The following is a 144,179-nucleotide window of genomic DNA, read 5'->3' on the forward strand; positions in this document are numbered from 1 at the left end:
CTTACTGATTTGTAGGGAATCTTTAAATATTCCACACACTAATATTTGTCACTTTTATAGGCTTGGAAATACCTTCTTCTTGTCTGTCTCTTAACCTTTTTTTTTTTTTATTTATTTTTGGCTGCGTTGGGTCTTCGTTTCTGTGCGAGGGCTTTCTCTAGTTGTGGCAAGCGGGGGCCACTCTTCATCGCAATGTGCGGGCCTCTCTTGTTGTGGAGCACAGGCTCCAGACGCGCAGGCTCAGTAGTTGTGGCCCATGGGCCCAGTTGCTCTGTGGCATGTGGGATCCTCCCAGACCAGGGCCCGAACCCGCATCCCTGCATTAGCGGGCAGATTCTCAACAACTGCGCCACCAGGGAAGCCCCTGTCTCTTAACCTTTTTATAGTGTATTTTCTAGTTATGAAAGTTTTGTTTATTTTCTATTTTATTATTTTTCGCTGTGTTGGGTCCTCGTTGTGTCTTTGTTGCTGCACATGGGCTTTCTCTAGTTGTGGCGAGCAGGGTCTACTCTTCGTTGCAGTGTGCAGGCTTCTCATTGCAGTGGCTTCTCTTGTGGTGCATGGGCTTCAGTAGTTGCAGCACGTGGACTCAATAGTTGCAGCGCGTGGGCTTCAGTAATTGCTATGTGCGGGTTCTAGTGTGCACGGGCTCTAGAGCACAGGCTCAGTAGTTGTGGTGCACAGGTTTAGCTGCTCCATGGCATGTGGGATCTTCCCGGACCAGGGATCAAACTCGTGTCCCCTACATTGGCAGGCGGATCTTAACCACTGTGTCACCAGGGAAGTCCCGCAAGTTTCTAAATGTCATGTTTATCAATCTCCCTGACGCTTTGTGTGTTTTTGTTTGTTTGTTTGTTTCCGGTACGCGGGCCTCTCACTGTTGTGGCCTCTCCCTTTGCAGAGCGCAGGCTCCAGATGCACAGGCTCAGTGGCCATGGCTCACGGGCCCAGCCGCTCCGTGGTATGTGGGATCTTCCCAGACCGGGGCACGAACCCGTGTCCCCTGCATCGGCAGGGGGATTCTCAACCACTGCGCCACCAGGGAAGCCCGCTTTGTGTGTTTTAATCTTTGAAAAATCATTTTCTATTCCAAGATTGCAAAAATAAGCCTATATTTTCTTCTAAAACTTTTTCACAGTCTTTTTTTTTTTTTGGCTGCACTTGGTCTCCATTGCTGCATGCGGGTTTTCTCTAGTTGTGGCGAGCAGGGGCTACTCTTCATTGCAGTGCGTGGGCTTCTCAGTGCGGTGGCTTCTCTTGTTGCAGAGCACAGGCTCTAGGCACGTGGGCTTCAGTAGTTGTGGCTCGTGGGCTCTAGAGCGCAGGCTTAGTTGCTCTGCAGCATGTGGGATCTTCCCGGACCAGGACTCGAACCCGTGTCCCCTGCGTTGGCAGGTGGATTCTTAACCACTGTGCCACCAGGGAAGCCCTTTCACATAGTCTTTAGTCCACTTAAATTTGTGTTTGATCATGGTGTAGGATAGGGTTCTGGTTTTCTTTTTCCATTTTGATAGTTCCAGCACCATTTATTGATTAGGTTAGGTCATCCTTTCCCCACTGATTTGAAATGAGATTTGTCATATAACAAGTTCCTACATATAAATGGGCTAGAATCAGAAGTCTGTTGTGACAAGCATCTTCCCTGCCCCCAGGACATGCATACACACATACTCCTTTTTCTTCTTTAGAATTTTCTTGAATATTCTTGGCCTTTTACTCTTTTACTGTAATCTGGATTTTAGGATGAGTCTGTCAGTTTCTATGGAAAACTACCATGTTTGGCTTTAATCGGAACAGCATGTAGTTTATAGAGTAATTAGGGGGAAGAGTTGATGTATTTAAGAATGTTTTCTTCCTATCTGGAACATGGTATCCCTTCATTTTTTTGGACTTCTTTTATGTCCTTAGATAAAATCTTATAATTGCTTCACGTAGCTTTCGCATATCCTTTGTTGGTCTTTAAAACTGGCTGTCACACACACAAAAAAAAAACTGGCTGTCTTCTCAGGTACCTTGCAGTCTTAATGCTATTGTAAATGGACTCCTTTAACCCAGTTTTATCACAACATTGCCTTGGGACACTTTAAACTGTGGGAGGAGCAGTTCTTCAATCTGCCCCAAGTGTACTCCCGGGAATCACCCTCCGACTGACACTCAGTAGATGCTGAATATCTCCAGTGTGTTACGTGATGGACCACAGAGAACAGACCCCATCCCTGCCTCCATGGGGCTTACACTCTAGGGAGGGAACCAGACATTAAATAGTCCCACAGGTGTTATTGACATTCTGCTTTCCTATGAAAAGAAGATATGTATTGCTATGAAAACATGAAAAGGGGACAGTCTGCACAGTCTGGAAGGGTGCTGAAAGATGAACAGCTGTTAATAGGCAAAACAATTGTAGGAAAAGCAGGTGCATAGGCCCAGTGGCAGGAGAGAACATGCCTCATTTGAGAAACTAGAAGAGGAAACTGGTGTGGCAAAGAACAATGGGATGTTGGGAACAGATGAAGAACAGGCAGGAGCGAGACAGGGGCCTCACAGCCCCACTTAGGGATTTTGGTTTTTGTCCTGTGAGCAGTGGGAAGCCATTGAAGGATTTTTAAGCAAAGGGATGACATGATTAAATTTGCATTTTTAAGAGCCCCCTTTGGCTTCCATGTAGAGAATGGTTTGAGGCACAAGTTCACATGGTGATGATGGAAAGACATGAACGTACTTGAGAAATTTGGAAGTAAAATCACAGGACTTGTAGATGGATTAGATACGCGGATTGAAGAACCGGGGAGTGGGGATGATTCCTGAGATTCTGACTGGAACTAGATGCCTAGTGATGGTGTTTGTGGAGGTTGGAAACAAAGGAAAGGAGTATATTTGCTCAGGAGGAAGAAAATCATGTTGGGCTCTGAATGTGTTGGGTTAGGTTGAGGTGTTTATGAGACATTCAAGTAGAGATGTCAGGTAAGCAGTTGTATATATACCTGGAGCTTGGAGGAGAGGTTGGGCTAGAGATTTAAATGTGGAAGGCACTGGCATATTGGTAGTAACTAGAACTGTGCGAGTGAATGAGATCACATCAGGTAGAAATGTGGAGGGAAAAGAGAAGGTGGCAGTGTAGGGCTGAGCTTTAAGGAAAACTGACTTGGACCTGTAGATGATGAACCTGCAAAGGAGTCAAAGATGGAAAACCAGGAGAATGGGATGTCCTGAAAGTAGAAGAATTTGTATTAAGGGAGTGATCAGTAGCATCAAATATTGCTGGGAGGTCAGGTTAGAATTGGACTTAGCCACACTATTGTCACTGAGGGGGGGACTTCCCTCCAGTTCCTATTCTGTGAAGGACACCAACAGAGGGAAAGACAAGAGTGCTAGGACCAGAATACAGGATTGGAGGAAGGCAGGCATTTGTGTAGGCATGGAAGAGACAAGCTCAGAGTGCAAAGAACCAGCTGGGCACCATAAAGGCTCAAAGCCTCTGCTAAGCTGGAGAGAACCATGCAAAAAACAAGGGTCAGACACCAAGTAAGGGAGTCAGGTTATTGTCACTCAGCTTTTAGCCTTGACAGAGAAGACACTGCTCCTCAAGCAGACTGTGTCCCCCTGGGGTGGCTGTTGGAGGGTCCAGCACATAGATTATCAAGCATATGACTATCCTTGCTGGGGAGGCCCTTCTGAACAGCAGCAAGTATAGATCCATCATGACCCCCTATTTCAGCCTTTCTGATAGTTTTCAGATTTTTCTAATATAAATTGTTTTATAAGAAACCCTCGGGGCTTCCCTGGTGGCGCAGTGGTTGAGAATCCGCCTGCCGATGCAGGAGACGCGGGTTCGTGCCCTGGTCCGGGAAGATCCCACATGCCGCGGAGCAACTAAGCCCGTGAGCCATGGCCGCTAGGCCTGCGCGTCCGGAGCCTGTGCTCCGCAATGGGAGAGGCCACAACAGTGAGAGGCCCGCATACCGAAAAAAAAAAAAAAAAAAAAAAAAAAAAAAAAAAAAAAAGAAACCCTCCATGCAACTCCAGTGTGGAATAGATACTACGGAATTGCAGTTGAGGCAAGGACAGGCCATCCCCTACCTTTTTATAGAATCCCAGGGACCTGAGGAATGCATCTGAAAGCCTTAGGTCATTCTGGATTTTCCAGTACATTTGGCCAAGGGAGATTTAGGCTGGATGGGTTTTGCCTCTGGGATACCGCCTTATAAGCAGAATTATCAGAGTGTAACTGCTGGTGTATTTTCTGAAGATCTGGGGGGTACTTTATTGCTGAGTAGTACTCCATTGTCTGGAGGTTAACAGTTTATACATTCACCTGTTGAAGGACATTTGGGTTGTTTTCACTTTTTGGTGATTATAAATTTATGTACAGGTTTTTGAACGTAAGTTTTCATTTGTCTAAGGAGTGAAATTTCTGGCTTAAATGATTAAGTGTATATTTAAGAAACTGCTACTGTTTTTCACAGTGGCTGCACCATTATGCATCCCCATCAGCAATGAATGAGGGTTCCAGTTGCTCTGTATCCTTGTCAGCACGTATTGTCACTGATTTTAATTTTAGCCATTCTGATAGGTGTGTAGTGGTATCTCCTTGTAGGTTTTTTTCCCTTAATTAAACAAGGATTGTATTTATTTTAAAATTACATATCATACTCAAGCTGCCCTCAAATGTAATTTAATTTTCCATTATCTACATTTTAATCCTTGTACTTTTAATTTGCATTTTTAAAATGGCTAACAATGTTGTCGTGTACATATTCGCCCTTCTTATACTATCCTATTTGGTGAAGTGGCTGTTCGAGTCTTTTACCCACTTATAAGTTGAGTTGTTTCCTTATTGCGGAGTTTTGAGAGTTTTTATATGTTCTAGATAAAGGCCTGTGTTGGATATTATTTGCATATATTGTCTCCCAGTCTGTAGCTTGTCTTTTCATCCCCTTAACAGATTCTTCTATGGAGCAAAAGTTTTAAATTTTGATTAAGTCCAAATTATCATGCTTTTGTTGTCAGGTCTCAGAACTCTTTGCCTAATTCCAGGTCATGAAGATTCTCTTCCATGGCTTCTTCTGAAAGCTTCACAGTTTTGTGTTTTACATTTAGATCTATGATCCATTTTGGGTTACTTTTTACATAAAATGTGAGGCTTAAAATGGTTTAGGTTTTTGGGTTTTTGTGTGCCAATTTTTTCAACAATTTGTTTGAAGACTATCATTTCTCCATAGAATTGCTTTTACATGTTTGTGAAACGTCAGTTGGCCGTGTTTATTACCGTCCTCTCTATTCTGCTCCTTTGATCTGTCAGTCCCTTCACCGATACCATAACCATCTTGACTATTGTACCTTTATATTAACCTTAAAATAAGGTAGTATGAGTTCTCTAACTTTAGTTTTTCAAAATTATTTTAGTTATTCTAGTTCTCTTACCTTTCCATAAATTTCAGAATCAGCTTATCTACAAAAAATACTGCTGGGATTATGATTAGAAGGCCAGGTGGGTATTTAAATGGCATGACTTGCTCCCTCTTATGTGCCATAACCTCTAAAGAAGCAAGGCAGCCTGCTCCTTCATTAGATATGTTGTGATTATTCCAGCTTATGATTATATTGGTGTCTTTTGAAGTTTGGTGGTAATGAGGTACGTATACATCGAATTGGGCAGGAACAGCTATGAAAAGATGACCAGTATGTTGAGGGGCTTGTGGGCCAGGTCATGCTCTAGGGCAGGTCAGTCACCATCATTCACAACCTTGGTCTCCATCTGTCTCCCTCCTGAGCAGGTAGAGCAAGACTTGCCGGTCATTAGAGTAATCTCCCTGCCTCGGGCTCTTTACACCTCTGCCATAGGGTCATAGAACTGTCCTGTACTGGGCATGATCCGATTTTTTCTCTAGATTTTCCTTAATTTCTTCTGCCTGGGATAACAGCCTCACTCATATTTATTTCTCAAACAAACAGCCACATTAGAAGTATATTCATGATATGCCATGAGATAATGAACTGCTTCCTCCTTTCTGCTGTAGTAACATTACCCATGACATCAGGGCTTCCCATGCTCATCTGTTTGACCTTCCCCAGCTCACATCCATGGTTCCTGGTCTGAGGCACAGGCAGACTTGGAGAGGAAGAGCGTCCTCCCATCATTGTTCTTCAGTCCCCTCCCCAGTCTCTTGGCTGACTTAAGGATAAAAGAAAAACTGCTTTCTATTCTTCAAACACTGGCTGTTCTGTCTCTTCGCCTCAGGGCATATGAGATTACTTGCTGAAGTCTTCTGTCACCCTAGCCAACCATTTGAATTTCCATTTTGGTCACTTACTTTCTTCTCTCCTCAGATTTACCCCCCAAAAAAGAAAAAAAAAACCTAAAATTATCTAAGTTTTTCGTTCTATAAGCTCATCTGGATAGAGCACCCCACCCCCAAGCTGCTGGGCCCTCGTGTCAGCCTGTGGCATTTCTGTGGATGTGCCGGCCCTGCCCGCTCCTGGGCCTGGGCTGCTCCCTGTGGCTGTGTGGTCAAGACCAAGCTCTGTGCGTGCTGCTGGGCCAGCAAACACGGTTGTAGAGGCTGCACTGGAATGCCTGGCACCTCTTAGGTCTTTAGCTCTATGAACATTAACCGTGGAATGTCTATCAAATTATGAAAGATAATGTTTGAAATGTACTATGTGATCTCACCCCATGGTGAAACTTGGCTGTTTGTAAATTGAGATTTTTTTTTTTTTGTCCCATCTTAATAATGATATTCACCTTTGTCCTCATCCCATTTTCCCATGTCATCTAAGGCAGTAGCTTCCAAAACTGTCTTTCCTTCCTATGGAGGAGGATGCAGGGGCTCTAAGAAGTCAAGTGACTTAACTCGAAGTCACCCAGCTATGGCAGAATAGAGCCAGGACTTCTGAGCTCAGGTCTGCAGGCTCTGGTCTTGACCTCTTCTGTCAGTACAGGGTAAAAAAGCAAGCCTTTATTTTTTCTGTTATGTTAAGTGGGGTGAGCGAGTTCCAGTCTCCTGCTTGTAGAACAGCATGGCCTTTACTGGCAAGTACCAAGCACTGCTGGATCTCCAGCAATGCGCACCCAAACTGGCAACTTCCAGCATCGCATTGAGTTCTGCATGATAGAAAGGCGGCACTCGTGCACTGTCACACGCCCTGTTCAAGCTCCTCAGCAACCTTCTTGCTTTCTGCGGCATCTCCATTTGGGAGGTGGGAGGAGGATGGTCCTTTCACTTTAATGTCTTGTGACAGTGGACAGAAAACGCTATCAGCTCCTTTACCCCATTTCTGCACATTTCCTAGACTGAAAAACAGATTGGAGGGAACTGTTTCTCAAAAGACAGTCTCTTATCCCCAGAGAATTTAGTCCTTTTCCTGAGATTTCAATGAGCAAGGCCACCCGTCCTGCTGGAATTTTCAAGGTTTTGAGTTGTGAACTGATCACATTTGACTGGCTTTAAGGTGTAAGGAGAAACACCATACTCTTTCAGTTTTAAGTCTTTTTAATGTGTTGTCCCTTGTTGACTGTTCTCTTTCATATTATGTTCTCCTACTGGCCTTAGTGTCTGCATCGTCTTAATGCTAGCCATAGACTCATCACATCCAAGCAAATACTCACATGTGTATGTATGAAGGTTTCTTTACTCCCTTTACCTAAGGAAATGGGATGTTTCCAAATGTTTACCCTATTCTCTTGAGGGGCCTCAACAGCTAAAGTTGTTTGTATTCCGCCTTCCTAGCCCCCAACACCCCCACACACACCCACCCCCCCACACACACCCTTGCTTCTCTCCCTGGGTTTCTCCTTTCCCATATCTGAGCAGCTGTGCGTCATGTGGATGCCAGTTCCTCTGCTTTTGTCATCCTGTGATGATTTGATGCCACACATACGAATACCAATCCGAATATGGATTGGTTGGAGGAGCCCCTCCCCACACACAGACTCAGAATAAGAAAACAGATTTCTGGTGATTTTTTTTCTGTAGGACGTCATCACATTGTGGTTCCCATTAAGACCTCCCTCCTTCACTCCATGCCAGGCCCTGGGCCAAGCACTTTACATTCTTATGTTTTTGTCACAAAACATAGGCTGTTAGGCACTACTTCCACCCACCACTTCACAAGTGTGAAGGCTGGGGCATGGGGAAGCTGTGACCCTCACTTGGGCAGTGTCCCTCCAGAGCCCATGTACATAGCTCTCGTCCTTAGAGAATAAAGCAATTCAAGTAGTGGGGTGCCCAAGGAAAGTCTGAAGTAGATTTCTTGAGGGGGACGGTCCAGCTACACCCCACCCCCAGGAGGTGCCTTGTTCTGGGCCAACACACCCACCGAGTGGTCGCCGGGAGGGACCCTGAAATTCACTCCATCTCCCAGTTGACTGCTGGACCAGGTCCATTCTGCCCTCCCTTTCGGACACACTGGAGTAGGGTGAGGGCTGGATCTTGCTCTCCCACAAAGACTGGATTTCAAGGGAGAACCAGGCAACAGAGGCGAGGCCTTTCACCTCTCCACACACATCCATGTTTCAGGTCACTTGCACCCAGGCTGCTGATTTGAAGTGAGCCTAATCTTTCTTAACATCTTTACTGGAGTATAATTTTACAATGGTGTGTTAGTTTCTGCTGTATAACAAAGTGAATCAGCTATACCTATACACATATCCCCATATCCCCTCCCTCTTGCATCTCCCTCCCTATCCCATCCCTCTAGGTGGTCACACGGAGCTGATCTCCCTGTGCGATGCAGCTGGCTTCCCACTATCTATCTATTTTACATTTGGTAGTGTACATATGTCAGTGCATCTCTCTCACTTTGTCCCGTCTTACCCCCTTCCCCCTCCCCGTGTCCTCAAGTCCACTCTCTACATCTGCGTCTTTATTCCTGTCCTGCCCCTAGGTTCTTCAGAACCTTTTTTTTTTAGATTCCATATATATGTGTTAGCCTACAGTATTTGTTTTTCTCTTTCTGACTTACTAGTGAGCCTAATCTTGATGTGCAGAGAGCACTGGGCCAGGAGGCAAGAGGGTTGGGTGATAGGCCAGGACATACCTTTAATTCACTATGCGACCTCAGTTACCACCTCCCTTCTTTGGGCTCAGCATTCTTTTCTTACCAAAAAATGACTGGCCATGTGATCTCCAAGGCAGTATCATTTGCAGTTCTAGCATCTAGGATGTTCTCAATTGTCCCAGCATCTACAACCACCTCTGTCCCAGTGGCCCCAGCAGGTCTAGCCCAAGGATAGGGCCACAGGAGGTGGTGGCAGTCCAGTCATACTTTCCAGACTGGTAGGACATGTCCAAATGCACTCAACTTAGTTGGGTTGGAGAGGGCTAAGGTACAAGCTGGCCTGTGACTGAGCCTGGGAAGGAAGAGGCTTGGGCCCACCCTCCTCTGGATGCTCTGGGTTCGATAGCCGGGGTTCCCTAGCCCTCAACAACCCCTCAAAAGGCTGGGCTTTGGCCAAGATGGCCGCTTGGTTTTGTCCAGCAGCTGCCTCCTCAGAGGATGGCGGTAGCTGTACTTCTGGAGATCTCAAAAGAGTGACCCACACAGAGGTCAGCAAACTCTCACCCTTTCGAGACCAATCCACAACAACACTTGGCATTGTGTCTGGACGGTGACGGTGGGCTGAATGATTGCTCAGTCGGGTGGCAGGCAGTAGATACATGGATGGGTGAATGAATTGGCTGGCCAGCTCCCTGACTGTTCTGCCTTACAGTGGGTATCTTGGGACACTGAAGCAGGGAGAGGGACAGAGACTTGGGAGACATGGCTGAAGCTGCAGGTGGTGGTGGTAGTGAGGGCAGTGAGGCCCAGGTGGCCTGGGGAAGGTCCCAAACTGAACAGGCAAAGGCAGCTGCTGTTGCAGAGCCTGGGCCAAGGCTGTGCCAGTGCTGCCAGCCCCATATCCCTCCTCTGCCTGTGGAGGAACAGGGAAGTGGAAGATATTCCTCACCTCTCCTGCTCTTAACCTCTAGACCCCAGTGAAAACTACATGCCCTTGATTGCCTCTACTATTCCCGGCCAACCTTCACCCCCTCACTGTTCCCCCTCTATATATTTACCTGGTGCTCATGGCCTTCAGAGCAGGTGGCACAGTAGCACTGCTTTTAGGGCACCTTTTCTCACCAGTGCAACCCCCTTGTGCTTGAATAATAAATGATCCCACTGCACATGCACACCCAAGGAAAGGTGAAGTGCATCCTCAGCGAGCTGTGTTCTCTCCTCTCTGCCCCTGCATGGAAGGGGCAGGAACCATCCTATGGCTGTCCTGAGATTTTACTTATTCCTAAGATATGGAAAGATTTTTCCCTCTCTTCTACCTCTGGTCTGAGCAGTAGGAGGGCTGTTCGGCATCCTCTGATACCTCCTGGAAGGCTGGCCTTCTTCTGTTGGTTTGGATGCTGGCTTAGAAGATGGGGTGACTACAGGCCTCCTGCCTCTGGCAAAGCTGTGGTCTCCACTGGGGGCACTTCCGGGGAGGTGCTCTGGCTGTGGTGGTCTTAGTAGAGAAGCAGCTTGGGTGCCCATCACTGGTCTTGGTCACAAGAGGCCAAGGTGTGTAGCTTCCTTAATTAGCTCCTGGAGCAAGAAGGCCCCAGACGTCAGAACTCTCTGGTAAGCCCCAGTCTTTTTGTTTGCTTCTCCTTACTAGCTCTCTGGGTTGGGACTGTGCACAGATGCAGAGACAAGAACAGCCTAATAAGGCTCAATTACCACTTCAAACCCCTTGATTAATCATTTAAAATGTCTGAGCTGAGCAAGAAAAGGTTTCAGATTCCAGGATGGGGCTGACTGAGGAACTGGAACCTTTAGCAGAGTAAGCCTCTGCTCACATTCCTGCCCAGGTCCCTGTGTGGTCTGGAGCCCCACTTGCCCACTGCCTGCCAGAACCAGTGGCCCATGTGAATGGCCCCCCTGGGGTTGTACAATATGGTTGTCTTAGAATTTGGGACTGCTGGTTGGTATGGCTGGTGGCCCTGCAGAAGACCCCAGGGCTTGGTGGGCAGCTGGGCACAGGGGATGCATGCCTCCAAGCGTCTTGCATCTGTCTTCTCTGCTTCCGGCAGAGAGGCAAGAAGGCAGATGGGGAGCCTCTTCCAGAATCTGCTCAGCTCCCCACAGGTTCTGCACCCAAGACTTACCCGGGTCGTTATGACCTAGTCTGGGCATCTGAGTCACATCTATATACTCATACACGCCTCGCTGCACATCCCCCCAACCCCCTTCACCACCACCACCACCACCTTTGCACTTGCATTCACATGGCAAAGCTCTGAGTACCTGGCCCTCTGCAGGCCCCACCCCTGGGCTGGGGCTGAGGACATTGAAGGTTGGCACCAAAGGGCTGTGTGAGGCAAGAAAGACACGCTGGTGAAGGAACCCCTGGACCTGATCTCCAACGCAACCAGTTTTCTGGAAATGGAGAGTCCCTTCAGTCCCTTGCCTGGGACCAGGGCACAGGCTCCCGGCACTGGTTGAATAGGGTGGTCTTGGCTCCTGAGACACTGGATAGGAAATGGAATGGTTAGCCTTTTGGCTGTTAGTGTGTGTGAGCCAATCTGTAAAGCCCTGCCTGCGTCAGAAGGAGCTGGAGCCCAGTCTGTCCCCAGGCTGGCCACAAGGGGGCACTTAATCCCTAAGTAGGCACTCAATGTGAGTAGCCTCTGCAGACACCAGACCCTCTCTGTACCCCACTGGGCACTGACTGCTCCCAACTCACCCACTGCACTTTTGATCCCTCTTGACTTTTTCCTCCTTTAAAAATATTTTTTTTTATTTTGGAGTAATTCTAGATTTACAGAAAAGTCAGATAGTACCATTTCTGTATACTCTTGATCCAGCTTCCCTTAATTATTAACATCTTACATAACCATGGTCCTGCCCCCCGCTTTTATGCCCAACTTGCCAGTATAGGCCAGTTGCCAGGAAGGCCCATGTGGCCTGGGTGTGGAAACACCTGTATTAGAATCATCTCTGCCCCAGCTCCTGCTGGGTAACCAGTACCACCAGAAAAGCTGTGGTGTACACAGTCCCCTGGCTTCAAGTACCCAGGGGAGGCTGTCATGGCCCAGGACTCAGGTAGCATGGGCTGCATCCTAACGGCTCAGCCAGGGCAGTTATGGGAGCTCTCAGGCAGATTCACTCACTGGGTGGCAGGGCTGGGGACAGGAGGCAGATTAGAAGGTGTGAGGAGAAGCCCCAGGGTGGGGTGGTGTCCTGGGGCAGACTAGGCCTGCAGCTCAGTGCAGCGGACAACCTCTAAAGGTGCAGTACCTCAGACTCTGCAGGTAAGCAGGGCATCTAGGCAGATACAGTTGTAAAACATGCAATTTCTGGGTCCCACAGCGGGGTGCTGTAAGGAACTGTGAGGCCTTCCTCAGAGCGTTCTCCTGGGCCAATCATCCCTGCTTTTGGTGATGGAAAGAAAAGCAAGGAAAATACAAGTCACTCCTACCTCCACACCTACCCTCCCACACACGCTCTCTTCCACCCCCATCTTCTCAACAGTCTGGAAGCCTAGGTTCTGTCCTCAGCTAATGCAAGGAAAAAAGTCATAAGGGCTTTGGAAGACTCGGTGCTCCAGGAAATAAGTGACTCGGGTTTCTAAGGTATGTACAGCACTAACCCCTATCAAGGTTGATGCAGCCCTCTGGCTTGAAGTCCTCTGTTTTGTAGCCAGGCTGATTATTTCTAACCTCTGTAAGCACTGTCTGGGAATAATCAGCTCAGTCTCTACTGCCCCAGGTTGTGGAGTATGGCAGGTGAAATAAGCCCTGGCAAGGACAAACTTGACTAATGGAGAAAGGTGATAAAGGAAGCAAGACTGGGACATTTTTGTTTCCCTGACTAAGCTACCTGAGGTTCAGTGGTTTGGAGAGGAAGAAGGGCTAGGAGCAGGGGAAGCAGTGAGGAGACAGGTGTCCCGCGGGGCTGTGAAGATTAAGTGGTGCTGAAAGGCCCTCAGCACAGGTCCAGGCACATCGTGAGCACCTCTGTAAACGCCAGTTTAAGAGAGACTGCAGGACCTGGCACATAGCAACCCAACCTCGGGCTGGGTCTCAGGCCTGGGCTAAACTGGCTGTTTCCAGAGCTGGCAGAGGAGGGGGACTTTATGTCCCAGGGGCAGCAGAGTGGCAAGGAGAATACAGCAAGAGATTATTCAACGGGGTCCACAGCCAATTGTGTTCTCAGCTTCCCTGTCCAACACTACCCATGCAGGATCAGGGGAGGCTGGGAACTTGGGCAGGTGACAGGTGACACCCTGCTGTGGTGACCCCAGAGTTTGGAGTGCCCAGGCCTTCAATGGGTGGGGTGGGCTCTGGCTGGAGTGAGAGAAGACTGTCCTGGAGCCCATTCACTCCTGTGCTCCTTCTGGTCCCTATGCTATCCCAGTTGGGGCCTGAATTCACATCCTGCCTCTGGCTGGTCCTGTGCTGAACAAGAGACTTACCTCTCTTAAGTCTTGAGTTCCTTACCTGTGAAATGGGAATGACGGTAACATCTATCTCAAAGTTACTCTTAAGACTAAATCCGGTAATGTGCCTTACCAGACCTCAGAAAAATAAATGGGTTGTCGCCTCCTCTTTGACTAGGCTTGCCTGGTGGTGGGTCTTGTCTCCAAGACCCTCAACCACTTTGTCTGTGTTGAGAGGGGCCAAATGAAAACAGGCTGAGATTAGACCTGTGCCGTGAAAGAAGGGAAAGGGATGTCTCTGTGGAGGGCGGCTGATACAACAGAACCTGGACAAGCTCACACTAACCCAGTGTGTTCTAGCTACTTACTATACCAGGCTCCAGAGAGAAGAGTTGCCAAGAGAGGAGGTATAAAAATAGATACACAAAAATAGAACTAAAAGATGATTGCCAAAGGACTGGTTTAATTTATAAGATTCATGTATTCATGAACTTTCAAAAAGTTTAAGATCCTTACTGCTTATTACTGAGTTTGATGATGGTTGTTTTGAGATTTTCTTAAAAGTGGCTGCGGATCCTCCGAGGCCAAGGTCAACAACCATCAGACATTCTAATGGGAAGCAAGGCTGATGTGAACCACAGCTCACGAGTAAAGGGTGGTTGGGGGGTCCTTCTTGATCTGGGGATTTGTTTGGCACTCAGATCTCTTAATACAGCGCTTAGCCCTGACAGGGCTCAGATTTCCTACTCCATTCTGAGGAAACGCAAGAGTACCAGGCTCCAGCCATAGCCTCCCACTTGCCTAGGTTTTCATCCTGCCTACCGTTGCTTTATGCAAAAGTTTAGAGGCTGGAGCACATTCTGCCAGGTATGGAAACCAAGATTCTTGGTTAATCTTTTAAAGCCTAAAGCCCCTTTTTAGGAGATTTTACTTACTCTTTTTGCTGTTGGGAGATGGCTTAGCTGTGTTTGAAGAAGTGCCCCCAGTTCCCCAGCAGGATTCGGGACAGAGTGCTGCCGGGTTTATAAACCAAGTAGGGTTAGCCAACTCTGGCCAGAGAGCCATGGACATTTCTTACTTAACTGGCTGCCTTGGTGTGAGGCCACTGGGTAGGTTCCCTAGTGCTTGCCCTTCTGCAGGGATGAATGTCCCTAGGAGGAGGAGGGAAAGTAGTTGAGCCACCCTTCCTCCATTCATCACCCAAGACTGCATAAGGGGAAAGGCTGCATAAAGTCTGCTTAGTGGCTTTCAGCTGCTGTACGTAGCTCTCCCTTGGTCTGGGAGGTGTTGGCCCTGTAGAGCCTCGGGTTTGTGCCAGTTCATTCTCACCCTCTCTCCCCTTCCCCATCCAGTGTATGTGGTGGAAGACCAAAGAAGGGATGACCTGGGCCCATCTACCTGCCTCACAGCCTGCTGGACTGCCCTCTGTTGCTGCTGTCTCTGGGATATGCTCACCTGACCACTCTGGCTCTCCTGTCCTGCCAGCTCCGCTGCCACCGCCAACAAGTGTGCCTGCCCCCATCTCTTCTGATTGCTGAAATCAATGACTAGCTCTGCACAGACACTTCTACCCTCAACGCAGTGGGATTCTAGATTAGCAGGGGTTGCTGCTGTTTAATTCAGTGACTTGATCTTTTTAATGTTCAAATCCATTTCTTATTGGTCTTTCACAAACGTGCTAAATGACTTCCATTTTTTTGGCCAAAGGCTTAGTGACATAATATATATTTATAATTTTTAAATTATACATTCAAGGTAGTGGCATGATGTAACATACCACTGAATGATTTCTCTGCTAACACCCTGTATGTTTCAATAAATTTGTCTAAACCTCAACTGTCTCAGTTACTCCAGATACAATCTAAACCCTGGGTTTCACAGCCACTGTCCAGTATGACGAGGAGCCGATCTACCTTTTCATTCTGGCTGCTACTAGGAAGGCAGGGTCCAAGGCCAGGTGTCCTTCAGCCAGGTCAAGGAGTCCTCACCGAGCTAGCATTCTCTCCCTAGTCCCACTGAGATATGGACTCACCAAGGAGCCACACTGGCTTTTACCCAGAGCCTAGGAAAGGGCATCCTGGTAACTGTGGCTGCCCCAGGGCCTGTTCTGGAAGGAGAAGCCACAGTTGGGGCTCAGGGCCAGACCTGAGGCTTTCTCTTCCTGCTATCCCCTCCCATAACCCAACCCCCGTCCACTGACACAGAAAGAAGAGAGCTGTCATAATACAAACTAGTCAGCCAGGCCATCCATCTCAGTTTTGGCCGCAGGGTGGCGCTGAGCCACCATAGCAGCAAATCTAATTTTCCTTCTTCAGCTGGCCAGCCCTGAGAGGCATAGTTGACAGCTCCTTGCCTAACCTCGCCTGCCCACTTTCCCTCTGAATCAGCCAGATGCTGATAAATAACTACCAGCTCTCTCTCTTTAAAAACAAAAAAAAAAGCCAAGATTTTGTAGCATCACCTGATTTCTGTGGAGTAAATGGTAGGTCCCACCGTAGCTGATTTCAAGCTACCAACGTGATATCCTGAACATGGAGTTGGGAAGACAAGGGCAGGAGTGCACTGCTATGCAATATTTCCACCATCCAGATACAATAGACTGTTCACCTCAAAAACACAGATAATGGCCAAATTTAGTGAAGTAATTCAGAAGGGGTAAGTTCTAAATACTTATTAACCTTATTTTTAATATAATGGTAAATTTACAAACTTAATTTTTAATAATGGCTACTGTTTAACAACTGGCTTACAACAAAGTTCCTGAAAATTAAAAAACTGGCTCTCCCGAGCCAGTACAAGCCAGCGCCAGCACACCGCTGCCCCCAAGCCTCCAGGAGGCCTCAGATGTCCACCCTATGAACTGACCAAAGGGAGACCATCTTGGAGTGCTGCTGGTTTATTACCAGATTTTCTTTTACAATGTTTGGGAGGAAGTGGGAAAGGAATCTTTAGGCAGACTGCCACTGAGGCCCCACTGTTGTGTCCACTTACATTCAGCTGTGCCCTGCTCTCCTTTTCCTTATCTGCATATGCATACTACATGGAGGCTCAGAAGTTGAGGGGTTTACCTAAAGGAACAGAAAAAAGAAGGCAAGTCTTCAATGCAGAAGGAGCAGGCCCATGGCCCTGGAGAACAGGGAGGAGCTGAGGTGATCACCTCTGCCTCTCTGATCCTCTGTTCTCATCCATCAGCTCAAGAAAGGCAGACTTAGCAGAGTGGGACAGATGTCTTTTATTGGTCTGACCAGCATGACTAGTTGTAGGCCCAGGAAGAGCTCTCCTATCTGTCCCACCTCCCATCTTCCCTCTCCTGGGGGTTCATGACTCACCCCCAGGGAAGAAGGGTGACAGGCAGAGCCAGGATAAAAAATACAGGGATGGGATCTGAAAGGGGCTCCAGGTGATGCATAAAACATAGGGTTACCAGACCATCCAGATAAAATGTCCATCAGGCAGAGCAGAAGCAGTTTCCCAATACAGGCCCCTGGCCAGGGGTCAGGAGGAAGAGCTTCCCTAGAGGCTTCCTACTGTGCCCTTCGTGCCATCAGCATCTCCCGGATATTGTCCTCAGCTTCCTTCACACTCCGCTCCAGGTAGGATTTTTTCTGCTATAATATGAGAAGGAAATAAGGGTTAGGACCAGGGGGAATGTGCCAAGTTGGCAGATGCAGCTTCTATGCCCAATGGTTATGGCTTCTCTGTGACCAGTGACTTCTAGGAGCCTATTGTCTATGGGGAGCCAAGTATACACACCTGCCCAGAGTGTTCCCCCACCTCGACCCCTGGGCACAGGGAGAGGGTTGCTTGGTACAGGAAGCAGGAGTGCTCTCTGGATGGCAATAGCACTCTTCCCCCAGAAGGAAGTAGACTCTAAAAACAGGCGTCTTGGTACATGAAGTTATACCAGACAGACAAAGGCCAGGAAATTCCAGGACAAAGCTCTGGCCCCATAACAGATTGTCTCTCAAGGTTTTCCATGGCCTAGGCCAGGCGCCTGTAGCTGACATTGCTGCAAAATGGACAGCATACCCTCTGCTCTGTCCAGCAAGATGATAGATAGGCTGCATCACACATCTCACCAAGGCAGATGAGTCAAGATGAAATCTGCTTTTCTAATGAAACTGCTACCTGCCAGGACGGTGACACACTGAGTAAAACAAACCGTTTGGAAGTGTACCTCCTACCCCATCTGGGTCCTAAATTTAAAATCTCAACTTAAGACAAAGAACTTTACTTTCAGGAGCCACATCTGTACCAGGATTAACAAAAGATTAGTCAAAGGAAATGACGTCTGTACATTATTTGCCCTGTGGTCACCCCACATATATGGTGGCTTCACCACTGGTCCCTGCCCTGAGGACACTGTTGTGGCTGCATTCCCACTTAACAGACATGAAATGAAGTCTCCCTTTTTGGGGGAGTACTCAAAATGATCCCCTCCCAGGGTGCATGTGACTGAGCCACATTAGAGCCAGAAATGCAGAGTCCTAGCCCAGATGCACCCAGTGCCCTTCCCTCACCCCTCCTCCCTTCACCCAAGCAGCTGGGGGTTCACTTTGACTACTGAAGTGCCCAGATGACCTGGAGAAGCCAGGGAAAGGCTGGGGCAGAGGGCAGGTAAGCAGCCTGGTCTCAGGCCTTGCTTGGGAACTGATCCCCAACCTCTGAGACAGGAAAATGGAATGGAGTGCTTCTATTACCTGAGGCCTTCACCAATAAACCTCTCAGGTGACCCTTCTACATATCCCTGCCTCTAACTTCTCCCACTCTCTGTCCAGATATTTTTTAAATGATACATTTAGAGACTTTATAGTTTCCTTTAGGTGCCAAATGCTGAGGCATCCACAATATTTTTTAGTAAAATTTTATTGAAGTATAGTTGATTCACAATGCTGTGCCAATTTCCGCTGCACAGCAAAGTGACCCAGCTACACACATATATATTCTTTCATGTTCCCCTCCACCATGGTCCATCATAGGACACTGAACATATTTCCCTGTGCTACATAGCAGGACCCCACCGTTTATCCATCCTATATATAATAGTTTGCATCTGCTAATCCCACAAATTTTTATCATAGTTCTTATGTGAACCTCTGGTTCCTATTTGTCTTCTAACTTCAAATTTCTTGAAGGCTAGAAAAAGCCCGATCTCCTTACTCATCTCCCATCTGTCCAACCTGCACACAATTCCTTACAAAAGAACAGGAGCTCCACAAAAACTCATAGTGACCATGATAATTCTATGGCTGAGGAAATTTGTTTAATTACACTGCTAAACCTGATATAGTCCTATCACTGTGATATCAGAGTGGGAACTTAAACTTCCTTTGATAAACAACTGTGGTGAGTTTTTTAAAAAGAGGCAAATACTAGTAACTTCTGATATACAACTGAAGAATGTACATGTACTAGGTGTTGTGCAGCAGCTAGACAGCAAGTGCCATGCACCATTCTGGGCACTTTTTGGGTCCCAGCCCTGTAGGAATCTAAGGAAAAGGCTAGTGGAGCAAGTGGGGTTCTATCCCGGCAGTAGTCAGCCAGTGCTCAGGAGCCCAGGTCTGTTGCATTCCATCTCTGCCAACTTGCTGCCCCAGCTAGTAAAACTATAAACTTGGAGCGCCAGCAAGAGCTTTTCTCCCTACTGCCCAGGCCTCTGGCCAATCAAATTCAGGTTGTAATTGTCAGCTTTAAAATTCTTCATTCTGTCACATCTTTCCTGCTATCTTCCACTTCCAGTTTCATTACTTTTTCATGATTTTTACTACTGCATATCCTAAAGTCTTCAAGTTTCAAAAATAATGTAAAATGAACCTGCCTTTAAATCTTTAGTTTAAATAGACTTACTGGACATTAAAAAAATTTTTTTTCATCCCAACAGATGGGGCATCTCTAGCACAGACCTGCTTTCTAACTGTATTTCAATAGTTCCTGTCTCATCCTCAAACATACCTAAGCCCAGAAGACCCTCATAGTCAAACCTGGACCAAAGCACATGATGTGGGTTGAACTGTGTCTCACAAAAAGACATGATGGGGCTTCCCTGGTGGCGCTGTGGTTGAGAGTCCACCTGCCGATGCAGGGGACACGGGTTCGTGCCCTGGTCTGGGAAGATTCCACACGCCACAGAGCGGCTAGGCCCATGAGCCATGGCCGCTGAGCCTGCGCGTTCGGAGCCTGTGCTCTGCAGCGGGAGAGGCCACAGCAGTGAGAGGCCTGAGTACCGCAAAAAAAAAAAAAAAAAAAAAAAGAGACATGATGAAGTCCTAACCCCCGGTACCTGGGAATGTGACCTTATTTGGAAATAGGGTCTTTGCAGATGTAACCAAGTTAAGATGAGGTCATATGAGATTAGGGCAGGCCCTAAATCCAATGATTAGTGTCCTTATAAGAAGGCCACGTAAAAACAAAGGGATACACAGGGGAAATGCCATGCGTTGATAGAGGCAGAGAGAGTGGAGGGATGCATCTGCAAGATTAGGAAGGTGCCAAGGATGGCCCACAACTACCATAAGCTAGAAAGAAGAAAGGAAGGAATCTTCCCCCTAGACCCTTCAGACAGCATGGCCCTGCAACACCTTGATTTTGGACTTTCAGCCTCCAGAACTGTGAAAAAATAAATTTCTGTTTCAAACCACCCAGTTTCTGGTAACTTGTTATGCAGCCTTTGGACACCAATATAGCACCTGAAATGAAGGATGCTCCCAGAGACAGAGTTTATCCCAAGGTTCTTTTGGACCAACAGCTTCTACCCACACTGAATCACAGAGGCCTAGGTAAGGATCCCTACAAGTTAGAATACTGGGATTGTACTTATCCCAGAAATAACTGTCATAGAATTGACCCAAATACAAATGAGACCATCAGAGAGAATGGAAAAAATTAAGGAACCAATGACTAAGTTAAACTTTTTCTTCCTTGAATCTCCACAGCTTAAAACCACTAGTCAAATCAGAAACTCTGTGGACCCTGCTCTTCCCCATTCCTGTAAATAACAAACTCCACTCCTGCAACTCAAGACAAAAACTTCAGTGTCATCCTTGAATGTTCTTTCTTTCACATCTGACATCCAATCAAACAACAAATCCTGTCAGTGCTATCTCAAAATTCATCCAGAATCTGACCTTAATGAAGAGCCTCCTAAGTGGTCTCCTTTCTTCTGTCCTCGACCCCCTTCAGTTTCTTCTCCACACAGTGGCCAGAGTCATCTTTCAACATTTAAAACCTTCCAATGGCTTTCCATCTCTCTCAAAATAAAAGGCAAAAAGCCTTTTCAAAAAGCCACGTACAGTCCTGCTCTAAGTTGACTCTGACCTCCCATCCCATGACTCCCTCTCTCTCTCATTCAGCTCCAGCCACACTGGCCTCCAAGCTGTTCCTCCAATCCACCAGCTATGCTCCTGCCTGTCCTTTGCCTTTGGGTCTCTTTGTGTAGGAACTCTCTTCCCCAGATATCTACATTACTTGCTCCTTCACGTTCTTCAGGTCTTTCTCAAGTGTCACCTTATGGGAAAGGCCTTCTTGATCATATGCGGCTCCATACTCTCTATTCTCCTCACCTTGATTTTCCTCCTTAGCACCTATCGCCACCTGAAGCGGTATTTGTCTGTCTGTTTTCCCTTATGAGAAGGAAAGTCTTGCCCATGAGGGCAAGACTTTGTTCTACTCACTAATATAGTCCCAGTGCCTAGAAGAATCGCTGGTTCATAATAGGAACTCAATAGTTGTTGAATACAAGTGCATTTATTGTGGGAAATGATGCCTTACTCATTTACTTATACACACACTCCTTTTTAGTTTTCCCTCCCAACCTGAATGAGGAATACCCATCAGAGGAAGCAAAGGCAAAAAATGACCATTCTCCTTCAAGGTGGTTTTCAGTTTTTGACATTGCCCTCTAACCTCTGCCCCTAGATAAACACAGGTTTAAAACTCAGACCTCACTGATCCTGATGGGGACATGAAAACCTTGCTCCCACAAACAGGCCCTAAGGGTCAAAGCCCTTACGCTTTATTATCAGGTCAACTTGTAAAACCATAAAACAAACCATCCCAATTTCCCACGTCCTAGAGTTGAAAATCCTTGAGAAACTGCTCCATGTGATGTCAGTGTCAGGGCCGCTGTGCACTACAAGGGGATAAGAATTGCTGTGGAAACTCTAGGAGGCGTGTGAAACCCCCACCTTCCACCAGGAATCCTGGGAAGGCATTTGCTGGCCTCACTGCAGCACCTTTCCGTCTTACTAAGCAATCTCCCTCAGAACCCTGTCTGTAGGAAATTCTCTCCTGGCATCAAACCACAGAGCTCTAGATGCGGCAACATTCTTGTGGGGCCTTGTCCTTACGTAAAATTCTGAGATTTCCTGTGGGGCTCAGCACAGCCAGGGAAATGACATTGTTGGACTTATTGCTCATCACCCTGAAGTTCTTCTTTCCGGGAGTCAGACTGAGGGGCTGGTGTTCCATTCTCATCCTCTCACAAAGGAAAGAGGCTCAAGTCCCTAGAACTTTTCTGACATGACACAATCTCTCAGATAGACTCCTGAGGTAATTCATCTTGTGACACTATCTCTATACACTTTTCTTCTTTTCTTAGGAACTTTGTCTCTTTCTCTAAATTAATATTTTTCCTGTCTGTATTATCTTAAGGTATAGAAAAGTCTTTTCCCCTCTCACCTTTTATTTCCCCACTTGTAAAATGAAGATTTGGGTAACACCAAAATTAAAAACTCAAGAGCTTCAATGAATCTCAGGTTCTCTCAGTCTGCAGAACTGTAAAATGGCCAGAGGGGGCCAGCTGCCCATAATGGGAAAGTTTAGCAAGAGGCCAAGAATTCACTGAAGGCTGAGGAGGCATGTCTTGGTGGCCAGGGTAAAATGTGAAGAAGGCAGGGAAACAACAGGAAGAAGAGAAAAACAAAGGCAAGTGCAGGGGCACAATGAGAGAACTCAGAAAGGGAAATGAGACACGGATGGGCAGACCTTTGAAAGTACAAGTGCTACAACAGCCTGAATGGGTGAGGAGCACTCACCAGAGGCAGAAAGGCAGGCCAAACATGACCAGGAATTTGAAGATAAGAGACAAGTGATCCAAGGACACACGTCCACTTGTGAACTCATCTGGGTTTATCCACTCACCATTAAGGACACAACTAGGCTACAAGGTAACTGCTGAACTACATATGGCTGGGAGACAAGCTGAAAGAATGAGAAAGCAATTTTAGTCATGGAGCAGGAGAATAAAGAGAAATCTAAGAAGGGGTTACTGTCTCTGCATCTTTTAGAAACTGCTTTCAAGATCTTTCAGAGGTTCCTCTGCTGAAAGACAGGGACAAAAGACTTGGATCAAGTTGAGCAATGACCTTGGTTTTTCTCCCAGAGGTTCTTTTACTTACCTGCTAAAGAGACTCTGACACTGCTACCGTATGGGGTCAGACTCCCAAATCCCACCTATGATCACATGGCTCAATGTACCCAAGATAAACCTCTGCTCTACTCAAGTACCTTAGAGCAGAGATATACCAGGTGGTGGTGGTGGGGGGGGGGATTCTTATTTCTTCCAATGATAGTGTTTTAGCCTTTTAGTCCACCTAAAGTTTATGTGATCTCTATCTACTATTGCCTTCCCTAACACATAAGCTTCATTTAAGTCCCAGAGAAAGACCAGTACATCAGACAACCTGAGAAAGAAAGAAAACAAGCTCACAGGTAAATGAAGAGCAAGGAGAGGCAACTGTTCCAATGCATATGGCAGAGATCAGGCTTCAGCCAAAGAATCATTATATTTATAGGCACCAATCTTAAAACGATAAGTCAATAATCATGTCAAGTGATCAACAGCTGATGTAGGTAGGGACATTTGGCTCAAAGAATATTAAGGGGAGAAGGAACCCAATCACTAATTTAAATACCTAAAACAATGGCTCTTAAAGCATGGTCCCCAGACCAGCAGCACCAGCAACACTGGGGAACTTGTTAGAAATGCACGTTCTTGGGCCCCAACCCAAACCTACTGAATCAGAAACTATAGGGGTGGAGCTTGGCAATCTGTTTTCACAAGCTCTCCAGGTGATTCTGATGCAAACTGAAGTTTGAGAATCTTCAAAAGTGGAAGTCAGCAAAATTCTTCTATAAAAGGCCAGATAGTAAATATTTTAGGCTTTGTGGGGTTGTCTCTGTCACAACTACTCAATTCTGCCACTATAGTGCAAAAGCAACATAAAAAACGTGCAAACAAATGGGCATAGTTGTGTTCTAAAAAACACAAAAACAAGAGAGCCAGATATGGTCAGCAGGCTACAGTTTGGCAACCTCTCTTCTGAAAACTGAAGGAGCCTTAAAAGGTAGAACTGAAGGGCTTCCCTGGTGGCGCGGTGGTTGAGAATCCGCTTGCCGATGCAGGGGACACGGGTTCATGCCCCGGTCCAGAAGATCCCACGTGCCGCGGAGAGGCTGGGCCCGTGAGCCATGGCCGCTGAGCCTGCGCGTCCGGAGCCTGTGCTCCGCAACAGGAGAGGCCACAACAGTGAGAGGCCTGCGTACCGCAAAAAAAAAAAAAAAAAAAGGTAGAACTGAATCTAGCACATAGGGATTTTAACTTTCCATGAAAGTTGCCTAATGAAAGCATAAATTTCCATCCATGCATCGTTCCATTCATTCATTCAAGCCTACTGCCAAACCATTTCTCCTCCTTTTTTCCTCCAAAAATCCTGGTTCCTGAAGTTTGTAGCATCATGGTGTACCATCCTCTTCTCCCTTCCTTGCTGCTGCAATCTACCAATCTACCAATATCCTGGGTACTGCCTCTCATTCATAGGAGGCTCACTGTCTTCCTCTCCACGACTGCTGCACCACTTGAGGTGACTTCAACAAGAATGGAGATGATCCATCCAATACCATGACCTTCTCTCCCCCCACAATTTTTACCCCACCTGAGCCACCCAAGCCCATGTTCATACCCTAGAGATTTGACAACACCAGTAACTGCACCACCTCCAGAATTCCAATTTTACCGCCACTACTTCCTATTTTTCCAGGTCATTTCGATCTGGTAACTCTCCCTCCAGCACTTCTTCAACCACATCACTCAACAAGTTTTTCATTATTCATTCTGCTTCCATGACCTTCTCCCCTCCCACCCAGCTCAGCTTCCACAGTCCATCATTTATATTTATTCCCCTCTGAACTACCTTTTGCCCCTCTCTCCCTCTGTTGCACTTCCCTGGCAAAATACCAACCCAAGCTAAACCCAACCATCTACCTACTCCATGTTTGTACCCAAATAGCTGAATGTTGCTGGAGAAAAACACTTAAGTGTGCTGCATGGTTTTACTTTAAATTCAGGACTATGAATCTCAAATAGGCACTCACCAGTGCCAAAAATTCTATTAAATTTTCTTAATATATTAAATTCTCTGCTCTCCAGGGCTTCCCTGGTGGCACAGTGGTTAAGAATCCACCTGCCAATGCAGGGGACACAGGTTTGAGCCTTGGTCCAGGAAGATACCACATGCCACGGAGCAACTATGCCCGTGAGCCACAACTACTGAGCCTGCACTCTAGAGCCGGTGCGCTGCAACTACTAAAGCCCGCATGCCTAGAGCCCGTGCCCCGCAACAAAGGAAGCCACCACAACGAGAAGCCCGCATACCACAACAAAGAGTAGCTCCCGCTCGCCACAACTAGAGAAGGCCCACGTGCAGCAACGAAGACCCAAATGCAGCCAAAAATAAATTTTTAAAAATTCTCTGCTCTCCAAAATAACTATTTCATACTCTATCTTGTCTCCTCAAATCTCCTATACTCTCTCCTCCCCTCTCATTCCCAGCTCACTGAGAAAATAGCAGCAATCTGATGAGAATTATCTGTTTCCACTACCAAATCTACCACCTGACCTACACCTATACATATACTCTCTTCTTTCCCTGTGTTAAAATGGATAGAGGGGTTGTGTTTTGATAGAAGCAGAAACACAACCCTTCCACTTGGGTGTTGAATCCATCCCCTTCTCAAAAATTTCACTTCCACAGTTATCCTTTTTTTTTCTTCCTAATCTTCAACGTCTCTTTCTCTGCAAGATCCTTCTTGGTAAGTCAAGTCACACACACACAAAAAAAACCCACCTTTCTTGTCCTCACATTCCCCTGTAGGCACTGCTTCCTTTCTCTCCTCCCCTTCTTGCAAAACCTCTTGAACCAATTGTTTAGTAGTTGCCTCCACTTCCTTACCTCCCCCATTATCTCCTTAAACCTCTCCAATCATGCTTCCCATCTACCCTATTGAACTTACTATAGCCCAGGTCACCAACGATCTCTATGTTGCCCAAAGCAGTGGTTACTCTCTGTTCTCTTCTTACTCAACCCGTTCTTACTCATCAACAGCATTCAACACAATTCTTGAAATACTTTCCTCTCTTAGCTTTCATGATTCCACACTCCTATTTTCTTCCTACATTACTGGCTACCCCTACATTACATTCTCTCTTGCTGACTACTCCTCCCCTCTGCTCAACTTCAAAATGTTGACATTTTCTGGGAAGCTGTCCTTAACTTCTCTCCATCACTCTCTCTTAGAAACCCTCATCTAGTCTCATAGCTTTAAACATCATTATGACTCCCAAATTTATATCTCCAACCTAGACCTCCCCTTAATTCCAGATTTACACAACAAATCGCTTATAAAACATATCTTCCTGGATGTCAAACCCAAACTTAACATGTCTAAAACAAGCATAATTGATTTATAGTCACCCCACACCCTCCCAGTCTTCTCCATCTTAGTGAATGGCAGTCATACAATTGCTCAATTTAAAAACCACAGAGACAAAAAAATACAAAAGCCAACAGAAGCCATCCATGATTCTTCTCTTTTCCTCGAACCCAATATCCCCCCCGCAGCCACCCATCAGTCTTAACTTACTTCCAAATATATCCCGAAACCATCCTCTTCTTTCTATCCAGCTCCACTGCTACCAATCTAGTCCGAGCCTCCATCATCCTCGCCTGGATGTTTGTCATGGATATTTTAACATGTAATTCAGATTACTTTCTGCTCAAAACCCTTGAAAGTCTTCCCATGACACTTAGAATAAAATCCAAACTCCTTAACCTGGGCAATAAGGCCCTGCATGATCTGGTCCCTGCCAACCACTCCAACCTTATTATGACTCTTCCCCCTTTCACTTGCTTAAACAATTCCACCAAACTTTTTCCAACCATAAGACATTTGCATCATCTGTGCCTTCCACCTGGAATGTTCTTCCTTCAGATACTTTTAAGTGGCCAGCTGCTGCTTTTCATTCAGATCTTAGCTGAAATTTCACCTTTTCAGAGAGGCCTCCCCAATAACTCTCTAAAATATCACCTTTACTACATGATATTTTCTTGCTTATATCTTTACTGCCTGTATCTGAATATAAGTTCCATAACAGTAGGGAATCTTCTCTGACTTGATTAAAGCTTCATCCTCAGTACCAAGAACTGACATAATTAATTTAACCAACATTTATTGAGCACTCAATATATGTTAGACCCAAAGAGCACTGGGATTAGAGCAGTGAACAACTCAAACACTTACTCACAGAGATTATGCTGTTGCAGAGCACATAGACGTTTGACTACCATTGCAATAAGGGCTCCAAGGGAAAAGCACAGTGTCTAATAGAGGAAACATCTGGTATAATCAAGGAAATCACAGAAGCACTTTTGAACAAGCTCTGAAGGATGAGTAGGAATTCAAGTGGAGAGGTTAGCATGGGGAAAGAGCAATTCCAGGCAAATGGAGCAGCAAAAGCAAAGGTCAAATGAAGCAAGACATGTTTGGGAACTAAATGACAGCCAGTGAGGCTGAAGTACTGAAGTGCGGGGTGGGGCAAGGAGGGATAGATAATATAGAAGGATGAGGCTGGTAAGATTGAGTCAGATCATACAGGGTCATAAGCCATATTAAAAATTTGGTATTTATCTTAAAGATGATGAAAAGCCACAAGGTCTTAAGCGGGAGAAACAAAAAAAAAATCAAATTTCCATTGAAGATAAAAAATTACTCTGGCTGCAACACAGAGAATGAGTTAGAGCAGCGCTTCCTGCAGAAAGCCCAGTGAGTCATGAATGGGTCATAGATGTGTCCAAGATATTGATCCTTTTAGTCCCTAGAGTGGCCAGGTGCGTTCAGGGCAGCCAAAGCCCCCCTGGGCAGTTGCCTCCACCTTGAGAACCTTTTATCCACTTACCCCAGTGAATCATGCAAATACTCCTCTGGGTGCTGTGATGTAAAAAGGGTTGGGAAGCAATGGGTTAGAGAATACAAGTGTGAATGTTGAGAAACCTACTAGAAAGCCATTGCAATAATCTTGGAGAGAGATGACAGTATCTTAGTGCTGGCAATGGAGCTAGATAATAGATTCAAGAAATATTCAAGAAAAAAATCAACAAGAGGACTTCACCAAGTCCTTCACCATAACCTTCATTATTTATCAGAAGTTGGGGGGGGGCGGGGTGTCAAGAATACCTCCCAAGAGGACCAGGTTTGGAAAAAAAGATTGTAAGTTTAGTCTTAGACACACTGAGTTTAAGGTACCTATGAAACATCCAAGTGAGATGTGAGAAGAGAAACAGATTGGGGCAGAAACTAACACACCATTATAAAGCAACTATACTCCAATAAAGATATTTTTTAAAAAAAAAAACAGATTTGGTCTGAAGTTCACAGAAGAAGTCTGGGCTAGAGACACAATTTTACATATAAGTAGTAATTGAAGCCATGAGAATGAAATTCCTAGAGAAGGAACTCAGAATAAGAGGACTTAGCCTTATAAAAGTCAACATTTAGTAAGAATGAAAGGAAGAGGAGGAACCAGCAAGTAACACTAAAAAGGAAGGACACTGTGTCATAGAAACCAAAAGAAGTGTAGTTCAGGAAAAAGGATGAGATGACTAGAAATCACTGGATGTGTTCAAGTAGGAACCATGACAAAAACATGTCAGAAATGGTTGGGGGCAGGGGAGGGGAGTGCTCCATCAAGTAGCCTCTAGGATATCTTCCCACTTTAAAAAGTCTAGGGAATTCCCTGGAGGTCCAGTGGTTAGGACTCCAAGCTCTCACTGCTGAGGGCCTGGGTTCAATCCCTAGTCAGGGAACTAAGATCCCACAAGTCACGTGGTGCAGCCAAAAAATAAAATAAAAAGTCTATAGCTCTTTGAGACCTGACCCTAAAACGTCATGAAGGAAAACAACCCAATATTTTTATTGTCACAGATGAGCCCTAAGAGTATGTGTACTGTAGTGTCAGGATAAATAATTTCACCTCCTAACTTCAAAGGAGACACTGGGCTTTGTACAGATCCAACACAGGGGTTGTAGAAGTATCAGTATAATTACGCCCAAGGAAATTATGAAAAGGGCTGAAATGCTATAGTCAGGAAATAAAGATGCAAAAAAATGTCCTTCAGAGACCACACAATGCCACAACTGAGAACTGTGTGTTGTATAAATCTATTAACAGTATACTAAACATGACAAGTATTTGACTCAGGATCTGCATAAAAGAGATCAGAAAAAGGATGCACGAAGACCACTACCAATATCACAACCCTGAGGTCTTTGATTCCTCTCTAAAACAAACCAAAAAACCCTAAAAATTATAGCCCTCATAGGACACTATTCTAAGTTCCATCATATATGAGAAATAAATGTACACAGTACATGATAAAGAAGTCTCATGAAAACAAATTTTACAAAAGCAAGACATTTCCTCATGTACACTGTTTTACTTCTGCTTCTCCAGGGTCAGAAAGCCAAGTATCTATCAATAGGACTAATAAAACTCTACAAGTCTTACAAATGAGCAAATAAAACAAGTTTTACTATTCCAGTTGTCTTTAGTTTACTCTAACCTTACAAGAAGAGCAAGAGGATCAAATCAACAGTGTTGACTATGGAGTTTGGCCTGTAGGCATGGTAAAGGGGTAGGTGAATAAAGGTGTGCCTTCTGAGAGCGGAAGTAAGGGCAACACCTTGCATTCTTGGAAGTGGAGGTGTAACTGACTCACCTGTGGCAGCAAGACTAACATGCAAGTACGTGTGGCAAAAGCCTGAAGTCAGTCTGATCCTACTCTCTGCTCCAAGCAAGTCCAAGAATTTCTATTTTCTTATAACTCGACAACAAAAAAATACACAACCCAATTAAATAATGAGCAAAGGACCCTCAAACAGACATTTCTCCAAAGAAGATATATTAATGGCCAATAAGCATATGAAAAGATGTTCAACATCATTACTCACTGGGGAAATGCAAATAAAAAACACAATGAGATACTATTGATACTTTACACCCACTAAGATGGCTATAATCAAAAATGGAAAATACGTGTTAACAAAGACATGGAGAAATCAGAACCCTCACATACTGATGGTGGGAAACGTAAAATGATACAGCTGCTATGGAAAACAGTTTGGCAGTTACTCAAGAAATTAAAAAGACAAAATTATCATATGACCCAGCAATTCCACTCTTAGGTATATACCCAAGTAAGAGAAAGGAAAACAGATGTAGTAACAAAAACTTGTGAATGTTGATAGCATTACTCATAACAGCCCAAAAGTAGAAACAACCCAAATGTCCATCAACTGATGAGTAGATAAACAAAATGTGGTATATCCACATAATTGAATATTATTTAGCCATAAAAGGAATGAAGAATCGATACATGCTACATCATTGATGAACCTTGAAAACACTAAGCTAAGTGAAAAAAGCTAGACACAAAAAGCTACATGCTGTATGATCTATTTATATGAATATCCAGAACAGGCAAATCTATAGAGACAGAAAACAGATGAATGGTTACCAGGAAGTGGAAATGGACAGCAAATGCTTAATGGGTAAGGGGTTTCTCTGGGGGGGGGGGGGGCACGGTTGGTAATGAATATGTTCTAGAATCAGACAGTAATGATGGCTGTGTTTAAAAACAAGCATGACACGGTAAGTTCCTAAAGTATTATTTTCAGAGCAAATTAGTCTTTACTCCACCCAAAGACTGAGAGTAACACATACAATAACCAGCCAGGATAAAATAAACTGATGTACTAATTTCTGAAAATTAACTTTAATATTATCAGCAGAAGCATTAACATTTAATGAGTTAATAAGGTACTCTGGGAGAGCCAATGGACAAACAAAGGCAAGGAAACTTCTATGTGATCACATTACTACTTTCCAATCAAGTAACATATTTATACAACTAAAAAAATAGAGATATGGCAACCGGAAACCCATAAAAGGACCTGGAGACAGTGAAAACAAGTAAAAGCTCAAAGCCACTAAAAGCACAGATGCATGACTCATCGGCACCTCCTCTGCTGATTTGTATAGGTCATCACAGGGTAGAACTGGAGAACTATAAACACACTCTAATAATATCAAAGGGTTATTTTATAAAGCTTTCAAAAAACCTCAGCTTTCTTTTTACTAAGAAAGAAAAAAGGAAAACTCATAGTTATACCTGTCGGTATCACCAAGAAATCACTGTTCTCTAACTCTAGGCTAAACCTCTAGGTCAGACAAGCAGCGCAGGGCCTTTGTTCATGGCTCTGAGTGTTCTGAGGGGCACTGAGAAGTCAGGTCACATTACCCAGTGACACTTCTCCATCCAGGGTGATAAGGGGCTCACAGCATGATGAAATCACTCTATAGACTAGGCGTCACAGCTGCCCCTTGTCCCAACTCCACACCCACCCAGGTTACCATGGAACTGGTACAAACAAATAGTTTAATATGCTATTAGCTCTGATCTAAGTAGCTGACATAACACCAATTAAATTTATAATTACAGTGGAGTAATAAAAGAGCACTTGGCACACTTCTCTTTGCAAACATGATTCAAGGGGTGGTTTTCCTTTTGCCCCTTCTTCAATTTCTAGCTGCTAGGCCACTTAGAAGCCACTTAATCTCTTTACTCAAAGAGTTGGTGTTTAGAGGTTTATCATTTTATAAGAAAAGGAGCACTAATATTAGAACTAGCTACTGGGAGTACCCAACCATGACACAGGAATCCTCATTTCTTTCAGAGTAAAAGTGAATGATAGAGTGGTTGGAATCTAGAATCCTGGGTTCCCACTCAAATCTCCCTCTCTTTCTGACTAATTCTGGTTCTGGCTCTATGAAGGACACATGATCTCCATTTCTAACACATGGGCAGAGGCCACCTAGTTTAAGAGATTAGCTTCACCACAGAATCCATGGCTATGAGGAAATGAGAGCAGCAGATATTATTAAGTGCACCAACCTGCTGGCGCTTGCATTCTTGAGCCCACTGACTAGCCTTACCAATGTCTATATTTATGCTACATATGGAAGGAGTCATCAGGCCTTTTGGCCACTTTTACATGCTATACACTAAAGCTATCAACATGGGTCCTTTGAAGTTACATGTTCTTATGGAATACCCTACAGCAGTTAAACTGAGTAAATTACATATATTTATTAGTGTGGGTAGAGCACACACACACAAAAAAAGCAAGTTACTGAAAGACATGAACAATATGATATCATCTGTTGAAAATGAGATGTTATAAAACATGGATTGGAAAGATATACCTAATACCTGATAGTAGTTTCTTCTGGTGAGTGGGAATGAGAGTAACATGGAGCCAGGAGGCAAGTTACAAAGGAGACTTCAATTTCATTAGCATGGTTTTATTTTTGTAATAAACAAACAAAAATATATATTACAGTATTCTAACATTTGTTAGTTCTGGGTGGTGAGTACACAGGTGTTTGTTAAATTAGCTTTGTACATTTGTGTATCTTTATTTTTTTCCCAGTTAAAAAGAAACCTTTATCTTATAAGTACATGGTGGCAATATGCTCAATCAGTAAGTAGTTACTGAGCATCCATAATATGCAAGTAAAAAATCCTGCATTTACCGAGTATTTTACTGCATGCCAGGCACAGTATCAAGTGATTTACATGTATTATGTTATGAGGTAGGTACTTTTTGTAAGAAGGGGGAAATGCTGATCCTCTTCACCTCCAGTTTTCATCAGCTATCTATCAGTCCTGGCCTCTTCAATCTACTCTCAGGAAGACTACTAGCTTTTCCGATTGGTGTGTTTGGAAAAAGCAACTATGGCTCAACTTCTTCCGCTCTGCCAGGATCTGCCTGCATGCAGAAGGTACACATTTTCCTCATAAGTTTGACAGATATGCTCTGCCTGCCTCTGCAGAGACAGACCTGTGGTTGTCCCACACTTCCAAAGATTTGCTGGGTAGCTACATCTAAATTTGTATGCTTAATTCTGGATCAGTATTAGAAACCATTATTACTGCTGCACACCTAAGCCACATCCCTCAACCTAAGCTTTATCAGTTATAAACGTAAAATAATTTAAATTTTTCATACAGATTTGCCTTTCAGTTGATTCCATACTTAAGGAGGAAATAAAAGGGTTATTTATTGTCCCTATCCATCAACCCTGCTGTTGTTGCTGTTTTACAGAAGAGTATATTTAGGCTTGGAGACACTAAGTAATTTACCCAAGGTGGTAGTATGTGGCAGAGTCAGAGTTCAAATTCATTTGATTCCAGAGTTCATATTTTTAATAATTATGCCAAGGCATTATGCTATGCATATCAGAGCAAAGAAAATCAGTACCAATTACTTGCTAAGAATTTGTAAGATGAACTCAAAAAATATTCTAAAGGTTGAAGCTTTTCTTAGTATATACTGAAAGAGGGTAGGAAAGTATATGTTTGTATATGCATATGTGTGAGTGTATACAAGGAACCATGAAAGTACTAGTTATTATAAAATTCTTTTAGGGAACTTTTATCCTTCAACTCTAGTAGGCATGTCTGCTTCCACCAAGTACCCCCTCCCTCAAATTTTACTCAAGAAACCACAAATACACAGCAGGGTTTCTAATCTCCTGTGCTTTAAATGAGCTGTTGAACTACTCCCTGCAGTGTAGTTCCCCCAGACAGCATGCTCAGCTCTGAGATTAACTTGATGTCAGTCTCTACATTCTGCAATCCCTCCTCAGGGAAAGCAAACCTTCCCTCAGCAGACCAGGCCTGCCTAGCTCCAGGTCAGTGCTAATAAGACAAAGCCACAAAGCACTTGAAACTTAGGTCTAACTGAGCTGACAGCCCCTGCTGTCAACACAAAACCAAGGGCCTGCACAGCCCCCTAATCATGGAGGAAGTTGGTCCCATCCCTTCGGCTTGGCCCCTTCACAGCAGAGGCTTGCCCATGTGGGTGTTCACTCAGTTCTCTGGACTCACACTGCACACTATCCACACCTCTGTAAAGAGCCTTTACATCCTGCTGCAGTGCCCCTGGCTCAGTCTGTGAACCTTGTTTATACCTCCGGTACCTACCTTTTCTCCTTAGTTGATCTAATCCAGTCCTATGACTTTAAATGCCACCTATAAACTGACAATTTATAGACAATTCTCAATCTTATTTCATTAGCCTGGAGTTCCAGATTCATATTTCCAACTGTCTATTCAACACCTCTACTTGGGTATCTAATAGCACCTCAAAGATAACAAGGCCCAAACCAAACTTTCAACTTGCATTTAAAATTACTTCTGAAACTTGAAAACTGATTAGGAAACACTGATCTATGAATTATCAATAGTACATATGTTCCCATAAACATTTGGCATCTCTGTGGAGCCCATCACACATGGAATGCTATGTGGAAACCACAGTGAATGAACAGCATTGCACTGGGAATAACTACCTGCCCAGAACAAGGAGTACTTATACAAAGTGAGTAGAAACAATGCTGATTTCATTCATTTTACCCTTAACTTGTTTCCCTTAGGCCTTTCCAGCCTCATTTCTCACTTTAACCTTTCATTCCACCACTCTACTTCCAGACTTCTGTCCATAGTATTTCTTTGATTTGAAATGCTCTCTCCTCTGCCCCAACCCTATGTAGCAAAATTCTAACTGATCTTCAAGGCCCAGATAAAATGCCTCCTCTCTCATGAACCCATTCCAAATCTCTTCAACAGCTGAATGAATGATATATGTGGGAGGAAGGAGGTATGATTCCTTCATAACAGGTTCAAAACTTTGAGTCCTCTCTTTCATCCCTACACCCAATTGTCTTAGCTCTACCTTAGAATATATCCAGATTCTGATCACCTCCATTGCCACCACCCTGGTGCAAGCCAACATCAATCTCTCGCCTAGATATAATGCAACATCCTCCTAACAAGTCTGCTTCCTTCCACCCTTGCCCTCCATAATCTATTCTCACCAAAGGAGCCAGAATGGTCCTTTTAAAATGTAAATCAGGGCTTCCCTGGTGGCGCAGTGGTTGAAAGCCCGCCTGCCGATGCAGGGCACACGAGTTCGTGCCCCGGTCCAGGAAGATCCCACATGCCGCAGAGCGGCTGGGCCCATGAGCCATGGCCGCTGAGCCTACACGTCCGGAGCCTGTGCTCCGCAACAGGAGAGGCCACGACAGTAGAGGCCCGTGTACCGCAAAAAAAAAAAAAAAAAAATGTAAATCAGATCATGTCATTCCTCTGCTCAAAACCCTCCCCAAACTCCCAAATTCACACCATAATCCAAAATCTTTAATATGGCCTACAAAGCCCTATATAATCTATTCCCTGATACCTGTCTGATTTCACCTCCTACTATTCTTGATCACTCAGCTCCAGCTAAACTGGCCTCCTTGCTATTCTCCCAACTCATCAATTATGCCCTCACCCCCAGGTTTTTATACTTGCTGTTCCCTCTGCTTGGAACCCTCTTCTCCCAGATGTACACATAGCTTGCTCACTCCCTTCAGGTCTCTCTTCTCAAACATCACCTTATCAGAGAAACCTTCCCTGTCAACACTATATAAGACAGCTTATACACTCGCACCATTCTGTCTCTTTACCCTGTGTTGTTTTTCTTTTTAGCATTTATCAATTATATTATTTGTTTATTATCTGTCTCCACATCCCATTCTCCAGAATATAAGCTCCAGGCCATCAGGGCCTTTGCTAATTATGTCTTTGCCTATTAACAGTGCATGGCACATAGTAAATACAATAGACTCTAGGTTCCTTAATGTATAAGATTGAAAGTAAGAACAGTGCATGGCACATAGTAAATACAATAGACTCTAGGTTCCTTAATGTATAAGATTGAAAGTAAGAACAGAAAGCCTCCATAGTTAGTCAAAACCCCAAAGTACTCTGTAAAATCAAGACACCCAGCAAACATTTAATGATTTTTTTTTTACATGCATACACTTCTTCTGGCCAATTATTATTGGCCAGAGCCTCACATCATGAACCTTAGAATTGTTTAGTCTCCTCAAAGGAAGGAAAAATCAGTTTTAAGTGGAAAGTTCAGCCTATGATATTGAAAGTATCAACACTTAAAAATTAAGGCAAATGATATTTTACAATTCTGTTCAAAACTTGATCCATTTTAAGGCTTCAACTATAGTACCAGAAGCTCCTTCTTCCTCTTATGTTTTCCATCACCACCTATAGCTTGTTTCCCTCTCATACCTTCTCAAAGAGAGAAAGACACTGAGCTTGCATTAATGAAGGCTCTGAGTTTGAACCCCAAAAGTCCAGAAACGGAAAGTGATTTTTTTTTTTTACAAATTTCTAGAGCCGATTAAACTCAACCACAAATGATATCAATCTTGAGCTACTTGTAAAGATTTTAAGTGCTGCCATGTATGTCATTGCACATGAATCACAAGACTTCATCATCTATATAGCATAGATATTGTTGAAGACTGTGCTCTAAATTATAATTTGAGACACTTTAGTTCAGTTAAAATGATTATGTATTTCATTAAATTAGGGAGTAAAGCAGGTTGGTGACTTAAAAAATGCCTAAAAGTAATAAGCATTCCCAAAGCCTGCAGTGTCCAATTGCTCAATTTCCAAAGCTTTAGGTAAATACCAGGATCTTCATTAATACAGGCTTTCCCAAGATACTCCTTACCAAGAATCTCTAATAAAAGCAATCCATTTTTTTCTTTGGTGCTATAGTGGCCAGGCTCAGACCAAAAAAAAAAAAAAACACACACCAAAAGAATTACACAAAGGGATTTTTGGATAGGACTTCAGACACAAAAATCAATAAGCAACTTCAGAATATAAAAATCAGTAAACCTTCAGGTGAGTTGACACAGAATGTAGAACACCAGAAATATAACTGAAAATTTGCTCCCAGTTTTCACACACTCCACCGCTGGTAAATACACAGCAGAGGAAAGGAAAGACATTTAAATCATCCCTTCAGTGATCTTCAACAGCTTTACAAACAAGTACTAGACCACTATCTCCATTTTACAGAAAGTTGTTTCTATTATTAGGAAGAAGTTAAGGTGCAGGGAAGTCAAGAGCCAAATCCACATAGAGGTTTATGCTGGTAATGGGGGTTAAAATTACATGCAGGTATATTGAAGTCACATGTGTGGTTAATTTTATCAAACAACCTGACTCTCTGGGAACACTGAGTTAGGGCAGAAGAGAGTACTAAATAGATGTCTTTATTCCCACAATAACTCCTCCATTTTAACTACCATCTTCTCTGTCTCACCCTCTCTCACAAACTAACTGCACATTTCCACTGTCAAAATCCACATTAAATTCAAGCAAAAGACCACAATCACCTGGTTAATCTCTAGTACAACCACTGATTAGAGGATGCTCTTTGAGACCCCCAGCTCTGGCTCTCCACTATAAGTGGATGTGGGTACATGAGCCCTATGGGGTTTGGAAAAAGAGAGAGCTCAAACAATGTACTTGTCAGCACTTTAAACAAAAAACCCATTCAATTAGAATGGCACCATATTCCTTTTGCCCTTTCTCCTTAGGAACTAAATTAAACAGATTACAGACAGTGGCAAGAGCTGGCCTTAGAACAGCCTCCCCCTTATTTGTTATTTTTAGCAATTTAGTCTGACAACGCCTGACAACTAAACATGCCTAGAATAGCTAAAGGGAGGGGGGATTATCAGATACTACCAGCAAAAAAACACTAGTCATCACTTCCTCCAACCCTAAGAAAGAATCATTTTCCATGTCTTTATAGCATCACAGAGTTTGAACTTTTAGAGTCTCATATAAAAACACAGCACATATAAAACATCAGTGGAAACTGATAATGCTTCCTGACCTGGAGTATTGCTCCACCCTCGTGTTTTCTTAAAAACAAAAGCAGAATAAAGTGAACTAAATTGTTTTACACAAAAGTTAGGAGTACAATGCATGTGTGTCCATTTTGGAAAAATTCCAGCACAAGATAATTATGTACCCAAAAGAACGGCCTCATGAATAGTGATGGAATTCAAATATTTTTATTATACTGGTGGCAGGTGAGAGATTTGTTTGAAAACAAGACAAAGTGAGGTGGGAGAAAATCATAATTAGCAAGACAGCATCAAACATAGACACTATTTTAAAATGAAATAATGTAGTAAAAATTCTTTGAAAAATGAATAAAATGGTAAAATAAAAATGGTAAAGTCCTAAGCAGTATAACTATCTGCATCAGCAGACTAACTAAAATTCATTAAAACCCATTTTATAAAATTTACCACTTATAATAATAAATGTCCATGTACACTCAAGGAATTTAATAATTTTTCAACATTTTCTGAATTTTTTTTGCCACTATTCTAAGTATCATGTATTTTATATGACACTATAGGATAAAGCACTACAAATGATAAAATGATGTCTCCCTGAGTATGTTACTTTATGCATGTGGAGTTAATAAGCTATTACACAGCTCTGTCCAAAAGTATCTCTAAAACAGGTGATACCTAATATAAGCTACCTTTAAGCCATCACACAAACATCTCTGTGATTTCAGTTATTTAAGCAACTACTACAAAGATATCAAACAAGATGCTGTCACCTCGTATTACATTTTAGCTGGCAAAGCTGTAGGCAGACAACTAGTTTTATTTTACCTGCAAAAATAGGATTATAATTAATAAATTAAGGTAATGATCTAAACAGAAAGGAAATGGGTTTTTTTGTTTTGGTTTGCCTCCCTCCATCTTTTCATTTTAAGGGACATTTTTGCTCCTAAAGTGGCAATTCAGAAAAAGACCAAGGTTTTAATGATAAACTTAATAGAAGTGACCCTAGATATCTTCTAATCCAACCCTCTTGTTTTACAGATGAGGACACTGAGGCTTAGAGTACAGCAAGGGCTAGAAACCAGAACTCTTAACTCAACAGAAGGTATTTAAATTAGGAATTTAGTACTTAAATTAGGAATTTAGGGTAATGAATGTTCTTCTATAAGTCTAATAGACTTTGAGATCTCTATTCATGGTTCAAATATCAGCTTGGATCTTGTTCTTTTGACCTGATTAATTACAGTGTGCTCATTAATACAGGTGTGACCACACTGAGTATTGAACAACTCATTTCTTCTGGCCAGCATCTATTACTTCAGATTAAAAGAACCTGTCACATAAAGACTGATCAGAGTAAGAATCTAGGGTAAAGAAAAGTATACTGATCAACTTCACCTTACCATCTAGTTACAAGAGCAGGGAGGCATGCAATAACACGAAATAAATTTCAAATTCTAACTCATCAAAAGAAATAATTCACTAAGCAGCCTGAAAATGAATGGAGGAACTCTCAGGCATGGGAGGGCAGAGGCTAAGGACAAATATTTATGGTTAGACAAAGAAAAGTACAGACCATATAAAGCATACAGCAGCGAAGGCTGAGGTCAACAACCCTCTGAAGCATTCAAAGGGATAGTCTGGTGTGGTTATAGACAAGTGTTCCAAGGAGGGGAATCAGGCCACCCCCGGAGTGTATCATAGAAGAAAAGAATAACTGAATCAAGATGCAAAAGGCTGAATTCTGGACTAATTGGAATGCAAATCCTTTTGTAAATCTTAATCACAAAACAAAGACACACAGCAGTGAACAGATCAAATCAAAGGAGTGTGTGTGTGTAAAATATCTGTAATATGCATTTCACAGACAAATAAGAAAGGCTGTCTATAAAGGGCAAGTCTATCTGGACTGTTTACATATAAGTTCTTATCAGACCTGAAATATTTCTACTGAGGAAATGAAATATATCATAGATAGTTTACATTTGGGCAAATATTAGCACTTGAATCGTAACACATATATACTGACCAAGATATTGATAATAACCAATAAAGAATACTCAACCAGAAAAAGAGCATATATGGACTTACTCAGACTCATTCTTCTCTGAAAGTCACAGAGGAGGATCACACAACTACATTAAGCCCTAAAACACCAGGACGTGGAGAATATATATAGTTCACTATAACTCTAGGCTTCCAACCATCAGTCTCTTTTAGGCAAGTCTTAAATAACTAAAAACTATTTTAAAACAAACATCTTTTTTTATAAATGTTGAGAATACAAATGAACTCTATAAAGAGATAAGTATTCGGCTTCCCTGGTGGCGCAGTGGTTGAGAGACTGCCTGCCAATACAGGAGACACGGGTTCGTGCCCCGGTCCGGGAGGATCCCACATGCCGCGGAGCAGCTAGGCCCATGAGCCATGGCCGCTGAGTCTGCGCGTCTGGAGCCTGTGCTCCGCAACGGGAGAGGCCACAACAGTGAGAGGCCTGTGTTAACTCAAAAAAAAAAAAAAAAAAAAAAAAGAAAGAGGTAAGTCTTCATATGTGAAATCCCAACATATGGAACAATAAGAGAAACTTCACCCAAGACTCCCAAAGTCAAAACAACATAGAAAAGAGATTTACTAATCTTGTAATTATTAAAAAAAATTTTTTAAAACACTCAGAGGTGCGTAGCTATCTAGTTACTACTGAAGGTGGGAAATCAAGCTAATTTTTAGAGTAGAGACATTTTATTTTTTTATTTTTTTTATTTTTTTTTTTTTTTTGCGGTATGCGGGCCTCGCACTGTTGTGGCCTCTCCCGTTGTGGAGCACAGGCTCCGGACGCGCAGGCCTAGCGGCCATGGCTCACGGGCTTAGTTGCTCCGCGGCATGTGGGATCTTCCCGGACCAGGGCACGAACCCGTGTCTCCTGCATCGGCAGGCGGATTCTCAACCACTGCGCCACCAGGGAAGCCCGAGACATTTTATATTTTACTGCTCTCTAGTACTCAAACTCTCCTGGGTTGGAGTAGGAGATGTCTCTGAAAAATAGCTCTCCTCAGCAAGAGGCTGAGATAAACTGTGCAAATGCTCCATGAGAACATCTTGACTTCTTAAGGGTAAAAATGAGCTGTCTGGAAAGATAAATTGTGGTACAACTATATAATGGAATACATATAGCAATGAAAATGAACAAATCACAATCTCAACATGAATGTACTTCACAAACACAATGTTGAGGAAGAAGTGAAGCAAAGCAAAAAATATGGAGACAGACTTTGTTCATATAAAGTTCAAAAACTGTCTTGAGGAATATATACATAGGTAGTAAAACTATATTTTTTACGAAAGGAAATAATTAACCAAAAGTTAGGGTTACCTGAGGGAGGGGGAGAGCAGGAAGGAATGGAAGGGAGAAACAAAAGTAGGGGGCGGTGTTCTGGTGTCCTGCCAACTTTTGATTTCTTGGTTTGGATGATTGTAACAAGTGTTTGCTTTATAATTATTGATTAAACTACATGTATTTTAACACATATTTTTGTAAATACTTTATTTCACTACAAAATAAATAAATGACTAATTTTTTCTGATGGATTCTAAACTTTGAGCGATGCAAGCAGATGAACCATTGAGTGTAATTCTTGTTTAATATATAAAAAACATTCTGCCACTGGCTTTGCTCTCACCTGCCCTTCTCTCTTCATTGAAAACACAAGTAAGAATCAGTGCTTATCATATAGTAGTGTCCACTTGACATCACGTCCAAAGAGGGTGTCCTATCATACACACAAAGGTACTAGCCCAGGGCTTCCCTGGTGGTGCAGTGGTTAAGAATCCGCCTGCCAATGCAAGGGACACGGGTTTGAGCCCTGGTCCAGGAAGATCCCACATGCCGTGCAGCAACTAAGCCCATGTGCCACAACTACTGAGCCTGTGCTCTAGAGCCCGTGAGCCACAACTACTGAGCCCTCATGCCACATCTACTGAAGCCTGTGTGCCTAGAGCCCGTGCTCTGCAACAAGAGAAGCCACCACAATGAGAAGCCCGTGTACTGCAACGAAGAGTAGTCCCCGCTCGCTGCAACCAGAGAAAGCCCTCATGCAGCAACGAAGACCCAATGCAGCCAAAATAGATAAATTAATTAAAAAAAAAAAAAAGGTACCAGCCCAAAAGTGAGGTACTTAGGGCAAAAACTGGACATCCATCCAAGTGCCTACCAGTGCCTACTACCCATGCTATGGAAAAAATGATCCTCATTAGGCAGAGTAAAATCTCCTCAATCACGGAAACTCCAAGACATTTTCTCATCAGAGTCTCAGAACTCAGCCAAATGCAGAGTGTCACAGGCACCTCCTATCCAGTTTTCTTGCCACTAGTCTTTCTACTTGTTTCAGGAACTACCATTTGACCATAATAGCCATTTCTGTGCAAGAGTCAGGACTTTCACAGTTTCTTAGATTTTACTTATAGCATGGGCTGGAGGGCTATTTCACAACCCTGGGATTGTAACATTCTGCGTCAGAAGTGGCATTATGTAGACCAGAATGTCCTGGTTTCCTTATTCTTATTTTTATTGTGTCATTGCTGAGCTAACCAGGGTGGTGGAAGGGGTGGTAACCACGTCACAGAAAGAAGGGAAGGAAAGTGGTCAACCAGTATTTGCATGTGCCTAAAATATAATGGGGATTTTAAACGGAAGGCAGATGAGCCTGAAGCAGTAATTCAATGAGACAGAACATAGGAGAATAGTGGTCAAAATGTGTTCAAATATACCACTGAAAGCTTATCTCAAGGATTCCAAATACTTGAGATTCAAAAGGCAAGACATCAAAAATTTAGCTCTAGCTCATCTGAATGCTGAATCTAAGTTTTTGCAACTGCAAAAAAGTTGCAAAAGTAATTATTTTCTTTTTACCTCTAAAAAAGTGAGCAAAAATACAGGACGTATTTTTCACTCTTCATAAGATACATATCTCTTCAATCTATCAATAAGGTTTTAACTCAACTTTACCTAAAGTTGAATTTTCTTAAAAAAAAACCCTATACTTTTTGTAGCAATGCTGTACATTTCAAAAAGAAAATTATTTTTACAAAGACAGATGAGACTCATGAAGTCCTAATTCCAAATCCCAATTATACTCATGTCAATTTTAAAAAGTACGATTTTGCATTTTCTAACAACATATACTGTATTATATATTATATACTCAGCCATCTTCTTTAAAGTTATTCATTATCGGTATTTTTTTAATAGATAATTCCCTCAATGACATAAATAACATGGTTACTCTATCATACTAAAGCCGTCATTTTATTTTTTCTCTTCAATTGGATTAGCATCATTGGTCTGCTAATCACCATTAGGAAAAATGGTAACATTCCCTCCCAGAACCACATCAACCATCTTTATAAAGGGAAGATAAAAATCTATATAACACTACCACATTATGAGTCTGTTATGAAAACACTTCCTAATCAAACCCAGGAAAGTGATTACAGCCTGAAGAACCCAACATAGGGGTATTAAAATGTAAAATATGGAATTTTAAGAAGAAAAAGACAGACAATCTTCCCAAGGTTAAGATGGTACTTGTCTGTACCCTTCTAGTATGTAATATAACTCCCTATCAAGAAGACATGAGGTCAGGGACTTCCCTGGCGGTCCAGGGGCTAAGACTCCATTCTTCCACTGCAAGAGGAGCAGGTTTGATCCCTCATCGGGGAAATAAGACCCCACATGATGCGCCAGTTGGCCCCAAAAAAAGAGGACATGACAGCAGCATTACAGTACCCCCACCTCTGCACCATAAGAAGAAAAGGGCCAGCAAGTGAGACACCAGGCTGGTTGGCAATGTAGACACAGCATACTATAGTTATCAAAAGCTAAACAAATTCTAGGTTAAATAGGACTGGGGAAAAAAATCTGGAGAGGGCAAACATAAACAGTAAGAATGGAGGTAGATAAAAGAGAGTCTAGAAAATACTAATGAAGATGGGCTCTCAGATCAGACTAGCCACCTATGTTATGTCATGGAAAAGACTGATCCACAGTGTCATTTATATAGACTGTTGGTGGTGGTGGGGGTGGGATAGGCACACACAGTGGGGCCAAGTTAATAGCTCTGGTCAAAAACTAGAACTTTGGACCCAAACCAAAAAGCTTACTTCGTCAGAGATGAAAATGTGCTAAATTAAACAGCCTGGCCTTTGTCTGCAGTTATGTATAAATTATGCCTCCTCAATTTAATTGTAAGGTATCTGAGGGTAGAAATTAATCATGATAATGATAATTAAATAAGATGAAATAGGCTGGACTGACAAGAAATACTAGGGCCCAGAAGAAGAGACTGTATATTTGAAAGGCACAGTAATAACTGGGAGGCCTTGGGGAAAACTATTTAGAGCTCTGAATCTGCATCAAGCTTCCCAAGTAATAGGAAACCATATTTGTAATTACTTCAACTGATGATAGTTTATATGCCCAAATTCTCACACTGCTATGAAACTAGTAGAATAATTAGAGAGAACAAGGGAAAAGCACTTAATTTAACACTGAAGAATCAGAAAATGCTTCTCAGAAGTAGCCCTAAACTAAGATCTTAAGGATTAACAGAGCTGGTTAAGAGCAGAAGGAGGAAGTCCCCAGGCGGAGAGAATTACTTTTGCAAAGACCTAGTAGAAACAAAGAAAACACAGCAAGTTCTAAAAACAAAATATTTCTGCATGTCTGGAGCATACAGTGTAAGAGAAGGAAGAGGATATGAGGGACATGAGAGAAAGAAACAGGAGTCATTTCATAAACAGCCTTGAAGTTATGTTAAAAAGCTTGAATGTTGCACAGAGGAACAATACGACAGATTTAACATTTTAGAAGGTCATTCTAGCTTCAATATGTTAAAAGGATTAGAAGAGAGAAAGGTGGAGGTGGAAAAACCAGTTAAGATGCTACTGCAGAAGATGGAAGCAGCTGGTTTAAAGGTGAGAAAAAAATTCCAGAGGGAAATACCATTTAATAGAGAAAACAGTGAAGAAGTAATATTCAGAGATAGAAGTTTCCAGAATTGATGAGTCACTAATCCTCAAACTCAGAAAACCCAACTTAACCCAGATAGGATTAAGAAAAAAAGCAAAAAGACTAAATCCCCACCTAAACATATACCAGAGAAACTACAAATCATGAAAGATGATAAAACAATATTAAAAGTAGCCACAGAGAAAAGACAAAGGAACAAAAATTAGACTGATAACTTCTCAACAGCAACAATGGAAGCCAGAAGTCAATGGAATGCAATCTTTAAAAGAGCTGAGAAATTCCTAAACATATAAAACAAAATGAAACATATCATCTCAACTATGCATACAGTAATAATGAGTATTTACAGCACCCAGATAGTAGTTTCTAAATACCACTGCCCACTAAACTGAAAGACTAAGGAGAAATTAATAAATATCATCACAGAGGGAGATATGACACATCTCTCTCGTAACTAACTGAATAAGGAGGAAAAAAAATCAGTAAGAAACAGAAAATCTGAACACTGTAACTAACAATGTATGTGTGCATGCATGCACATGTGGGTCTGTGCATATGTGTATACATTTCAGGCTGAAGTAACAAAATTATAAAGGTATGGCAGTCAAAAAGTATAGGATTGCTTCAGGGAAGAGAAGTGTGTGTGTAGTGGGTGATACCATTAAAAATACAGGTTAGGGCTTCCCTGGTGGCGCAGTGGTTGAGAATCCGCCTGCCGATGCAGGGATCACGGGTTCGTGCCCCAGTCCGGGAAGATCCCACATGCCGCGGAGCAGCTGGGCCCGTGAGCCATGGTCACTGAGCCTGCGCGTCGGGAGCCTATGCTCCGCAAAGGGAGAGGCCACAACAGTGAGAGGCCCGCGTGCCACAAAAAAAAAAATTTAAAAATTTTTTTTAAAAATAAAAAAATATAAATAAAAATAGAGGTTAGGGCAGTATTGGAGAGACACTAAATGACACTAAATGCAGAGGCAGGGATCATGCAATAATTGAATGTTGAGGTAATAAGGAAACCACGCTGGTAGGATAAATGGAAAACAAGAAACTGAATATAAACTAGATTTACATTACTAAAATGGAAAGATAAATTGTCAAATGATGAAAAACAGTATATACAGCGTAATTTCTCTTTACTTAAAAAAAGTGTGTATATGTGTGTATGAACTTGTTTACAAAATAAAGTTTTATAAAGTGTAGTGATACACATCAAACTGTAAAAGTGACATTTTGAGGGTATGCAGAAAGAGGGGAAAGTCATCATTTTTGTTTAATCATGTTTTATTTTTTGACTGTTTTTCTCTTTTATAGTATACTTACATCATTTTTATAATATAAATAGTTTATAAGATGAAAGATTAAAAACAAAAAACACAAAATAACTTCCTAGGGTAGAGGCTATAGTTTAACTCTGCTAGTTTTTTGTAGCTGTTAATTAGCATTTCAAATACCAACAAGCTAGCTAATCTACTTCTATTACCTGACAGATATCAGGATACTCTTACCAGTATCTGAGAGACTCCATGAAAGGAAACTTTTGGAAAATGAATTTCCTAATATTCATCAGAAATGAATAGTATGCTAAACTCATCATCTGGCAATTTTACCTTGATGATTTTTTTTAATTATAAAAGTTAACACAGGGAGATGCAAGAGGGAAGAGATATGGGGATATATGTATATGTATAGCTGATTCACTTTACAGCAGAAACACACCACTGTAAAGCAATTATACTCCAATAAAGATGTTTAAAAAAAAAGTTAACACATATTTGTTACAATTTATCCAATACAGAGGTTATAAGAAAAAAACAATTTCATCCCCATGGCCCATCTAATTTCTTTAGGGTAAACAGTGTTAATTTAATATATATACCTACAAATCATTTTCAATGTTCATATACAGATCTTGGTTTTTGTTTGTTTCCATAAAAAGAATTATTTACATGTTACTTTGCATCTTGCTACTTATTCATCAGAACAATTTTTAGATATATTTACCAACAAGTGCAAAAACACACTTTTTTTTGGTAATCTACATGAAATAGTTTCGTTCAGTTTTTCTAAGATACTTTTGTTTGGAAAACTCAATCTAGAAGGGTTGGGCTGACAAAAATGATAAAATAGGATATAATAACAACCTGGTTTCTACAGGATAAGTTTTCTTCTTTTTTTTTGTTTGCTTATTTGTTTCGTTTTACAATACATTTTCTGAGCTACAAAGCCACTATCAAGTTTGTTTTAATTCTCATTGGTAGTCAAACAAAAATAAGCCTAAGTAACCTAAGATACTACTTGCTTGCCCCAGTCATGCCAAGTCAGTGTCCCTGAGAAATCCCCTGAAGGCTACAGGGGGTGTCTCACCAATTCAGCAGAAGGCTGAGTCAGATTCTGAACCACTGCCTCAAATAGTATTCAAAGAAATTAGATAAAGTGACCTATGAAGTCACTGTATCCACCCCCATCTCAGGAAATCTTGGTCCCCCAAAAAAATAATAACCAGTTTTTTGTCCTGTCCAACTTTTACTATATACAGGATAGACCATTCACCAAAACCCAAGAAGACTATTTCATCTGAGGTTTTAATGTATAAGGAAATGGTAATAATAAACTCCAATTTTCCAAAGATTTACTAAATTATTACTCTTACCTATCATCTTTTTCCCTAGCTTAAAAAAAAATTATTTTCCTCACTGGAGCACTATCCTTCAGATATTTAATTAGTTATAGCTTACTACTCAGTCCTTGTCTAGAATTACAATGTGTGAAAGAGTCATATAACTAGATTCTTTGACTACTATTATCATTGCCTACTCTCATGCCCATCCACCACAACATATGGTGTTTAAATATACACTGTGCTTTTATTTTATTATATTTTTTAAGAATAGACATGTTCACTTAAAGGCAATGGAAGAAATACATTCAGGTTAACAGTATCCTATCTTCTCCAAAATTCCCTAAGGTTTCAAGAGATTAGTCTTTTTTCTGGTCTTATACACTGTTGGAAAAAGACTGCTTCATAGCTCTAGCATAATTAGAAAAAATGAAAACAATGTGACATGACCTTGGCAGGCATACATTTTCATTTAATATGACACGATAATTACTTTTTTCCTAAAAGTCGAGTACGACTATCAGTATTCAGTCAAAACTTACTTACTTCCAATTCTTTAATTTTTTCTTCCGCTATCTTCTGTTTCTCTAACAGCTGATTATGAATTGCCTCCTTGGATTGAAGAATAAACCTACAAAGCACAAAAAAGTTGAAGATTAAGTCACCTGACTACTATGTTCATCAAAATCAACAACTATATGCCACAAATATTAAACTAAGAAAACGAGAAGGATGATCTCCAATTGAGAACAAATAAAATGTATTACTATGTTATGACAAACTCAGGAAACCTCCACAGATTTAAGCCTTCTTAGCTGAGAAGGAATAAAAGCTTAAAAGTAAATTGTGCCTTCTGGTCTTAAGAAGGGAATTGGGCTTCAAGTATATTCATAGACAAAAGAAAATAAAAGCATAGGGGCTTCCCTGGTGGCGCAGTGGTTGAGAGTCCGCCTGCTGATGCAGGGGACACAGGTTCGTGCCCTGGTCCGGGAAGATCCCACATGCCGCGGAGCGGCTGGGCCCGTGAGCCATGGCCGCTGAGCCTGCGCGTCCGGAGCCTGTGCTCCGCAACGGGAGAGGCCACAACAGTGAGAGGCCCGCGTACCACAAGAAAAAAAAAAAAAAGAAAGAAAAAAGAAAACAAAACATAAAGGGATAAAAATCTACTGTAGGCTAAAAGAAAAGTTAACAAACAATAAAAATCCCCCATAACTTTAATTTTTCAGTTTCCTGTATCAACTTTTATCTAGATATCTTTCAAACAATATTTGTAAATTACAGCTCCTCCTCCAACCTTTAAAAAAAATTTTTGTAACAGCAGTAACTCATGACCTTTTAAAGTCACAATCAAGTACTGTGTAAGGATCAATGCATTAGTGTTTATATGAGTTCCTCACACAAAAAGCGCTGTATAAGGCCCAGTATCTTTTATTATTATATCCAGAGTGTATAATACCTCTAAAAAGCTCAAAATGCACAAGTGGAAATTTTCAACATTTTCCATTTTACATTCAGGCACATTATTTACAGTTGATGAGGGTGGAAATATGGGGAAACTTTAAAAGTTAATACTGAATCTGTTTTGTGATTTTAGGTTCATAATTCTTGCTGTGGGAAAGGAAGAACAAACTATTTTATAGCCTAAAGCAAGTAAATTGAAATATTTCCCTTCCACTGGAAGCAAGGGAAAATCTCCATTACTCAAGTCTCTTTCAGGACTGTCCAACTGGGTTATAACAGGTTCCAAAAAAGAACAACAACAAAAAATACAATTAATTAAGCAGACTGTTTCTTCTCTTTGAACATAACTTAAGAGTTTAGCAAAAAACTAAACATCATCTCTTAACAAAAAAGCCAAACGAGAAACATATAAAGTTAGCGATATGTGGTTTTCTCTACCAACTTCACAAAAACAACACTGTGTCCAGGTAGGTTCTTACCGTTAGTATGTTATAGATAAAAACAACAAAAAGGGCAACTAGCTTTGCCCAGAGACCTGGGAGGAAACTATTTTTCTCTCCTCTTCATGAATACACCTTGGCATACATATAATACAGTCTGGTGAACCTCTCTCTCTCTTTTTTTCCCCTTAATTTATTTATTTTATTTATTTATTTTTGGCTGTGTTGAGTCTTCGTTGCTGTATGCGGGCTTTCCTCTAGTTTCTCAGCAGGCGGGGGCCACTCTTCGTTGCAGTGCGTGGGCCTCTCACTGCAGTGGCTTCTCTTGTTGCAGAGCATGGGCTCTAGGCATGCGTGCTTCAGTAGTTGTGGCTCACAGGATCTAGAACACAGGCTCAGTAGTTGTGGCTTAGTTGCTTTGCAGCATGTGGGATCTTCCCAGACCAGAGCTCAAACCCATGTCCCCTGTACTGGCAGGTGGATTCTTAACCACTGCACCATGAGGGAAGCCCCTGATGAACTTCTCTTTCACTCCACAAATTATTAAGCATGTGTCCTGACATGGACAGTCCAGATAATTTAATAGATGATCCCAGTCTTCAGTACTAACTTGATCCTTTGCAAAAACCTTACTCATACAATTAATGCTAAGATACACCACAGTCATGCAAAGTAAGGATTACTACATAACCTTTTGTGTCCAAAATATTCTTATTATTAGTCCAAAAGATAGGTGTTATTTCTGATAAGACTACGGTTTACAGAATATTTTTCTCAGAACTAATAATTTAGTGGAGTATTTAAGGAGAAGAGTTGTTTTGAACTGTAATAAGTCTCAGTGACATCATATAAAAAGTATTATAAATCTAGGCCCACCAAACTATGTCATTACATGCACGATTTTACTAACAAAGACTTTTGGGCATGGAAATAATTTTCAGAGTAAAATATACATTTTTAAATAGCACTGACTGTTGGCCAGTGAATAGTATTCTCAAATAATAGGTCATCAGACATTATCTTTATTAGTGTCTGGGAAATTTTCAAAGCTAAGATTAGAGGTCAAGTCATTACTTATGTGGTCTTTTAAAATAAAGTATCTGAACAGATACTAAATCCCTTGAGCAGAAAATAAAATTACTAGAAAGCAAGAACACTCAACAACAAAAACATGTTTTTCCATGGCCACACACCCCTGAGGTATCTATATTGAACTGTGCCAACTTCAAAGGCCAGAGAGATGTCATCGAAGCTGGCCAATCTACAAGCCTGAGGACATCTTAGCCATGAGAGTTTTAAACAAGGATGAGTATGGAGTAAATTCAAATGTCTATCTCAAATAATAATTACACAGAAAAAATTCAAACCAAACAAAATTTACAGAAAATTTAGTCCTCAATTTTTAAAATGCCAAAGATACATTGTATGAGGATTGGGAAGAGCCCCCAGAAACATTTAGATTTCTGGAAAAAGTCTTTACAAAACACCTTTTTCTAGTGTTAAAAGACAATGACTTCTCAGACGTTATTTTGAAGATAAAGGATATATCATGATAATGTAATTATGAGTGGTACATGAAAAATAAGTATTATGTACACTACTTCTCAAAGTAGAGACTCTCACAGACATCCTGCCTGATAGTTCATGGAAAGACAAATGGTAGACAAAGGATTCCACAGTTCAGAATGTGCCACAAAGGAAAAATAAAGCATGAAATGTAAAATTATTTTCATATAACAAATGATATGCACAAAACATGCTTATTAATACTCAGCATCATATAATCTACAACAGTCACTGCTTTGTATTGATAAAAGGTCTCTATATTGAAAATCAATGCCATGTGACTCCGCACCGTAAACTATCAAGGATATGTAGCCTGCTGTTTCATTTCCTCATTTATTTGTAATTATGCCATCTGAAAAACATAATTTATGATGGCTTTTGGTTTTCTTTATTTGAGAAACATCAGAAGCTGTGTTCTGAACTGTCCTGCAGGTTGATACATAACTTCTATTTTCTAATGATTCAGCATATAACAAAAGTGTTGTTCACCTGCAAAAACACAATCTAGGATCAGTGGCAATGCTGTTTTGGGGTACACTTCCAAAGCACGGTAACCTGAACATAGATTATTCAGAAACAACAATGTGCTTATGATAATGTATTTTGTTTGGGTGGGAAATTTTTAGAAAATGAAACCATATTCTAGTGGCATGTAAAGAATCCACAAATTAAGTAGCACACAAAAGGCTAGAGAAAAATGATCATATCTTGCTCCTTTGCCTCATTCCGCTGGTGATGAAAACTACTTGCATGTGTGCACAAAGATCCACATGCAAAAAAATTTTTTACCTCATAATTTTTTAGCAAAACAAAAACAAACAAAAACCTAAATCCCTTAGTAAAGAAGCAATTAAAATTTATGCTACATCCATACTGTGAAAGGTTGAGTAAGATTGGCATTATGCAGAGTAGACATCCAGAACAATGCAAAAAAAAATTTTTTTCTTTAACATTTTGCTGGGCAACCACAAATTAAAGATTTCACAGTGTGGAGAAAAGGGAACCCTCGTGCACTGTTGGTGGGGATGCAAATTGGTGCAGCCACTATGGAAAACAGTACAGAAATTCCTCAAAAAATTAAAAATAGAACTACCATATGAACCAGCAATTCCACTCCTGGGTATTTATCCGAAGAAAACGAAAACACAAATTAGAAAAGATATATTCACCCATATGTTCACTGCACCATTATTTATAATAGCCAGGATATGGAAGCAACCTAAGTGCCCATCAACAGATGAACAGATAAAGAAGATGTAAGATATATACACATATATAAATACACACACACATATACATATATAAGATGAAATATTACTCAACTATAAAAAGAATGAAATCTTCCCATATGTGACAACATGAATGGAACCAGAGGGTGTTATGCTAAGTGAAATTAGTCAAAGAAAGACAAATACTGTATGATTTCACTTATATGTAGAATCTAAAAAATAAATTAGGGACTTCCCTGGTGGCACAGTGGTTAAGAATCCACTTGCCAATGCAGGAGACACAGGTTTGATCCCTGGTCCAGGAAGATCCCACATGCCATGGAGCAACTAAGCCCGTGCGCCACAACAACTGAGCCTGCGCTCTAGAGCTCATGCTCCACAACAAGAGAAGCCACCACAAAGAGAAGCCCACGCATTGCAATGAAGAGTAGCCCCCATTCGTCACAACTAGAGAAAGCCCACCAGCAGCAACAAAGACCCAACGCAGCTAAAAGTATATTTAAAAATAAAAAAAAAAACAAATTAACAAACGCAGCAAAAATTTAACAGTTATAGATACAGAGAGCAAACAGATGGTTGCCAGAGTGGAGGTAGGTAAGGAGAAGAAAGAAAAAGGTGAGGGAGATTAAGAGGTACAAACTTCCAGTTGCAAAATAAATGAGTCAAGGGTATAAAATGTATAGTGTGGGGGATATATTCAATAACTATGTAATATCTTCGTATGGTGACAAATCGTAACTAGACTTACATGGTGATAATTTTGAAATACATTTTGAAATACACTTCTATACATTTTGAAATGTACCAAAATACTGAATCACTATGCTATATAACAGGAAGTAACATAGCATTGTAGGTCAATTACACTTCAAACACAAACACACAAACCAACTCACAGAAAAAGAGATCAGATTTGTGGTTACCATAGGCAGTGGGTGAGGGAAGGGGAACTGGATAAAGGCAGTCAAAAGGTACAAACTTCCACTAAGACAAATAAGTACTAGGGATGTAATATAAAACATGGTAAATAAAATTGCCACTGCTGTATGTTACATATGAAGTTGTAGAGTAAGTTCTAAGACTTCTCATCACAAGGAAAAATATTTTTTTTTCTATTCTTTAACTGTGTATCTATGAGATGATGAACATTCACTAAACTTATGTGACAAACATTTCATAATGTATGCAAGTCAAATCATTATGCTTGTGCTTGTGCACCTTAAACTTACACAATGCTGTTTGTCAATTACATCTCAATAAAACTGGAAGAAAAAAAAAAGATTCTACAGGGGCCAAAATGAAGTGAAATCAGAAATTGTGGAAGGTATGAAAGCAATAAATTGGTTTTCACCATGAGAGATTCTGCTGAATCCTAGAGACCTTCAGTATCCAAACTGGCACAGACACAGGAGATAAAACCTAGGCACCATCCAAAGTGAGGATGGTCCTGTCCAGAAAGATGGCGGAAGAGTAAGACGCGGAGATCTCCTTCCTCCTCACAGAGACATCAGAAATACACCTACACGTGGAGCTTCTCCTGTAGAGCACCCACCGAACGCTGGCAGAGGACCTCGGACCTCCAAAAAGGCAAGAAACTCCCCACATATCTGGGTACGGCAAAAGAAAAAAGAATAAACAGGGACAAAAGAATAGGGACGGGACCTACGCCAGTGGGAGGGAGCCGTGAAGGAGGAAAGACTCCCACACACTAGAGGCCCCTTCGCGGGCGGAGACTGCGGGCGCCGGAGGGGGAAGCTCCGGAGCCGCGGAGGACAGCTCAGCCATAGGGGTGCGGAGGGCAAAGCGGAGAGATTCCCGCAGAGGATCGGTGCCGACCGGCACTCACCAGCCCGAGAGGCTTGTCTGCTCGCCCGCCGGGGCGGGCGGGGCCGGGAGCTGAGGCTCGGGCTTCAGTCGGATCCCGGGGAAAGGTCTGGAGTTGGCAGAGTGAAGACAGCTTGAAGGGGGCTAGTGCGCCACGGCTGGCCGGGAGGGAGTTCGGGAGAAGTCTGGAGCTGCCGAAGAGGCAAGAGACCTTTTCCTCCCTCTTTGCTGCCTGGGCGCGAGGAGAGGGGATTAAGTGCGCCGCTTAAAGGAGCCCTAGAAGCGGGCGCGGAGCTGCCGAAGAGACAAGAGACTTTTTCTTGCCTCTTTGCTTCCTCGGGTGTGAGGTGAGGGGACTAAGAGCACCGCGTAGAGGAGCTCCAGAAACGGGCGCGAGCCGCGGCTGTCGGCACGGACAGTAGAGACAGGTGTCGGACGCTAAGGTTGCTGCTGCCACCACCAAGAGGCCTGTGTGTGAGCACAGGTCACTCTCCACACCGGCCCTCCCGGGAGCCCGTGCAGTCCGCCACTGCCGGGGTCCCGGGATCCAGGGACAGCTCCCCCGGGAGAACGCACGGCGCGCCTTGGGCCTGTGCAGTGTCACGTCGGCCTCTGACGTCGCGGACTCGCCCCGCCCCCGTGCCACTTCCTCCCCCCAGCCTGAGTGAGCTGGAGCCCCCGAATCAACTGCTCCTTTAACATCGTCCTGTCTGAGCAAAGGGCAGTCACCCTCGGACAACCTACACGCAGAGGCGGGACCAAGTCCAAAGCTGAACCCCAGAAGCTGTGCGAACAGAGAGGAGAGGGGGAGGTCTCTCCCAGCAGCCTCAGAAGCGGCGGATTAAAGCTCCACAATCAACTTGAAGTGCCCTGCATCTGTTGAAAACCTGAATAGACAACGAATCATCCCAAGTTGAGGAGGTGGACTTTGGGAGCAAGATATACTATTATTTTCCCCTTTTTTTTCTTTTTATGGGTGTGTATGTGTGTGCTGCTGTGTGAGATTTTGTCTGTATAGCTTTGCTTGCACCATTTGTCCTAGGGTTAGACTGACCCATTTTTCTGTTTTTTTGTTTGTTTGTTTGTTTGTTTGTTTGTTTTTTGTCTTTTTTGTTTTTTTTGTTTTTAAGGAAATTTTCTTTTTAATAATTATTTTTTATTTTAATAACTATACTTTATACTACTCTGTCTTCTCCCTTTCTTTCTTCCTTTCTTCTTTCCTTTCTTCCCTCCTTCCCTCTTTTCTTCCTTCCTTCCCCCCTTCTTTCCTCCCTTCCTCTCTTCCTTCCTCCCTTTCTTCCTCTGCACCTTCCTTCCTTGCTTTCTTGCTTCCTTCCTTCATTTCTTCCTTCCTTTCTTCCTTCCTTCCCTCCCTCCCTCCTTCCTTCCTTTTCTTTCCTCTCTATTTATTGTACCTTTTATTTTGAGCCGTGTGGATTAAAGGTTCTTGGCGCCCCAGCCAGGCACCAGGGCGGTGTCCCTGAGGTGGGAGAACCAACCTCAAGACACTAGTCCACAAGAGACCTCCGAGCTCCACGTAATATCAGACGGCGAAAATCTCCCAGAGACCTCCATCTCAACACCAAGACCCAGCTTCACTCAAGGACCAGCAAAGAACAGTGCTGGACACCCTATCCCCAACAAAGAGTAAGACAGGTCTACAGCCCCATCCATTAGCAGAGAGGCTGCCTAAAATCATAATAAGGTTACCAACATCCCCAAACACACCACCAGACGAGGACCTGCCCACCAGAAAGACAAGATCCAGCCTCATCCACCAGAACAGAGGCACTAGTCCCCCCAACCAGGGAATCTACTCAACCCACTGAACCAACCTTAGCCACTGGGGACAGCCACCAAAAACAACAGGAACTACGAACCTGCAGCGTGCAAAAAGGAGACCTCAAACACAGTAAGATAAGCGAAATGAGAAGACAGAAAAACACACAACAGATGAAGGAGCAAGATAAAAACACACCAGACCTGACAGATGAAGAGGTAATAGCCAATCTACCTGAAAGAGAATTTAGAATAATGATGGTGAAGATGATGCAAAATCTTGGAAATAGAATAGACAATTTGCAAGAAACAGTTAACAGGGACCTAGAAGAAATAAAGAGGAAGCAAGCAACGATGAGCAACACAATAAATGAAATTAAAAATACTCTAGATGGGATCAATAGCAGAATAACGGAGGCAGAAGGACGGATAAGTGACCTGGAAGATAAAATAGTGGAAATAACTACTGCAGAGCAGAAGAAAGAAAAAAGAATGAAAAGAACTGAGGACAGTCTCAGAGACCTCTGGGACAACATTAAACGCACCAACATTCGAATTATAGGGGTCCCAGAAGAAGAAGAGAAAAAGAAAGGGACTGAGAAAATATTTGAAGAGATTATAGTTGAAAACTTCCCTAATATAGGAAAGGAAATAGTCAATCAAGTCCAGGAAGCACAGAGAGTTCCATACAGGATAAACCCAAAGAGAAACACGCCAAGACACATAATAATCAAACTGTCAAAAATTAAATACAAAGAAAACATATTAAGAGCAGCAAGGGAAAAACAACAAATAACACACAAGGGAATCCCCATAAGATTAACATCTGATCTTTCAGCAGAAACTCTACAAGCCAGAAGGGAGTGGCAGGACATATTTAAAGTGATGAAGGAAAAAAACCTACAACCAAGATTACTCTACCCAGCAAGGATCTCATTCAGATTTGATGGAGAAATTAAAACCTTTACAGACAAGCAAAAGCTGAGCGAGTTCAGCACCACCAAACCAGCTCTACAACAAGTCCTAAAGGAACTTCTCTAGGCAAGAAACACAAGAGAAGGAAAAGACCTACAAGAACAACCCGAAACAATTAAGTAAATGGTAATAGGAACATACATATCGATAATTACCTTAAATGTAAATGAATTAAATGCTCCCACCAAAAGACACAGACTGGCTGAATGGATACAAAAACAAGACCCATATATATGCTGTCTACAAGAGACCCACTTCAGACCTAGGGACACATACAGACTGAAAGTAAGGGGATGGAAAAAGATATTCCATGCAAATGGAAATCAGAAGAAAGCTGGAGTAGCAATTCTCATATCAGACAAAATAGACTTTAAAATAAAGACTATTACAAGAGACAAAGAAGGACACTACATAATGATCAAGGGATCGATCCATGAAGAAGATATAACAATTGTAAATATTTATGCACCCAACATAGGAGCACCTCAATACATAAGGCAAATACTAACAGCCTTAAAAGGGGAAATCAACAGTAACACAATTATAATGGGGGACTTTAACACCCCACTTTCACCAATGGACAGATCATCCAAAATGAAAATAAATAAGGAAACACAAGCTTTAAATGATACATTACACAAGATGGACTTAATTGATATTTATAGGACATTCCATCCAAAAACAACAGAATACACATTTTTCTCAAGTGCTCATGGAACATTCTCCAGGATTGATCATATATTGGGTCACAAATCTAGCCTTGGCAAATTTAAGAAAATTGAAATCGTATCAAGTATCTTTTCCGACCACAACGCTATGAGACTAGATATCAATTATAGGAAAAGATCTGTATAAAATACAAACACATGGAGGCTAAACAATACTTAATAACGAAGTGATCACTGAAGAAATCAAAGAGCAAATCAAAAAATACTTAGAAACAAATGACAATGGAGACACAACGACCCAAAACCTATGGGATACAGCAAAAGCAGTTCTAAGAGGCAAGTTTATAGCAATACAATCATACCTTAAGAAACAGGAAACATCTCGAATAAACAACCTAACTTTGCACTTAAAGCAATTAGAGAAAGAAGAACAAAAAACCCCCAAATTTAGCAGAAGGAAAGAAATCATAAAGATCAGATCAGAAATAAATGAAAAAGAAGTGAAGGAAACAATAGCAAAGATCAATAAAACTAAAAGCTGGTTCTTTGAGAAGATAAATAAAATTGATAAACCATTAGCCAGACTCATCAAGAATAAAAGGGAGAAGACTCAAATCAATAGAATTAGAAATGAAAAAGGAGATATAACAACTGACACTGCAGAAATACAAAAGATTATTAGAGATTACTACAAGCAACTGTATGCCAATAAAATGGACAACCTGGAAGAAATGGACAAATTCTTAGAAATGCACAACCTGCCGAGACTGAACCAGGAAGAAATAGAAAATATGAACAGACCAATCACAAGCACTGAAATTGAAACTGTGATTTAAAATCTTCCAGCAAACAAAAGCCCAGGACCAGATGGCTTCACAGGAGAATTCTATCAAACATTTAGAGAAGAGCTAACACCTATCCTTCTCAAACTCTTCCAACAGATAGCAGAGGGAGGAACACTCCCAAACTCATTCTATGAGGCCAACATCACCCTGATACCAAAACCAGACAAAGACGTCACAAAGAAAGAAAACTACAGGCCAATATCACTGATGAACATAGATGCAAAAATCCTCAACAAAATATTAGCAAACAGAATCCAACAGCACATTAAAAGGATCATACACCATGATCAAGTGGGGTTTATCCCAGGAATGCAAGGATTCTTCAATATACGCAAATCAATCAATGTGATACACCATATCAACAAACTGAAGGAGAAAAACCATATGATCATCTCAATAGATGCAGAGAAAGCTTTTGACAAAATTCAACACTCATTTATGATAAAAACCTTGCAGAAAGTAGGCATACAGGGAACTTTCCTCAACATAATAAAGGCCATATATGACAAACCCACAGCTAGCATCGTTCTCAATGGTGAAAAACTGAAACCATTTCCACTAAGATCAGGAACAAGACAAGGTTGCCCACTCTCACCACTCTTATTCAACATAGTTTTGGAAGTTCTAGCCACAGCAATCAGAGAAGAAAAAGAAATAAAAGGAATCCAAATCGGAAAAGAAGAAGTAAAGCTGTCACTGTTTGCAGATGACATGATACTATACATAGAGAATCCTAAGGATGCTACCAGAAAACTACTAGAGCTAATCAATGAATTTGGTAAAGTTGCAGGATACAAAATTAATACACAGAAATCTCTGGCATTCTTATACACTAATGATGAAAAATCTGAGAGTGAAATTAAGAAAACACTCCCATTTACCATTGCAACAAAAAGAATAAAATATCTAGGAATAAACCTACCTAAGGAGACAAAAGACTTGTATGCAGAAAACTATAAGACACTGATGAAAGAAATTAAAGATGATACAAATAGGTGGAGAAATATACCATGTTCTTGGATTGGAAGAATCAACATTGTGAAAATGACTATACTACCCAAAGCAATCTACCGATTCAATGCAATCCCTATCAAATTACCACTGGCATTTTTTACAGAACTAGAACAAAAAATTTCACAATTTGTATGGAAACACAAAAGACCCCGAATAGCCAAGGCAATCTTGAGAACGAGAAATGGAGCTGGAGGAATTAGGCTCCCTGACTTCAGACTCTACTACAAGGCTACAGTAATCAAGACAATATGGTACTGGCACAAAAACAGAAATATAGATCAATGGAACAGGATAGAGAGCCCAGAGATAAACCCACACACATATGGTCACCTTATCTTTGATAAAGGAGGGAAGGATATACAGTGGAGAAAAGACAGCCTCTTCAATAAGTGGTGCTGGGAAAACTGGACAGCTACATGTAAAAGTATGAAATTAGAACAATCCCTAACACCACACACAAAAATAAACTCAAAATGGGTTAAAGACCTAAATGTAAGGCCAGACACTATCAAACTCTTAGAGGAAAACATAGGCAGAACACTATACGACATAAATCACAGCAAGATCCTTTTTGACCCATCTCCTAGAGAAATGGAAATAAAAACACAAATAAACAAATGGGACCTAATGAAACTTAAAAGCTTTTGCACAGCAAAGGATACCATAAACAAGACCAAAAGACAACCCTCAGAATGGGAGAAAATATTTGCAAATGAAGCAACTGACAAAGGATTAATTTCCAAAATTTATAAGCAACTCATGCAGCTCAATAACAAAAAAACAAACAACCCAATCCAAAAGTGGGCAGAAGAACTAAATAGACATTTCTCCAAAGAAGATATACAGATTGCTAACAAACACATGAAAGAATGCTCAACCTCATTAATCATTAGAGAAATGCAAATCAAAACTACAATGAGATATCATCTCACACCGGTCAGATTGGCCATCATCAAAAACTCTAGAAACAATAAATGCTGGAGAGGGTGTGGAGAAAAGGGAACCCTCTTGCACTGCTGGTGGGAATGTAAATTGATACAGCCGCTATGGAGAACAGTATGGAGGTTCCTTAAAAAACTACAAATAGAACTACCATACGACCCAGCAATCCCACTACTGGGAATATACCCTGAGAAAACCATAATTCAGAAAGACTCATGTACCAAAATGTTCATTGCAGCTCTATTTACAATAGCCAGGACATGGAAGCAACCTAAGTGTCCATCAACAGATGAATGGATAAAGAAGATGTGGCACATATATACAATGGAATATTACTCAGCCATAAAAAGAAATGAAACTGAGTTATTTATAATGAGGTGGATGGACCTGGAGTCTGTCATACAGAGTGAAGTAAGTCAGAAGGAGAAAAACAAATACCGTATGCTAACACATATATATGGACTCTAAGGGAAAAAAATGTCATGAAGAGATTAGTGGTAGGACGGGAATAAAACACAGACTTACTCGAGCATGGACTTGAGGATATGGGGAGGGGGAGGGGTGGGCTGTGACGAAGTGGGGGAGTGGCAGGGACATATATACACTATCAAATGTAAATTAGATAGCTGGTGGGAAGCTGCTGCATAGCACAGGGAGATCACCTCTGTGCTTTGTGACCACCTGGGGGGGTGGGATAGGGAGGGTGGGAGAGAGGGTGATGCAAGAGGGAGGAGATGTGGGAGCATGTGTGTATGTATAACTGATTCAGTTTGTTGTAGAGGGAAAACTAACACACTATTGTAAAACAATTATACTCCAATAAAGATGTTTAAAAATAAATTAAAAAAAAAAAAAAAAAAAAAAAAAACAAAGTGAGGATGTTATTAAGAGAATCCTCAATTAAAGGGTTCCACCAAGATTGAAAAAAACAACAACTTGTCTCTCAGTACGGTAAAATAAACTTGTCTATCTATACCTTGGTAGTAAGTAAAATGAAAAAACAAAAATGTTCCCTAAGAATTTGTAACCATAAGGTGACTTCCTCATAGGTTGTGGTCCAAATTCAACCTATTAGGGAATTCCCCGGCAGGGACGGCGGGTGTCACTGATTAGGACTCCACACTTTCACTTCCAATGGCATGAGTTCAATCCCTGGTTGGGGAACTAAGATACTGCAAGCACACAGCACAGCCAAAAAAACATAAAAATAATTTTTAAAATAAAAAAATAAAAATTCAACCTATTTTATGGTCTAGAAAATCTCAAGCACAGAATTTCATTTACAGTGTTCCTAATTACATACATGGCAAAGGTCAAATAAACCTGAAGATGGGTTAATAAAAATTAATCAAACTAAAACACAAGGAGAAAAAAAGGTGTAAAAACCAATAAAACAAACAAAACAAAAACAGGATACAGCAGGCAAGACATAAGAGACAATATTAAGTTGTCTAACATATGTGTAATTAGAGATCCAGAACAAGAAGAAAGAAATTGGAGAAACATTTGAAGAGACAATAGACAAGAATTTTCTAAAACAAATGAAAAAAAAAAGCCAAATCACAGTTCCAAGACACTCAGAGAAACCCAGACAAAAAGCTTCCCTGGTGGCGCAGTGGTTGAGAGTCCGCCTGCTGATGCAGGGGACACGGGTTCATGCCCTGATCTGGGAAGATCCCACATGCCGCGGAGTGGCTAGGCCCGTGAGCCATGGCCGCCGAGCCTGCGCATCCGGAGCCTGTGCTCTGCAACGGGAGAGACCACAACAGTGGAAGGCCCGCATACCGTAAAAAACAAACAAACAAAACAAAACAAACAAAAACATACAGAACTGTACAACTAAAATGGGTAAGTTTTACTCTATATAAATTACATGTGAAAAACAAACAGGAAATGACATTACTTTCAACAAACTGGAAATAATAGACTAATCCTGAAACACAGAAGAAATCCACCCTCACACAGATCCCAGCTAGCTGCCTGCTTTGGAGAGCATCAGGTGGACCATGTGGACCCCACTTGCCTCCAAAATTTGGGGTGTGGGGGAGCCGAGGCACATGGGGTGTGGCTATGGCTCAGCCAGGGATTCCAGAGCAGCCTTGGTAAGATGCCGCAGGAGCTGAACTGTGCATGAAACAGCACAGAAGCCCCATTCGTTACCATCAGTCTCTCCAAACCCTATGCCAGATATTCTCAGTATTATAGTGATAAATACATTAGAATGTTTTGAGATGCTGAATTAAAATATTAAATAAATTCAAATAATAAACCTAAGATGGCAGACTAGAAGGATGTGAGCTCACCTCTTCTTACAAAAACACCAAAATCACAACTTCTGACTCACTGACAAAAAAAAGTGCTGGAACCTACCAAAAAAGATTTTCTACATCCAAAGATAAAGAAGAAGCCATAACGAGACAGTAGGACGGGCACACTGTGATAAAATCAAATCCCATACCTGCCGGGTGGGCAACCCACAAACTGGAAAATAATTATATCACAGAAGTTCTCCCACAGAGGTGAAACTTCTGAAACACACGTCAGGCTCCCCAGCCTGGGGGTCTGGCAACAAGAGAAGGAGTTCCCAGAGAATCTGGCTTTGAAGGCCAGTGGGGTTTGACCACAGGAATTCCACAGGCCTGGGGGAAACAGAAATTCCACTCTTGGAGGGCGCACACAAGGATTCAAGTGCACCAGGACCCAAGGAAAAAAGCAATGACCTCGTAAGAGCCTGGGCCAGACCTACCTGCTGGAACTGGAGGGTCTCCTGTGGAGGCGGGGAGTGGCTGTGGCTCACTGTGGGGAAAAAGACACTGGTGGGACTTCCCTGGTGGCGCAATGGTTAAGAATCTGCCTGCCAATGCATGGGACACGGGTTCAATCCCCTGTCCAAGAAGATCACTCATGCCACAAAGCAACTAAGCCTGTGTGCCACAACTACAGAGCCTGTATCCTGGAGCCCACAAGCCACAACTACTGAGCCTGCGTGCCACAACTACTGAAGCCCACACGCCTAGAGCCCGTGCTCCACAACAAGAGAAGCCATTGCAATGAGAAGCCCGCGCACCGCAATGAAGAGGCAGCCCCACTCACTAAAACTAAAGAAAGCCCGTGCATAGCAACAAAGACCCAACACAACCAAAAATTAATTAATTTTTTTTAAAAAGAAAGAAATATGGTCAAGAAGGTTTAAAAAAAAAGAGAGAGACACTGGTGGCAGTAGTTCTGGGGAGTACTCATTGTCGTGAGCCCTCCTGGAGGCTACCGTTCTCTCACCAAGACCTGGCCCCACCCAACAACCTGGAGACTCCAGTGCTGGGATGCTTCAGGCCAAAAAACCAACATGGTGGAAACACAGCCCCATTCATCAGCAGAAAGGGAGCTTAAAGTCTCCCTAAGCATACAGCTGCCCAATAAACACACCCCCTGACACGGCCCTGCCCACCAAAGGGACAATATCCAGCTCCACCACCCAGTGGGCAGGAACAAGTACCTCCGACCAGGAAGACTGCTCAAGACTCTTAGACAGCCTGATCCACCAGGGAGCAGATAGCAGAAGCAAGAACTACAACCCTGCAGCCTATTAAACAAACCACAATCACAGATAATTAAACAAAATGAGAGAGCAGAAGAATAGGTCCCAGATCAAGGAATAAGATAAAACCCCAGAAGAAAAACTAAGAATGGGAGATAGGCAATTTAACCAGAAAAGAATTCAGAGTAATGATAGTAAAGATGATCAAGGATCTCAGAAGAAAAAATGGTGGCACATAGAGAAGACACAAGATTTAACAAAGACCCATAAGAATTAAAAATGAACAAACAGATGAACAATATAATAACTGAAATGAAAAATACACTAGAAGAAATCAATAGCAAAATAACTGAGGCTGAAGAACGGATAAGTGAGCTGGAAGACAGAATGGTGGAAATCACTGCCACAAAACATAAAAAAGAAAAAAAATGAGGACAGTGGGACTTCTCTGGTGGCGCAGTGGTTAAGAATCCGTCTGCCAATGCAGGGGACACGGGTTCAAGCCCTGGTCTGGGGAAGATTCCACATACCAAGGAGCAACTAAGCCCATGCACTACAACTACTGAAACTGCACTCTAGAGCCCGTGAGCCACAACTACTGAGCCCACGTGCCACAACTACTGAAGCCCACGTGCCTAGAGCCCATGCTCCACAACAAGAGAAGCTGCCGCAATGAGAAGCCCGCACACTGCAACGAAGAGTAGCCCCCACTCGCCACAAGTAGAGAAAGCCCGTGTGCAGCAATGAAGACCCAACACAGCCATAAATAAATAAATAAATAAATTTATTTTTTAAAAAATGAGGACAGTCTCAGAGACCTCTGGGACAACATTAAATGCATCAACATTTGCATTATAGTGGTCCCGGAAGGAGAAGAGAGAGAGAAAGGACCTGAGAAAATGTTTGAAAAGGTAATAGCTGAAAACTTCCCTAACATGGGAAAGGAAACAGTCACCCAAGTCCAGGAAGCACAGAGAGTCCCAGGCAGGATAAACCCAAGCAAGAACGTGCCGAGAGACATAGCGATCAAATTGACAAAAATTAAAGACAAAGAAAAAAATATTAAAAGCAAAAAGGGAAAAGCAACAAATAACATACAAGGAAACTCCCATCACATTATCAGCTGATTTCTCAGCAGATACTCTGCAAGCCAGAAGGGAGTGGCACAATATATTTAAAGTGATGAAAGGGAAGAACCTACAACCAAGAATATTCTACCCAGCAAGGCTCTCATTCATATGTGATGGAGAAATCAAGTTTTCCAGACAAGCAAAAGCTAATACAATTCAGCACCACCAGACCAGCTTTGCAACAAATGCTAAAGGAACTTCTCTAAGCAGAAAAGGCCACTACTAGACACAAGAAAACTGAGAATAAAAAAGCCACCGGTACAGGCAAACATTAAGCAAAGCCAGGAAATCATCCACACACAAATATGACATCAAAACCAGCAATCATGAGGACAGCACAAATGCAGAATATTGGAAATACATTTGAAATTAAAAGACCAGTAACTAAAAACAATCTTGTTCATATATAGACTGTTATATCAAAACCTCATGGTAACCACAAACCAAAAACCTATAATAGATATACACATAAAAAAGAAAAAGTAATCCAAACACAACATGAAAGACAGACATCAAACCACAAAAGAACAGCAAAGGAAGGGAAGAAAAAAGACCTACAGGGCTTCCCTGGTGACACAGTGGTTAAGAATCCTCCTGCCAATGCAGAGGACACTGGTTCAAGCCCTGGTCCAGGAAGATCCCACATGCCATGGAGCAACTAAGCCCAAGCGCCACAACTACTGAGCCTGCGTTCTAGAGCCCACAAGCCACAACTGCTGAAGCCCAGGTGCCTAGAGCCCATGCTCTGCAACAAGAGAAGCCACCCAATGAGAAGCCTGCGCACTGCAATGAAGAGTAGCCCCCGCTCGCCACAACTAGAGAAAAGCCCGCACGTGGCAACAAAGACCCAACACAGCCAAAAATAAAAATAAATTTTTTTAAAAAAGACCTACAAAAAAATCCGAAACAATTAACAAATGGCAATAGAAACATACATATTGATAATTACCTTAAATGTAAATGCATTAAATATTCCAACCAAAAGACACAGACTGGCTGAATGGATACAAAAACAAGACCTGTATATATGCTGTCTACAAGAGACCTGCTTCAGATCTAGGGACACATACAGACTGAAATTGAGGGGATGGAAAAAGGTACTCCATGCAAATGGAAATCAAAAGAAAGCTGGAGTAGCAATACTCATAGCAGACAATATAGACGTTACGATAGACTGTTACAAGAGACAAAGAAGGACACTACATAATGATCAAGGGATCAATCCAAGACGAAGATATATCAATTATAAAATATATATGCTCCCAACACAGGAGCACCCCAATATATAAGGCAAATGCTAACAGCCATAAAAGGAGAAATCAACAGTAACACAATAATAGTGGGGGATTTTAACACTCCACTCTCATCAATGGACAGATCATCCAGACAGAAAATCAATAAGGAAACACAGGCCTTAAATGACACATCAGACATTCCATCCGAGAGCAGCAGGACAGATTCTCCAGGATAGATCACATCTTAGGCCACAAATCAAGCCTCAGTAAATTTACAAAAATTGAAATCATATCAAGCATCTTTTCCGACCACAACACTATGAGATTAGAAATCAATTACAGGAAAAAAAAACTGTAAAAAACACAAACACATGGAGGCTAAACAATATGTTACTAAATAATCAATAGATCACTGAAGAAATCAAAGAGGAAATAAAAAAATACCTAGAGATAAATGACAATGAAAACAGGATGATCCAAAACCTATGGGATGCAGCAAAAGCAGGGCTAAGAGGGAAATGTACAGCAATACAATCTTAACCTCAGGAAACAAGAAAAATCTCAAACAAACAAGCTAACCTTACATCTAAAGCAACCAGAGAAAGAACAACAAACAAAACCCAAAGTTAATAGGTAAGAAATCATAAAGATCAGAGCAGAAATAAATGAAATAGGAATGAAGAAAACATAGAAAAGATCAATCAAACTAAAATCTGGTTCTTTGAAAAGGTAAACAAAATTGATAATCACAAAAAAAAAAAAAAAAAAAAAAAAATTGATAATCCCTTAGCCAGACTCATCAATAAAAAAAGGGAGAGGGCTCAAATCAATAAAATTAGAAATGGTAAAGGAGAAGTTACCACCACAGGAATACAAAAGATCATAAAAGACTACTACAATTATTGAATATATGTCTAAAAATAGACAACTTGGAAGAAATAACAAAATTGATAATCCCTTAGCCAGACTCATCAATAAAAAAAGGGAGAGGGCTCAAATCAATAAAATTAGAAATGGTAAAGGAGAAGTTACCACCACAGGAATACAAAAGATCATAAAAGACTACTACAATTATTGAATATATGTCTAAAAATAGACAACTTGGAAGAAATGGACAAATTTTTAGAAAAGTACAACCTCCCAAGACTGAACCAGGAAGAAATAGAAAATATGAACAGACCAATCACAAGCACTGAAATAGAAACTGTGATTTAAAAACTCCCAACAAACAAAAGTCCAGGACCAGATGGCTTCACGGGGGAATTCTATCAAACATTTAGAGAAGAATTAACACCTATCCTTCTGAAACTATACCAAAAAACTGCAGAGGAAGGAACACTCCTAAGAATCTGAAAAAAATGAATATATGTATATGTATAACTGAATGACTTTGCTGTACACCTGAAACTAACATAATATTTTAAATCAACTACACTTCAATAAGTAAACTCAAAGATATAGCAATAGAACTACCAAGACAAAGCACTGCGAGAGGGAAAAAAAACAGGAAATAAAAAAGAAATGGGGACTTCCCTGGTGGCGCAGTGGTTAAAAATCCGCCTGCCAATGCAGGTGACACGGGTTTGAGCCCTGGTCCAGGAAGATCCCACATGCCACGGAGCAACTAAGCCTGTGTGCCACAACTGCTGAGCCTGCGCTCTAGAGCCCGCAAGACACAACTACTGAAGCCCACATGCCTAGAGCCTGTGCTCCACAACAAGAGAGGCCACTGCAATGAGAAGCCCACGCACCGCAACAAAGAGTGGCCCCTACTCACTGCAACTAGAGAAAGCCCACACACAGCAACGAAGACCCAATGCAGCCAATAAATTAATTAATTAATTTAAAATTTTTTTAAAAAGAAATGAGCTGGGACTTCCCTGGTGGTCCAGTGGTTAAGACTCTGTGCTTCCAATGCAGGGGACTTGGTTTAGATCTCTGGTTGGGGAACTAAGACCCACAGGACGTGCAGCTTGGCCAAAAAATTCATTTTAAAAGGGACTTGCCTGGTGGCTCAGTGGTTAAGAATCCGCCTGTCAATGCAGGAGACACAGGATCGAACCCATGTCCAGGAAGATCCCACATGCCACAAAGCAACTAAGCCCGCACATGACAACTACTGAACCCCAGAGCCCACATGCCACAACCACTGGGCCCATGTGCTGCCACTACTGAAGCCCCCACGCCTAGAGCTCGTGCTCTGCACCAAGAGAAGCCACCACAATGAGAAGCCCATGCACTGCAACGAAGAGTAGCCCCTGCTCGCTGCAACCAGAGAAAGCCCATGCACAGCAACAAAGACCCAATGCAGCCAAAAAAAAAAAAAAGAAATGAACTATCAAGCCATGAAAGGACATGAAAAGACATGGAGGAAACGTGAATGCATATTGTTAAGTGAAAGAAGCAAGTAATGAAAAATGTTTTTTTCTCTGTTATGATTTCAAACATATGACATTCTAGAAAAGGCTGAACTATAGAGAAATAAAAAGATGAGGGGTTTGGGGAGGGAAGGATGAATATGTGGAGCATAAAGGACTTGGGAGACAGTGAAACTGTTCTGTATGATAAAGTAATGGCAGATACAAAGCATTATACATTTGTCAAAACCCATAGAACTGTACAAAAAGTGAATCCTAATATAAACTATGGCCCTTAGTTAATCATAATGTATCAACATTCCTTCAACAGTAACAAATATACTACACAAATTCAAGATATAAAAAGAGGAAGAAACTGGGGAGGGGGAATGTGAGAGCTCTCTGTACTTTCTGATCAATTTTCTTGTAAACCTAAAACTTATGCTCTAAAAAAGAAAGTCTATTAATTAAAGCAAACAAACAGGTTGGGGACATATTAAAAGGGTACAGGAGACAACCTGAAACAAATCTATAGAACACAGCATGCTCAAATATAAACTCTGAGTGATGCTGCTTCATCTTAGTACAGTACTATTCATGTTCCCCTCATCAACTCCTATATTCATAAACCCCTCCCCTTCCTCTTCTCTTCCAGTACCCATACTACAAGCATTATGAAGGCTCTGGGCTAAGCTATTTGTACCCAAAGTCCCTCTGAGAACTCAATTATTTTCAAGGCTTCAACCTGGCTAATGACTCTCAAACTATTATCCACCCCTATCACTTACACTATCATCCAATGGTCATTTCTACTTGTATGTTCCACATCTCCTCAAATTCAACATGTCCCAAATTAAACTCATTTTATCTACCCATACCAACATTCCCTTCAGTTTCCCCATTTCAATTTCAGTCTCTATCAGTGATATCACCACTTTCCCACTCACCTAAGTCCCAAACCTGCAGCTATTCTCTGTGTCCCCATATTCCCAATTTATCTCTAAGGCTCATTACTTTCTTTCATACTCACCCTCTTTCCTCTCCATCCCACTTCTGCCACCTTACTTTCTGCCCTTATTACTATACTCCTGAATAAGAGCTTCCTACCTGTACTCCCTGCTTAAACTCTAATTCATCTTAAATATTTTACCCAGTTTTCATGTAGCTAGCCCTGAACTATTTGTCACTCCAATGATTCTTTTTGATGATTTTAGCAGCTGCTATTGGTTGGCTACCCAGTATCTGTTCCTCTTACTTTGTTGATAGAGCCCCAATTTTGTTTGGGTAGCCTGCACTGTCAAGAGACTCAGGGAGGTGAATCCTGTGGTAAATCTTGATTGGTCTTACCCAATCATGGCAGTTCCATCCTCCAAGATTTAAGCCAAGCATTTAGCTCAGTTCTTGTCATGAAATGTGAGAGGTGGTCCTTTTGAAGATTTGTTTGCTCCCACAAAAGTAACACAAAACACATGATACTTTCTAACTGTGGATGTTGTCACATTTGAATGAAATTCTTGGAACTCCTGCAACCAATCTGAGGATGAAGCTGGCAAACACAGGGAGGAGGGCAGAGGCAAGAGTACTTAAAGAGTGGAATTAAAGCCCAATATACAGTCCCTGAGGAGGACTGATATGCACAACATGGATAAATCTTGGAAGTACTATGCTTAATGAAAAAAGCCACAAAAGGAGTACATATGATAATGATTCTATTTATATATTCCATATAAAGTTCTAAAATAGACAAAATTAATCTACAGTGACAGAAATCAGATTATCAGATGCCTAGAGCAGGATCTGGGGGAGTGGAGGACTGACTTGGAAAAAGCAATAAGGAACATTTTACAGTGATGAAAATGTTCATATCATGATTGGAGAGGTGGCTACATTTGTCAAAACTCATCCAACTCTACTCTTAGAATGAATGCATGTTACTATATATAAATTATAGCTCAATAAAGCTGACTTAAGAAAGATACATAATTAGTACTATAGTAGGCCAGATGGTTATATGTGCCAGGGGAAAAATAAAGCCAAAAAACAGAGCATACAAGAGGCAAGTAGATGGTAAGTGGAAGTATGTATATACTACTTTTAAATAGGATGGTCATACCCAGCAATCCCATTACTGGGCATATAGCCAGAGAAAACCATAATTCAAAAAGACACATGCACCCCAATGTTCACTGCAGCACTATTTACAATAGCCAGGTCATGGAAGCAACCTAAACGCCCATCAACAGACAAATGAAGAAAGAAGATGTGGTACATACATACAATGGAATATTACTCAGCCATAAAAAGGAACAAAATTGGGTCATTTGTAGAGACGTGGATGGATCTAGAGACTGGACAGAATGAAGTAAGTCAAAAAGAGACAAATATCATATATTAATGCATGTATGTGGAACGTAGAAAAATGGTACAGGTGAACCAGTTTGCAGGGCAGAAATAGAGACACAGATGTAGAAAACAAACATACGGACACCAAAGGGGGAAAGTGGCAGGGGGATGGTGGTAGTGAGATGAATTGGAAGATTGGGATTGACATATATACACTAATATGTATAAGATAGATAACTAATAAGAACATGCTGTATTAAAAAATAAATAAAATTTAAATGATAAAAAAATAAACAGGGCTTCCCCGGTGGCACAGTGGTTAAGAATCCGCCTGCTAATGCAGGGGACAAAGGTTCGAGCCCTGGTCCGGGAAGATCCCACATGCCGTGGAGCAACTAAGCCTGTGTGCCACAACTACTGAGCCTGTGCTCTAGAGCCTGCAAGCCACAACTACTGAACCCGCGTGCCACAACTACTGAAGCCCGCGTACCTAGAGCCCGTGCTCTGCAACGAGAAGCCACTGCAATGAAAAGCCTGCACACTGCAAAGAAGAGTAGCCCCCACTCACCACAACTAGAAAAAGAACCCACGTGCAACAATGAAGACCCAACACAGACAAAAATAAATAAATAAATAAATTTAAAATAAATAAAATGAATAAATAAATAAGGTGGTCATAAAAGAGTAGATATATTGTATAACTGATTCACTTTTCTGTACAACAGAAAGTAACACAACATTGTAAATCAACTATACTCCAATAAAAAAAGATTTTAATATATTAGTAAATAAATAAATAGGGTGGTCCTGAAAGGCCTCACTGCCTATTTAGTAAAGACCAGAAGGAAGAGAAGGTATAAGCCATACAGACATCTGGAAGAAGGTGGCTTCATTCAGAAAAACCAGAAAATACAAAAGCCCTTGTCTTTTTCACTGATAAAACTTAAAAGTCATCTGAAGATTTTGACTAGAGTGATCTGAATTTTGTTTTAAAGGAGTCACTCTGGCTGCTCAGTTGAGAACAGCTATAAAGTGTAAGGATAGAAGCAGGGAGCCCAGTTAGGAGGCAACTGCAATCCAATGATAGTTTAGACCAGGGTGGTAACAAGTTAATGTTCAGATTCTGGGCAAAATTTAAAGACAGAGTCTGCTAATGGACTGAACATAAGACTGAAAGAGAGGAGTCAAGGATGACTCCAAGGGACTTCCCCAGTGGTCCAGTGGTAAAGAATCCGCCTTCCAACGCAGGAGACATGGGTTCGATCCCTGGTCAGGGAACTAAGATTCCCACAGGCCATGGGGCAACTAAGTCCACGCGCTGCAACTACCGAGCCCTCACACCTCAACTAGAGAACCTGCATGCTGCAAACTACAGAGCCCATGCACTCTGGAGCCCACGAGCCACAAGTGGAGAGAAGCCCATGCACTGCAATGAAGATCCCACGTGCCGCAACTAATACCCAAGGCAGCCAAAAAAAAAAAAGGATGACTCCAAGATTTGAAAGAGCTGGAAGGATAGAAAAGCCATTTGCAGGACTTCCCTAGTGGTCCAGTGGGTAAGACTCCGTGCTCCAATGCTGGGGGCCCGGGTTCAATCCCTGGTCAAGGAACTGGATCCCGTATAAATGCCTCAATTAAGAATTTCGCATGTCACAACTAAAGATCCCTCATGCCACAACTAAAGATCCCACATACCACAACAAAGATCCCACATGCCGCATCGAAGATCCCACATGCCGCAACTAAGAACCAGCATAGCCAAAATAAATAAATAAATATTAAATAAATAAATATTAAAATCGTCCCCCTCCCTCTAACCATCATTCCAACTGCCTTTAAAAAAAAAAAAAACAAGAAAGAAAGAAAAGCTATTTGCTGAAATGAGAAAGACTGAAGGAGGAACTGGTTAATTTGTAACTAATGAGGGACTTCCCTGGTGGCGCAGTGGTTGGGAATCCATCTGCCAATGCAGGGGACACAGGTTCGTGCCCCGGTCCGGGAAGATCGCACATGCCGCCGAGCGGCTGGGCCCGTGAGCCATGGCCACTGAGCCTGCGCGTCCAGAGCCTGTGCTCCTCAACGGGAGAGGCCATAACAGTAAGAGGCCTGCATACCACAAAAAAAAAAAAAAAAATTGTAACTAATGAGAATTTTATTTTGGTCAAGTCAGTTTTGAGATGCCTATTACACCATCAAATGTAAATGTAAAGGAGGCAGGTGGATATACGCAACTTGGAGTTCAGGAAGGGTTCTAACCTAAGATAAAACTATGGGAGTTGTCAGTATATAAAAAAGCATTTAAAGAGATAAGTCTGGATGAGATCACTAAGAAACTGAGTATATACAAGAAAAGAGAAAAAAAAAATCCAAAGGTTGAGCTGAGCCCAAGATCAATCTAATATTTGGAAACGGGGAAAAAAAGGAAACAGTAAAGGAGACTGAGAAGGAATGGCCAGTGAAATAGGAGGAAAACCAAGAGGTGGTATCCTGGAAGCCACAGGAAGAAAGTGCATCAAGGAAAGAAAGATAAACTGGACTAAATGCTACTGATAAGTCAAATAAGATGAGGACTGGGAATTCACTATAATTATTTAAAAAATCGTGGTCCCTTCAGGAACCCAATTCCATGTAAACATTCCTTGTTCTAGATGAGTACCTCACATACTGATAGGTTCAATCTGTACTAATTAAAAATCACTGTGTATTTTTAAATCAAACTATTACTCCTGAAATAGAAACAGTAGTATGTTAATCTATTTTAAACATGACATTTATTTTTGGTCACTACTTGGTATTCTAAGCATTCTGGTAAATAATCACCTCTGATGTTTACCACTTTTACTCTGGCCTCATCAAACCCCAAACATTTCCACACATAAGCATCAAGCTATGCTACAACTTTTTCCAAGATGTGATCTTTATTTTCCTAGTAGGTTAAAATATAACACTGGATAAATGAGAACCAATGGATAATAAAAAATTACTATCCAATGAGTACTGAAGGACACAAACAGAATACTCTAGGTACAAAAGCAGCAAGTCACAGAGAAATATAAATATATTTTGGCACAAGTGCAAAAGACTCAGACACACACATACAGGATGCATATTGTGGTCCAAATCTTTTTACCCTGAGCCAAACAATGTAAAAGGCTTGGCTTAGGGCAGTCATGCTCTTATCTATTTAGAGATACATTTTCAATATTGGGCTCCTGCTGCTGTGCAAATTTTGATATAAGAATATTCTAGTCCTCTTCAAAGCCAAAGGGAGAGTGTCTTCCAAGTAATCTGGTCCATTTCACGGTAATGAGTTGATAATAAGAGTTTCTGGCCAGAACAATGAGATAACATTCTCCCAGACATGTCCATTCAAACCTGAAGTCTAAAATTAAAGTGGGTATACATTCTTCACAAAACCACAGGCACTAATGGTACATGCAACACACTGCAATCCTAATTATCCATCTGGGCAAAGGATATTTGCAATTCACAGCAATTCCTGATAGAAGTAATAAGAAAGAAAAGAATACCAATAAGTCATTACCAAGTGTGTATTCATGTATATGGACTGACTCTTACCTTTTAAGTCAATAGTTTTTCTGAGTTCCTTTTGGGTGTTTCATTAAGCAGACTATGTTCCTTTTTTTTTTTTTTTTTTTTTTTTTAAATTTTTGGCCGTGTTGAGTCTTTATTGCTGCTCACAGGCTTTCTCTAGTTGCGGCGAGCAGGGGCTACCCTTCACTGCGGTGTGCGGGCTTCTCATCGCGGTGGCTTCTTTTGTTGTGGAGCACGGGCTCTATGCATGTGGGCTCAGTAGTTGCGGCTCACGGACTCTAGAGCGTAGGCTCAGTAGTTGTGGCACATGGGCTCAGCTGCTCCGTGGCATATGGGATCTTCCGGGACCAGGGCTCGAACCTGTGTCCTCTGCATTGGCAGGTGGATTCTTAACCACTGCACCACCATGGAAGTCCCAGACTATGTTCCTTGACATGAACATGTCTGTCCTCTCTCAAACAGATTAGATAGCAAGTTGTTCCTAAATTTGCCACTATAAGATAAGTGGCAGCTAAAATCACAAAATTCTTGGTACAGCTTAAAATTGTTTGTTTTTCACTTCAGAGGAATTCAGCCAGAGTTAAGTCAGTTATGGCACCCAAATCCCAATGACAAAGTAACAAAGTTCAAGGGCTTCCCTGGTGGTGCAGTGGTTGAGAGTCCGCCTGCTGATGCAGGGGACACGGGTTCGTGCCCCGGTCCAGCAAGATCCCACATGCCACGGAGCGGCTGGGCCCATGAGCCATGGCCGCTGAGCCTGCACATCCGGAGCCTGTGCTCCACAACGGGAGAGGCCACAACAGTAATAGGCCCGCGTACCGCAAAAAAAAAAAAGGAACAAAGTTCAAGATTACTGCTACCTTTATTTTTATTTAAATAGGAACAACTAATTTTTTTCACCCTTCCCTCAGTTCACTATATTAATTCTTGCTTATCACCAAATGGAATACACTGCACTATCCTCTTGTGTTGTTGATTAACTGCTACTTTCATGCAACAAAAGCAGATCAAAAAAAAAAAAAGTCAGGCCTTTTGATGTCAGGAAATGAACAAGGAAACTCCTCCAAGTAATGGTAACAAAATCAATCAATTACATTTAAACAAGTTCTAGCCTAAACTAAGTAACCCTACAACAAAGACACATTAAATAAAAATTTTATTTCAGCATGTTTGTACATCCCAAGGTAAGTGTAACAGACTTTTTTCTTTTCTTACAATAAACTCCTAATTGACACATTTTTGAAATTAATTTCCTGTGTTTCAGTGAGATTGTTTGGATTCTGGAGAACATGAGAGGGCAAGAAGGGAAAGAATTATTAAAAGTATTCTTCTGCATAAGAAAAATAGCTATGTAATTCCTACGCAAATGTTTGTTAACTTCCCCTGCCATAAAACCAGTGATGTCATACTACACAGCAGTAAGCACAGTTATAACTAACACTGAGTTTTTAAATCACTGACAGCTTACGGAATTAAGAATATTACTCAAAAATCTCCTCTCCCTAGAGTACCACATCTGTGGAACAGGAGACTATGCCCAGCTGGGGTTATACACATACTCAGCATCAACAAAACTGAAGTCATTTTTCCCTGCACAACAGGAAAAGTTGTTTTCTTCCCCCTTAGGACTCTGAGCAATGAAAGCCATGACTTTATGTATTTATTTTGCGGTACGCGGGCCTTTCACTGTTGTGGCCTCTCCCGTTGTGGAGCACAGGCTCCGGACGCGCAGGCTCAGCGGCCATGCCTCACGGGCCCAGCCGCTCCGCGGCATGTGGGATCTTCCCGGACCGGGGCAGGAACCCGTATCCCCTGCATTGGCAGGCGGACTCTCCAACCACTGCGCCACCAGGGAAGCCCGAAAGCCATGACTTTATATGGCTCTGTATAAAAACACAAGAAGGCTGGATCACATTCTATTAGGAAAAGCAGCTCAACATCAAAACTCCTCTTCCTTTAAAATAAAATCTAAAGAACATGACTAAAAAAATGTCTTCCTACCTTTGAAAATTATTTTATCTTTGCTTCATTTTCTCTACTGTAAACTACAGATTAATACTTTCAAAGAGAGTATAAGGAGCTTATAAATTAGAACTTGCTGGGGCTTCCCTGGTGGCGCAGTGGTTGAGAGTCCGCCTGCCGAAGCAGGGGACACCGGTTCGTGTCCCGATGCGGGAAGATCCCACATGCCGCGGAGCAGCTAGGCCCGTGAGCCATGGCCGCTGAGCCTGCGCGTCCAAAAGAAAAATTAGAATTTGCTGTGTGGCTCTCACACCAAAAGTAGTATGCATTTTTTTTCTCCTACAGTAAGCATTAAATAAAATATCTAAACTTGGTTCTAGTGAGAACAACAATATAAACCATTATTACTGTAATATTAATAATACTATTTACTACACCAAGATTTGTTATTTATTAGGAATGAGATATAGTACAACTATATCTTCAGCTTTAAAATTACCTCGAGGGGCTTCCCTGGTGGCGCAGTGGTTAGGAATCTGCCTGCCAATGCAAGGGACAAGGGTTTGAACCCTGGTCTGGGAAGATCCCACATGCCGCAGAGCAAATAAGCCCGTGTGCCACAACTACTGAGCCTGCACTCTAGAGCTCGCGAGCCACAACTGAAGCCCGCACGCCCGTGCTCTGCAACAAGAAGCCACAGCAATGAGAAGCCACAGCAATGAGAAGCCACCACAATGAGAAGCCCAAGCACCGCAATGAAGAGTAGCCCCCGCTCGCCGCATCTAGAGACAGCCCACGTGCAGCAACGAAGACCCAACACAGCCCAAAATAAATAAAATAAAAATTTTTTTAATGTAAATAAATAAGTAAAATTAAAATGATCTTGAATTGACTGGAATACCAACTCTACATCAATATGAAATTGTAAAATGGTTGCAAAACCTGAGGTAGCATGATTATACCCCCTTTTGATTAATATTTAACATAACTAAACCTAGAGCAACTGCAAATGTTTCATTTTGGCTTTTCTAAATGTCACAACTCAAATTACAAGTCAACATTCAAACTAACAATTAAAATCACAACAAAACCAACATGACATTTTAAACAAAGGGCAGTTCAACCAAACTGTTACAAAGAGTTCAGATTTCTACATCCTAATTAGCTGAAAAGTTGCTCCATTATTTAGATTTTTTAAAAAATTTTGTTACCTATCAGAAATATACCTTGTTTTCATTTTCTACCTGTGCCACATTTATCTTAAGTTTTATACTTCTGGATCTTTCAACCATTAGAGATCAACCATCAAATTACTTCAACAAGTAGAAATAGCAACACCGCTCCCAAACAGCAATTTCTGCATTGCTAGACACTTATCTAGTCGGTAGATTTATACCATTGTTCATTCTTAGTTCCTTAAATGTAAAAAAATATCCACAGAATGGTGGCATACCTCTAAATTAGTTTAAATATGGTACAAAGTTATTTTTAGTTAGGTTCAAGTTTTAAAAAGGCACTAATCATTCTTCTCAAAGGCTAATCTACTCAAGTTCCTCCCATATTAAAAAAATTAAAAGCCTAATTTATCTCTTTCGGAAAGAAGAAATGTTATTTATGTAATGTTCAAGCACAAGGATATTAGAATAATGGACCTAATATCAAATCAGGATCTGGATCATACCTATTGTTAATAAAAATAAATTTGACCTTTATTCTGATGATGGGCCTTTCAAACTCCAGCATGACTAAATGTCATTTATGTGTTCTTTCAAATGCAATTCTAATTTTTAAAAATACCCTTATCTTCTACTATGCAAAGGAAAAAGGAAGAAAACTCCCATAAATGATTACAAGCTGGCTCTTATTCATGAAAAAAAAAATACAAGAAACATTCATGTAATATTTATTTGAGATCTGTTCCCTCCTTGCATGCTAGAAAGATGAAGACAAACACTTCCAACTATTCAGACAGATCATTCCACAGTTGCAACTTTCATCATAGTTCTTAAAGCGGTATGGTGAGGTCAGCTCACAAACAGCTTAAGTAGCAAAACTAGAAATTGGTGGTAGTAGTATCAGGCTACATAACAGCCCCTCCAAAGAATATGAAGTAAGAGAACTAAAATGCGCTGGCAACATGCCAAGAGACTGGATAGAATATAGTTTTGAGCAATGAATATGCAGAGCTTACAGTATATAGCAATTCAACATCCCTTACCCTGTAAACTGATTTTCCTTGTTTTAAACCAAAAATAGCCATATATAAGGGGTATTTAACAGTACCAGTTTTCTCCATGCTTATGACTGGGAAAGGCATCTGGGCTTGAAATGACTTGGTAACCTAAATACACACCCTAAAATGAAAAATTTGACTTCCATCCTATGTGAGGATGAGTAAGGTAAAATATACAATTGTATTGATATTATTCTGCACAGAATAGCTTTTATTCTCCAAAAATTATACTGCCCTCTGCATAATCCTAAAGGCTTGGGTTTTTCTATATTGTCAGTTCTGACTATCTCTGCAACTGGTTGACATGTAGAATTTGTCAACCTTCTCAATAGATTTAATAAAGAATTAATTCTGTCAGATCAAAGGACATAATTTTGGTCAGAAACAATTCCTTTGACCTTAGTCAAAATATATATTACTCTTTAAATTTCACCTTTATTGAAGCATATATTTTAAAAGCATAATAAACTCCAATTCTTAAGTCTCTGACACTTCCTAAACATTTTCTTTCTAAAGAACCAAAAGAAAATGCGGTTATTTTAGGTGAGAGAATCATATTCAAATCCACACGCATTTAACACCTATTTTGTGCCAGCCATTATACTGAGAACTGAGGAAACAAAGATAAATATGTATATGGTCTCACAGAACTGACAATCTAGTTGGGAAAACCAGACCATTTCAAACTCAATCAAGTTCTGCCCCCTACCCTCATACTGCCACCCACGTGCTCTACTAGCTAGAGGAATAAAAGCTCTGGTATCCTCCAGGAAAGTGTAAGTAAATCTGCCAGGCAAGATGGAAAAATCTTCAGAGAAGATAAGCTACGTCTTGAAAGATGAGAATTTCACAAGGGAAAGTGGGATACTACAGGCCAAGAAGGACAGAAGGAACAAAATCAAGAAAGCACAAAAACATGGCATGCATGAGGAAACCCATGTGGCAAGGGTAGGGATAACAATTTTGGGTACATGTGCTACTACTCTTCTACCCTCAGCCCATGACAGACCTCACTGATCAATTAAAGCATGTTTAAGTCCACATGAAACTCAAATTCCTTCTCAACAGATAACTCAAAACCAATGGAAGGAGGCAAGTCCATGAGATGAAATTTATGTGCTATCCTCAGCCTGGGAAGAGAAAGTAGTGGGATTTGAGGCTAGAAGGGTAAATTAAGAACAGATTATGAATGACTGTGAATGCTAGGCTAACAAGTTTAGATTTCATTCCATGGGTAACCAAGGGTGAACAGAGGATTTTATGAGAAATAATGACATGATCAACTCTGGCAGATGTCTGGCAGATGTGTGAAGAAAGCTTTTGGACCAACAGAATACAGGCAGAAAGAACAGTTTAAGAAGCTATACCTTCGGGACTTCCGTGGTGGTGCAGTGGTTAAGACTCCATACTCCCAATGCAGGGGGCCCAGGTTCAATCCCTGGTCAGGGAACTAGATCCCACATGCAAGCTGCAACTGAGAGTTTGCATACCATAACTAAGGAGCCCACTGGCTGCAACTAAGGTGCACACGTGCTCACAACTAAAGGAGCCCTTGAGCCACAACTAAGGAGCCTGCCTGCCGCAACTAAGACCCAGTACAACCAAATAAATAAATAAATATTTTTTTAAAAAAAGAAGCTATAGCTTCTCAGTCCAGGCAAGACACAATGAAGCTTGCCTTCTTAGTCCAGGCAAGACGCAATGAGGCCTGAATTTTGGCAATGGCAAAAACCTATTGCAGGTTCTAAAACAAAAATGTAATGTTATAGATTTCATAATTCTTGGTGCCTTTTTTTTTTTTTTAAATAACTTTATTTATTTATTTTTGGCTGCATTGCGTCTTCGTTGCTGCGCGCCAGTTTTTCTCTAGTTGCGTGAGCAGGGGTTACTCTTTTTTTTTTTTTTTTTTTTTTTTTTTTGTGGTACGCGGGCCTCTCACTGTTGTGGCCTCTCCCATTGCGGAGCGCAGGCTCCGGATGCACAGGCTCAGCGGCCATGGCTCACAGGCCCAGCCGCTCTGCGGCATGTGGGATCTTCCCGGACCGGGGCACGAACCCGCGTCCCCTGCATTGGCAGGCGGATTCTCAACCACTGCGCCACCAGGGAAGCCCAGGGGTTACTCTTCATTGCAGTGCACGGGCTTCTCACTGCGGTGGCTTCTCTTGTTGCAGAGTATAGGCTCTAGAGCGCAGGTTCAGTAGTTGTGGCACACGGGTTTAGTTGCTCCACAGCATATGGGATCTTCCCAGACCGTGCTCGAACCTGTAACCCGTGCATTGGCAGATGGATTCTTAACCACTGAGCCACCAGGGAAGCCCCTAATTCTTGGTTTTAAAACAAGTTTGAGAAGAATTAGTATTCTAATTAGAATTCCCTAATAATACTCAAACAGGAAAAGAAAAGACAAATTAAGGTAAACACTAGAATTAAAGAAGTGAATCACAATTCAAAATTACTCAAGACTATAAATTCAGAAATAGATATTTCAGGTTTAGCATCAAGAAAGAGAACATCCTCATAACCAGACTAATACTCAGCAAATCTTTTCTTCCTGAGGGCAGTAATACTCTAGCAAACAACAAACACTACTTACCTTACATGCCCCTACAAATCCCAGTGAGATGCAGAAAGCACAAAAGTCAAATTTAAAACCATATATCAGGGCTTCCCTGGTGGCGCAGTGGTTGAGAGTACGCCTGACAATGCAGGGGATGTGGGTTCGTGCCTTGGTCCGGGAGGATCCCACGTGCCACAGAGCGGCTGGGCCCGTGAGCCATGGCCGTTGAGCCTGCACATCCGGAGCCTGTGCTCCGCAGTGGGAGAGGCCACAACAGTGAGAGGCCCGTGTACCACAAAAAAAAAAAAAAACCAAACATATCTCAGCCTTTAAACTCTAAAATTCTTTGTGAATATAACCCATATGTAGCACTTTGGGCAGTATGCAAAAAAAGCAACTTCCTATCATTTCTGCAGAATGTTTAATAAATGAAAGTATTCTAATTAAAAACTAAAACTTCACTGTAGATCAAAAGGCCAAAGAGAAAGTTTTTCTGTTCTGGAAAAAGAGATTCTTTAGCTGTTGCAAACAAAGGCTAATGTAATGATGTGAAATCCAGGTGCAACATATCAAGAAGCATGCTAGAAAAGCTAGCATTACTGTTTTAAGACCTAACGATATTCAAACTAAAGATAAAATTATCCTGTAGTGAATGCCAACAATGCACTTCATACTACATAGACACATACTCAAGGGTTCTACTTTGTTCTCATCCCAATTCTTTTGTGTCCCAGTAACAAACTCTCAAATTGGGATTATCTTCCTTTTAAAACAAACTAAAATGAAAAACATGAACACCAGCAAAAAAATTTACTTGTGGTATATTGTTTATTCTGAGAAAGCAAATCAGAAGAACAGTTTATCATAATCAATCTCTTTTCCAGAAAGATATGGATTAGCTAGTCATGAGCAGGGTCTATTTCTCATGATGTCATTCTAAAGTCATTACTAAATGTTACACATGCCATGCTTCCTTCAAATCAATCACAAAACAAGTCATCCTAGACTGAGGTCAAATTCCTTTCCAACTAAAAGAGCTCCAAACTTAAGTAATGGTCCACTTACTAAGTAATACTCAGAGACCAAATTCCAGAAAAACCCTCCTCCTGTACCTCCCCCACCAAAAAAAAAAAAAAAAAAAAAAAAAAATAGCCTCCTTTTAGCTCAGTGTAATGGAATGTGACCTGTAGTTAAGGGGTTTTCCATTCCTATTTACTGCTTAGAGAACATGAAGTAGATCTATTCTCGCTCAGAAGGGTAATGTATTTTTTTAAAAGAAAAAAAGTGAAGTGTAGGAGTTTAATCATATATAATAATTAGAACAAACAAAAGGTAGTTGATTTACTAGATTTCTCATGTTCGACAGAATGAGTATATTTAAATCACAACTGAATGTTTATTTTTATTTTACAACCTGATCAGACATCTAAAAGATTTATGATTTGTGTGACTACTAATAACTAGGTACGAAAGGGGAGGTTAAAACTACAACTACTGGGCTTTCCTGGTGGCGCAGTGGTTGAGAGTCCGCCTGACAATGCAGGGGACGCGGGTTCGTGCTCCGGTCCGGGAAGATCCCACATCCCACATGCCGCAGAGCAGCTGGGCCCGTGAGCCATGGCCGCTGAGCCTGCGCTCCGCAACCGGAGAGGCCACAACAGTGAGAGGCCCGCGTACCGCAAAAAAAGAAACAAAACAAAACAAAACAAAACTTTATCATTGAAGTTACACACTTAAATATCTAAGCATGGAGAGAAGAACAGGGAATAAATATTTTTAAAATGTACTTCACAGTTTAAAATTAAACACATATATGTGGAGTTCAGTTTCTCATTTTTAAAAAAAAGAAGATATTTGACTAGATGATCTTTAAAGCTACTACGATACTTTAACACAAGTTGTAAAGTGAACAAATTCTATGATTTAATTCAGACAAACCTCTTTCAAGATAACCCCCTTAAAAAAAAAAAAAAGAAAAAAGATAAGCCCCTTAAGGATATACTTTACTTACATTCTTCCTACACCTTCATACATGTTAGTCTCATCTACCAAAGTCATAATCTCCGTATCTGTAAGATGTGCATGCTTTTTCGTTCTGTTTAGCTGTTCAATCTGTATGTCTGCAAGCTTCACCTTCTGTTGAGTGTCAATAACTTTGGCTTGAAGCTCTGTGAAGGCCTAAAAAATAAGTCCGTGATTTAGTAGGTGCAACATTTTACAGAAAACATTTAAGTCAAATCTAAATATATTAAAATAAAGCCTGCTAACCAGAGACAAAGCTGTGAAATTTACCACAGCAAGCATCAATAAAAATCAATATAATTGTAAACAATCAAGCCACTATGCTAAATACATTTGACTCTTGAACAATTCGGTGATTAGGGGCACTGACCCTCCGTGCAGTTGAAAATCCAAGTATAATTTATAGGTGGCAGTTCCTATACAGCAGTTTCTCTGTATCCTTGGTTCTACACCTGTGGATTCAACCAACTACACATCGTGTAGTACTCTAGTATTTTCTATTTTTAAAAATCTGCATATAACTGGATCCCCGCAGTTCAAACCAGTGTTGTTCAAGGGTCAACTGTACTGAATTTACTCAGTCCTCAGAAGATGCAACCTATTTGAAGCAGAACAAAGGTAAATAATAACTATATCAAGTAGCAGGTATCCGAGGAGTAATAAAAGCACTAAATGCAACAGTCAGAGGATGAAACCCAGAGATCCAAAACAAGAAACATAAATGTTACAACTCACTACATCTGTATTACACAACTAGGTGTAAAGTACTTTCCCACATTTGTTTGAAATATTAACATGTGAATATTAATATGAGAATACTGACAGATATAATAAATGTCTCATTTACTCTTTTCAATAATCCTGAGTTAGGATCAAATGTAAATTAGATAGCTGGTGGGAAGCTGCTGCATAGCACAGGGAGATCACCTCTGTGCTGTGTGACCGCCTGGGGGGGTGGGATAGGGAGGGTGGGAGAGAGGGTGATGCAAGAGGGAGGAGATGTGGGAGCATGTGTGTATGTATAGCTGATTTAGTTTGTTGTAGAGGGAAAACTAACACACTATTGTAAAACAATTATACTCCAATAAAGATGTTAAAAAAAAATAATAATAATAATAATCCTGAGTTAGGGATGGCAGTTTCACCACCACAGTTTACAAATTAACTAAATGTTTTAAAGAGATATAGGGCTTCCCTGGTGGCGCAGTGGTTGAGAGTTCGCCTGCCGATGCAGGGGACGCGGGTTCCTGCCCCAGTCCGGGAGGATTCCCACGTGCCGTGGAGCGGCTGGGCACGTAAGCCATGGCCGCTGAGCCTGCGCGTCCGGAGCCTGTGCTCCGCAACGGGAGAGGCCCGCGTACCACAAAAAAATAAATAAATAAAAAATAAAGAGATATAAATGACTTGCACAGGGCTGAACAACTACTAGGTGGAAGAGCAAGTACTTAAATCCATTTCTTCTGACCTCTAGTTCAGGAATCTTTCTATTCTACTATCTACAGTAATATTCAGAAAATGAATATTTTAAGAGAAAGACAAGAATTTCAAAGCATTGGTAGAAGAATTGCATCATGATCTTCACACGCACATACCAAGCCAAATTTGACACTTGAGTACCCTTCCTCAAAGATAAAAGGTTCTTGGATACTCAAGAAGTGCCTAGAATGACTTTCACATGCTCTCAAATTTATGCCTTAATAATAACATTCGCGGCTACAATACACAGCAAAAGCTAGTACTTAATTTTCATTCTCACTTTGTTCTCACCGACTGGTAAGGTTTCAAAAGATTCATTTTGGGGGAGAGGAAGTGCCTAAAGTTTCCTACTAGTCTCCACGTGCCGCCCCTCCCCCCCGGCCCCCGCCAAAAAAAACCCTTATAAAGATATTAGAAGACCTTTAAACAAGTTTTTTTTTTTAAGTTAATTTCATTGGTTGTCAAAACTACCCAATTTAAGTCTGTAATCATTTTCTTAGTTTGCATTCACTCTCCACAGGTTTCCTAGCAACAAATTCAAATAATACTGAGCTCTAAGTCCATTCACAGCTGTACTCTATTGTTAGCTCTTTCACTAAACCCAACTTAAATCTGAACTTTTAACAGAAAAAAAAGGTAAACTTTTATAACACTTTAAGACAGTTTGCTAAGGAAGCTAGTATATTGTTAATGCTAAGATATTACAGCACCAGAGACCGCATAAGGACTAAACGTACAAGTTTCAAACAAGAAGCAAGACACACTCAACATATAAATCCTCAGAGCAATAATAAACAGCTTCATTTATTAGGTGGAAAAGCTATTTCAGCTGTCCTATTTCTTATGCAGAGGTTGACCAGGAGACAGCCTTGAGTAAAATTTGCTCTTCTAAAGAACCTAAACTAATGGTCAAAAGGTAGGAAGTAACGCAGAGAATACTGGATTCTAGTCCCAACCTTGGTCTGAGTCTTTTCTGAAACTGTTTCCTTTTCTAGAAAAGTATAGGTTTAAAGTAGGTGAAGTCTAGGAATCCCGACAACTCTTAAGCTGCGAAAACGTTCCTGAGTAACAACACATTTATAGGCAATTGTTTGAAGAGAAACCCAATTCCTTCTGATACTGATTTTATCTGGAAAACTTGTTTCTTTTTTTACAAGTCTTTAAAAACGGGGCCGGGGTGGGGGGAGCTGAGACCAAAGCCCTAAGATGAACACTGCTATGAGAACACCTAACTGAACTGTATGTAGCGACCTTACAAGATATGGGATTGAAGAAGTGGCCTAAAAACACAGGTTGGACTTGGATTTTTTCAAAGCAAATTAGAATGCAGAATTAGATGCCTCAGCTCGGGCAGCCGTCTCAAAGGGCTCCAGCTGGAAACGCTCACTTCAGGCCTCACTACGGAATTGAAAACTCCAAGCTCAACGAAAGGTCTCTGGAACTCGGAACAAGGGAACAGAACAGCTATCGGCCCGTCAGACTTGACCAGGCCCAGCGCAACCGGCTCTTACCCAGCAAAGAGCGGCTCGCCCCCGACTCCAGCCTAAAGAGACCCTGTCCCGCCTTAGGACTCTGGGAAACCATTCCCCATTTCCCTGAAGCCTTCCGCAGGACTCGAGTCTCACTCGATATTATTGTCAACAGTCCCCTTAGCTTCCAAAGAAAAAGCCTCTGCCTGCTCAAGACCCTTTTACCTTCTTCAACTCCAAATCCACGGGGGCCGCCATCTTGCTTCACGCCTGCGCCTGCGCAGTGGGAGAAAGCCGGAAAGAGGATGGGGGAAGGGCTCTCCTTGAAGGTTTGATTGTCCCCCTTCCTTCTGCGCCTGCGCATGAGTCTAGCTGATTGGTTTTCCAACCTTCTCCAGCGCTGGCAACCCCTGCAACATCCAGGATTGCGATTCAGAGTACATCTTCCCCACGTGACCTATAGGCCTTCCCTGTTTCTCCACATCCTTCCAAACACATCACAACGCGCAGATTTCGTGTATGGTTTTAAGCATTTTGACAAATAGCTTAATTTGTGCTGCTAAATTGAGATGTATGTAGATCAGGCCAAAACCTCTTAAGTCATTCATGCCTTCGGCGAGTCCCTGTGCTGTCAGGCATGAGAGAATCGGCTTGAGAGAGTCAGCCTGAGAGAATCAGCCTGAGCTTCAGGCATGGCAGTGTGGAGAAGACCAGAAGGCTTAGTTGTTCTCCCAAAGAACTTATTTCTACTGAACGCTCCTGGAAGACCTTCTAGACATAGTGGTTCTCACGAGAGGCCGCATTAGTTTGTTTAAAAAAGAAAACAAAACAGATTCTCTGATCCTCATCCCAAACTTAATTACTTAGAATCTTTGCTATGGGGCCCAGAAATTTGCACTTTTGCAAACTCCCCTTATGACCTGGTGCAAGTGATCTGCAAACCACATTTTGAGAATCTGCTATAAAGTACCTGGTGTTTGAACCAGAAGAGTGACTAGTAATTGGACTTCTGGACATGAAAGAAATATATGTCTTACCTACTCTAAAAAATCTGTGGGGGAGAAGAAAGGGCAGGGAATTTGGAACTAGACCGATCTGTATTCAAAGTTTGGTCTACCTTGAGCCTACGTATGTCTGGTTCCATATACTAGTTGTATAGCAATAGAGTTTGTCTCCTCATTTAATATGAGAATAACCCTAACAGAGTTATTCTGAGGAATAAATAAGATCAGGATGAAAAGCTCCGAGCATAACACAATGCACACAGTAGGTACACGATAAATAGTTGTAGTTAAGTTCATGTAGTTAGCATTGTTGTGTTTGTCTTTCAAGGTCCAGCAAACTGGCCACATCCTCCTTTATGTATTTTTTTATTTTTTACATCACTCATCACACAGACCATAAATAATCTCTCCTCAGACTCTCAAGACTACGTCTATTCCTTTTTCAAGGCACTTTCTATCTTAAACAAATTTTTTTTCATATTAGACTTACTAGCAATCCAAGTGTCCATCAGTGAATGAATATACAAACAAAATGTGGTATATACCAGGGATCCCCAGCCCCTGGGCCGAGGACCAAGCAAAGCTTCATCTGCCTCTCCCCATCGCTCACATGACTGCCTGAACCATTCCCCCACCCCACCCCACCCAGTCCGTGGAAATATTGTCTTCCGTGAAACCGGTCCCTGGTGCCAAAAATGTTGGGGACCGCTGGTATATACGTAAAATGGAATAGCATTCAGGCTTTAAAAGGAATGAAATCCTAATTCTACTTAGAATTCTAATGCTACAACACGGATGAACCTAGAGGACGTTATGTTAAGTGAAATAAACCAGTCACAAAAAGACAAATACCGTATGATACCATTTATATGAGGCACTTAGAGTAGTCAAAATCATAAAGACAGAAAGTAGAATGGTGTTGCCAGGGGCCAGGGGGAAGGGACAGAAAGGGGAATTCTTGTTTAATAGGTATAGAGTTTCAGTTTTACAAGATGAAGAGTTCTGGAGATGGAAAGTGGTGATGGTAACACAACATTATGAATGTTTTTAATACCACTTAACTGTACACTTAAAAATGATTACAATAGTAAATGTTATGTATATTTTACCACATTAAAAAAATGAAAAAAAGTATTTGTTCTTCTTTCAAATCTACATGTTCTTTTCTTTTTCATAATGATAGGCAGTGATATGTTCTTGCCTAATAGTGAAAATAATTAGAACAATGAACATAATTATTTTTATATTTCTTTACAATGTTTTATCACCTGAAGTTTTTTGGGTGTGAATTCTTCCACTAGGGGCATCTGCTGGTCTTTCTTATGAGACTTGATTTTCTCATTTGACTCATAAGTTTTTGATTAAGTTCCTATCTTCAGTGTCTAGCATGTCCTGGACGATGGAAATATCTCACATTCACTTCCTTTTTTGTTTTGGCTGCGCAGCACGCCTTGTGGGATTTTAGTTCCCTGACCAGGGATTGAACCCAAGCCCTCAGCAGTGAAAGCACCAAGTTCTAACCACTGGACCACCAGGGAATTCTTCCACATTCACTTCTACCAGAGCCCTGTGAGAGACATGAGTTCCAGACCAATTTTTAGGGTGATTCTTGACACCACATGAGTGAAGCAAATTTAGGGAAAAATAAACTTTGCCCTGAGCATAAAGTTGGCAGAATATGTTATACATTTATGGACTGGCAGCCACTGTAATATGTTTCCTTTTTTTAAAAAAAAATTATTTATTTATTTATTTGGTTGTGCCGGGTCCTAGTCGTGGCAGGCAGGCTCCTTAGTTGCAGCACGTGGGCTCCTTAGTTGCAGCATGCATGTGGAATCTAGTTCCCTGGCCAGGGATCAAACCTGGGCCCCCTGCATTGGGAGCATGGAATCTTAACCACTGTGCCACCAGGGAAGTCCCTATAATATGTTTCTATATCTCCTTTTTATTTGGGCCTTCAAAATAAATATTTCCTTTCTCTCTCCAGAGCTTCTAAAATGGCAGGAAAAGACTGTCTATGAAAGCCCTAAAGAGTCTGCAGTCCTTGGACACTTACCTGGAGAATAACCATGCTGTGCTTGCTTCTATTATTTTTATTTAAAAAGAAAAAAAGCAAAAACAGACTTCACACTGAAAGCTTCACTACTACAGGGATATACTCCTTCTGAGGTTCAAACAGTCCACGGAGGGCTTCCCTGGTGGCGCAGTGGTTGAGAATCCGCCTGCCGATGCAGGAGACACGGGTTCGTGCCCTGGTCCGGGAAGATCCCACATGCCGCGGAGCAACTAAGCCCGTGAGCCATGGCCGCTAGGCCTGCGCGTCTGGAGCCTGTGCTCCTCAACGGGAGAGGCCACAACAGTGAGAGGCCCGCGTACCGCAAAAAAATAAAAAAATAAATAAATAAAATAAAAAATAAATAAAAACAGTCCACGGTGGTGGAATTTAAAAGGTAATCCTCTATTACCCTTTGACTCTGCTAATCCATGCACAATACACTTACTTATTCATTCAACAAATGTTTATTGAACATCTGTTAGGCACTAATCTAGGGCCTTGGGATATAACAATTAACAAGAGACAAATTCCCTGACCTCATGGAGCACACATTCCAGTGGGGAAAAACAAACAATAAACATGCAGGGACTTCCCTGGTGGTCCAGTGGCTAAGACTCTACTTTCCCAATACAGGGGACCCAGGTTCAATCCCTGCTCAGGGAACTAGATCCCACATGCCACAACTAAAGACAAAGATCTCGCACGTGGCAACAAAGATCCTGTGTGCTACAACTAAGACCCGGCGCAGCCAAATAAGTAAATAAATATTTTTTTTAAAAAAGATTGTATGTTCCAATAACTAGAATAAACAAATTTATTTTTTTAAAACATGCAAACAAATAACTTCATATATTAAAATAAGTATTATTAAGAAGTAAATAGCAATGTGGTTAGAGACTGACTGGGTGGAGGCCACTTTGGTGTGGGAAGCTCTCTGGAAGGCCATAACATTTGAGATGAGACCTGAAAAATGAGAAGTAGACAGCTATACAAAGAGCTGGGGAAAGAGCATTCCAGACAGAAGGAACAGCAAGAGCAAAAGGTTTAGGATGGGAGCAGGCTTGGCATATTAGAAGAACAAAAGTAAGACATCAGTGTGGCTGGATGGGGAGAATGGTAGAAGGAGGTGACATCAGAGAGTTGGACGGGTGCAAGACCATGAAAGACCTTGGAAGCTACAGTCAGGGATCAGAATGTTATTCTTTTTTTTTTTTTTTTTGGCTGCATTGGGTCTTCGTTGCTGCACTCAGGCTTTCTCTAGTTGTGTCGAGTGGGGGCTGCTCTTCATTGCAGTGCGTGGGCTTCTCATTACAGTGGCTTCTCTCATTTCGAGCACAGGCTCTAGGCACACGGGCTTCTGTAGTTGTGGCTCATGGGCTCAGTAGTTGTGGCTCACAGGCTCTAGAGCGCAGGCTCAGTAGTCATGGCGCATGGGCTTAGTTGCTCTGCGGCATGTGGGATCTTCCCAGACCAGGGCTTGAACCCATGTCCCCTGCATTGGCAGGCAGATTCTTAACCACTATGCCATCTGGGAAGTCCCAGAATGTTGTTCTGAGTGTTATTGGAAGCCACTGAATAATTTCAAGCAGGGGATTGATATGATCTGAAGAGATTGATATGATTCTATTTTAAGGAGACCATTGTGGGTTCTAGGTGGAGAATAGATTGGAAGGAGCAAGTGCTGAAGCAAAGAGACCAGTTAGGGGACTACTCCAGTAGTACCAGAGACAGATGCTGATGGTCTGGGCGAGGATGATGACGATGGAGGTAAACAGAGTAGATGGATTCAGGTAGAGGTTACTGAACTCAATGAAGGAATGGATTGGGGGTAGGGGGTTGGCCATGAAATAAAGAGAGGACTCAAAGATGATTTGTAGGGACTTCCCTGGTTGTCCAGTGGGTAAGCCTCTGTGCTCCCAATGCAGAGAGCCTGGGTTCAATCCCTGGTCTGGAAACTAGATCCCACATGCATGCCACAACTAAAGATCCTGTGTGCCGCAACTAAATAAGATCCTGTGTGCGCAGCTTAAATAAATAAATATTTTTTAAAGATGATTTGTAATCTCCAAATAAGTATGCTGAGTGAAAGAAACCAGACGAGAAAGAGTAACATGCTGTATGATTCCATGTCTAAAGTTCTAGAATATGCAAATAAATCTAAAGTGACAGAAAGAAGATCAGTGGTTGCCAGGTGGATTGGGGGTGGTGGAAACTAAGGAGGTGGCAGAAAGAAGGGGTTACAGAGGAGCATTAGATAACTTTTGTGGTGATGAATATATTTATTATCTTAATTATTAAGATGGTTTCCTAGGTGGGAACTTATCAAAGTGTACACTTAAATATTGAGCTTATCATATGCAATTATACCTCAATAAAGTTGTTTTAGAAGAAAAATAAAGACTCCTAGGTTTTTGACCTGAGCAAAATTGTTATGTGATATGTCTTTTACTGAGAAGAGAAAGTTAGTTCTTATGATATAGCCTACATGCAGTCTCAAAGCCACTCTCCAGGAATAATAAGAATAATCTTTCCTCCTGTGACTAGACTATATTAGTTAGAGTATAGGTTCAGCTGCTGTAACAGAGTTCCAAAATAGCAGTGGCTGAAACAAGATAGAAGCTCATTTCTCTCCGTCACAATCATACAGACATAAGCAACACAGGGTAAGTATGTGAGTTCTACAATGCCAGAGTTCCCAGGCTCCATCTATCTTATCCATGTGATCCAAGATGACTCATCACCACCATGTCCATAGCATAGCTAGAAGGAGGGGGGAAAGGACAGGAGAGGCTCACTCTGTCCCTTTAAAGGCATATCCCATAAGTTGTAAATATGGCTCTGTTTGCATCATATTGGCCCAGAGAGAATCACGTGGCCATTCCTGGTGACAAGAAAAACTGAGAAATGTAGTTATTATTGTGGGCAACTATGTGACTAGCTAAACAACAGGAATTATATTATTATGAAAGGGAAATAAAAGAGAGATACTGGGGAAAAATTAGCTGTTTCTGACACGGGAGCTTTTCAGCTTACAAAGCCATTTCTCATTCATCAAGTTATTTGATCTTAACAACTTTCTACCTACGATGGATACTCTGAAGGGTTCATTTCATTTGAGAGAAAGTTTAGCAGAGTGGTTAAGAGTACAGACTTTGGAATCTGACCACCTAGTTTCAAATCCTGTTTCTACTGTTTACTTGCTGTGAGATCCAAGGAAAATTATTTAACCTCTGAGGGCTTCTGTCTCTTCAACTGTAAAATAGAGATAATAACAGTACCCATCTCATAGGTTGTTATCAGGGTTAAATGAGATAATGCATGCAAAGTTCCTGATATACAGTTATACCTAATCTACATTAACTATTATTATGTGTCAAGTATTGCAAACCTACAGATAAATAAAAGAGCATTTCACAGTACAGAGGGGGTCACAGATAAACAGAGTTAGAAAAGAATATGAAAATTCTACTGTAGAGGAAGTAACCCCAGGAGTTGGAAGAACACAGAGGAGGGGCTCCTAACCCAGGAGTCTTGTAGGAAAAATAAGAGTTTGTGGCAAAGAAAAGAGAAACAATATTCCTAGAAGAGACTAAGACACCAAGGCAAGAGCCTAGTGTCTTTGGAGAAATACAAATTGTTTGGTATGCCTGAAGCACGGAAGCATGTCAACCACTGAGAGAAAGGGACAGAGAGATGAGGGCCAATGGTGGGGGGGCCTCCCAAGTCAAGCTCATTGAATGCAATGCAATGGTCATTAAATACAATGGAGTGCTGTAAGCAAGGGAGTGACTGGTCACATTTACACTCCAGAAAATTGTGGTGGCTGCTTTAGGTGGAGTGAGAAGAAGATGAGAAACCAGATCAGAAATAGAGCAGCCATTCAGACAGCAAGGGGCCAAAACTAAGGCAGTGGAAGAGAGGAGAGCCCCAGCGTTCATCTGCTTTCCAAAATTCCTTTCCTGTCTTTAGCAAGTTCTCTCTTAACCTTGCCTTATCTCAGCTGCTTTTACATCACTTAATTTACTACAGAAATATCCTCTTTGATAACATTTCTATATACAGGTGATCAACCATCATGGTTTGTCCAAGACTATACCAGTTTTTGCACTGAAAGCCCTGTGATCTCAGAAACCCCTCAGTCCTGGGCAGGCCAGGACAGCTGGTCAGCCAACCTATAGAGCTTTATGGAGAGGCTGTAATAGTTAAAAGAAAAATTCTGGACCCACATTGCCTGGATTCACATCCCAGCCCGATCATGTATCAGGTACAGGACCTTGAGCAAGTTACTTTACCTCTCTGTAGTTCAATTTCCCCACATGAAAAATGGGGATGCTGCAATGTAGTAACTACCTCACAGGGTCATTGTGAGGATTAAATGGGTGAATATATAGAGGTGGCCCTCTGTATCCATGGATGTAAAATTCAAGGTAAGGGCTGACTGTAAGGGACTTGAAAATCCCAAGATTTTGATATCTGCAGGAGCGGAGGAACCAATCCCTGGTGCATACCAAGGGACAACTCTACTGAGTATGTACAATTTAGATTGGTATCTGGAACATTGTATTTTTCGTGACTATTTTGAAATTGTAGCTGGAATAAACCTACTATCTTCTGGTTTATTTCACTTCTGTCCCACACATCCCCTTGCTCTGTCATCCTTTCTTGGATGTCTCCAGATCCTTCACTTTAAGCTCTCAGTCACCTTCACCCAAAGATGGTAAGAAAAAGTAGTTCTGAGGCTCAGATCTGTGGGCAGCCTCTGAGAGCATTAAATTGAATTAAAGAGAATTTAAGGTTTTTAAGACTCTCTCCCAAGTGGGCTACATCCTGATATCCTCAGGAAGGGGGAATTTGCAACTGTTTCTTTTGACAATGAATTATGCACAATGGTCTGCCTAGTAGTAGGGTGGGATGGGGTGGGGCATTTGTACGGCTTATATGGTTCTGTGAGGGCTTTAGGGACAGGGATAGGGAGTGATCCTTCCCAGCCACACATTTGCCAAGAAACTGAAGTAGCTCTTCTAGCTGGCTAAATTAGGTTTGGGGCTGGGACATTCCTAGGAGGGAAAGGGGAGCCTTAGCTGTGCCTACCAAACAAAATAGTCACTGTAAACTACAAGGAGAGGAAGTGACTTGTCCTAAGGGGGAATTGTCAGCGTCTTTTTCCAGGCACCTTGCCACATTTGATTCAATCTGTTTATGAAAAGTCCAAAGAAAATGAGTATTTTCATCAGTCTGATGATTTAACCTTGCCTAAGAGATGAAGCTGGGTAACAGAGCATAACAAAGACTGGGATATTTATCCCATTGGTCACCAGAGAAAGTGAGGGGGTGGGGCCTGACAGAGGTAAGAGTCAAGGATAGGAGACTCAAGAATCGGGAAGCAATAAAGTCAGGGAAATCAAAAGCCTAGTGGGGAATCCATGTCTCTATCGCCCCAGCTCACCCCAAATGGAAAAAGTTCATTGTCCTTTAAAACAGGAAGAAGAATACAATGGGGTTGGGTTGAGATCTGGACAAAACTCCACATGCAGTTTTTAAATAGGCACCAAAAAGCATCAACACAGAAGAATGTTTTTCTACCCTCAGAGCTGTACCTAGGATGTGGTGACTACAGCTTTTCCCCAGAGCACTCACATTTAGCAGCTCCAAATTTTAAAAATATTTTTAAATTGTAAGAAGCTTAAATTTTTAATATTTTTCCTTTTATAAATTAGAAGAACATGAGTGAGAGTAGCACCTAGTAAGCAGGAAACTTAGTTGAAACAGGAAACCACACATCATTCACCTGTTACTAACTCGCATACGTAGCCACAAGCAATTCCAGACTTACATTTGACCAGTTTAGTCTCCAAGTGGAAAGAGACAAGGCTTCTTTCCTTTACGGTTCCAGAAAGAGTCCCAGAATTGGATTTTCCAGGCCTAAGTTGATCATATGCCCATCTTTGAAATAATCACAATAGCCAGAAACATGGAATGCTCTGATTGTCCAGGTGCAGGTCATACAGCCATTCCTGGAAGGTTAGGGGTATCAGCCCCACCCAAAAAGCACATGGACTGAGGGAAAAGTGTCTTCTTTACCAAAGAATAAAGTCTAAGTATCAAAGGAAGAGGTGATGGATATCACAAATAGGAAAAAAAAAATAGGTATACACTACACCTTAGTTGCCAAAATTTCAACTTTTTCAATCCTCTCTCCTAATGAATAGGCCAATTACATTTCAATAGGTACATGAACTTCATGATAGTGAATCTCTATTCTTCCTGAGATAGTGGAGGTCAGGGACTTCAAGGAAACAGTCTTGTTTTGCAATGGAGTCCTTGGATCATTGGATGTGGAGGGTTGCATCCAAGGGGACTGAATCTAAGACTTAGTGTTGTTTGGCTTTTCTAGCTCATGACACTAGGGATGTGGAAGTTACCACTTCCTTTTGTCCCCTCAGCTAAAGTCAAATGCTAAGGTCAGCTTGGGCTTGGGAAGATGGCAAAGGGTAGCTGGCTGTGGGTGAGTAGCCTCCGTGACCTCATAGGTCTTTGTCTTTCTAACCATAGGTATTAGTAGAATACATAAGAAGTCACAGCAGGTATATTATCCTGAAACATCAGCATCTGAGGACAGAAAGCATATAGAATTAGGCGATAAACTTTGCAACGGATCCTAATTAGTCCATCCATTTTGTCACATACTTATTTCCATTGTGTTCTGCCATCTGAAGTTTAGTATAAAATTTCCAGGAAAATATCCTAGACTCAGAGAGCTGGAAGGGATCTTTGAGTTCTTCTAGCCTACCCCCTTACTTTATAGTTGAAAATATAGAAAATATACAGAAATATGTAGAAAAATATAATATAGAAATACAGAAAATGAGGCTCACAAAGGAGAAGTGGCTTGCCAAGAGCATAGCAAATTGGTATTCAAGCTAAGACTAGAGCCCAGGAGTCTTGGATTCCCTTCCAGAGTTCCTTCCATTCCACCCTGTGGTCTTTCTTGGGTGGATCCTGGCAAGACTATAACTGAGTCTCAAAAAGAAGAATTTAGAATCAAAAGGCTCCATTTGTCTGGGGAATATGGGACTCCTTTTTGTACCCAGTTACCCTCGACTGCACTTAAACATACAGATCTTGGAAAAGGGCTTCAATCCCAGGGCACAAAGAGAAGTTGAGATAGAAAAAGCTCTAGGCCTCTGCTCCCTAGAAGCAAGATTAACCTGGTGTTCTTTTAGATTTGGACTATGCATTGGGAATTCTGGGTACTCCAAAAACACAGTCTTGCTGCGTGGCTTATGGGATCTTAGTTCTCCCACTAGGGATCAAACCCACACCCTCACAGTGAAAGTATGGAGTCCTAACCACTGGACCACCAGGGAATACCCCAGCAATCTTTGAAAGCACTGATATCTGGGCCCCTCCTCCTGGAGAGGTGGATTCAGTAGATCTGTGCTGGAGCCCAGAGAATCTGCATCTTTTAGAAGCTCACCAGGCTTAGAAGCTGCAGCTCTAGAAGAAAATGTTAATGGAAATGCTTTTCTGGAAGGGAGAAAAAAAGTTACGTCAAAACTTGGCACTTTGGGCTTCCCTGGTGGTGCAGTGGCTGGGAGTCTGCCTGCCGATGCAGGGGACACGGGTTCGTACCCCAGTCCGGGAGGATCCCGCATGCCGCGGAGCGGCTGGGCCCGTGAGCCATGGCCGCTGAGCCTGCGCGTCCGGAGCCTGTGCTCCGCGCAACGGGAGACGCCACAACAGTGAGAGGCCCGCGTATCGCAAAAAAAACCACCACCAACAATAAAAAGCTTGGCACTTTAAAGCCACTCTGATGTAAACGCTTCAGGTGTTTATGACAAAGAGAAAACGAGAATTCCTGGAAAGGGGAGGAAGTTGAAACCCAAGAAGCCATAGAGGGAACAATGGAAATAAGAAGGTTGCTGAGTTTCTGTTTTACTACATTGTGACCACAACTTACACTCAGACAAATGAGCTCTTAGCCCAGACTTTGTTTCCCTGACTCTACCCTCCAGTGACAGATTCTGAGTCCCCAATCCTCAGGGCAGAAGAGCAGTAGTGCAAATCAACCACTTCTTGGCATTTTTATAGTTTCTGAACAAAAAACGAATCATACATTGGCTTTGTCCATGTATAAATGAAACAAATATTTAAGTAACTACAGGATGCTAAGTGCTGCTCTAGCAGTGAACAAAATAAACACCTTCCCAGTCCTCATGATCCTTAGAGTCTGCCATAGGCGCTGGATGCATTTCATAGAACTTACTGAGAATTGGGGCTGTAAAGAGATCTTTCCCTTTATTTTAGTGGCTTCATCACACTAGTTTCTCTTCTATTCCTAGACTACATCAAGCGTTTTCTTTCCTTCAGGCTTTATAGTGCTGGTTCTTCTCTATAACACTCTTACCTGCACTCTGGCCATCACCTACAACTAAACTTACAGGTGTCAGCTTCAAAGCCCTTTCCATAAAGAGGCATTTAACTGACTCCACAATTTATGTATACGTTCTTTTTTATATTCTTTTCCATTATGGTTTATCACAGGATGTTTAATATAGCTCCCTGTGCTATACAGTAGGGCCTTGTTGTTTATCCATTCTATATATAATAGTTTGCATCTGCTAACCCCAAACTCCCAAACCATCCCTCTCCCATTCTCCCCCTTGGCAACCATAAGTCTGTTCTGTCTGTGCTGACTCCACAATTTAAAGTAGCTGCCCTGGGGCTTCCCTGGTGGCACAGTGGTTAAGAATCCGCCTGCCAATGCAGAGGACATGGGTTCAAGCCCTGGTCCGGGAAGATCCTACATGCTGTGGAGCAACTAGGCCCGTGTGCCACAACTACTGAGCCTGCGCTCTAGAGCCCGCAATCCACAACTACTGAGCCCATGTGCCACAACAACTGAGCCCGTGCTCCACAGCAAGAGAAGCCACTGCAATGAGAAGCCTGTGCACCGCAACAAAAAGTAGCCCCCTGATCTCCGCAACTAGAGAAAGCCCACACACAGCAATGAAGACCCAATGCAGGCAAACATAAAATAAATAAATTTTTAAAAATAAATAAATAAAGTAGCTGCCCCTGTTATTCTCTCTCAGAGCACGTTATACTTTTTCTTCATGGCATTTTTCACAGTTTTTTAAAGTTTATTTATGTTATTTATTTATTTTTGGCTGCATTGGGTCTTTGTTGCTGTGTGCAGGCTTTCTCTAGTTGCTGCGAGCAGGGGCTACTCTTCATTGTGGTGCTCTGGCTTCTCATTGCGGTGGCTTCTCTTGTTGTAGAGCTCAGGCTCTAGGCACGCGGGCTTCAGCAGTTGTGGCACATGGGCTCAGTAGTTGTGGCTCGCGGGCTCTAGAGCACAGGCTCAGTAGCTATGGTGCACGGGCTTAGTTGCTCCACAGCATGTGGGATCTTCCCGGACCAGGGCTTAAACCTGTGACCCCTGCATTGGCAGGAGGATTCTTAATCACTGAGCCACCAGGGAAGCCCTAGCACAGTTTTTAACAGTATATTTATTTGCATGATTATTTTTAAACTCCACCTTAAAAATAATTAATTCACACAATAACCACATATTAAATGAAAACTGTAAAAGGAAAAGAAAATTAGCTTCTTGCTCCTGACACCCTGGTTCTCAGCTCTTCTTCCCACAGGCAGAGTTATTATATTCTATATAGTTCTGTGGGTCCATGTAATTATTTGTTAAGTGGCTATCTACTAGTTTGAGAGTAGGTACTGTGTCTATTTGTTCATTGCCTTAGCCTTAGTATTTGGCACATAATTAGCACTTCATCAGTATTTGTGGGGTAAATGAAAGGATGTTAAAAGAACAGAGAAATTGGGTCAAAATCTGAACTGCCAGCTTTTATGCATCTTCCCTGCCCCACTCAGCTCTGAGCACACAGTAAACTTTATCGATGCTCCTGCGCTCTCCCAACTCTCCGTTTACACCTCCTTGAGAGCAACTTCTCACACGGTGCTGAAACTATAGTTCCCTTGCCTATCTGTCTCTCCCAGCAGTCAGTGAGCTCCTTGAGGGCTGGGACCATGTTTAATTCTTCTGGAACGCCATTCCCAGACGTTAATGAACACTTACTGACTGGCTGCTTGTCTAACCTGATGCACCAGACTGTTGGCTCCTTTGCAATTCTGTTCTCAGCCTGTCAGAGCAGCTCAGAGTTGTTATTTTTCTGATAAAGACTAATGTTTGCTTCAACATCTCTAGTTTAGAGAGGTGCACTTTATTTGAGCCTTCCTGCAGATTCTCATTTCTTTTAGGACTCAGTTTCCTCATCTGTAAAACGGGAATAATCATGCCAAACTTCCAGTGTTGTTGTGATAATTAAATGAGGTCTTATGTAAAAGCACCGAGCACATCGAGGCAGTTGTTCAATTCCCAACACCCTTTCAGCAGGAAGAGTCTAGGTGTCTGTTTTACTGAAAAGGAGAGAAGCTCTCTCTGCGTGGGAAGTAGGGTCAGACAGACAGGAACTTTAATTCCAATCCCAGTTCAAACATTATTGAAACAGTGAGGTGTGAATCACTAATAAAGTAAAAAGTTTGCCCTTGTTGGACAATGACTTGAAATATAATGGTTACATGTTAAAGAAGCTGCTGAGTAATGCATCCTCAGGACAGAATACAGAGACTTAGAAGGTCCCTCAAGGCCATATGCAGTCTGGTCCCTGCCTGCCCCTCTGTCTCATCCTGCAACACTCCCTCCCTCCTCCCTTCTAGGTTCTAGCCACACTGAACTTCCTTTGTTCCTCCATCCTTTTTTTAAAAAAATTTTTTTTGTGGTATTCGGGCCTCTCACTGTTGTGGCCTCTCCTGTTGCGGAGCACAGGCTCCAGACACACAGGCTCAGCAACCATGGTTCACGGGCCCAGCCTCTCCATGGCATGCAGGATCTTCCTGGACCAGGGCACGAACCCATGTCCCCTGCATTGGCAGGCAGACTCTCAACCACTGCGCCACCAGGGAAGCCCCATGCATCCTTTTGAGGCCAGGCCTTTGCATATGCTCTTCTATCTGCCTGTCACTCGCTTATCCTAAGCTTAAAATTTCTTCCCCAGGAAGACTTCTCTTGACCTCCTGAACCAAAATAGGCCACTGTGTTGTCGGCCAACCTATAAAACCCTGTTCTTCCCCTTTCCCAGCACTCATTACAGATGTACATTCCCAAAGGGCCTTATTCAACCATCTATGTATTCAACAATCATTTCTAGAATTCCTACTATGTGCTAGGTGTTGTTCTGGAGGCTGAGGATACAGTGGGAGGCAAGATAAGCCACAGACCCTACTAATGGACACTTACTTTCTAGTGAGAGAGGCAGACAATAATCAAATTAATATAGGGACCTCTGCCCTGTTCATTTCCGCATTTCTAGAACTGGACATTGTATACCCAACGCATAGCAGGTACTCAAAAAATGCTTGTTGAGGTGAAGGAACATGAAGTGAGTGTGAGTGGCAGCCAGCCTCAGGAAAGAGGCAAGGGTGGCCAGTGTCAGAGCCAACATGACTAACTACTGCAGGGATCATTTCACCCTGAAGATCTGTCCAGCTTTCAGGAGGGACCAAAATGGGTTGGAGCCTACCCTCTCCTGTTAGTCTCCTAGAACATGAGACTGGGGTGGGGAGAAGTGGCTTAGCTTCACTTCTGTCTGCCCTGTGCCTATGTAGGCATGTAAAAATGGGGATAAGTGAGTGGGTGCAAGCCCCAGACTTGCCAAATGATCTTATCCACTCCTGTGCCTTCCTGTGCCAGACACTGGCTAGCTGGTGGCCAAACCCATTTCCTCTTTCTCATGGACACCCACCCATACTACATTTTCCCACCTCTCTTATAGTTAGATGTGACCACATGATGAGCTTTTGTCAGTGGACTATGGACAGAAGTGATAGAAATTCCCATGCACAGTCCTTCATGCTCTTTCCACATCACATCAAAGTGACCTCAGAAACCATGTATTAAAGGTGGCAGAGACCCAAGATGGAAGGACTTAGGTCCCTGAACTACTATTTGGAGAAGAGCCTCCCATTTATTAGGACAGCCATTATTTTATTTATTTTTAAAAATATTTATTTATTTATTTATTTTGGCTGTGCCGGGTCTTAGTTGTGGCATATGGGATCCTCGTTGCAGCATGCGGACTTCTTAGTTGCGGCATGCGAACTCTTAGTTGTGGCATGCATGTGGGATCTAGTTCCCTGACCAGGGATTGAACCCAGGTCCCCTGCATTGGGAGCATGGAGACTTGCCTGCTGGACTACCAGAGAAGTCCCAGGAACACCCATTTTAGATTTGATCTGAGTGAGAAATAAACTACTGTGATGGGCCACTGAGACTGGGCAAATGTTAGAACTACTAGCATTATCTTAACTATATACTTCCTTACTCTCTCCGGGACAATGATACTTCTCCAGCCCAGAGCCTCCCCTGGGCTCCAAACTCAGCTCTACAGCTATGCACCAGACATTCCTATTGACATGGTCGGATATATATATAAAACCTTATATATATATATATATATATATATATATATATATATATATATATATATATATATATAAAACCTTTTTCAGATTCTTTTCCATTATAGGTAGTTACAAGATATTGAATATAATTCCCTGTGCTATACAATAGGTCCTTGTTGTTCATCTATTTTATGTATAGTAGTGTGTATCTGTTCATCCCAAACTTCTAATTTATCCCTCCCCCACCTCCTTTCCCCTTTGGTAGGAATATGTTTTCTGTGTCTGTGAATATTCTTCATCCATTCATCTGTTGATGGACATTTAGGTTGTTTCCATGTCTTGGTTACTGTGAATAGTGCTGCTCTGAACATTGGGGTGCCACACTTACTTTAAAACCCTAGGCTGGGGCTTCCCTGGTGGCGCAGTGGTTGAGAGTCCGCCTGCCGATGCAGGGGACATGGGTTCGTGCCCCAGTCCGGGAAGATCCCACATGCCGCGGAGCGGCTGGGCCCGTGAGCCATGGCCGCTGAGCCTGCGCATCCGGAGTCTGTGCTCCACAACAGGAGAGGCCACAACAGTAAGAGGCCCGTGTACCACAAAAAAAACAAAAACAAAAACAAAAAAACCCTAGGCTGGCTCCCATCACCCTGAGGATCCAGTCCAAACTCCTTGGCACTGTCTTGAAGGCCCTGCATGATCTGACCCGGCCTCCCTCTACCTCTTCACCCGCTTCTGCTGACCCCAACCCAGCTGTCTACACTCCAGTCACACCAAATTCATTTCAGTTCCTCATTCACATCATCCTCCTTCCCTGAGCTGACTGTTCCCTCTGCCAAAGAATACTCTTAACCCCTCTCTTCCCTTGGGCTACATCTGCTCATCCCTTAGGCCTCAGCTTGAATTTCACTTCCTCAAGGACGTGGCCTCTCTGACCCCTGGGGCAGGCTCAGCCACTAGCACCTCCTATTGCCTGCCATAGCTCTCTCTCGACACTTGATTGGCATGACTTGTTTAATTGTCTATCTTTCCTGTTAGAGTGAAAGTTTCTAGAGGGCAGAGCCTGGGTCCTGTTCACTCTTGCGTTCTTAGCTTCTAGGACAAAATAAGAATCACTGTATGAATGCTAAATGAACACATGCTATCAGTGAACTAGCTCAATAATCGTCAACTTAAAGTTGCCATATGGCATCTCTCGGCAGCCTCTTAGGAATATCAGTGCTCTTTCATGGTAACAAACAGTTAATTCTCAGAGTTTCTCTGTGATCTGAGTCAGCGATGATTCGCCCCGACTTCTTCAGGAGAAAACAGAACCCCAAGGGAGCAGGTGATCTGCCCTAGGGAAGCAGAGAGGAGAAGCAGTCACAGGGCTCTAGCTATGACCATACTACCTCTACCTCCGCCCTCCCCCCTTCCCAACACCCCCACCCCCCAACCCCGGCCACCAACTTTTCTTGTTTCTGAGCACCAGGCGGAAATGTAATGTCATGACACATTGGGGCATTTCTTTCTTCCACTGCATTTTTCTGATGTGACTCCAGCCTGCGGGTTGGGAGAGCACAGGCCACAGGGGGAGGGAAGCGAGTGGTGGGGAGGTTAGCTGCCCCGGCATTCCTCAGCGGCCCCCGTTTGCATAGTTCTGAGGGAGAAGAAAGCAGTTAGCAAGCTTTGGCAGATGCACTGGTCATTCAGCTCCTGTTCTGGCAGCTGCAGTGGTTAGGACCAAACACACGCTCTGCCAAGGCCAGGGAGGCAGGCCCTCTCCTGGCCCAGGCTGCCAAGATGCGGTGGAGGAGGTCAGCACCTCTGCCTAAGATGGGGAATCACAGAAAGAGCCCCCTTCTTTCTGCTTAGTCTGGCAGCCAGTTGACCATGAGCCAGTAAGTGTGCGTATATGGGGTGGGGGTGGGAGAATAATGTCAGGGCCTCAGGGCAAATCCTTCCAGGTTGGATGGCTGGCGTGGACATCAGAGGGTCTGGGGGTGCTATCTTAGCCCTTGCACACCCTGGAGATACTGGAGGGGAAGCCCCTGGGCAGATGTCCCCACCCAGCCGCTGGGGCCACTGACATCACATTCCAGAGAGGGCTGCAAGTCACAGACCGTGTCTTGAGAAAGAGCGTGCAGCCTCGCTCACCATGGAAACCAGGCTTCCTAGTAAAAGGTCACATATTTGATGTGGCTGTCATCCGGACACCTTAAAAGAGGCCCTGTTCCTGTTTTCTTGAGGATACCCTCTAGCAGAGAAGGCCTGAGACAATGGGGGTAGCAGCTGACCAGTTTGCCCGGCTCTAGGCAGGCCCCTGTCACAGTTTCCCCTTCTCAGCAAAGCCCAGCGTGCACACGCTTCCACAGCCTGACTCCAACTCATACCCATTGGGTCAACGCTGCAGACACAGCCATGAGCCTGGCAAGGAGATTGGCTGTTCCAAGAATCTGGAGAAGGAGGTGCCAACAAGATCTATGAAGGTAAAAACTAGCAGAGGGCTAGAAGTCAGAGCTTGTCAATAACTACTATGTGCTGAGTACTTACTTCACACCAGGTACCATGATAAATGCTTTACATGCACCATAGTCCTCACAAAAACCAGAATAAGAAAAGTGAAGCTTTATGCAACTAGAGATTATCATACTAAGTGAAGTAAGTCAGAAAGAGGAAGACAGATACCATATGATATCACTTATATGTGGAATCTAAACTATGACACAAATGAACCTATCTATGAAACAGAAACAGAATCACAGACATAGGGAAGAGACTGGTGGTTGCCAAGGGGGAGGGGCTTGGGGGAGAGATGGAGTGGGAGGTGGGGGTTAGCAGATGTAAACTTTTATACATAGAATGGATAAACAATAAGGTCCTACTGTATAGCACAGAGAACTATATTCAGTATCCTATGATAAACTATAATGGAAATGAATGAAAAGAAAAGTGAAGCTTTGAGAGGTTAAATAACTTGTCCAAGATTATTATACAACCAGAAAATGGCCTGGTCAGGGTTTGAACCCAGCTTTGCCTGATGCAGAGCCTGAACTCTTAACCTCTATCCTATTTTCACTCACTCCTTTATTCATGCATTCATTCATTTATTCAACTGTCCATTCATTCATGCATGCACCAAACATTTAGTGGGAGCCTCTGATGTGCTGGGAACTGTATTGGGTACAGGCAGAGAGAGCTGCAAAAGGACACGCTGCATGACCTCCATGAGCTCACAGTGAGAAAAACTGAGCAAACAATGACAATACACAGTGTGAGGGACGCCATGGGAGAGGAACACCAAAGGTGCTATGGGAAGAGGACCAATTTTCCTTGCATTGTCCAGGCCCAGTTCTGTGGAAGCACAGAGGAAGAGTGACTAACCCAATTGGGACTGGCTGACTTTCTCCAGAAGGTATCCAAACTGGAAAAGGATATTTGTACCTGCAGGTTTGAACTTGGGTCAGGCTCCTCAGGCCTCAAGTCTCAGGGTCTGGACTTGTATCCACTAAGCAGCAGAGCACACTTACCCCCAAATGGGCCTGATCAGGCCCTCCTTACCAAGCACAGGGCTTCCCAGGGCCACCAATCCACTCAGTACCATCAAAGAACAGAAAGAAGTCAGGCCTTCCTAGAGAGCCTTCGGTGAGGGCATGGTGTACATAACCAGGCTTAACACAGACACAAATGGCATAAAGGAAGAACAAGTGGTAGCTTCTTCCTTCTTTCACACTCCCAGTGAAGCATGCCTGCTGTCAAAAGCTGGGGGACAGCAAAAATAAAACTAGTCTCTCAGGGACTTCCCTGGCACTCCGGTGGTTAAGACTTCTCCTTCCAATTTCGGGAGTGCAGGTTGGATCCCTGGTCAGAGAGCTAAGATCTCACATGCCTCGTGGTCAAAAAGCAAAACATAAAACAGAAGCAATATTGTAAAAAATTCAGTAAAGACTTTAAAAATGGTCCACATCACACACACACAAAAAAACACTAGTCTCTCATCCTAGGGAAACCAACCCAATGACTTCTAGGTTACAAGGAAATGAGGGTTGGGGAAAAGGGTGACTTAATTCCTCCCATCTGTCTGGTTGCTACACCCACACCATACATCTTTGGGGAAGCCTCCCACGCAGGCTCTGATCCACTAACCACAGCACTCCAGCCCTGAAAGGGGCCCTTTTCCTTAGACACCCTGTTGGTTAGTAATGGCCAAGATGCTGGGAGGGAAGAATGGAGGGAGGGAGGGATGTTCTCTGAAGAGCAAGAGGGCAGCTGGCTTCCTGCACAGCTGTGTGGGTGGCAGTGAGCTAAGAGGTCCTGTTCTCTTCTCCATCAATCAAGAAAAAATGTGCAATTTTAAAAGTTCAAAAACAAAATCCAAACCCAAACAACCTCCAAATTATATTAACATGGTGGCGGCCTGACACTCCGGAAACCAACCATGGAAGGGGCAATTCTAACATCTTCCTCCTGCTCTCAGGCAAGGGTAGCCTTTTTCTTTTTCCACAGTTGGTCTCCGTGGAGCAACACTGCCTCGTGTCCTGTTCCCGGAGGCCTGGACCAGCTTGGGCACCTCACCACAGCAAGGAGGAAAACACAGAGGCTTCTCCTCTCTTCTCTCTTCGGAGAATGGTGGTCAAGATAGAAGCTCGTGGCCGGTGAGAATTGCATTAGGTAGTAATAGCCTTGTGGAAGGTTCTTCATTCCTCCGAGTTTCAGGGCCCTCTTCCATTAAACTGGAGATAATAATACTACCGACCTTCCCAGGGCACTATAAGGGTTCAATAAGATCCTCTCAGAGAAGAGCTGTGAAACAACATATAAATGGCAGGTGTCCTTATTTTTCTTTTTTCTTTTTCTGTCTTCAGGTCCTTCTTATTTATCCCTTTTGCTTCCTTTTTTCCTCCTCCTTGCCTCCTTCTCCCTCCCATCACCCTCACTGTAGTGCCCTCCTTCACCCCATTTGGCCTTAATATGTCCACAGAAGAATTCTTTTTCTAAATATAAATTTATTTATTTATTTATTTTTGGCTGCGTTGGGTCTTCGCTGCTGTGCACAGGCTTTCTCTAGTTGTGTCGAGAGGGGGCTACTCTTCGTTGTGGTGCACGGACTTCTCATTGCAGTGGCTTCACTTGTTGCGGAGCACAGGCTCTAGGCGCAGGGATTCAGTAGTTGTGGTGCACGGGCTTAGTTGTTCTGTGGCATGCGGGATCTTCCTGGACCAGGGCTCGAACCCGCGTCCCCTGCCTTGGCAGGCGGATTCTTAGCCACTGTGCCACCAGGGAAGTCCCCACAAAAGAATTCTTGATTTCTGTGGCCCCTGTGAACTTGCTCCCCCATTCATCCCCATCTTGATGAACAGAACCATTATTTGGCCAGTTTCTCAGGCTAAAATCCAAGAAATCATCCTTGATTCTTCTCTTTCCCATAGTGTCCACATTTGATCCATCAGCCTGTCTTATAGGTGGTTCCTCCGATACGTATCCTGTATCTGACCATTTCTTACCACCTCCTCTGCTACCACGCTTCTCCTGGCCACCACCATGTCTTGCCTGGATGAATGCAAAGGTCTCCTAACTTTTGCCCCCTAGGACCCCTTTTCTGTATCTCAAAGTCATACTTGTAAAACATAAATCAAATCATATCACTCCTCTGCTCAAAACACTCCACTGGCTTCCAAATTATTTACCATCCGGTCCTTACCTCCCTCTTCAACCTCCAATGACTATGCTACAACTCAGGGGTTCCTTTCTGTCACTCACACATACTAAACTTATTCTTTGCATGCCTGATCCTGGCTTGTCCCAGTTCAGATGTTACCTCCTCAGAGAGGCCTTTTTTGAGCCACCTATGTAAATTAATTTTGTCCCTACTGACTCTTTAGTAGATCACTCTTGTGTGTGTGTTATTTCTGAAATTATCCCATTTCTTTATTTACACATGTATTGTTGGTCCATGTGTCAGTCTTGTCCACTGTTCTCCAGTGACAAGAATAGTACTTGGCACATTATAAGTGCCTGTCAATTTTTTTTAATGAATAAATGAACGTACTTGCTCCAAAATTACTTCTTCTCCCCCCCCCCACCTTACTCCATCAAAATGCCCTCCCTCTTCTTCAGAGCATGGATTTCATTTGAAAGTTGATAGAGAGCCCTCCACAAATATTCGCTGAATGGATGAAGCTAAAACGAATTATGGGGCTTCCCTGGTGGCGCAGTGGTTAAGAATCCATCTGCCAAGGAAGGGAACACGGGTTCGAGCCCTGGTCCGGGAAGATCCCACATGCTGCAGAGCAGCTAAGCCCATGCGTCACAACTACTGAGCCTGTGCTCTAGAGCCTGCAAGCCACAACTACTGAGCCCACGTGCCACAACTACTGAAGCCCGCATGCCTAGAGCCCATGCTCCACAACAAGAGAAGCCACCGTAAGGAGAAGCCCACACACCTGAACAAAGAATAACCCCCACTCGCCGCAACTAGAGAAAGCCCACACGCAGCTATGAAGACCCAATGCAGCCAAAAATAATAAATAAATAAAATAAATAAGTTTATTAAAAAAATTAAATGAATTACATCAACTAAGAATGCCAGCCTCTTAATGTATAGCTATTCCCAGTAGTATTAGCATTCTCAAACAGGAAGCTTGAATTTTCAGGCATAGTTGACAAAGGGAAAAATTTCAGGCCAGCCTAGTTGAAGTGATATGTTTGGACTGAGTTTCTGTTCCATGTCTTCTTAAATCCACATATATTTGTTTAGACCCTTTAGGGCTCCTTTGAAACCAAAGCTGCCAGTAAAATGTAAAACAATAATTGAAAAGCATTTCTTGTTTCTAAGAAAAGAATTGTGAATTGAGAATCAGAGGCCTGGGTTTCAATCTTGGATGTGCCACTAATTAGCTTCTTGGACAGGTTGCTGATGATAACTATCATTTACTGAGCATCTAACATGTGGCTGACCCTGAGCTAGGCACTTTACTCACATATATCATTTCTGCAACTCTTCCAGGTGGATATTTTTAGTATGTCTATTTTATAGATAGGGAAGAAGGTTCAGAGAAGTCAGGTATCATGCATGAGGCCACGTGCTAATAAACAGTGAAACCTAGACTCAGACTCAAGTTTGTGTCAGTCTGTATTCCTGTTCCTTCCCCAGCACCCTGATAAGGCACCTTGGGGCAGGAGAAGAAACTCTAAGGAGTTGCTCCCTAAGATCTTTTTCGTGTAATTTATTCACTATATGTTTTCTGGATTTGAGAAGAAAAGAATTCAAGTGCGGCCCTGAGAACTCATTTGAGAATGTAGCTTAGTGGTTAGAGTACAGCCTTGGATGTCAGACTTCCCGAGTTAACCGCCTGACTTTACCGCTCACCTTAAGCATCTACATCATGCGTGGAGTCAGAGTACCTACCTCCTGGCCCGGTGGGCCCTACTTAGTGAGTACTCCATGAATGTTAAATATTTATTAACCTAATAATGATTACTATGTACATCATAAAAGAAAGTCTCTCAAAGGATACTGAAAGGAAAGGAAAGTTCACAGAGAAGAGGTAGATGTTTCTCAGTACTCACAAGGGCCGGATCTCTTCTGCTGGCCAATCTTGAGAAGTGGCTGCTGGTTCAGAGGCTCCCAGAGTCACTGTATCAGCCAAGTAGATGCCCAGGGGAGCTCCAGTGAAGCTAAGGAGAGCTTTTATCAGCAGCAGGGGCAGGAGGAGAGAGCAGCTGAAAAGCAGGAAGCCCAGAACCCACAGGAAACATTAGCTGTAGAAACAGTGTGCTCGGAAAAGCCCAGCCCTGAGTGAGGACTGGAGGCTTGAAGCTTAGAGGCAGGAAAGGGAGCCCCACGAAGAGTTCAAAGTAACTCATTGCTCCAGAGTTATTTCTGTACCATTTTCTCTGACTACCGAAGTAATACATTGGTACTTTACAGAACTTTATATAATGCAAACAGCAAAAGTGTCCCCTACCAAAGTTTTTAAGAATCTTTTTATTGAAGTTTAATACCTGTAGAAAAATGCACAAATCATGCTCAATGAATTTTCTAAAAGTGAGGTGCATGTGGGAAGCCGCTACCTAAATCTTAGACTATATTATCAGAACACCAGAAGTTCCCCTATCTTCCCCTTTCCAGTCATTATCAATCCCGATAGTAATCCCTTTCCTAATTTCTTTCCCCATAGATGAGTTTTGCCTGTTTTAAAATTTTAAATAAATGGGATCACACGGAACATATCCTTTTGTGTCTGGCTTGACTCAGCAGTATGTTGTGAGATTCATCCATATTGCTATTTAATATTTCATTGTATACCACAATGTATTTATTCATTTCATCATCAAATACTGATGAGTATTGGGGTAGTTTCCAGTTTTCAGCTATTGTAAATAATGCTAAGATCACTCTTGTACATATCTTTTGGTGAGCATATGTACTCATTTCTCTTGTATATATCACTGGAAGTGGAATTGCTGGGTTATAGGGTATGCATATGTTCAGCTTTGGACAGTCAAAGTACATGTAAGATCTCTCTGTGGGCTCCCGGAGAAACTTCACAATGTCACAACTCTCAAAGACAAGAGGATGAGGAGAGGGCATCCAGTAGCACTTGTCTAATGGCCTCCCAGTGGAGGCCTCTGCTTCCACTCTATCCAGGACAACACAACCCGTCCCAAATTCCATTCATCCTGTCATCCCCATCCATCCTCCCCAGCAAATGCCCTTCTTTAAACCCAATCACACTTGCAGGGCAAGACTACATCACATATCTGTCCACTTGCTGGCCTTGGATTGGATTTTAGTCATTTCTTGTATTCATTCATCCAAATAACAAATATTGTGTGCCTACAACTCAATTGCACTCTTTTACAATCTGAGATTGGAGCAATGTACACACCCCTATCTTCATGGAGCTATCATTCTAGTAGGAAGAGCTAAACAAAAACAAATAAGAATATGTTAGTTGTGATGAGGGCAATGAAGAAAAATAAAGCAGAATAATAAGGAGAGTAAGAGGAGTGGGGTGGGAGAGGAATGTGCTATCGTATAATAGGGTAGTCAGAGAAGGCCTGCAAGATCTGGATTATGTTTTAAATGATCACTGGCTATTATGTTGGAAATGGGCTCTATGGGAGTAAGGTGGAAGAAAGGAGACAGGAGGCCACAAGAGTCTGGGTAACAGGGAATTCTCTGGTGGTCCTGTGGTTAGGACTCTGCGCTTTCACAGCTAAGGGTGCAGTTTCAATCCCTGGCTGGGGAACTAAGATCCCACAAGCCACGCAGCGTGGCCGAAAGTTAAAAAAAAAAAAAAAAAAAGTCTGGGTAAGACATGATGGTGAATTGGACTGGGGTGATGATAGTGACAGTGATGAGAAGTGGCTGCGTTCAGCATATATCCAAAGGTAGGTCTGACGAGATTTGCTGATAGATGATAGATGGAATGTAGAGCATGAGAGGGGTGTCAAAGGTGACTTGTTTCCTCCAGAAGCAATGTCTGCTTGCACAGACAGCATAGGCCCTGACTCCAGGGTCTGCCCACTGAATGGGCAGATGTCCTTCCCGGTTACAGCCAGCCCAACTTCCTATGTGAAAGATCTATTCTCTCCTGTCTCAGAGATGGTATGATATAAGTACTAAGACACATGATTAGAATCAGATTACCAGTTGCAGCTCTCTCACTTACCAACTGTGTATCCTCGGGTAAGTTACCTAACCTCTCCAAGCCTCAGTTTCCAATTCTGGAAAAATGGGACAATAGTACCTCCTACAAAGGGTTGTTGGGGATACTGAGATAGTATACATAAATAGGCCTGGGCTATTTATGGGCTTAGAAAATACCTACGTTAAACTAGCTCCCAGTTAAAACAAGCAGACAGAAGGCTATGGAGTAAGGGTTATCTTTATTTGAATTGCAAAGTATAAATATAAACCAGGTTTGGAAATTCAGGTTTGTAACAGTTCAGTAATGGCACCAGAAACTTCCAGAAGGGACCACGACAGCATACCTTTGTAGTTTTGGTGAGGTGGGTGGGTTTACACAAAAGCCCTCCTCACCTCCAACCTTCTCTGTAGCAATTGGTAGGTTATCAATTACTAAGAACAGTTAGCTCCAATGTTTCCTGTTCCTCCTCAGCCTTTCTCTTTGCTAATACCTTTTCTGGATTATCCTCTGCTGCATTGACCCCTGCATGGAGTAGCACCAGAAGAATGGCAGGATAAGAGAAATGTCTTGACACAAGGGACAGTGAGTTCCCACTCTGTGGACCTGGGCCCATGGAGGGTGAGGGGCCAGGAAAGCTGCAGGCATGGAAGTCCAACTTCTTCTGAGACTGGGCAGGGAGAGGACACAGGGGAATACCGATATCTGTTACATCTTGACATCAGCACCTTGGGCTTTCAAAACACAAACGGTAGACACAATCGCCTAGGCAAGACTGCCGTCCAACTCATAGAGTGGATCTGACAAAGTTAATTCCTACATCCTGACCATACAGAACTCCCCCTGTGGCACTCAGATCATGGAAGATCTTCCGAAATGTGGACAGACAATAGATTACTATAGATGGATCACAGAGCCCTCTCACATTTGCAGCAGAGGAGAGTAATGCTGAGCCAGATGGTAGGGGATGCAGGGTGGAGGGCCAGGAAATTGCCAAAGTAACAGTCTAGGCACTTGAAATATTATTGTTAGATTGTTAAAAACTAAATAAATTAACATACATAGAATAAAATAAATATATAATTTAAGAGGCATTTTACAAACAAACAAACAAACAAAAATAGTTGTTATTTTTCCATCTGGGTAGAAGTCCCAAAATTCAGAGTTCTCAGGTTTATGGTATTTCACAGTTAACTCATCAAATCCAGCACTGAAGGGTCCAAATGGCAGATCCCTTGGTGGCTTCTTGAGTACATGGCTTCTCAATCTTTGCTACTTTCTTCCAGTCCCCGAATCTTTCTTTCTTCCTCTCCTTCCTTTTTTTCAGGCAAAGATCCTGGAGCATATGGAATTTAACTGGCATTTTAATCCAGAAGATAAGTGTTTAAACAAATTTATGGGGGTAAGTAGGGCTTGGTGGAGGAGAATCAGAAGGGCACGAAGGTCCCTCACTTTTGCTTTCTTCTGACCCAGATCCCACTGGACATATTCTGTTTGGCACTTGAAGGCTCTGGTATTTTGGCAAAGCAGTTATGGGAGGCCCAATTTAGATGGCAACTGGGGATGAAGGAATCTTCATGGCTAGTTGTGAAGTCCTTCCCCTCTGCAGAGTTTGTGATCAACTTGTATCTTCTCACAGGCAGCAGTCCCCAGCTGATTCCTAAAGCACAGGAAGAAGGCATTTAAAGCTGGATCCAGCTTAAGAGGTCTTAAGAGTCTCCTTAAGATCTTCTGGGAAGGGGTGGGAAGAAGAAGAGACAAGGACGAGAGAAGCTGTCTTCTCAGGCATTGGTCTTGAGTATCTCTCTAGCAACTTCCACCCTAAGTGGAGATGCAGCACCAAGAACCTTTTTGAAAACAATTCTGCAGTGGGACCGTGACTCCATAGCAGCCTGCCCCCTAACTCCTAGGTCAAGAGAAGAATTCAGCATGCCTAGAAACAGATCCAGGAAAGCTGGTGATGGTACCATGGGGCAAAGGATGGACCATTACCTTGAGCACAGGTTTCTCTCAGTGGGACGTAGTCATGCCCAATTTCACTTTCTCTTCATTTTCCACGTCATAACCTCCTCTCCTGTGGTACCTGAGGAAAGTAAGTTTTGTGAGCAAGCTCTGCCTGCTACAGCAGGGTGAAGGTCCCAGAGCTGGTCCTTCCAAAAGATTCTGGCCCAGTGATTCTCTCCATACTTGGAAAAGCCCAGAGGATATGGCAGCTCAACAGACCTCTGGCCAAAGGTCCAACTGCCCCAAGGATGCCTGTCTCTAATGGCAGGCTACAATTTGCTAAGAACTTTCACCTCAATTATACAATCCTCACAACATCTTTATGAGGTAGGGGAACAGAGATTAGAATCACTGAAAGATTACAACCCTTAGAAAGACAGGTAACTTGATCCAGGTCTCACAACACATGAGTTGCACTGCTTGTAAATGGGCACAGAGTGCTTAGTAGGTCTCCTCAGTCTAGAATATAAGCTGGATTGAAAGCATAGCCTGGGGACTAGATGCCTCAGATTTGGAAGGATACACCAATAGTACCACCCATTCCCTGACTACCAAACCACACCCTAACGCCATCAGAGAGCAGAGTCAGGAAAAAGAACTGTGTGAAGATGTGGCTCCATGGGTGGGTTGCTGAGCCTGCTGTGAGAAGCAGGACCTCCTAAGGCCTGGCAATTTTTGCCCTGGGTTCTAGACACTGGACATATGTCATACCAGAGAAGCCAGGTTCTTGGAGAGCCTGTACCCAGGAATGTTAGTCAGGCTCCTAGCCCAGAATTTGGGAGGTTAGAGGCCTCATGTGACCATCAGGTAGAAGACCCTGGAGGAGGAGGAATAGAAGTGATTTGCAAAAGCAGCCTGTAACACTCACCAAAACATGAGAAGCCCCACGATGACCAGCAGACAGACGGATGACAGCACCACGACCACCACAACCAGGATGGTCGTGTGATCATAGGTATATAAACGATTTTTCACTGGGAGGCTCAGCCCATGGCACCTCTCTCCATGGTAACCCGGGTGGCAGCTGGTCCAAAACAGAACAAAGCAGAGATGAAGTTAGTGGTTTGGCTTCACTCTTGGCAATGGGCCACCTACATAAGCCAGAGCCCACTCCTCACAGCTTCATCCTGTCAGTCCCTAACTGTGATTCCTGTCCTTCCTCTAGCCTTCTCTAGTACAAGACTCTTTAGAAGCCCCTCTAAAGGCTCTGTGGACTTCCTCCTTCACTCCACACCCTCCCCTTCTTCATTCCCTTTGGTCCTCTGGCACAAAATTCCTGCTCCAGGCAGGGAAAAAGCAAAGGAGGACTTCAGGTCTTGGCTAGATTGTTCCACGTGTGGATGATTAATTACATGTGTGTTAAAATGTTCAGAGGACTTGGGCACAAGAGCTGGTGGGTTGGACTGAGGGGATTCAGTATCACTCCCTCTAGTGAGGCCCCTCAACACTCTGACCCAGAAATAAACCCAGCCCTCCCCACCGATGCTTCCAGCGTTCAGTCCCTCTGCCACTGCCCAGCCTATTAATAGGCCCTGTTCCTTTGCCAGAAGTCATTTTCCTCAAGTTTCCTTCATTTAACTCCCAGCTCCCCCTGGGTGCAAGGCCCAACTTGTAAGCTGAATTTTGGCCTTTGGCCTCTGAACGCTGGGCTATCAGGCCTACTTCATCCCAGGACAAAGCAAACAAACAAAGAAAACATCTCCTTGCCTACCTGTCCTGCCAGTACATTTTAGAATGTCAGAAAAAAAACCTTGGCTTTTCTTACTCAAGAAATAAATCAGATGGCAACTGACTTTTCTAACACAGAACTTTTCCTGGAAGCCCTTGGGAAGACTGAGAAGTGCCTACAGTTGAACAAGCACATTCACGTCCCTTTCTTTTTTTGCAGGGGAGCTGCGTGGTGTGGCTTGTGGGATCTTAGGTCCCCGACCAGGGATTGAACCCAGGCCCTCAGCAGTGAAAGCGTGGTCCTAACCACTCGACTGCCAGGGAATTCCCTCACATCCCTTTCTTTACCTGAGCATCCCAGAGATCCTTTGATGTAGGTAGGAGCCCATGTTACAGAAAGGCAGAGCTATTTTCCCCACAGTCACACAGCAGGGCAGAGACATAGACACAGATTGTCTAACAGTGAGCTCAGTGTGCTGCCCACACACATCCATAAATGCCCAGTCAGGGATGCAGTGGCACTGTCTGCCTGGGGACTTTAGGCCACTAACTGCTGAAGGAAGCACCAAGAACCCGGTGGCCCTCTATTCTGAACTGCACATCCTCTGGGGAAAAGGTTAGGCACCTGGTTCCTCAGAGCAAGGAATCCCTTCTTCCTGCCAAGAGGTACCAGTAAAGTTCCAAGGAGCAGACGTATCAGACCCAGGGACTGGGCTGCCCCTGCCTTCCTACCCAGCACCTCTTCCCTTCCCAGCTCCTCCTGGGTGTTTTGGGGAACCACCTCACTGCAGGATAAATGTAGGTCAGGCCCACAGCAGAGCACACAGCTCCTTGCCCAGCCTCTCCATGCATCTGTCCCATCAGCCCAGGTGGACAAAACAATGACCCCGATCCTGCCAGGACATAGAGGATGCTCTTAGGAGCACCCCTGGAAAATCACTTGTTCAAAGAACTTTACAGTTTATAAGACACTGTCCTTATCGACTAGCTTAACTGAGACTCATAACACCCTGGTAGGCAGGTATAACTTCTTTTACATATTGAAAGACTAAGATTAGGGTCAGAGAGAGTAAATGATTTGTGAAATGTTTCACCAACTAGGGAGCAGAAGGGCCAAATTCATAATTCTTTCCATTTGAACAGTGTAGGTTACCCCAAAGAAACACATATCTGATGGGCCTGATGGGTTTCTGAAGCAGAAACAGAGAGTGGTCTGACTCTGCTCTCTCAGTTATTATTACTGTTATCTTGAATGATAAATAACAATTAATAGCACACATTACAGGCTTACTATGAGCCAAGTACTCTGTGCTCATTGCTTTACAAGGATCATCTCATGTAATCTTAAAAACATCTCTATGAAGTAGGAGTTACTATCCCCATTTTAAAGATGAAGAGACTAAGGCTAAACTTCTGTTAGATAACCTGCCCAAGATTACACAGCTAGTGAGTGGTAGAACCAGGATTTGACTCAGCACTCTGGCTGACTTCAGAGACTGTGTTTTCCTGCAGGGAGGGAAGGTGAAGTTGAGTCTGTTTTTCACTTCCAGCCCATCATTCAAACCCCACAGGTACTTACTCAGATGATAGAAATAAAGCTTGGCCTCAGAGCCCCGCAATTCAGTTACATAATCCCTCCACCCCCACCCTGAGTCAAAAGGATAATAATGTAAACATCCTAATATTACCCATGTCCCCCTCCCTTTGCAGACAACTCCTGGCTCCCCCAGGGAAGGAGCATTCCAAGCATCCCAGGGTGAGGGCAAGATCGTGTGTCTTGCCCAGAGCCAGTGACCCGTCAAACCAGGATGTGTTCCTCCTACCCACGCCTGTGGCCCATTTCAGAACTTGTATTACAACAGAAGCAAGGACCCTCTAGAGTACAGAGACATCTTCCAAATTGGATTTCTCCACCCCTACCCCAGGAGGTGGAGGGGGCACCATTTGGCAGAGGGGACTCAGAATACATGAGTTCCAGACTGGTCCTGCTGCTATTTCTAGCCAGGTGATCTGGAGCAAGTTACGGTCGTGTTTCCAAGCTTCAGTTTTCTCATGTGAAAGGCAGGAATAATAAATACCTACCTCACTAGAGCTTTGTGAAGCTCAAATGAGATAATACAAATAAAAGCACTTAATAAAAGGCCAAGTCCCACATGTGTGGGAGTTACTATATAATCAGATGCCGGAGGATACTGCCCATATCCTGAGGAAGGGAGCACCAAAGTCATATGGAGCCAAAGAGAAGGGGGCTCGCCATTCCTTCTTGGCATCTGGGCAGTGAGGCCAAGTAGAGCCTTCAGGCCTGTCTCTCTTCCAGCTGTGAGTCCTTGTCAGGCTAACAGTCCCCAGGTTTCCTCCAGCCACAGGAAACTTTGCAGCCAGTTTCTGGGTCAGCAGCTCATCAGGAGCCCCAGGAAACTGCTCTTTGAGGGCAACTGTTGGCTGGTGACACAAAAGGGTTTTCCTGTGGGTGATGGCTGCAGAGGGCTGGTTTAGGAAGCCGGCCAGCCTCAAGCTCACCACAGCAGCCTGACACACCCCAGCTGGTGGTTGCTGGGTCTGGAGGCAAGAAGGAGCCACAAAGCGTCCCAGATGTAGGTGCCCAGATGTCACATTCTCCCAAACCAGGAGCTCTGTGTCTTCTTGCTGCCTGCTGCCCTGAGTACCAAAGGCTGGAGGCAGGAGGCAGCCAAGCCAGACACAGAATTCAGCCCCTTGAAAATCTGCCTAGGAAGCAGACACAGAGTCTTCACATCAGATTCCATGCTCTTCAATTAGAAAAAGCCTTAGGAGACCTCTATAATAGCTGCCCTCTGTAAAATCATGCTCCAACTTTGTAAGAACAGACAGGGAAGAAGGATGCAATCCAATACCCAGTGCAGCCTGGGGGCATGAAAAGCATGTTGGACTGGAAGTCAGGCACCTGAGTGCCTGTCCTGTTTCCACACACTTTATTTAGCTGTTGATCTCAGACAAATCACTTCCTACTTCCGGGCTCCAGTTTCCTCATCTTTCAAGTACAGACAGCAAGCCCTACCTACCCAGCAGAGGGCTTTTGAAAATACAGGGCTGTATTTTCCCGTCCCCTAGAATAGCTGGCACCAAGTAGGTGCTCAACAGAGACATGTTGGGCTCAACTCATATTAAATGTAAACTGTAAAGCTCCAGGGCAAAGGAAGGAAAGCACTGTCACAGTTACCATCACCATCCCTAGGGCCACCTTGACCCTGGACACCATTATCTAGGTTCTCTGGGCTTAGGTGGTCAGTCAAGCTCAGCTCTCCAGGAGAGAAGCCTTAAAAGGGTTCTCAGCTGAGCAGTGGAAGTCCATCCACCAACGCCCTGGACCAGTTCGGCCAGATTTGGTCAGACAGATTTCTGGCCTCAATCCATCTTGACTACGCTCAGAGTCACTGCCTCCACCCTGTGCTAATGAGGCCAGTTTACAAATTTAGGATAAACATTCCCTGCCCTGTCTCAAGACTTCTGGAAGAATGATTTGGGGACTGTGTAGGTCACTCTTTTTTTTTTTTTTTTAACATCTTTATTGGAGTGTAATTGCTTTACAATATTGTGTTAGTTTCTGCTGTATAACAAAGGGAATCAGCTATATGTATACATATATCCCCATACTTCCTCCCTCTTGCATCTCCCTCCCACTGTCTAGGTCACTCTTAAGCAACCCCCTCCAATACCAAGTTCTTGACAATGATATGAAAGGAGAGGACGCACAAGTGACTGTAGACATGGAGGGGGGTGATGGGTCTGTCTGACAATTGCCAAATACAGGGCAACTCTGCTATAGGAGATCAGATGGGACAAGGAAGCTTTAAAAAAAACCCAAAGGATCCGTACCAATCACAGCAGAAGAGATGCGAGGCAGCCAGCCTTCCTGACAGGCTGGGAAGCGGTGTGCACACAGCAATCTCCTGACTCTGTCCAGAGCCTCCCAGGTCACAGAGGCTGCCACTCCACAGAAACTCAGGCCCAGCAGAAGAGAGTGCATGTTTACAGCCTGATGTGGGTGTTGGTCTCAGGCACAGTGGCGACATTATGCCTGCCACAGAGCATGGCAGTGTCGTCATCCCTGAGGGGTTGCCAAGGCAGCCATTTGCTGGGCTTGGCCTAGCAGAGTGGCTGGGGAACCCATGGCCTCTCCACCCACACCCCTGCCTAGGGAAGGGGTGGCACTGCCTGACCGGGGGCTGATGCCTACTGAGTTGGGTTCCATTTTCCGTTAATCTTACACAAAGGAAGTGTTCTCCCACCCCCATAGCCAAAGGTCAATACCCACCATGTCCCCCACCTCCTGGCCCTCGCCAGGGTGAGGAAGAAGGGAGGAGGGGCTTCTCCCTGCTCCCACAATGATTGCTTTCTCTACAGTCCTGCCATGCCTTAGAATCAACCCACATTTGCTCACTCACATGCACATATGTCTGAGTACACATATCTGCATAGCACATATCCAAATGTACCTCATACCTACCTGCAGGACTTGGGAAAGAAGGCCACGGGAGCTCCACTCCACCCAGGAGCCCCACTCTGCCATGTTTCCTACTGGCTTCTCCCATCTGGAGTAGGGCATGAGGCAGAAATGAAGAACCTGCCTTCAGGTGTCAGCTCTCCTAGTGTGTGCTCATTTCTGAGCAAGCAGGAAATGCCCCCAAAGATGAAAGACCGTCACAAACCCACGCCACAGGAAATTGCATCCTATGCTGGGGGGAGCCCCTTCCGCTGACTAAAAATATTTCCCCTCCTCCCAACTTCCTCCAAGAGGTTGAGAAGAAACTGGGTGGATTTATGAATTCAAGGAACAGTGACAACCAGGAACAGCTACCAGGCTGACAAAGAGTGAGCTGTTAACAGTCAGCCCCGGGGAAGGGACACTTACATGCAGGATGGAGCCCGGAGCTCCTTCACGTATTTGCATTCTCCGTGGATGCAGAAGTCCTTGTATTTCCGAAGACAAGGGTCTCTCTTCTTCCCTAACCCCTTGCCTTTCTTCTTTCTTTTCCCACGCTCCTCCTTGCTTGGTGTGGCCAGAGCTTGTGGCTTGGAAGAGAAAGCAGCTGCAGTAGAAAAGTACCCTGTTAAGTCTTTGACTTCCTCAGGGGAAAAAAATCAGAACAGCACAGTGTCTGGAAGGATGTTTCGATCATACCTGAAGTCAGAGGCCTGGGAAGGCCTCTCGGCTCAGTGCCTCCCAAGATCTGAAGGAAGACTGACTGGGCAGACCTCCCCAAAGTGGTGGAGGAAGTAGAGGCTGGGGGTCCCAAGGAAGGCATTTCATAAACTCAGTTTTAAGAATCTCATTCTATGGACTTGAGGACATGGGGAGGGGGATGGGTAAGCTGGGACGAAGTGAGAGAGGGGCATGGACATATATACACTACCAAACGTAAAATAGATAGCTAGTGGGAAGCAGCCGCATAGCACAGGGAGATCAGCTCGGTGCTTTGTGACCACCTAGAGGGGTGGGAGAGGGAGGGTGGGAGGGAGGCGCAAGAGGGAGGGGATAAGGGGATGTATGTATATGTATAGCTGATTTATTTTGTTATACAGCAGAAACTAACACACCATTGTAAAGCAATTATACTCCAATAAAGATGTTAAAAAAAAAAAAGACTACTAGGTCCAAGTGACACTTAAAAAAAAAAAAAAGGACCTCATTCTAAGAATGCTAGCTTCTGTTGAGTAACTGAAGCTGATTGGGCAATTCTACTGACCTCACTCCCACCCCACTGTCCATCCTCATCTCCTACTCCCCCCCACACACTTGCTTCTATTTTGGCCTTAAATCAGCCTCATTTCCTGATGCTGCACTCAGCGACCCATTTGCAGGAAGACAGCGTCAGAGATAAAAATTGCTTCTGGAGAAGGTACTTGGAGGGTATTTTAGAGGGAAGAGGCTCCTAAAATAAGAACAGTGCCCATGTCCAGGTGGTCCCCTCTGGGGTACCCATTAGCAGCAGCAGACCATGAGCCGAGAGCAGAACCAGGATCAGGGACAGCAAGCAGGCCACCCCTGGTCAGAGATTTACTGTCTTAACTTTTTTTAAATTTAAAAAATATTTTTATTGATCTATAGTTGATTTACAATAGTGTGCTAATTTCAAAGAGCCTTGTTTCTTTGACATCAAGCAAAATATTTACCCTGCTCTGTGTGCTATTTGCAGCTCACCACTTCTCTCAAAGGTCCATTTACATTTATCCCCAGATGTCCTGTTTATAGCTCCCTAGGATGGGGAGTACAGTGCACAAGAAGCAGAAACGTGGAAAGTAAAGAACTATCAGAAGGAACTAGAACAATGATAACTCTCCCCCTTCTTTCCACACTTAAAAGGGAAAAACCTCACACAGACATCCAGCTGGGACTGATCATGGGCTATGCCCTTCAGCCCAGGGGTCTGACACAAGTCTCCCCTCCCCTGTCCCAGCAGAAAAAAGATGCCTGCTGTCTATGGCTATAGCACATGTCTGGCAGAAGGATGAGCATCATACATTAGACTGGAGTCCTAGGATCCTCAAGGTGGTATTGACTTAAAAAAATATGGCTTTTCATTTTCAGTTGAAAAACTTGAGGTCCCGAAAGGCAGTGACTTGCCCAAGGTCCTACAGGTTTGGGATCTGAAATGTGGTCTCTGGACTCCATATCCAGTGCTCCTTCCCAACACACCAAGCTGCCTCACACAACCCAGTCCCCTCTTCCAGACAAGCCCAGAGCACCAGGGATGCTGAGCCAGGAATGAGACAATGAATGGGCTCTGAAGTCAACAGACCCATGCTCGAATTTCAGCCATGTGATCTTGGGCAAGTCACTTAATCTCTCTGAACCCTGGAGCTCTCGGTAAAAAGTGGAGAACAGGTGTTCCTATCTCAGAGGGTTGCAGCAAGGATTAATTAACCCACAATAACATGTTAAGTGCCTAGAATACAGGAGGCACTTAATAAATGGTAACAGTTATTTATTTTAGGGGATAGAATCCCTAGACCTGAAAAATAGTCTTTGCCCAGAAAACCCAAGAAAAAAGAAGGGGCAGATGCCAGTAGTCCCATAGACTCTTGTTTCCTCTGGTGCAGACCCAGGCCCTTTCAGAACTCAGAAGGTGAGGCAGATGCTCAGAGGAAACCAATGACCATGGCTGTGGTGAAATTGAGGTAGGAGGGCCCAGCCGATCAGAAAAAGGAGGGAGAGGGACTTCCCTGGTGGCACAGTGGTTAAGAGTCCGCCTGCCAATGCAGGGGACATGGGTTTGAGCCCTGGTCCGGGAAGATCCCACATGCCGTGGAGCAATTAAGCCCGTGTGCCACTACTGAGCCTGCACTCTAGAGCCCACGAGCCACAACTACTGAAGCCCACACACCTATAGCCCGTGCTCTGCAACAAGAGAAGCCACCGCAATGAGAAGCCTGTGCACCACAATGAAGAGTAGCCCCCGCTCTCTGCAACTAGAGAAAGCCTGCACGCAGCAACGAAGACCCAGCACAGCCAAAAATAAATAAATAAATAAATTTATTTATTTAAAAAAAAAAAAAAAGAAAAGGGAGGGAGAGAGTGACAGGGTGACAGCCAAGCTCCTGCCGGGGAGAGGGAGCAGTGACTCAGGTCTGCAGAGCTAGGAGGAGCAGCTGTGTGGGTGGACGGTGAGTCACAGCCCAGCTCTGCCCTGCCTATGAGGAGAGGGCCAGGAGAATCCAGGTTGTTCAGGCCAGGAGTGACCCCCAGAGGGCCACTGTGAGAGGATGGCAGGTGGGAACCTGGCCTCAGCTTTGGAGCAGACCCTTGATGTATACTAAATAGAGACAGCACCTAAGGGAAGCTCTGGGTAAGGAAGAAGGGTGGCAGAGGAGCAGACGGAGCTAGAACAGGTGGGTATCTTTCCAGCCAAATATAGTCATTCCGGGGCTCCAAGGCTCAGTCCCTGCTCCACCCTTAAGAATCTCTGCAGGTGACTGGGGGCAAGGAAGCAGGCAATACTGGAGGCTCTGGACTCTGCCCTGTGCTTGTACTTACTTAGCCACAGCACCTCTGCTGGTTGAAGGATCCCATTTGGCCCTTCCTCCCTTGGAGTCTCTCTCAGGGACTCAAGGCGGTCAGGAAGTATCCAGGCTTGTGTAGGATTTGTAGACAGCCAGCATATCAATACAGCTCTCTAGGGACCCAGTGCTCACCATTCACAGCCTCCCGAGGAGGTGCTGGCCTAACCTGAGGGGGGACCAAGTGTTCCTCGTTCCCCTGTTTCCTCAACCTGGAGACAGGTGGATGGAGGAGACTAACACTGCACACCTTGTATGTGCCTAGCATCTCCACATCTGTTACCTTATTTTATACATAATAGTCAGTTGATGTGGGAATTAGGACTTGTGCACATTTTTTCATAGAAACTCTAAGGAAAGCATCTCAACCACTCCTTGTTCCTATCACCCAGCTTACCTCAGAGGAATGTACCAACCCCACACACCTTGCCTGTTTCAATTTGCCTCAGAGTATCCAGAAAGGCAGCAACGTGGCATGTGAGACCACGTTGGGCAAGAAAAACAACAGGGGCTTCGAAAGACAACAGGGGCTTCCCTGGTGGCGCAGTGGTTGAAAATCTGCCTGCTAATGCAGGGGACACGGGTTCGAGCCCTGGTCTGGGAGGATCCCACATGCCGCGGAGCAACTAGGCCCGTGAGCCACAACTACTGAGCCTGCGCGACTGGAGCCTGTGCTTTGCAACAAGAGAGGCTGCGATAGTGAGAGGCCCACAACCTGTGATGAAGAGTGGCCCCCGCTTGCCACAACTAGAGAAAGCCCTCGCACAGGAACGAAGACCCAACACAGCAAAAATAAATACATTAATTAATAAACTCCTACCCCCAACATCTTCTTTAAAAAATAAAAAAAGAAAAAGAAAAAAAAAAGAAAGACAGACAACAGGATCTACATTCTAGGACCTCCCATTGAGTTTGTCAGGCCAAGCGGCTTTTCCTTGAGGTCCTCCATGAAAACCTCCAAACCATAGGTGTGCCCAGTCGGCATAAATGCCAGATCCACTTATTCTTAAACTGTCCACCGGGGTCCGAGGATGGGCATTCCTCACACCCACCTCTGAAAAGGTCCAGGTCTGTCTCTTCCAAGTCCATGACTTCCCGGCCTCGGCCACCTCCCGGGGGCAGCAGCTGGTCCGTAGATTGAGTAGGGGAGTCCAGATTGCTGGTTCCAGCCGCCAGCCCTCTCCGAAGCCGCTCCAGGCTGTCGCCGGTCACCAACGCCGAGAGCACTGCGGGTGAAGGGCGAGGCCGCTTCAGACGCCCCCGCCCAGACCCCCGTCGCCACGTACCGCTGACGGCGCCCGCCTGCCAGGGAGCACGGGCCCCACCAAGTGGCCCGCGCCGGGGGCGCTGCAGAGATCTTCCTCCGTGTCCCCTGCAGAGCGTCCCCATCCCCCCCGACCCCCGGCAGCCCTCTTACCTGCAGCCAGAAAGAGCTTCAGCACCACCGACGGCAGCAGCTTCATGGTCCCGGACTCGGCGGAGGCGGCGAGGCAGCAATCACTTAGGAGGCGGCGGCCACCAGGCGCTGGCACGGGAGCCGGGCGGGAGGAGCGCAGGAGATCCTGCCGGGCACGTTCTGCTGCCGGCCTCTGGGTGTAAGCCTGGCTGGGATCTGCGCGGAGCTCGCGGCCGCTGGGCGTCTCTGTATTCACTCCGTCTGTCCGTCCTCCCGAGCCCTTCAGCCTCAGTCTGGATGGCCAGCTACCTTCCGCGCGCAGCTCTCTCGGTAGACTGAGCGCTCCCGGGCTTGCGGCCGGGAATAAGGCTCCTGGAGGCGCCGAGGCTCCGCCCCGCCCCCTGCCGCCCCGCCCCCCCACTCCCGCGCTGAGAACTCCCGCCCGGCTCCAGGCGCCTGCCGCCCAGCCCCGGCCCCCGTGGGCGCGGCTGGGAAAAGGGGCGGGAGAGGGGGGCGGCACTCACATATTTTGGGACTAGGCCAGGGTAGCCGCGGCCTGACTGTGAGTAGGGCTGCTCACCGGCAGGTGGCGGGGACCAGCTCCTACCTTTACCCAGATGCTTGTCACGCTACAGCCTTGGGACTGCTGAGCTGCGCTTCGCCCTTGGACACCCCTCATTCCTTCCTCTCTTCCAGGCCTGGTACCTCCGGTCATCCCTGCTCTAAACCAGAGATCTCCACCCATGTCATCTTCTGAGCTTCAGAAACCCTCTTCTTTGCCTACCGATAAATCAAGTAGTAAATAATAATTAATTCATTTATCATTAAAAATTAGACACATGAATGCCAGGAGGTCTCGTGAGCCCAAGGTTACCAGAGTTGCAGGTGCAGGCACCTGGTATCAACCCAGCAAAAGCAAAGGAAGTTAGTAGTATTCTTCCAGCCACTGGAGTGGCTTCTCCCCATCTTTGTCCCAGAGGACATTGTCTCCATTAGGATTTTTGAACTATTGAGTATAATTCCCAGGCTTCTGGGATTGGAGAGACACAGGTTGTGAAACAAGCCTCCTACTTTTCCTTGCCTTTGAACACCACCTTCTTCTCCAACATAAAAGCTGAGCCCCCTCCCACAGGATCCAGCTGGCTAGCCTAGGTTGCCACGTTCAAGGTGCCAGGAGATTGATGTGTTTTTCTTCCAACTTATGAATTTTTACAGGGGTCTTCTGGAGTCAATGTCCTGACCCAAAGAAATGACTCTCTCAGTAGGCATTTCAGCTCCCAGGGACACACTGGGACGGGAGTTGTATGACACAAGGCTGGGTTGGCATTCAGAGCCCTCAAATTGTGCCAGATAGAGCTGCTTGCCTGATTCAGCCCACGTGTAGGGATAAAAACGGGCCTGCTATTTATACATAGTCTATCCCACTCTCCCTCCCCATCCCCACTTCTGCAGGGGTCAATGGGGCTCTTCCCTCTTAACTTGTCACTAGCAACTCTCCCCAGGTTTAGGTTTCCATAATGCCCTGGAATCACTACAGATCTAAGCTGGAATCCTAACTTTGCTTCTTACTGTGTGACCTTGGACAAGATATTTAATCTCACTGAGTCTCAGTTTCCACATCTCTCAAATGGGAATAACAATAGTAATAATGCCTACTTTGTAGAGAGCTTCGTGAAGATTGAACGAGGGAACACATATAGAGCAGTTAGTACAGGGCCAGACATATTGTCATAAATGTGACCCATTATTATCATTACTATTACTAATCATTCTATACTGACTGTTCCATTTCCTCTTTTCTCTTCCTTCCCCACAGGTCTGAGGCTCCGTGTGTGGTTGGGCTGGTTTTTAGGAGGAAGCTCACCTGTCACCTATTTGGCCAAGTGCCACTGTGGGATTGTTCCTTTTGGTGATCAGTATTGGGCCTAGGACCTCAGTAGATTGTTACCACCCAGGCCACAACTTTATTCTCCCTCAGCAGCTGCCTGACAACCTGCTTCCCCAAAACAAAGCCACCTTGGGGTCAGGGCTCTCCCCAGGGGAGGGTGGAGGGAAACACTTCCTGACACACAGCCAAGTCACCCCCTTCCCCTCACCACTGCCAGTTTCACACCCTGCTCTCCTGTCCCAGCATGCTTCTCCCTTCACACACTCTGACCTTCCGCCTTCTCACCCTCACATCAGTCTTAGCCCATTCATGGGGCAACTCCAAGCTTTCATCACACCTGTGAGCCTCACCCCAGCTAGGTTTGTGTGTCAGCCAGGTTTTATGGGAAGGACCTGGAAAAAGAATATAAAGGGCCTGGAATGGTTTGGGGACAGTCACTTCTCTCAGAACTTTGGGTGTCCTCTAATCAGAAAAAGGAATCATGATTCACGCTGGGGCAAAGTCATTAACTCATTTATTCCACAATCACTGAACACTTTTCAGGCACTAGGGACACAGCAATAAACAAGACAGCCAAGGATATGCTTTTATAGAGCTTGCATTCTACCAGAGGGGGAGACAGGCAACACATTAAGTAAATTAAAAAGGAAACTAGATCCTATGATGACAAGCGCTAAGATGAAAGTTAAAATTCAATGACATACTATAGGATGCTGTGTCCCTGTGTTTGGGACAACACGTTAGACTTGCTGACTGATTAGCAAAGGTCTCTCTGAGCCTGTGACCTGTAAGCTGATGCTTGAATACGCAGAAGGAACCAGACTTGTGATGATCCATTGCCAAAGTATTCTAAGCCGTGCAAATAGGGCAAAAACTCTGAGATGGGAACAAGCTTGGAGCACTCAGGGAACAGCAAGAAGGCCAGAAAGGAGGGAGGGTTATGAGATAACATTGAAGCAAAGGCTAGTGACAGATAACAGAGAATGTTATAGGCCCAAGGTAGATGCTGGATTTTATTCCCTATCACTGTGAGGATCAAAGGAGAGACGTCAGTGGGAAAGCACAGTTATGCAGGATTCTTTCACCTCTTCCCCTTTCTCTATCCAGGCCTCTCTACCCCACTTGACTGCTCTCTGGCAGTCAAGTGCCAGGGACACACTCCTGAGGAAGCAGACAGGCCACTCTTCTTTCCCTGACTATCTGGGCCATGGGCAACTGAGGCTTAGAAACCTACTGGCCCTGGGCCACCAGTGAGTCACAAGGGGACAAATCCACAGCAGAAACCTTGGCATCCTGCTTCCCAGCTCTGTGCTGGGTTCCCAGGCCTCTGGAAAGACAGGCTCCTTGGGACACTGTCACTGACTGTGCTAGGCCATACAGACCTTCATTTAGGGAGAGCACTTGCAAGCCAGTGGAGAGGAGGTGCTGGTAGGGACAAGAATGGGGAGAAGGGGACTTGGAGAGGGGACCCACCTGAGTCCCTTCCCCACTGTGGCTGAGATGTCTATGCTAATAGATTGGTTCTCCCACACCTGGCTGTGCATCAGAATTACCTGGGAATTTATTTAAGACAAAGAGGTTCTCCTAATTCAAAACTTCTGGGGTGGGTCCCAAGAATTTACACTTTCGGCAGGTAATTCTGACATCAGCCAGTTTATGAAGCACTGGTCTGCATAATTAGGATAACAAGTTAAGAATCTGAGCAAAATCTGAACCTCTGAAGCAGAGGCAGAAGAACTTTAAGTAATGACACTTCCCATGTGCTCATGATCTTGAGTGATCCTCACAACTGCCCTAAGACTAGATACTCCTCCCTATTTTAAAGGGGTGAGGCTAAAAACAGGTGAGTAACAGCCCAAAGCCACCCAGTTAGTAAGAATCTCAGCCTCAATTAGAATTCCTCTCTTTTTCCTGGACCTGTGCTCGTAAGCTCAACACTGCTCTGAACGAATGCATGAGACGACGGCCGCCGTCTCTCTGCCTCTACCGACAATAACATCCTCAGCTTTACTGAGGCTCAGTGCTCCATCTGTCTTGTGGGGAGGTGCTAAGAATCTCTGCCTCACAGACTGGAGGGAGGCCTAGGTAAGGGCATTAAGGCAGCTAGTGAAATGGGTACAATCTTGGGAGCCAGACTGTCACGGGTTCAGATTTAGGTTCTGCTATTTTTCTAGCTTTCTAACTTTGGACATGTTAGTCAATTTCTCTGATCTACAGTTTGCTTATCTGTAAAATGGGGATAATAATAGTAGCAGAATATGATGCCTGGCCCATAGTAGGTGCTTACTTGGTGACAGCTGCAGTTAGGAACAAATGCTTCCTTCTTTCTTTCTTCCTTTCCCCCTTCCTTCCTTTCTTCCTTCATTTCTCCCTCCCATTCTTTGTTCCTTCCTTCCTTTCTTCCTCCCTCCCTTCCTTCCAGTGGGAATTTAGTACGGTGCTGCTTTCACCTGGGCCAGTCCTCAGTTGAAGTGGTCCCTCTCTGCTGCGAGATGGCCATTCTTACCAATGAGTTGGTGGATCTGCAAGGGCACTCAAAGTTTTAGAAACCTCTACCCAAGAAAGCAGCCCTCATCGCTCAGAGAGAAGCATGTGCCCCCTGGGGGATGGGATTCAGCTGCCTTCTCCTTCCATTCTGACCAGAGAAGTGAGTCCCAAGTAGACCCAGAACTCGGCTGGCTGGGGATAATGGAGGGACTCCTCCACTGAGGGTACTTCTATCACCAGGTGGCCATGAGCCCAGCTCCCCAAACTTGGAAGCTCAGGGTAAGGGGTCATTTCTCCTACCCTAGGCTGATTTCCCTCATCTGTGTCTCTATCCCCATCAGAGCCAGTTGATCAGGCAATTTAGGGGGGCGGTGCAGCAGAATTTGAAGTCAGGCCTGACCTTTGGAGTCCCCTTGCACCTCCTATGCTGACTGGAACCCCTGGAGGAAGTGCCAGATAATACTTCCTGTGCACCTGGGGGTAGAGAGGCTCTTATGTCTCATGGCCTGGGGTCAAGATCCATTTGAATAGGATGATAGATAGGAATGGATGAGGTGTGTGTGGGGGAGTTAATGGGAAGTCTGAAATCCCTGTCATCCCCAGAAGATGTTGAGGAAAGGATATTTATGATGTGCTTGGTGAACGCCTGGATCCCAAGCCATCCTCCTCCATTTCTGGGCCCATTTCTGTGGCTTCAAGAGATTTAAATCTCCAGTCCCAGGACTTTACCCCTTCCGTCATCCCTTAGCACAGATGGCTTACTGGAGGGACAGGCAAGTGATTCTCATCCATCGTACAACCCGCCTCCTTCCTCAAGCCTCAGGTTCCACCATATAAAATGAAGGTTTGAAACAATTGTTCTGTATTCAGGCACTGGCCAGTGATGTCCATAGTGAATTGTTGGCAGTCGTGCTGCTGTGAAAAGTCTTGCTGAGACAATTCTATGACGATCAACAGTGCCTGATCTACAGGGTGTGATAATTTTCTCTCTGTGCCTCAGCTTCTTCATCTTCAGATGGGGGGAGAATAACAATCTACTTAGGGGGTTCTTGTGACAATTGAAGGAGATATCATCTCTGAAAGTGCTTTGCAAAAGGGAAAGCCCTATATAAATAGGTCAATACTATTATTAACGTCTCCAGAGCTCAGCCTTGGAACGAGGTCACATCACATCCTGTACCAGGAATGTATAAGTTTGGTTCCTCTTAGAAATGTGGTCACAGAGCTGCAATTTAACAATATCCATTTGCTCTTTTTAAAATTTATTTTATTTTATTATTATTATTATTTTTGGCCACGCCACGTGGCTTGCGGGATCTTAGTTCTCCGACCAGGAATCGGGATGTGCTCCCTGCAGTGGAAGCGTGGAGTCCTAACCACTGAACCGCCAGGGAATTCCCACTTGCTCTTTTTGATAACTTAAGGTTGATTGATCTAAGACAATGGTTCACAAAGGAAGAGATATTACCTCCTAGGGGATATTTTAGGAATCTGTGGGAGAGTTTTTGGTTGTCACCAGATTAGGGAGCCTCAGGCATTTGTGGGGGAAAGACGTCAGGCACACACAATTAAGAATTGCCCCAACTTCCACTGCTTTTGAGTGTCCCGCCAGATACTCATATGGGTGAAACTCTTGATTATAATTACTTGAGTCTAGACACATCTCTAATTCACCGAAAAATACAAAAAGAGTTTTTGCACTGACTTTTCCAGGAATGAAAGTAGCATGAGTTTTCATTTTGGCATTATCTGAGTTGCCAAACGACAAACCTGTGTCAGTATTTGTAGTTGTCACATTCAAGGTAAGTCTGTGTAGGTGCAACTTCACTGAGATTTCTAGAGTAGTCTGACCAAGCATTTGCCTATTCAAATAATATTATTTTATTTAAAATCACCTGTTTTATATTAATTAGGGTATTCACTTTCTTTAAATAGTAAATGTGCAGTTAGGATATTATCTGTGAACTTCATTTCAGAATAGTAAAGGGACGTTAATGTATTTGTTATAAAAAGGAAATATCGATTCTGAAAGAGTTGAGAACCACTAACATAAGAGATGTTCACATGGAATATGAATATCTGTATCCTTTGTAAAAGTGCTATTCTAGATATTATTACATACAAGGTCCCTGGCCAGTGCCTGAATGAGGTGTAATAAACTCCTCCTGTAGTTCAGTGTTAGGAAGTTTGGCTCATCTGGTATCTGGTATAGGTACTTCCTTTTATGAGATAATGCAGGTGTGGAATTCATATGTTCCCTTTTTGCATCCACTGCAAAGAAGCTCACAGTTAAGTTTTGGTGCTCAGTTGCAGTGATTATCCCCAGTCCAGCATTTTGAAGACAATTATTTCTTACTTCTCCAATTTGATTTTATTATGGGGCTCTTTAATCATTCTTTAAATATTTACTTGTTTCTATGTCTCTTGTTGTCTAAGTCTTTTCTGGTAGTAAGGGGAGCATAAGTAATTAGTTTGAAACTCAATAATCACATACCTGCAGTTGCCTTCCCAACACTTCCTCAGTCTGGCAGTCTAGGTCAGAGGCACCCGGAAAGCCTGAGGTAAAGCGGTTTACTGTGGGCTCGGGTGGTTTTGCTCTGCAGACTCGATCTCTCTTTTTCCTCTGCCTCCTCCTTTCAAAGGCTCTCACCCCTTCACTCCAGATGGAGTGTCGGCATTGTGACAAGTGGAAGCAGGCTCCAGCTGTCAGGGTCCACTCCAAATCTTGGCTGGATCTTGGTGTCTGGGGTCAAGCTGGGGTCAGAGAAGGGCACCCCAGTTCCAGGATGAGAGATGCACAAAGCTCCAGCTGGAGAGATTCTTCCTCCCCATATACTCTCCTAGCATCTTGTCTGAATCCCTCAGAGAGGAGGCTTTAAGCTGGGCTGAGGCATGTTACTGACACCTTTCTGCTCCCTGGGTCCACCAGCCCGTAACTCTGACCTTGAGCAAGGTATCTCTCTGAGCCTCAGTTTCCTCATCCAGAAATGGGAACATTAGCTACCTCAAAGGGCTACTGTGAAGACTCACTGAGATAACCTGCAAGGTGCTCAGGCAGTGCTTGGAACATAGCAAGTACTCAGAAACCAGCAGTGGCTGTTCATTCCACTCTGCCCTGGATTGGTATGACTCATAGGCCTGTCTGCTGGCCCCAGCTGTGAGCTCCTGGAGGCAAGAGCATGCATTCAATCTCAGCTCCTCATTCATAAGTTCAGTGACTGTGGCAAATTGCTCAACCTTTCTGAGCCTCAGTGTTCTTATGATAAAGTAAGAATAATGAAATATACCTCAAATTTGTGGTGTGAGTAAAATTAACAGTGGTTATTTTGGGGTAAAAGGGCATTTGAAAATTTATTTTATGTTATTTTTACTCTTATGAGCATTTTCTGTTTTCTCTAGAACAAATGCAAATTACTTATGTATTGTAAGTCATTTTTCAAAAATGTTCTTTTTTTCTGAAAAAAAACCTTTAAATTTATTGAGCACTCACTACATTTTAGGTATTGTTCTACGAGCTTTACATACATAATTTTATTTAATTCTCACAACAGCTGTCTGAGGAAAATAGTATCTTCACCCCCATTTAAATTAATTTATTTATTTGGTTGTGCTGGGTCTTAGTTGCGGCAGGCGTGCTCCTTAGTTGAGGCATGTGAACTCTTAGTTGTGGCACGCATGTGGGATCTAGTTCCCTGACCAGGGATCTGGTCCCCTGCATTGGGAGCACCAAGTCTTAACTGCTACCACCAGGGAAGTCCCCACCCCCATTTTATAGATGGGAAAACCAAGGCTTAACGAGGCTGAGCAATTTGCTCAGCTGGTTGTAAGTGAATCTATACATGTGATAAAATTTCATAAAACTATACACCCAAACACACACAAATGAGTGCATATGGAAACAAGTGAAATCTGAATAAGGCCTGCAGTCTAGTTAACAGTGTTGATCTTATATGTCATCGTCCTGGTTTTGAATATTATACTATTGTTATGTAAGATATTACCATTGGGGGAAGCTGGATGAAAGGTACCAGCCAGAGACCTGCTTTTTTTTTTACAACTTCTACTATAGTTCTTCTTCTATGATTAGACTCACATAGTTTTTTAAAAAATAAGTTAAATTAAAAGTTTTTTAAAACTGTGAGTTTTTTAAAAGCTTGTCATAAGGATTACATGAGATAATGTGCCTAGCACAGTGGTTGGATGCAACTGACATTTCACTATATGATATTTTCTTTCTTCCCCACTCTGGAAGTGACTATTTTCATAGCTTTTAATTATAACAGCCTCCCTCTATTGTGTTTACTATGTACCAGGCCTATTTTACATGCATTGTTTTAATAAAGCCTATGAAGTGGGCACTTTTATCATTCCCCTTCTGCTGTTAGGAAAACTCAGGTTCTGCAAAGGTAAATCTCTTCTCCACTTGCTACAAAGTGACCAAGCCGGGATTTACACCCAGGCAGCCAGTTGGTGACACTGCTTCCTCCCCCTCAGGGCCAATTCAGTGTACTGCTAAAGGTCTACTTTGAACCTTGGAAATCATCTACTCCAACTGTCTCAGTTTCGGTGGAAGAAAACAGGCTCAGAGCAGGGAGGGGCTTTGCCCAAGGACACCCAACAAGTCTGTGTTTGAGCTAGGATGAGAACCAGGTCTTTGAATTCCTGGGCCAGGGTATTTTCCAGAGCTCATGCCCAGGGCTGCTCTCCCAGACAGCACACCTTCACTGGCCCTGTCTGGGAGACCACTGATGCCCACAGACAGACCCTCCCTCACCTCCCTCACCAACCTGTGCAGCTCAGGGCACTTGAGACCCAAGAGGGAGAAGGGCCCAGGGAGGGTGGAGACATGGTGGCCCTCTATTTCAGGCAGCCTGGGGAGCCAGAGTAGTTGGGGCCACAGAGAGGGCAAGGGCAGACCCTCTGAGCTTTAGCTGGAATGGGGGAGGGAAGGGAGGCTGTGCTTGTGAGGGGGTATTCATGCCAAATCCGGCGCCTGTCCCCCTCAGGCTCTCTTGAGTCACTTGCCCCTGGGGTTGGGACACATTCTTGGAGGGGTGGAGTCACAGGGATTCCCCATCCTCTCAAGCCCTAGGCCAGTTTCTATTCTTCCTGGGACTGAAACCAACTTCTCTATCAGACTCAGCACCCAATTCCCAACTGGTAATATAGTGACTCGCTCCTCTAATTCCTGCCCTGGGAACTCCTTGGACTTGAGATATTTGCCCCAAGTCCACACCCGGGGTTGGTGAGGAGGCCCAGCCTGAGTTCCATTTTTCAGAGAGGAAATGGGTCCCAGGTATCTAGTGGGGAGGTTGACCCGCATTCAGTTGAGCCTGATGGGTCTCTGTCCCCATCGCTGTTGCGCTCCCCCGTACCCCATCCCGCCAGGCCAGTCTGCAGTGGCTCAGGGCAAGGCGGAGGATCAAGGACCCCTTCCTGCCATCCCCACCATCTCTGCGCCCTAGTGGGTCCGCTCTGGGAAGCAAACCCTGCCGCTTGGCCCAAGGGAGCGGCCCTAGCGATCGTTTCTGCGGGGAGCAGCGCCCTCATGTGGCCTTAATGAGAAGCTCAGCTCATTTCCCAGCCCCTCCCTTCCTATGACCTCATTGAACAAGTATTTATTGAGTGCCACCAGGTGCTCTAGGGGCAGTGGTGAAGAAGATAGATAAAATACCTGTTCCGTGGACGGTACATTCCAGTGTGTGTGTGTGTGTGTGTGTGTGTGTGTGTGTGTGTGTGCGCGCGCGCGCGTGCGTGCGTGCGTGCGTGTGGAGGGGTAGGCAATAAACGATTGAAAAAATAAACAAGGCAGTTACTAGTAGTGATAATTGCGAGGAAGAAAATAAAACAGAGAAATGTGATGGAGAAACTTAGGACTCCATGAGTAGGTAATATCTAAAATGAGACGTAGGTGACAGGGATCCAGTCCTGTGAAGATCCGGGGTAAAAGCCTTCCCTACAGAGAGAAGAGCCACTGCAAAGACCCTCAGGCAGGAACAGGCTTCACAAAACAGAGGGAGGCCAGTGTGGCTGGAAAGGAGTGAGCAAGGACAGAACGGTATGAGAGTCCATCAGGGAGGCAGGAGGGCTGGAGCCAGACTATAGATCAGATCTTATAGACCATGACAGAGTTTGATTATTCTTCTAAGAGTAAAGAGAATGTATTGGGTGGGTTTTGAGCAGAAGAGTTATATGTCTTGATTGCCTTTTAAAAGAACCTCTATGTTTGAGTGAAATGGAAATGTATTTTAAAAAATAAAAATAAAAATAATAAAATGAAGGCCCCTATGGCTGCTGTGTGGAGAATGGAAGAGTGGAAGCAGAGAGATCACCGTAAAAGGTTAGAAAACTATTGAAATAATTCAGGTGAGACATGATGGCAGCTTGGAACATGGTGACCATGTTGAAGTGGGGAGATGTGGTGGAATTCCGGAACTACTTTGAAGGTAGAGCCAACAGGACTTGCTAATAGACCACGTTCTCCCTTGCTCATCTAGTGCCAGGAACTCCTCCACAAGCACACCCTAACTGGCTCCTCCATCCTCACTGTGGGGCTGAGTTAGAGAGGCGGACCCCAGGCACACAGCTAAATTAGGAAGTTTCCAGGTGTTGTTGGACAAAGGAACTTAAGACTCAGGCATCTGTTCTTCATGAACTGCCTCCACTTTCCATCATCAGCCCATTTAGTGGGCAGGGCCTCTGCCAGCTATCTCCCTTCTCCCTTAGCTTGCTTGATTTCTATAGACCCAGTTATTTATTAGGTCTCTGTTTGTCCAAATGGGTGCCCTCAGTGTGTGTTGGTGACACTCAAAACAGTCCACGGTATCTGGTGTTTGTATTTGATACAGAGTAGTGGGTAGTATAATCTGGGGGTCAGTCCTCAGACCCAAGCAAGCGATGTATTCCTGTTAATTTACACAAAATGCAGTGGGGTCAGACCAGATCCCACAGGAAATGCGCACCGCCTTTTGCCCCAGGTTGGGCATTTCTGGAGAGCCTGGGAAAGGTCAATCTAGCCTCACACTCTTAGGCTAGCAGGGAATGGGGAAAACAAGCAGGGGAGGAGGTGACTGGTTGGCTCTGGAGTCAGTTGGCCTTGCTGTTTGTGTTGTGCTGCATGCGGAGTGCATTATAAATGTAGCCAGCCATCAGGCCCCTGGCCTCAGAACCTAGGACCACACCAGTCCCTGAGAGTCTGTGCAAGCCTCACCGAGATGAAGCTGCCAGGCCAGGAGGAGTTTGAAGTCTCCAGTGCTTGTGAAAATATACCTACAGGAGAGCTGGACAGTGGCCCTGGCTGTGGCCCCAGTCCTGATGGCCCCTTAGACACAGACAGCAGGGAACAGGGGGTGCCCAAGGACCCTCTGCCTTTCATTCAGCTGAATGAGCTGCTGGACTGGCCCTAGGTCCTGGAGTGGAGAGAGACAGGCGGGTGAGTGGGACCCAGGCCAGTTTTATGGGGCCCTTCCCCCTCCCCCACTGGAGCCTCCTCCATGACTCCCAGCTCTTCCTGTGTATGGCGTGGTAATCTCACCCTCAATCAGGAGTTCCTTCCTGTGTTCCTCATTTCAAGACCCTCACCCTCTATGGTGCTCAGACTTCTCTGCAGTCTGGTTTTGAGTTCCACAAGACCCAAGATGAGGGCTGACTGCCCAGGAGGGGCATACTCTGTAACACTGGGCCCACAACTTCCCCACTGTCTCATTTTCCCTGGCTCTCCTGTGTCCCCACTCCTGAACCTGGGAGAGATGCCCTCAGTAACACTGTCTGCCCCTCTTCACCACAGGTGGGTGCTGTTTGAGGAGAAGCTGGAAGTGGGTGCAGGCAGGTGGAGCACCCCCCCCCCCCCCCGTGGCACTGCCCAACCTCCAGAAGCTCCACTTCCTGATGGCCAAGGGCCTTGTCCTGCTGGACTGTCCAGCTCAGAGTCTCCTGGGGCTCGCGGGTATGCTGGGACCCTTTGCTGGGAGGGCCTGGGCATCCATGCCATTTCTCTAAGATTTCCCCCACAAAGTTTTGGAATTTTCCAGAGCCCACCCCACCCCACCCTGGGGGATTACCCATCCCCGTCACAGGGGAGGGATAGAAATGCAGAGTGAAGAGAAAGTTCACTGGCCCCTGCGTTCCCTAGACTCTCAGAAGGGAAAGGGACCTGAGCAGAGGGCAAAGGGGAGAGTTCAGGGGCAGGGAGTTCGCAGGAAAGGGTGGGAGCCCCACCTCTGTTCTCCAGAGCAGGTGACCAGAGTGGAGTCGCTGAGCCCAGAGCTGAGAGGGCAGCTGAGAGACCCCCACGCCTCATCCAGACCACAAGCACCAGCCCCTGCTGAGGTGAGAGGCCCCTGCCTGGGCCCAAGACCAAAAACCCTGGAGTGGGAGGGTCCCAGATCTCCCCTGCACCTTCCTGGACCAAGAGTGGCCTAGTCTCAGCTGGGACCTCAACCCAGGACTCATGAGTGAGAAGAAGCAGGGGTAGTAGTGAGGGGAGAAGAATGGAGGGGCTAGAATCACAACAGCCAGAGCTCTGTGAAGGGATGTTCTTGGTAGGCACTGTGCCAGAGGTCCATGCACAGTATCTTATTTAATCTTCACAACCACCCTGGGAGGTAATACCACAATTAACCCCATTTTAGTGATGAGAAAACTGAGGAGCAGAGGTTGAAGTTGTGCTCCAGTTTTCACAACTTGGCAAAGCTGGTCAGGGAGCCCTGGTGGATCCACCCCAAAAGCCTGTGCTCTTAATCACCGCATAATCCTGTTTTGTAGGATCTGCTCATCCAAGAGGGGCTTCTCACGAGGAGGAAGCCCCCCTGAAGGAACAGGTTTGTGGCACTTCCTTGGGCAGGGCTGGGAGAGGAGTTAGGGGTTAACAGAGGTCCACCCTCCACTGGACTCCTCCTCAGTCAAGATCCTGCCAACATCCCCTCCCCTGAATAACCATTCATCCTCTGTGTCTCCTTGAACCCCAACCCAGCATCAGAACCCTCTGAGACAGAAGCTCCCACCAGGCGCTGAAGCAGGGGCTGTGCTGCCAGGAGAGCTGGGCTTCCTGGAACAGCCAGTGGGGGTCTCTTTGCGACTGTGGGATCCAGTGGTGCTGGGGCCCCTTACTGAGGTGCCCCTCCCCAGCAGGTGAGGCTGCTGAGTGGGGGTTGGTTATCCTGGAGCCCAGAGAAGGCCTTTACTGGCGAGGGGATTAGGAGGTCTTTGGGTCCAGTTCTCTGGGGGTGGGGATGGGGACTGGTACTCAGGGAGGGGTGGCAGTCAGTGCTGCAAAGAAGGTGTGCACAGGAGCGTGTATATGGGGTTGGTAGTGAGGTCAGAAGCCAGGACCTCCCTGTGAGATAGCAGCCTCTGACTCTCTCTGGGACCTGGTTCCTTCCTCAGGTTTTTCTGCCTTCTCCTTGGCCCTCCCACACAGGGAAGGGGCTACCATGAGATGGGCCGGGCAGTGGCCATCCTCCTCAGTGACCCGTTGAGCAGGGCAGGCACGTGTGTGTCTCTGTGTGTGTATACGTGTGTGCACACTTGTGTCAGTGAGTATATGGACTCTCCACGTGTAATCAGTACAGCAGTGAAGCAGAGTGTGGCTTCATGTCTGTGAGCGTAAGGACTGAATTCCCCTTGGCTACCACCGCACCTCCATCCCTTACCTAGCACAGGGCTGGCACACAGGAGGCACTCACGGATGCTCAGTGCATGCATGCGTGAATAAATGCTTGAATGACTCGTCTGCCTATGTGACTTGTGTCTAGTTTTGAAACTGTGAAAATGCATGTAAGGGTGCAGATCTGTATTTAGTGCCCCTCTGTGCCCCTATCCCCAGCAATTCCAGTGGTCAGTTTGGTGGGCCACCAACTTTCATGACCTTCTGGCAGCCCTGAATGCTTTCCTAGAGGAGGTGACAGTGCTCCCTCTAGGTCGATGGGACCCAGCAGCTCAGATTACCCCGCCTAAATGTCTGCCTTCTGAGCACAAAAGGTATCTGGGGGTCATCATGCCATAGAGATCCTTCCCTAAAGGCCTTGGGTCCAGTTCCACTGTTGAGGAGGGGCAGTGGGGTAGGGGAGGGGACAGGAAAGGGGCAGACCTAAGTTCTGCTGGACCACTCTGTCGCTGTGAGACCTTGAACCTTCCCCTGCCGGAGCCTGGCTTTCACTCCTGTTAGAAGGTCAGAATGTGACCTGGACCTTGTTGAAGTGAGGCCCAGGTCTCCGCGGTCAGAGCCGCGCCCCCAGCCAGCAGAGACACGAGCCGCCGCCAGGGGGCAGGGTGCCGCGAACTTCGGCGCCAAGTTGCGGTCTGATCGGGGATCCTCAGCCAACTCGGGTTCCCCTTGTCCTCAGGCTCCCCTCGCAACTGTGGGAGCCCAGGGGCCCCTCTGCCCGGCGAAGGACCCCGGCTGAGGACAGGCACGGCCGCGGGCCGCACGCGGCCAGCCCGGAGTTGCGGCGGACTGGCAGGTGAGGCGAGCTGGGGTGGGAGCGAGGGTAGCTGTCCTGGGCGGGGGGAGGCGTCACACGGGCCCAGAGGTGTGCGCTTACTGTGCGGGGGGGTGGGGGGGGCGGGAGAGGCTCACCTGGCCCCAGGGACGTGGGATGCGGGAACCTGGATCACTGATGACCCACGGGCTGGAGGCTCCTTGTCCAGGACGTGCGCCGGAAGGCCTCGTGGTACCCCAGCGACTTCTTGGACGCCCTGCACCCCCAGTGCTTCTCGGCCGTGCTCTACATTTACCTGGCCACCATCACTAACGCCATCACTTTTGGAGGTCTGCTGGGAGAAGCCACCGACGGTGCTCAGGTGGGGGGCGGGGGTGTGTGGGGGGGAGTAGGCGTAGCTTTGGTGTTCCACCAGCCATGCCCTTCCCCCTCCTCTGGGTCTATGGTTGGGCTGAGGAGACTCCTCGGAAGCTCGGGTTCCTGGGCTGAGGAATCCAGGGTCCTGTGCTGACAGGGCTCACTGTTGGCTTCTAGGGGGCGCTGGAAAGCTTCCTGGGCCCGGCAGTGGCTGGAGCTGCCTTGTGCCTGATGGCCGGCCAGCCCCTCACCATCCTCAGCAGCACCGGGCCAGTGCTAATCTTTGAACACCTACTCTTCTCCTTCAGCAGGTAGGAGAACTCCCCCACCTCACCTGACCCTCACTAGCACACCCTCGGCCTGGTCTTAGTTGGGTCAATAGGGGAGGGTGGAAACTGGCTCCAGGGGCACCTGACCTGGATTAGGTTGGGAGCAGAATGGGCACTTCCAAGCCCTGCCTGTCTCCCATCCCCCCGAGATCACAGCCTGGACTACCTGCCCTTCCGCCTGTGGGTGGGCATCTGGGTGGCCACCTTCTGCCTGGTGCTGGTGGCCACGGAGGCCAGCGTGCTGGTGCGCTACTTTACCCGCTTCACCGAGGAAGGCTTCTGTGCTCTTATTAGCCTCATCTTCATTTATGATGCCGTGGGCAAAATGCTGACCTTGACCCGTGCCTATCCCATCCAGAGACCTGGCTCTCCTGCCTGTGGCTGCCAGTACACAGACCCAGGAGGTGGGCGAGGGAAATAGGGAGCTTGGTGAAATAGGGAGGATGCAGGAAGGGTGGTCCCCATACTGTCCCCCTTAGTTAAGTTCAGCAAAATGCTGAGTACTTACCCAGTAACCAGCAGCACTTTTCCCTATTCTGGTTCTGAGTCAGATGAAAAATAAGTCAACAGAGAAGACCCAATATCTTTATTTCTGCTGAGAGAAGAACATTGTTGTATCTATGGGTGTATGGGCTTCCTAATGATGAAACCAAAATTGGATCAACTTACCCACTCAGTCATGGGTGCACTGGACAGGGACTGTCTCACCCTAGAGGAGCAGAGCTAAATGCATCCAGGGTGCAGGCAGCTTACTCCCTAGAGAGGGAGAGGAAGGGGCAGGGCCAGGCGTGCCCAGCTTCTTCTCCCAAACTCACCAATCAAATAAATCACTGCTCTTCTCCTGGGCTGAGTTACTGACTGGGTGGAGAGGAGCTTGGAGTATTACACTTGCACATGGTCCCTCCACATGGACCTGGACTGAGGAAGAGGTGTCCTCTCAAGAGTTCCAGACTCTGTATTAGGCATGAAGAAGACTAATTCTGGCCCCGGTGGAAACACACAGATTTGTGTGCTCATCCATTTGTTGGGTGTCTGCTTTGGCCAGTCCTGTGCCAGGCACCTGGGTTACAGATAAGTAGGGAATTTGAAGGGACAAGGGTATGAGGCAATGTCCTGAGGACAGACTTGGTAGTGATCGGAGTCAGCAGACAGATGAGTCAGAACTAAGAACTCTCTGGTTCAGCTGGACCTGTGAAATTAGGCTCCTGATTTGGGCTGGAGAAGGTTCCCAGGGGAGAAAACTCACCTGAATTCTTTTAAAAATAAATCTATTTATTTTTTATTTATTTAATTTTGGCTGCGTTGGGTCTTCGTTGCTGTGCGCAGGCTTTCTCTAGGTGTGGCGAGTGGGGGCTACTCTTTGTTGCAGTGTGCAGGCTTCTCATTGCCGTGGCTTCTCTTGTGGAGCATGGGCTCTAGGTGCACAGGCTTCAGTAGTTGTGGCTCGCGGGCTCTAGAGCGCAGTTTCAGTAGTTGTGGCTCATGGGCTTAGTTGCTCCATGGCATGTGGGATCTTCCCAGACCAGGGATCAAACCTGGGTCCCCTGCAGTGGCAGGCAAATTGTTAACCATTGTGCCACCAGGGAAGTCCCCACCTGAATTCTTCTCTCCTTCCAGGAAATGAGTCTCAGTGGATGAGCACAAAGCCAAAAGACAGAGATGACATCTTCAGCGTGGTGAGGGCTTGTTCCTGGGAGGGCCTGGGAAAGAAAGGGTAGAGACCAAAGAAGTCAGTAGTTCCAGGCTCTTCCCACCCCTCATAGGTCACTGAGGCCCAGCCATCTGCTATGGTTGCAGATCTCCTATCTTGTGTACTCAGTCTCAGTGGACATCAGTGGACATTTATTTCACTGCCCATAACCCCATCCTGGACCACCTCTCCACACAAGACCTAGGCCTGGTCAATGCATCCTTGCTGCCCCCACCTGAGTGTGCCCGGCAGGGAGGCCATCCTTGTGGGCCTGGCTGTCATACAGTCCCAGACATTGCCTTCTTCTCCATTCTCCTCTTTGTTACTTCCTTCCTCTTTGCCATGGCCCTCAAGCACGTAAAGACCAGCCGCTTCTTCCCCTCCATGGTGAGTGTCACCTCTCTTTCTGTGGGAGACTGGCTCTTGGCCTCGGGCCCTGTCTGCAAATGGGAAAGGGGCAGAGAAGGAAGGGGATGGTGGCCTGAACCTGACTGAGTGTCTGCTGGGTGGCCAGGTGTGCAAGATGCTGGGTGACTTCTTCTCAGTCCTGGCCATCCTGCCAGGCTGTGGCCTCGATGCCTTCCTGGGCCTAGCCACGCCGAAGCTCAAGGTGCCCAGAGAGTTCAAGGTGAGAGCTGCGAGTGCAGGGCAGAGGGCAAAGCAGGGCCAACAGAAAGGACCCTAGAGGAGGAAGAGGAATAGATCCCATACTTCTTCCCTAGTCTTCTGTTTTCTCACTCATAACATAGAAATAGTATAATAATGGTCTCACAGAGTTGTTGTGAGGACACATCGTGTGCCAGACACATAGCAAGCACAGAATAGGTAGCTACCATTATAGGTAAGGGGTTAAAAGAGTGGGTTCTGGTCAGCCAGCCCTAGGTCTGAGTTCCACTTCTGTCACTTCCTAGCTGTGTGACTTAGGGAAGTTAACCCGCATTCTGAGCCTCGATTTCTTCATCTATAAAATGGAAATAATAAATTACCATAGTTTTTACCTCACAGGTTGTTTTGAGGTTCACAGAAGATCATAGTGCAAAGCACTATCACATTTATGGGACTGGTACATACCAAGACCTCCATAAATGCTAGCTATTGTTGTTATATGTTCTCCCTACTTTTTTTTTTTTTTTTTTTTTTTTGCAGTACGCGGGCCTCTCACTGTTGTGGCCTCTCCCGTTGCGGAGCACAGGCTCCGGGCGCGCAGGCCCAGAGGCCATGGCTCACGGGCTCAGCCGCTCCGCGGCACGTGGGATCCTCCCAGACCGGGGCACGAACCCATGTCCCCTGCATCGGCAGGCGGACTCGCAACCACTGCGCCACCAGGGAAGCCCTGTTCTCCCTACTTTTGGCATGGCCCTACCCACTACACTACTCCCCAAACTCTTCTTGGCACCAACGATTGCCTGCTCTGATCCAGTAAAGCTGGAGCTCCCTGCCCAGGGCATGACAGTGCACAGGACAAGGCTCAGCACTGACTTAGCACCTAAACTTTGCCTGTGCATTTGGAGACCTCCCCTCCAGCTTCCCTCGGGGTAGGAGAGCACAGGGGCTCCAACTGAGGCAGCCTCAGGGGCTCAGAACCCAAGGCAGCAACTGGGGCCCTCCCCACCACCAGACGCTTGTAATCAGAGCAGACGCAGACACACCCAGCCCTGCCTCTGCCCCAGATCAAGGCAGGTGTGAACCTGAGTTGCCCAGCGCTGGATGGGGGTGCGGGGTACCTAGGGAGAAGCTCTCTGTACATCAAGAAGTGTGGGCGGGCCTCATCCACCACCTCCTCCTCTTGCAGGGAGGGAAGGACCCTGAGAACCAAAGTCCAGAGCCCTTAGCTCCAGCCCAACCCCCAGGCTAGTCCCCCTCCTTCTGCTCTCTGCCGTCCTTGCACTGGGATGCTTTGAACCAGCTATGCACATACAGACTGCTCCCACCTAGCATTCAGTGTCTTAGAGCATGCGGCGGGGGGAGGATGAGGGGGAGAGTTGTGGAAGAGTGCCAAGGCTGGAGTGTGCAGGTGAGGTGCTCCTGAGATACCCTCTCCAGCCTGTCCACGGACTGCCCTTCCCTAGCCCACACTCCGTGGACGTGGCTGGCTGGTGTCACCTTTTGGAGCCAACCCCTGGTGGCTGACCGTGGCAGCTGCCCTGCCTGCCCTGCTATTGTCTATCCTCATCTTCATGGACCAGCAGATCACAGGGGTCATCCTCAACCGCACCAAATATAGACTGCAGGTAAGGCCTGCTGGGTAAGACCCTAGGTCCCTAGCCCAAGGGACAGGAGCTCCAGGGTGGGGTCCAGGCTCCCCCTTTCGCACCCCAGAGGACAGAGGGCCCAGATCTGGGCTAGCTTCATCCTCATTGCCCCGCTGCTATCTGCAGAAGGGAGCTGGCTTTCACCTGGACCTCCTCTGTGTGTCCCTGCCGATGCTGCTCACATCAGCTCTTGGGCTGCCCTGGTATGTCTCAGCCAATGTCACCTCCTTGCCCCACATGGACAGTCTTCAGAGAGAGAGCAGAGCCTGTGCCCCAGGGGAGGCTCCCAGCTACCTGGGCATCAGGTGAGGCCAGTATTCAGGAGGCTGGAATGAGACGTGGGCAGCAAGGTGGGGTATTGGGTACAGGGCAGAGTTATTTGGGCAGCTTAAATTGTAAGCTGGCGACTCCAGAGGGCTCTCTCACTGCCCCATGAGTGTTGCTGTGGGGTGAATGGGTGGGTTCTGGGCTCTGAGGTGGGTGAGTCAGGTCTTCCCCTCTCATCCTTCAGCCATGAGACTGAGAGGGGCCTCCAGAGGAGTGTCATGGATATGAGTGTGGAGGCAGCCAGGGCTGAGCAAGGATGAGGTGCTACCTAATAATCCCCACTCAGTGTAGAAGCACCTCATTGATATTACAAAGTAACCATCACAAAAACAATTTTGTTGGAAACACA

The 144,179-nt window shown here is 44.1% G+C and overlaps 3 protein-coding genes across 3 annotated transcripts in view; 1 reads left to right on the forward strand and 2 right to left on the reverse strand.

The window, feature by feature from the left end:
* Positions 1–16,620: 16,620 nt before the first annotated feature.
* Positions 16,621–86,110, reverse strand: PFDN1 (prefoldin subunit 1). The gene is made up of 4 exons (XM_059061355.2): positions 86,013–86,110; positions 82,832–82,998; positions 47,717–47,801; positions 16,621–17,016 (listed from the first exon to the last, which is right to left on the reverse strand). Exons 1-4 carry the CDS (start codon positions 86,043–86,045, stop codon positions 16,933–16,935), a joined length of 369 nt encoding a protein of 122 aa, XP_058917338.1. The 5' UTR covers positions 86,046–86,110; the 3' UTR covers positions 16,621–16,932.
* Positions 86,111–111,178: 25,068 nt separating this feature from the next.
* Positions 111,179–124,385, reverse strand: HBEGF (heparin binding EGF like growth factor). The gene is made up of 6 exons (XM_059061333.2): positions 124,083–124,385; positions 123,718–123,891; positions 119,520–119,697; positions 113,829–113,984; positions 112,949–113,039; positions 111,179–112,616 (listed from the first exon to the last, which is right to left on the reverse strand). Exons 1-5 carry the CDS (start codon positions 124,126–124,128, stop codon positions 112,967–112,969), a joined length of 627 nt encoding a protein of 208 aa, XP_058917316.1. The 5' UTR covers positions 124,129–124,385; the 3' UTR covers positions 111,179–112,616; positions 112,949–112,966.
* An 11,265-nt stretch (positions 124,386–135,650) lies between these two features.
* Positions 135,651–144,179, forward strand: part of SLC4A9 (solute carrier family 4 member 9) — a 12,695-nt gene continuing 4,166 nt past the window's right edge. The window contains 20 exon segments of the mRNA XM_059061252.1: positions 135,651–135,868; positions 136,223–136,276; positions 136,278–136,381; positions 136,667–136,714; positions 136,717–136,764; positions 137,200–137,255; positions 137,408–137,565; positions 137,821–137,907; position 138,017; positions 138,260–138,414; positions 138,780–138,896; positions 139,071–139,236; positions 139,410–139,543; positions 139,685–139,965; positions 141,179–141,237; position 141,275; positions 141,451–141,638; positions 141,766–141,879; positions 143,321–143,482; positions 143,630–143,808. Of these exon segments, the coding sequence (XP_058917235.1) occupies positions 135,651–135,868; positions 136,223–136,276; positions 136,278–136,381; positions 136,667–136,714; positions 136,717–136,764; positions 137,200–137,255; positions 137,408–137,565; positions 137,821–137,907; position 138,017; positions 138,260–138,414; positions 138,780–138,896; positions 139,071–139,236; positions 139,410–139,543; positions 139,685–139,965; positions 141,179–141,237; position 141,275; positions 141,451–141,638; positions 141,766–141,879; positions 143,321–143,482; positions 143,630–143,808 (2,330 nt within the window).

Source organism: Kogia breviceps, chromosome 4 (assembly GCF_026419965.1).
Source record: "Kogia breviceps isolate mKogBre1 chromosome 4, mKogBre1 haplotype 1, whole genome shotgun sequence".
Taxonomy (NCBI): Eukaryota; Metazoa; Chordata; class Mammalia; order Artiodactyla; family Physeteridae; genus Kogia; species Kogia breviceps.

What these genes read in the sequence shown, in the direction of transcription:
- PFDN1 (XM_059061355.2), bottom strand. Translation starts at nt 86,045, where the DNA reads ATGGCGGCCCCCGTGGATTTGGAGTTGAAGAAG. An exon ending in TATGAAGGTGTAGGAAGAAT is followed by an intron (nt 47,802 to 82,831) that starts GTAAGTAAAGTA and finishes TGTGCTTTGTAG; the next exon opens with GTTTATTCTTCAATCCAAGG. An exon ending in AAAAAATTAAAGAATTGGAA is followed by an intron (nt 17,017 to 47,716) that starts GTAAGTAAGTTT and finishes CTCATATTATAG; the next exon opens with CAGAAAAAATCCTACCTGGA.
- HBEGF (XM_059061333.2), bottom strand. Translation starts at nt 124,128, where the DNA reads ATGAAGCTGCTGCCGTCGGTGGTGCTGAAGCTCTTTCTGGCTGCAG. An exon ending in GAAGCTCTTTCTGGCTGCAG is followed by an intron (nt 123,892 to 124,082) that starts GTAAGAGGGCTG and finishes CTTCACCCGCAG; the next exon opens with TGCTCTCGGCGTTGGTGACC. An exon ending in AGACCTGGACCTTTTCAGAG is followed by an intron (nt 119,698 to 123,717) that starts GTGGGTGTGAGG and finishes TTTCTACTGCAG; the next exon opens with CTGCTTTCTCTTCCAAGCCA.